At 42.5% G+C, this 103,037-nt stretch overlaps 3 protein-coding genes across 6 annotated transcripts; all 3 read right to left on the bottom strand.

Annotated features, from left to right (window-relative positions):
• Nucleotides 1-8,611: 8,611 nt before the first annotated feature.
• Nucleotides 8,612-47,394, bottom strand: LOC311127307 (chondroitin sulfate N-acetylgalactosaminyltransferase 1-like). Its single transcript, XM_084159118.1, has 8 exons — nt 47,114-47,394; nt 33,127-34,485; nt 23,883-24,099; nt 20,340-20,441; nt 12,908-13,086; nt 12,594-12,688; nt 12,394-12,475; nt 8,612-9,814 (listed from the first exon to the last, which is right to left on the bottom strand). Exons 2-8 carry the CDS (start codon nt 33,851-33,853, stop codon nt 9,522-9,524), a joined length of 1,695 nt encoding a protein of 564 aa, XP_084015244.1. The 5' UTR covers nt 33,854-34,485; nt 47,114-47,394; the 3' UTR covers nt 8,612-9,521.
• Nucleotides 47,395-52,773: 5,379 nt separating this feature from the next.
• Nucleotides 52,774-54,308, bottom strand: LOC311128109 (nucleoredoxin-like protein 2). The gene is made up of 2 exons (XM_084160081.1): nt 53,803-54,308; nt 52,774-53,228 (listed from the first exon to the last, which is right to left on the bottom strand). Exons 1-2 carry the CDS (start codon nt 54,102-54,104, stop codon nt 53,057-53,059), a joined length of 474 nt encoding a protein of 157 aa, XP_084016207.1. The 5' UTR covers nt 54,105-54,308; the 3' UTR covers nt 52,774-53,056.
• Nucleotides 54,309-57,576: 3,268 nt separating this feature from the next.
• Nucleotides 57,577-77,747, bottom strand: LOC311128640 (spindlin-W-like). 4 transcript variants are annotated; one of them, XM_084160828.1, is made up of 7 exons: nt 77,624-77,713; nt 76,868-76,982; nt 72,986-73,605; nt 63,843-63,888; nt 61,477-61,736; nt 60,981-61,214; nt 57,577-60,623 (listed from the first exon to the last, which is right to left on the bottom strand). In XM_084160828.1, the coding sequence occupies exons 3-7, from the start codon at nt 73,038-73,040 to the stop codon at nt 60,424-60,426; spliced, it is 795 nt and encodes a 264-aa protein (XP_084016954.1). In that variant the 5' UTR covers nt 73,041-73,605; nt 76,868-76,982; nt 77,624-77,713; the 3' UTR covers nt 57,577-60,423. The 4 variants fall into 4 exon arrangements, with proteins under 4 accessions (XP_084016954.1, XP_084016953.1, XP_084016955.1 ...); XM_084160827.1 differs by lacking the exon at nt 76,868-76,982 and having other exon boundaries at nt 77,624-77,747; XM_084160829.1 differs by lacking the exons at nt 72,986-73,605; nt 76,868-76,982 and having other exon boundaries at nt 77,624-77,687.
• Between the last annotated feature and the right edge of the window lie 25,290 nt (nt 77,748-103,037).

Raw genomic sequence — 103,037 nt, 5'->3', positions numbered from 1 at the left:
CCACCAAACTTTACAGTTGGCACTATGCATTCGGGCAGGTAGCGTTCTCTGGCATACGCCAAACCCAGATTTGTCCATCGGACTGCCAGATGGTGAAGCGTGATTCATCACTCCAGAGAATGCATTTCCACTGCTCCAATGAGTCCAATGGCAGCGAGCTTTACACCACTCCAGCCGCGCTTGGCATTGCGCATGGTGATCTTTCCATGGCTGCTTGGCCATGGAAACACTTTTCATGAAGCTCTCGGCGAACAGTTCTTGTATTGACGTTGCTTCCAGACGCGCTTCAGGATTCGACTGTCCCGTTCTGTGCGCTTCTGTGGCCTACCACTTAGCGACTGAGCTGTTGTTGCACCTAGAGGTTTCCACTTCACATATCAGCACTTAATAGTTGACCGGGGAAGCTCTAGCAGGGCAATGTTGGTCTGTGGAGATTGCATGGCTGTGTGCTTGATTTTATACACCTGTCAGCAACGGGTGTGGCTGAAACTGAAACTGCTTTGCTTCACAGGTACACTTGCAATTGCCGGCAGTCCACCAATTAAGCCATCATTGTCTTGAATGGGAACACCCATTCTATTCAATGAGGGGATTCGATGAATCTGGCCCGGGCGCCCGGGTAGGCGTGTTTTGCACTAGGTTAAGTTTTGGAACCGGGCTGCCTCCCAGGTGTGAGCACATGGAGAAATGAGTAGGATTCTGTGGGAAGATCTCAATTGTATACTCCTCGCGTCCTCTCTCCTCGTCTCCATCTCAAAACACATTGGATGAGAAAGCCAGAGGTCCCGCCGCTCTGACCTTCTCCTCCAATGGGTTTTGAGAAGGAGAGAGAATGCAAAGAGTATGCAATTGGGATCTTCCCTGTGTTTTACATAACCCCACGGTTCTTAAACCTTGTACCTAGAGAGCTATCGTCCTATAGGTTTTCAATCCAACCCAACCCTAATCAAGCTCACCTGTTGGAGTGAAAACCTACAAGACGGTTGCTCTCCAGGAACATGTTTGTAACTAATGCTGAGTGACAGTGTGAATGGCACAGTAACTGTGTAATTGTTGTTTTATATGTTTTATAATAACAAATTGTTTATAAAAACAAAATTGAACTACAGTGTTATTTCTTGAAAATGTTATTCGTATAAGACGCTATAAGCCTCCTCAACTTCCTGGAATCCAATGTAGCTGCTGTTGGGGTCAGAGTAGTTAGATGTAATTGTTGCCACCACAGAGGCTGGGAGTAGCCGTCGTTGGCCTCGACCTAGATGTTCTCCCCTCAGCATCCACTCCAGGCTGATCCGATAAGAGACCAGTCTTGTCACACCCTGGCTCTGGGACTCTATATGTTGAGCCAGGGTGTGTTCATTCGATGTGTTCTGTTTCTTTGTTTGGGTGTTCTAGGTTGTCTGTTTCTATGTTTGCCTGTGTGACTCCCAATCAGAGGCAACGAGTGTCAGCTGTCGGCTGGTTGTCTCTGATTGGGAGCCATATTTAATCTGTATGTTTTCCCTTGGGTGTTGTGGGTTTTTGTTCCGTGTCGGTATTGTTAACCGTTGGACTTCACGAGTCGTGTTTTGTTTTGCATGCTTTAATTAAATAAAGTCATGTTTGTTTCACACGCTGCGCCTTGGTCTACTCACTCTTACGACCATCGTGACAGAAAAACCCACCATACCAAGACCAAGCAGCGTGTCCAGGAGCAGGCAGCCTGGACGTGGGAGCAGATCTTGGACGGGCAGGGGTCCTGGACCTGGGAGGAAATCCTGGCCGGGATCCCGGCCATGGAGTGAGACGGTGGAGGCGCGCCGTAGAGAGGAGCTACGGCGTGATCAGGGTCGTCGTCGGACGGTCGTGAGGCAACCCCAGAAAATGTTTAGGGGGGGGGCACACGGCATGGACGACGGGGCTGACGGAGGAGAAAAGGGGGCGGATCCAGAAGGCCACCAGGCCAGGGGTACACCGCCCTGTACGTCCTGTGCGGATGCCTCACACAGAGTGTGTGAGGGTAGGCATTCAGCCAGGACGGGTGGTGGCCGCTATTCACTCCAGGCCTCCTATCCGTCTCCACAGCCCGGTTCGGCCTGTCCCTGCTCCACGCACCAAGCCTACGGTGTGCGTCGCCAGCCCAGTCCGGCCTGTCCCTGCTCCACGCACCAAGCCTACGGTGTGCGTCGACAGCCCTGCCCGGCCTGTTCCTGCTCCACGCACCAAGCCTACGGTGTGCGTCGACAGCCCTGCCCGGCCTGTTCCTGCTCCACGCACCAAGCCTACGGTGTGCGTCGACAGCCCTGCCCGGCCTGTTCCTGCTCCACGCACCAAGCCTACGGTGTGCGTCGCCAGCCCAGTCCGGCCTGTCCCTGCTCCACGCACCAAGCCTACGGTGTGCGTCGACAGCCCTGCCCGGCCTGTTCCTGCTCCACGCACCAAGCCTACGGGGTGCGTCGCCAGCCCAGTCCGGCCTGTCCCTGCTCCACGCACCAAGCCTACGGTGTGCGTCGTCAGCCTGGTCCAGCCCGTTCCTGCCACTCGCACCAAGCCAGGGGTGCGAGTCGTCAGCCTGGTCCAGCCCGTTCCTGCCACTCGCACCAAGCCAGGGGTGCGAGTCGTCAGCCTGGTTCAGCCCGTTCCTGCTACTCGCACCAAGCCCGGGGTGCGAGTCGTCAGCCTGGTAAGACCGGTCAGCTGCTCCACAACGGAGCGTAAGCAATCCGCTCCGTCAATGTCCAGTCCAGATCCAGCCAGCGGGGTCAGACCGGACCAGGGGCGCTATGGGGGGTTGATTGGAGGGTGGTGGGCAAGGCCGGAGCCAGAACCACCGCCGAGGAGGTATGCCCGCCCACCCCTCCCCTGTTTTGCTTTAGTTGAGGCGCGGTCGCAGTCCGCGCCTTTAGGGGGGGGTACTGTCACACCCTGGCTCTGGGACTCTATATGTTGAGCCAGGGTGTGTTCATTCGATGTGTTCTGTTTCTTTGTTTGGGTGTTCTAGGTTGTCTGTTTCTATGTTTGCCTGTGTGACTCCCAATCAGAGGCAACGAGTGTCAGCTGTCGGCTGGTTGTCTCTGATTGGGAGCCATATTTAATCTGTATGTTTTCCCTTGGGTGTTGTGGGTTTTTGTTCCGTGTCGGTATTGTTAACCGTTGGACTTCACGAGTCGTGTTTTGTTTTGCATGCTTTAATTAAATAAAGTCATGTTTGTTTCACACGCTGCGCCTTGGTCTACTCACTCTTACGACGATCGTGACAAGTCTGTACTGTCTAGATAGACAGAAAATAAATACATGACAATGTTATATACAACAATCAAGAATATAAATAGGCCTATACAACATAAAATATAACAGGCTCAGGGATCATTAAAAATAATAAGCATATTATTTATAAGCTGTATTGATGATGGCACAAAATTTTTACCGAAAGGCTACCTGCTGCAATACTATTGATGTCTCTCTTGGTCTTGTATACTTGAAGACTGTATAGCCAACTCATTGTTGTGTCAGTGGTCAAGTGTGAGGCTGTTTTTCTTCCTATTGTGTGTGGGTTTACAGGCTAGTTAGGAGATTATTGGTATAAAAGCCAGACTGGCAATTGTAAGCAACATGTTCTTCTCTACTACCTCTATTGACTTTATACTTCTTACACTGTTTGGTAATATAACTTCTTATTTATGTAGACCCAGATTGTGAAGTGCGTGTGCCATACACTCTGTTTCTATGGTGTGCATCCACTCATTCTAGACACTGTTTACCTAGCCAGCATGTCATCATTGTCAGACAAACTTGAAGGGGACTACAGTAGCCAGTTACATTATGGGGTGTAGGCAGCAGTGGCGACCCGTCATTCAGGGCACGTGGGGTCTGTTTTGCATGTTTTGTTGCCTGTTTTGCATGTTATTTTGGCATTACTACGTGTTACATATCAGTTTGCAAACAATGTAAAAAAAATATATAATAATAGAGTTTATAAAGCCTCATACAAATATGGTCTCTTTTTTGCTATCTTGAGTAAGGCAGCTCCAAAATGCAGGTGTTTCAGCCTAGCTCAGTGCTTTCTGTGGTGGTGGGGCAGCCAGCGGAAAATACAGAGCGTAGGGGTTGGTAATGTTCTCTAGTTGCGCCATAATTGGCTCAGTGTTCTGTCACTCATGGGGGACACTACCGTAAAATCTACGGGGAGAGCTCGAAAATTCAAGCCCCTTGGGTGCTGCCACAGAGTTACATTAGAAGTGCCCACCCAAGAAGGCTCAAGGTCATTGGCCACAGATAAAATGACGTCAAATCACATTATATGATTGGACTGATCATGTCAACATCATACTTTCAAAATCTTAGCTAGCAAGCTAGACAAGCAGTCATCATCATGAATCATGTCGACAATCTACTGACAAATTATTTTCAATCCTTGTCATATGAAGAGACATTATAGATAAAACGTATCGGTGCTCCTTGGCCATTGAACATAAACATTACATCACAAATTCAACAATGAGTGGTTTGGAAGGAATCAATGGCTAACTGCAAGCGTTGCAAAGCAATCACTAGCCTGCTATTCAGTGGAGTGGGTGAGTGGTCCAAGTCTGGGTTTAAGGGTCTCTTTTCCAAGCTTAAAAGGATGGGCCAGAAAAGGTTGAATACTTTGGCCATGCTGTCAATCCAGCATGACTTCTGCCACGTTCAAAACAGCTGGAAACTCGGAACTGGGAAATCTCAGCTGGGAACTTGGAAATAACCTAGCTCCGACTGGGAAAATACGTTTTGAACAGTAATCCAAGTCGGGAACTTGGGCCTCTTTCTAGAGCTCCAACCTGAAGATCACTGACATCATGATTCAACCTTGTTTTTTTCAGAGTTCCCAGTTGTCTTGAAAGCACCATAAATCCAGAAAATGCCAGACTTTGATGACAAAGTCTGATGACAAAATGGGCCCACAAGAAAGACCTTTTTCACACAGGGGAATTGGGTGTTGCATATGTTTGTTAATTAAATAAACAAACAAAATAAGTATATATATTTTTTGTTTATTTGTAAACTCAGGTTACCTTTATCTAATATTAGGTTTTGGTTGAAGATCTGATAACCTTCAGTATGAAAAATATGCAAAAATAGAGAAAATTAGAAAGGGGGCAAATTCTTTTTCACGGCACTCTACATTCTTTATGGGACTAATAGAAAATAAGTCATTTAATGGTAAAAATTTATTAGGCTGATTGTCAAACAAATCACTTTTAAAATGTAGGCTACTCCAAAAGAATTCCCACATCCAAACAGTGCGCTGTGCACGCACCATTTGATGAATGGAAAGAGACATCTGTTACAAACACCATAAGTGTAATGACATTCAGCGATTTTCATTAGGCCTACTACAGTAGTGTGTATTCATGGATGCCAAGGGAAGCCATGCTTCCCCAAAAATGTGAACAATAACAATAATTTTAAAAATGAAATAATGTTTCAGAATTTTCCTTCAATTCGCAAGTGGCTGAATCTATCTCAGCGGAGAAAGCATATGAGAGAGCGAAACAGCGCCCCTCTGGCTCAGTATTTGTAACATTTCATACTATTTTTGTCCAGACAGCATCAGATACATGGGCTATGCATACTGTGACAGAGGGGCGCTGTTTCGCACAATAGTATGCATTCTCCAGTGAGATTGATGCATCTCGCGTGTCTTGGTCAAATGATCAATATTTAGACTTTTGTTGCCTTTAGAGGAGCTCATGTCTCTTTCATGGGAGTTTAATGACACCTGGCTCACCCCATAATTCACACTCCGCTCTCCACAACATTTGATCTATTTCATAGCCAACATACAGTATCTGTTCACAGGTTTTGGCACTTTGGTTCCTCAACAGGGATGCAATGCTGCCATCTAGAGGTGTACTACTGAACACAATATAATGATGAGACACTCCCATCAACTGTACATCAGTCACTACAAAATACCACTGAGTCTTGTGATTTCACAGGTGAGTAGAGAATGAAGCATAGAGTAAAATTACAGTAGATTAGATTACAGACTACTGCAGTTTTTACATAATGGAATCAAATAACATCTGATAAGAAGCATCAGACCAGAATATAATTTAATTTATTCATTTCAAACTTTTACAAGGGTCTCAAAATGAGTATAAATGTTTATTTCAACTGTAGGCAAAACTTCAAACAGAATAATTTAAAGACAAAAAGGGCATGAATTTAGAATCAATCAAGAACTTCATGAGGAAAGTTATATTTATTATTAACAGAAAGAAGAATCCTTTCATGAAACAATAAAATAAAAAATTAAACGGTGCATCCTCTTTACTCTTTTTACAGGCTTTGGTCATCCAACCCAAATTTAGGTTAATACAAATTATTCCATGTGAAGCAGCCCAAGTGCCTTCTTGAAATTGAAAGACTTGGGAATTAAATCAAATCTCTCAATATTTAGTTTAAGACAAATAAGTGAACTCGTAAAAGGCATAAAGTCATTGTCATTCGCTGTGAATGTCAATCCTGTGAAAATGTATTAATCTATTATAATGTATTTAGCCATCTATAGGCTATATCGCTAAGAAATACTCTCAGTAGAAATCCATCAGGATAACGTCAGATAGTCTTTATTTGCACTTTCATACTGGTCTTTTCCTACCATTCCTTGTCCTGGACTATACTCCTCTGTAGACATGGAAGCATTCTACTACCACTAAACTTAATTTGGCTCATTTAGACTTGGGTCAAACCAAGAAAGAATAGGCAAATAAGTGATGTAGCTAACAATTATGTTAATAATAAATAAGCATTTTTGGAGCAAGGCTTTTTCTTTTTCCAACAATTGTTCTGTGTGCAGATCACTTTAACACTGGATAATTTAATTATTGAATAGAAGTATAATGTATCTATTATAATATACAGTACCAGTCAAAAGTTCAGACACACCTACTCATTCAAGGGTTTTTCTTTATTTTTATTTTCTTTTACTATTTTCTACATTGTAGAATAATAGTGAAGAAATCAAAACTATGAAATAACAACTATGGATTCATGTATTAACCAAAAAAGTGTTAAACAAATCAAAATATATTGTATATTTGAGATTCTTCAAAGTAGCCACCCTTTGCCTTGATGACAGTTTTGCACACTCTTGGCATTCTCTCAACTAGCTTCACCTGGAATGCTTTTCCAACAGTCTTGAAGGAGTTCCTACATATGCTGCTTTTCCTTCACTCTGCGGTCCAACTCATCCCAAACAATCTCAATTGGGTTGAGGTCGGGTGATTGTGGAGGCCAGGTCATCTGATGCAGCACTCCATCACTCTCCTTCTTGGTCAAATAGCCATTACACAGCCTGGAGGTGTGTTGGGTCATTGTCCTGTTGAAAAACAAACGATAGTCCCACTAAGCGCAAACCAGATGGGATGGCGTATCGCTGCAGAATGCTGTGGTAGCCATGCTGGTTAAGTGTGCCTTGAATTCTAAATAAATCACAGACAGTGTCACCAGGAAAGCACCCCCACACCATCACACCTCCTCCTCCATGCTTCACGGTGGGAACCACACATTTGGAGATCGTCCGTTCACCTACTCTGCGTCTCACAAAGACACGGTGGTTGAAACCAAAAATCGACCGGTCTAATGTCCATTGCTCGTGTTTCTTAGCCCAAGCAAGTTTTTTTGTTATTGGTGTCCTTTAGTAGTGATTTCTTTGCAGCAATTCGACCATGAAGGCCTGATTCACGCAGTCTCCTCTGAACAGTTGATGTTGAGATGAGTCTGTTACTTGAACTCTGTGAAGCATTTATTTGGGCTGCAATTTCTGAGGCTGGTAACTTTAACTTATCGTCTGCAGCAGAGGTAACTCTGGGTCTTCCTTTCCTGTGGTGGTCCTCATGAGAGACAGTTTCATTATAGCACTTGATGGTTTTTGCGAATGCACTTGAAGAAACTTTCAAAGTTCTTGAAATATTCCGTATTGACTGACATTCATGTCTTAAAGTAATGATGGACTGTCGTTTCTCTTTGCTTATTTGAGCTGTTCTTGCCATAATATGGACTTGGTATTTTATCAAATAGGGCTATCTTCTGTATACCACCCCTACCTTGTCACAACACAACTGATTGGCTCAAACACATTAAGAAGGAAAGAAATTCCACAAATTAACTTTTAAGAAGGCACACCTGTTAATTGAAATGCATTCCAGGTGACTACCTCATGAAGCTGGTTGAGAGAATGCAAAGAGTGTGCAAAGCTGTCATCAAGGCAAAGGGTGGCTACTTTGAAGAATCTCTAATATAAAATATATTTTGATTTCTTTTACACTTTTTTGGTTACTACATGATTCTATGTGTGTTATTTCATAGTTTTGATGTCTTCACTATTATTCTACAACGTAGAAAATAGTAAAAAAGAAAGAAAACCCCTTGAATGAGTAGGTGTGTCCAAACGTTTGACTGGTACTTTGGGGCGGCAGAGAGCTTACTGGTTAAGAGCGTTGTGCCAGTAACCGAAAGGTCGCTGGTTCTAATCCCCGAGCCGACTAGGTGAAAAATCTGTCGATGTGCCCTTGATCAATTGCTCCTGTAAGTCGCTCTGGATAAGAGCGTCTAATAAATGACCAATTTATTTTTATTTATTTATTTTACTTTAATTATTTGCACAATGTTAGCCCATTCTCAAAACAAAGGACACTGTCCCACATTTTCTCTCAGGGCCATATAATCTTCCTCATACCTCATACATGTACTGTAGCTTCATGCTCAAACAGCAAACCATAATACTGACCAGAGTAAAAAATATACTATATTTATTTTGACCCTTCAAACAAGACAAAACTGCATTGTTTTGTTTCTTGAAGATGAAAATCGACATAAAAGCACATATAGGTAGGATTAGTAAAAGTCGTGAAAAAGCAGAGCACCATAATAACTCTGTGGAGCATGAGAAATAATGAATGTCTAACAGCGTCCATGTCCCTCCATTGTTGTCATTGGCACTAACACCTGTTTTCATTTATTGATTGACCATCTGTCTGAGTGTATTGTCATGTCACCAGGTTACATGACTTGAGCTTTAGTGTCCGCATTCCATTCACTGTGATGCTGTTTTCCTCCTGTCCACAAGGTGGCTCTAGTAAGATACAGGGAAATCTAGTTCCAGTTTCTCCAGCCTCCTTCAAGAAACCAGCAGATGCCACATCATGATTCTCAAAACCAGCTGTCAGTCAGTCAACATGAGGCACATGATTCTAGACCAAAACACAGAGGAGCAGTCAAAACAAGTCTTTCTGCTGGCCCTTTTACCTGTCATTGTTGTCTTCACAGTGCTTGCACTTCTTCCAAGTAACGGCAGGTGTCTTAGGTGTATTTTTTATGCCCTTTTTGGCATTGCAGAGGATATATTGGAGTGTTTTTCCTCTATAGTGAGTCAGTACTGTTATGTCATCACTGTTCATAACAGTAGATCTCTGTTCTGTTGTTGCTTCCCCCTCACTGTCTCTGACTGTCATACTGTCATGCCCTCCTCCTGTAGTCTAGATTATTTTGTGATTCCCTCATGTCTTCTTGGCAACGGGCCGCTGGGGTTTCTGCTTGCGCAGGTGTGCCTCGATCTCGTGTCGGAAGAAGAGCATGCCCAGCTGGCCGTGTGAGGCTTCGTTCATGGCCTTGGACTGCATGCACATCCTGTACTGCTCCGGGGGCAGCTCATCAGCACAGCGCTTCTCGTGCCACAGGTGGAAGAGGCCCCGCGATGGGGACCGCACCACCAGCAGGTTGCTGTGCAGGTACTTCCTGTAAAGGTGAACGTCCTCACCACCCCAACCTTTGATGTCCACGTCGAAACCACCTGTAGGAGGGACAACATGAACTCATAAACTCACTATATCAGGCTGCTGAATAGCCACCACTAGTCAGCTACCTGCTCCCCCCTCCCACTCCCCCCCATGGAAATCCCCCCCACAGACTTTGCCCCCACCCCAACGACATTCATCACTGTTGCAGTTGTAAATATGTACATTATTACTTTTTTGTTTTAATTTCACTCAATGGTCATGCTGCTCCCCCTATGGCCACTCCCCCCCACCCCCTCAACAGTCTTTACTCTGCCTCCACCCCAATGGACATTTATTTATTCATCACTGCTACAGTTGTTATGATACATATAGTGCTATTTCTATATCTATTATTGTTTTTATGACCATTTTCATTGTTTTATTTCACTTAGTTCTGCATGTTGGAGCTCAGAGTCTAAGATGTTCATTGTACCCTGCAATCACACCTACAACCCTGTACATGTGACTATTAAACAATCTGAATCTATATACACTGAGTCTACAAAACATTAAGGACACCTTCCTAATATTGAGTTGCCGCGCCCCCGTTTGCCCTCAGAGCAGCCTCAATTCGTCGGGGCATGGACTCTACAAGGTGTCGAAAGTGTTCCACAGGGATGCTAGCCCATGTTGACTCCAACAGTTGTGTCAAGTTGGCTGGATGTCCTTTGGGTGGTGAGCCATTCTTGATACACACAGTAAACGGTTGAGCATGAAAAACCCAGCAGCATTGCAGTTCTTAACAAACCATTGCACCTGGCACCTACTACCATACCTCATTCAAAGGCACTTAAATATTTTGTCTTGCCCATTCATCCTCTGAATGGCACACATACACAATCCATGTCCCAAGGCTTAAAAATCATTCTTTACCCTGTCTTGTCACCTTAATCTACACTCATTGAAGTTAATTTAACAAGTGACATCCATAAGGGATTATAGCTTTCACCTGGATTCACCTTGTCAGTCTGTCATGGAAAGAGCAGGTGTCCTTAATGTTTTGTACACTCACTATATAATATATAAATATTAATATAATATACAGGTATGTTATATATATATATATATATATATATATATATATATATATATATAACAGAGGAGGGATGAAGGGCGATCATGGGTGCGTTCAGTAGGGCACAACATTGTGGAAATATGGCAACGGGTGGCTATTTGAAGAATCTCAAATTTAACATATTTTGATTTGTTTAACACTTTTTTGATTAATACATGATTCCATATGTGTTATTTAATAGTTTTGATGTCTTCACTATTATTCTACAATGTAGAAAATAGTAAAAATAAAGAAAAACCCTTGAATGAGTAGGTTCTAAAACTTTTGACCGGTAGTGTATATCTGCAACATTCCACAATGTTTGCCTACTGAACTATGGCCAGGGATCAGAGGTCAAACCCTGATGGTAGAGTTCTGTTTTTGTGATAATGACAGCTTGTTAATTCATCACCATCCTGTTTGTTGGGTTATGTTCTACCAGTTTTCTCTACATGCATAATATAATGCGTGGAATGATGAGATATTGCGACAGAACCTCAGAACATGCCCTAACTTGACTTTCAGAGGAAGTAAGATGCTGACGTCAGTTCTTTCCAACTAACTGGACTACATCCTCTTCATGCCATAGGTGACACGGGTAATCATGTTTTGTTTACTTTTGCGTGCGTTTTTTCTCCCCCTCTCTATTTTTCTCTCTTTTTAAGATGACTGCAGACTGCTCAGTGCTGAAGGGCTAAACAATGAACCCAACCAGGAAGTTGGAGATTGTTTATTTGTTTGTGCACCGGGGCCTAAAAATATTCCCTCTGTTTGAACTCACCCTGTCCCTCTCTCTCTCTGTCCCTCTCTCTCTCTGTCCCCCTCTCTCTCTGTCCCTCTCTCTCTCTCTCTCTCTCTCTCTCTCTCTCTCTCTCTCTCTCTCTCTCTCTCTCTCTCTCTCTCTCTCTCTCTCTCTCTCTCTCTCTCTCTCTCTCTCTCTCTCTCTCTCTCTCTCTCTCTCTCTCTCTCTCTCTCTCTCTCTCTCTCTCTCTCTCTCTCTCTCTCTCTCTCTCTCTCTCTCTCTACACAGATAAATTAATAATTCATTACTAATCACATCTAAATCTCAAATCACTCACCCTAGAGTTGGAAGGAGTATTTTATGTATTATAGGTCTTACTGTAGTACGAATTATCTCTCTCCTGAGAGTCTAAGGTCAGACAGATGCTGTACCTCTGATATTACTATGGTGGGAGACAGTGTTCTGCCAGTGGCAAATTAAATTACAATGACAAACAGTAAAATCTCTGTGTGTGTGTATTTCTGGCCTAGACACGTGTGCCCTATGAGCCCTGGTCAAAAGTAGTGCACTATATACGGAACAGGGTGCCATTTGGGACGCAGACACTGTCCAGAAACTGCCCTTATTTCCAGCATAGTTTATAGCCTGTGATTTCATCTAATGGCCTCGACTGAGGTGGAAAAATGTATTGAGGCAAATCCTGTGCTGAGAGCCAATACGCCTGAGTCCATAATAATATTGCAGATGGTTTGGATATGACAATTTACCATCGATGAGCACGGTAACATGATATTTACCTATGTTGATGAAATCTGATCTGTACTGGCACGTCATTCCGAAGCCAAAGTCTCTCCAGAATCCTGTGTCTTTTTTGATCGCCTATTAAAAATAGCAAAAAATAACAGGCAAATCTTTAACGTAAGAAAATTTGCTTTTGTACCATGTGTGTGGTATCTCTTAATATTTCTGAGGACATCTGTGAAAGCAGCTTTCTTACCAGCTGCTGTTCGACTGGCGGGATGTGGTCGTGATTGCCGTAGATCAGGGTTGGGTTATACTGGCTGAACAGAACGGGATAGAAGACCTTCTTACCTGAAGAAGAAAGAAATATATGAAAATGTAATCAAACAAATCTAAGATTTCCAATGTATTAATTACCAATGGTTAATACACTTGAACTTGAACATGGACTAAACAACATCTCAATAACAGTTACTTAATTCAAATCTCAGCTTTGTTAGAAAACCAAAAGATACAGCGACCCACACTGAACATAGCACTGACGTGGGTTTGTTCAGTGTATTGTAGTACCAGGTTGAGTGTTGAGACGGCAGGTGTTCAGGAAGTCGGCGGTAAAGTAGATGTCGACGTCACAGAAGAAGAGGAGGACGTTTCCTCCCTTCCACGCCCTGGCGCCCACATCCAGGCCACGCCCCCTGGAGAACTCCTCATTCAGCTGGAGCAGGGAGAAGTTCTTAAAGTTGATCTCCCTGCAGAGAGAGAAGAATAATACTTTATTGTCCTTTGTACACAAATGTATCTTCTGCTTTAACCCAACCCCTCCGAAAGAAACTCATATGCAAACAGGTTGGAGAGGTTGGAGGAGAGAATTTGACAGAATAGGAGATGAAATAGGAGGAGTTGATTCAGAGACAAAACCCAACGGATACTAGAAAGAGGGAGACAGTGTGGCTAAAAAATTGACCAAAAATGAATTAGCGTCACTGGTTCAAAGTTAATTTAGTAGAGGGAGTGGGACAGGCTTAATTCATCAGTGTCTAATGGCTCTTATGAGAGTAGAGGGCCCAGCTGAGTCCAAATACAGTCACTGCATACAATACACAAAGCTCTGTCTTTGTACTGTACCATTAACTACAACACACACACACACCACCCCCGCATACTGTAGCAAACCTAATTTCCCCTTTGACAACAGCAGAACTAATAAGATCAGGTTTGTAAAGTGGCTACATGATGGCTGTGACCCAAATGGCAACTACAGTATGCCCGACATACTGTAGGGCACGGTTTTTGACCAGAGCCCCATAGGTTTCTGTGATGAGAGGCTAATTAATGCTAGTTAATATGCTACTCACTCCGTCAATGTGACAAATGTATTTTTTGACATCTCAGCCTCCTTTAGACATTATTATCCTCCACCCACGGTAAACAACCACTGACTGATGTTCCTTTATTAGTGTGGGATTATGCCCTTGTGGATAGTGTGGATAGAGAGTGGCACTTTGTGGGCTCAACTCAAATACAAGCCTGCTACTGTACACAGACAGAGACAGAGACCGAGAGAGAGACCGAGAGAGAGAGAGAGCGAGAGAGAGAGAGAGAGAGAGACTGCAGACTAAGGTCTGCTATGGGAGTTCAAAGACACACACACACACACTGCAGGATCCATCAGGATAAATTATGCATCAATTCCTAACCTTGGGCCTTGCACTAGGGGGAAATAGTGAGAATCTCCAGAAAACATTGCAATTAATTGTTTGAGATGTGAACACTATAAAATTGCTAATGCATTATTAAATGAACGCTCTCACATGATCACATATTTATGCCCAAAATGGATCATACATTAAACTTTCCAGTTAAAAAGAGAACATAATCACTCATCTGTGACATAAATGATGATGGACTGTGATGTATTTTATTTACAGGTCTGATAGTGGAAGATAAACAGATAATATTTCCAGAGACAACCCATAGATTCAGCCCCTCAATATGACCAGCTAGCAGGACTGTTTCCGACCAGCAGTTCAAAGAACATAAGGAACGTAATCCGATGATTTTATTATCGAGTTATTATGAACATATAATATCGAAACTTGATTCATGTGCCTTTTATTATGGGATTCATAGTCTGCTATAGCATTGTGTGATATTTCAGAATGGTGACTATAGGACGACGTTGGTTGCAGCCTGATCTCTAGCTTTACACTGCAGGCTTAGACGTTCCTCCAAGCTAGTTATACGGCGGGAGGCGACGTGACAGTTTGAGTACAGATGCCGTATCTTAATTTGATCGTCCTGGAAATGGAAATGCAAACTTGTAGTGTATTCAAGGTTTAAAAAGGCTTCTAAAGTTTCTAATTCCCACTTTAGAATTTGAGACTGGATTTGATTTGATTTATTGGGATCCCCATTAGCCGACGCCAATGGCGACAGCTAGTCTTACTTGGGTCCGACAATTTGCCATAACGATTTGCCCTAATGAAAAATTTATGAACACCTACAAAAAATGTCCATTCATTATAATACACATAATAATTCACATTTCCTGTTGCTGCTGGATTATTTTCCTGCTGTGAGAAACTGGGTCAAATTAAGATATGGCATCTGTAGTTCAGCCTGACACTATAGCCTGTAGGCTATTCCCAGTACGGAGTCCTTCTCCCATCATCTCTCTATCCGCTCAGTGTTTGAGATCAATTGACACCCTTTACCATGGAGCATTGAGATTTATTTTAAATTGCAAACCCCTTGCACCATTGCACTTTATATACCAGGTTTGGCTGGCCTTCTCTAGTCACTCGTAGGCTCAGTCACTTGTATACTTTTATTTACAAAGCCATTTTGGGTTTACTACCATCTTATCTGGGCATTTTTATTCTTCAGAAATGTGGTGGGTATTCTCTTCGTTCGCAGGACTTTCTGGCTACCACAGCATTTTGCAGCGATACGCCATCCCATCTGGTTTGGGCTTTGTGGGACAATCATTTGTTTTTCAACAGAACAATGACCCAACACACCTCCAGGCTGTGTAAGGGCTATTTAACCAAGAAGGAGAGTGATGGAGTGCTGCATCGATTGACCTGGCCTCCACAATCCCCTGACCTCAACTCAATTGAGATGGTTTGGGATGAGTCGGACGGCACAGTGAAGGAAAAGCAGCCAACAAGTGCTCAGCATATGTGGGAACTCCTTCAATACTTTTGGAAAAGCATTCCAGGTGAAGCTGGTTGAGAGAATGCCAAGAATGTGCAAAGCTGTCATCAAGGCAAAGAGTGGCTATTTGAAGAATCTCAAATATAAAATATATTTTGATTTGTTTAACACTTTTTTGGTTACTACATGATTCCATGTGTGTTATTTCATAGTTTTGATGTCTACACTATTATTCTACAATGTAAAAAATTGTAAAAATTGAGAAAAACCCTTGAATGAGTAGGTGTGTCCAAACTTATGACTGGTACTGTACGTATTGGCTGGTGTGGCCAGAACAGATACACCCACGTATTGGCTGGTGTGGCCAGAACAGAAACACCCACGTATTGGCTGGTGTGGCCAGAACAGAAAAACCCACGTGTTGGTTGGTTGGTTGGTGTGCCCAGACATATGGACAGACAGACTGGCAGACAAATACAGACAGATAGACAGACAGAAACACAGACACCCACAGATACACCCATAAAAGCAAAAATGCACACATGCATGTCTACCATATACACGTTCTAAAACTCGTAATAGAGCAGAATGTATGCTTGTAAATGTAGCCACTAGAATTCCCAGCCAGCTGTTGTTTATTCAAGGTGCACAAAATCTTTTAAGTCCCCAGAAAAACTTAGGACATTAAAACCTTGTTTGCAAAGCCCCGTGGGAGTTTGTTCCCACATCGGATAAATACCTTTTAAACCACAAATTATCAAAAACATAAGCATTAAATATGTATATGGGCCAGCAATCCTTTAGAGTAGTTAAAAGCTAACCTGTGCCCTCGCACATTGACTCGGTACCGGTACCCCCTGAATATAGCCTTATTTTTACTGCTGCTCTTTAATTATTTGTTACTTTTATTTCATATTATTTTATATAGTATTTTTTTGTGATTTTTTTTGGTATTCTTTCTTAAAACTGCATTGTTGGTTAAGGGCTTGTAAGTGAGCATTTCACTGTAAGCTTTACACCTGTTGTATTTGGCGCATGTGACAAATAACATTTGATTTTATTTAAATCATATTAGTAGTGGGTAGGAGTGGGATTAGTTTAGGATTCAGGCTGCTGGTTCGAGTGTTTTCACTGTGATTCAAGCAGCCGCAAGCCTCAGGCCAAAACATACTCTGGATATTTCCTTTTGTGATCCTGGTTTGGCATGTCCGTCTGGTGCTGGTCTGGGACAGCCCCCCACCCCGCTCTCTCTCTCTCTTTCGCTCTCTCTATATCCTTCTATCTACTTCAGTCAAGGCTTTTCCAGCCATCCTCAGTACTGCCATGTCAAACCAGCACAGGAAAGAGCTACTGTCTGTCTGCCCTGTCCTGTCTGCTGCCTCCAGGGAGGGGAAATCTTCAACTAGGAATTCAAGACCCCTCTCTGTCTACTGTTAATACCCTGAGGAGTCTCACTTTCTTAGTGAGTGTGTGTGTGAGAGTGTGTGTGTATGTATGTTTATATACCCTGAGGAGTATATCTGTCTGAGTGAGAGCACTCACTGCCCATTTGTCTGAGAGCTGGTGCCTCTAGTGTTTTGGAGGACCCTGGAGAGTTAGGATTCAGTAAATGTTTTGAAGAAACATCATCAGTACTGGTCATTAAAAATGTAGACGTGTGTGGACGCAAGCCTCAGGCAAGGCCCCATTAAGCAGGGCTGGAGTAGTTTTCAAGTGTGTGTGTGTGTGTGTTTGTGTGTATGAAAGATACAGCATAATGAGAGATATATTTAATTTACTTTAAGTGGATAAACATAAACATTGGATGGAAACACTGAAAACACTGAAAGTACACATTCCGGCTTCCAGTTTCCTGAAAAGCCACAATATTGTGTCATCCATATGAAATCCTACACTACTCTGTGATTAAGGTTTTTTGACAGGATGCAGTGCTTTGTCTGTCTCCCTGAGGAGCTGATCCCTCTGTGGAGATGTAGGAATGGTGCATTAGCATTCACTGTGCGCTGGGAGCTGGTGGGCTTGTGTTTATGTTCTGAGGGCATCTGTGGTTCACAAGCGTTCAGCTCTCACCCTGGGCTCAAAACTGTCTCTCCTCTTTCACTCTCTTCTCTTCTCTGCTGTATCTCTTCTTTGATGCATCTCTTCTCCTCTCCTCTCCTCTCTCCCTTATGGACATTCATTTATTCATGTCTATCGATTTCCCAACTCTGCAAACAGCTCGGTGTGTCTCTGTCCATCTCAAACTGGAGTGATGGACAGTTACTGGTTGAAGCGTGTTTGACATGATAAGCATGTCTCGTTGTCTGGTACAGCTCACTAACATACAGCATAAGGAGTTTAACTTTATTTCAACCTGCTCTGTCTCTCTACTTTGCTGATGTGATTTAACTGATTTGGATACAGTGCTTGCCCCTATGATTATGAACACATACAGTACAAAAGGGGTAAATAGTATTTGGATAGGGAAGGAAGACTTTGATTTAGTCAGGGCAGAAGCAGCAGCAGTAGCAGCAAATGATCCATGCGGTGCCTGCTGTTGGAAACAGATATATTGACATCGGCAAAGCTAAAATAAGGGCAGGCAGGATTCAGATCATCGCCCAAGGCTAAATTCTACCGTCACATAAATCGATAACCATTCAGACCAATTCAACAGAAAAAGGAATAGGGAAAGGGAGAGATTGGAGTTTGGATGTTGTTCTCCTTCTCTCTAGGAGATCAGTGCTTGATTAAAGTGGCTGATCCAGAGTCAGATGAAGTGTTATGTAACCATGGCGATGGAATGCATTGACGACAGAGAGCTGTTTATAAGGTGACAAGAGGACAGACCATGATTGATACAGTAGATATGTTTGGTATCATGTGAGCTCCATCCTGAACTGTAGCAGACATGGTTTCAAATAGTGTTACTTTAAGTGTTTTATTGAGTCTGCCTGGAGTGCCAGGGCAAGCTCACAAACACAGCTAAATCATTTGAAAGTCAACAATTACTATTTGAATCCAGGTCTGATGTGAGCTCAATCGTGAGACTGTTTATGGCTGTTAAGATATTCGTTATCAGAGTAATTGTGGTACAAAAAAACTAGCAAGAACTAGGGACTCTTTGTAGCGCTCAGTTGTCTTTCAACTAGTTGAAGACTTGAGTGAGACTGTCTAGATAACAGATATCAACATATGTCTTGTTACACACATGCTGTGTCTATGGTATTTGTTGGGAACAAAGCAAACAAATTATCCAAGGACTAACACAACTCTTAACCTTGCACAGTGAGACAACTCATTAGCGGAGGTCACTGTCTCAGAGAGAATGTACAAGGACAACGTCTTGCCTTTCTCCGTTTAACTATTCACACCATCACAAACAAACCGCCTAGGCCATTCCCAGAGACAGGAGAGCTGTTGAGAATTAGATATCTTTGAGTGAAAGACCTTGGCTCTCATCAGATTTCTCTTTCTAGACAATACTGTCTGCCTCATTGTCATTGAGAGCGAGAAAGCGAGAGAGCGAGAGAGCGAGAGAGAGAAAAAGCTGTGGTGTGACATCTGAAACGAGCTCAAAGCCTAGCATGAGGTGTGCAACTCTTTCTCTCTCCTTCTCTCTTTCTCTCCTTCTTTCTCTTTCTACCCCTGCAAACCATCCGGCCAGGGGTGGGCACAGCGTCTCCATGGCAACCTACCAAAAAATCAGCACAGTACCAGAGTACCATGTGAACTAATCTCCCCCACAAGACGATCTCAAATTGACCCTGGACCTGTAATTGTTTCTGCGGGCAAGACACTAATTTCACTGCGACCGCTGTCAGCCCTGATCCCAGACCTGTAATATCCGACACTGGCAGAGGTCACTGAGTGCCTCTGGGTGTTCACACTCCTACATTATTCATCAGACGGGGCTGAGGTTTCTGAGTTGCTATAAACAGAGACAGGGAGTGTGTGTTTGTGTGTGTGTATTCGTGAGTGTGTGGGTGTGTGTGTGTGTGTGAGAGTGTGTGTGGGTGTGTGTGTGTGTGTGAGAGTGTGTGTGGGTGTGTGTGTGTGTGTGTGGGTATGTGTGTGATCGTGTTTTTGTGCATGTGTGTGTGTGGGGGGGGGGGGGGGGGGGGGGGGGAATGTATGTACAGTGGGGTCCCTTGATAAAAATGAGCAAAAAATACAGTATAAAATAAACAATACATATTGTATGCTCACATGTTTTTTAAGTATATTATTGTATACCAATACAATTGCTCAGAGAAAGAGATTTAGTTTAACAAGTAATACAAACATCTGAAAAAGGTAGGGGTCAAAATTATTGACACCCCTATTTTCAATACTCTAGCACTGTCCCCTTACCAAGAACCATTACATTTTAGACAAAAACCTGGTTGCCTTTGCCAGGAGGCTGGCACTTGGCCACAAGTGGATCTTCCAGCAAGACAATAACCCCAAGCACACATCAAAATCCTCAAATAAATGGTTAATTAACCACATAATCTACATTTTGCAATGGCCATCTCAGTCTCACACCATTGAAAACCTGTGGTTTGAATTGAAGAGAGCAGTCCATAAGCACAGACGAAGGATATTAAGGATCTGGAAAGATTCTGTATGGAGGAATGGTCTAAGATCCCTCCCAATGTGCTCTCCAATCTCATAAAACATTTGAGAAAAAGGCTCAGTTCAGTTATCCTCAAAAGGGGCAGGAGTATTGAAAACAGGGGTGTCAATAATTTTGACCCCTATCATCTTTAGATTATTAAAAAAATAACTTGTTAAACTAAATCACTTTCTGTCATTGTGTATGTGTGTATGTCTGTTTATGTGTCTGTGTGTGTGTGTGTGTGTGGATGTGTGTGTGTCCACCCACCTAGACATGTTCTCCAGAGTGCTCCTGACTTCATTCATCTGGTCCTTCCCAAAGTACACCACTGTGAGGTGAACTCGCCCATCCTGCCGCACACACACCTCTCTGCAACAACACACACAAACAAATGAAGAAATAATGAATCAAACAGAGCAGGGGACTTATTATACACAACCCAAGCACAGAGAGGGCCAAGGGGAAGGTAACCTAGGTTGAAATCATTTGTTTTCTTTCAGCAGACTTTAGATGCGTTTGAAGCTTGCCTGGCGCAATGGAACCGATGGAATAATCCCCAAGGTGCAAACCCTGCACATTTGCACTGAAGGTAGGCTGAGACAAAAAGTTCAAAGTATTTGAAAGAAAACATATACTGTAGCAATAACAGAGGTCAGTTCAAATGGGGTTACAGATCAGAGAGTCCCCTTAAGGGTAGGTGCATACTAGTGGAGGCTGGTGGGAGGAGCTATAGGAGGACGGGTTCATTGTAATGGCTGGAATGGAATAAATGGAACGGTATCAAACACATTGCACTTATGGAAACCACTTTTTATTTTTTATTTCCCTTTATTACTTTCCAACCCCACCACCCCTTCCCTAATTGGAGTAAACTAGTGAACAACAATGCTTAGGCCTCTACTTCCAGCGTATACATACTACATACATTTTATGGACACAGTTAAATTTACAATAATTATTATTTGTTTGTTTTTACTCCTGAACTTCCTCTACCCTCAACCTCTCCGATCATTTTCATGATGTCCATCCGGTTTGCTTCTATATGCCATATGTTTCTAACTGTGCTCTTTCACAAAAGCTTTCAACCTATAACCTATATATTTATTATGGACACAGTATGCTTACATTATGGGCGGCAGGTAGCTTAGTGGTTAAGAGCGTTGTGCCAGTAACCGAAAGGTCGCTGGTTCTAATCCCCAAGCCGACTAGGTGAAAAATCTGTCGATGTGCCCTGGATAAGAGCGTCTGCTAAAATGTAAATGTAAATGTTGTATTTAGTTGTTGTTAGTTGTTATTAGTCCCATCCTTCAACACCACCCATCTATCTCTTAACACCATCCATATTGGATTTCTATTTGCCATATATTTTTCAACTGTACTGTGATGTTTTACAAAAGTTCTGAACCTTTCTATTCTCATTGTTTCTACAGATTGTAAATTGAAAATATACATTTTTATTATTATATTATTGATCGATTGACTATGACTTTTCAGATCACCCAGTAATGCTATCTGCAGGGTTAGCTCCAGGTAAATATTGCAATCCTTTAGCCATTCCTGGACCTGTGTCCAAAAACAAGCATCAAATGGACAGTACCAAAACAAATGATCTAATGATTCTGTCTCTTCGCAGCAAAATCTGCAGAGCTGGGAAGATTGTATCCCCCATATAAATAACATTCTATTGGTAGCAAGAATTTTATATAATAATTTAATTTGAAAAATTCTAAGTTTTGAATCCGGCGTCGTTTTGCGTATCAGTTCATAAACACTATGCCATGGAATTGTGCAATCTATATGGGACGGCTGTCAATCCTTTGGTCCTTAAATGAAACTGGTATACCTTTTTATTTACAGTTTTCTTTAACCAGTTATGTTCTTTAATGCAAGGCCGACAGACAAGTTCCAAATGTTTTCCCCTTCCACTTTCCTCTTCCATTTTTGCGGTAATGCTGCAATTATTTGGTTGTAATTTTGGGTAGAGCAGACATTTCCATATGTTTTTGTTAGCTGCATGTGCGACATAACTCCACCAGTCCTACCGATGATATCATTTACGAAGATTATACCTTTTTTTATTTTTTTATGTAAAAAACCCCCGGTATTTTATCAATTAGTATATTTGAGTTTAACCACAATGTTTGTTGCATTATTTGTTCTGTCGTTTCTGGAGGATTAAATTGAAATTGCAACCAACTTTCTATGGCTTGTTTTAGAAATAGTGATATTTGGGAGATTATTTCCTTTTCAAATAACTGAAAGTGAGAGGTTGTAATCTGAATAAAGGGAAAAACATTGGGTGAGACAATCTTACTAATTTGCTAGAGAACCAGTTCGTATTTAAGTATAACTTTTGTATGACTGAAGCTTTTAGTGATAGGTCTAATGATTTAATATTTAATAATTTCTGTCCTTCCGAATTCATATTAATTATATAAATAGGCCCGTTTAATTTTGTCTGGTTTGCCGTTCCAAATAAAATGGAATATTTTTTTATCATATAATTTAAAAAACTGTTTGCTAGGCGTAGGCAAGACCATAAGCAAATAGGTAAACTGGGATAATACTAAAGAGTTAATCAGGGAGATTTTTCCACAAATTGACAGGTATTTACCTTTCCATGGTAGCAAGATCTTATCTATTTTTGCTAACTTTTTATTAAAAAATGTATTGGAGTGAGATCATTTATCTATTTTGGGATATGTATTCCGAGTATATCCACATCACCATCAGACCATTTTATTGGTAAACTACATGGTAATGTAAAAATTGTATTTTTTAGTGATCCAATACGTAATATAGTAAATTTTCATAATTTGGTTGTAATCCAGAGGTTAGAAAATGTATCTAGATCCTCTATGGAAACCACATGTTTGACTCCGTTCCAATGATTCCATTCCAGCCATTACAATGAGCCCATCCTCCTACAACTCGTCCCACCAGCCTCCACTGGTGCATACTGTATATGTACAGGCTACATACAGTATGTTATGTTATGTTTCTATAGTATAGAGTCACACAATGAGGACCTGGTACCAGATAGAAGCCTAGAGCGATCGATCTCCAGCACTAGTGTGACATTCTAGAACTGTAGCAACAGACATTCTGATTGAGACACAGCAAATGTACATGCTGTGCTCAGTAAATGTGTCACATGGCTTCTGAAAGACTGTCAGTTCTACCTCACATTCCTCTTCTATCCATGTGAAGAAGCTGCACATGGCGCACACACACACACACACACACACACACACACACACACGACCAAAGCGTTTGCTCAGCGACTCAGGGAACCTTCGTACAGCATGAACAGCACCACTATTTCACAGGTTCCCGCTGAGTCCGGGGGGCAGTTTAATGTGCTGGGTTTAAGACTGCTACTAAGCAGGATTTGCCAGAAAACCCCCTCAAAGCCCTGATAAGCAGCTGCACAGGAGTGTAACAAATTACAGGAATTATAGAGTCTCTAACAGAGAGACTTACTGTGGCTATCAGAGTACAAACAGATCAAATACTTCCTTTATTTTGAATCCTTACTGCTGTGACAAACTAGGAATGTCAAACATGGATAACTACTGTATAATCTGTTTCTCATTCTCTTTAACTCAGTTATTGCATAAAATTATCACAGTTAATACAAATGAACATGCTTTTTTATTTATTTATTAACCCTTATTTTACCCTTATTTCTTAGGTAGGTTGCCGGAGAACACTTTCTGATTTATAGCAACAACCCGGGGAAAGAGTTGCAAGGAAGAGGAGAGGGGCGAAAGAGCCAATAACATGCATGAATAACTGAGTGGCTCTCACCTGAAGTTGTGCATGAAGTGTCTGAACTTGTCGGCCCTCTGGGAGAGGGGCACTATGATGTTGATGGGGACATTAGCTGTATCCACCCTCTCGTTCTTCACCTTCATTAGCGGCCCAAAGGGACGAAACAGAACCAGCTTCCTGAACTCACGGCTCTGGTCCCCTTTGAAGGTGAGCTCATACAGAGTACCTTTGTCCTTCTCCGTCCGAGAGATACCTGGGGAAGGGAGAAGAGTGAGTTTACCAATAGGCCACAAATGTGTGAAGGCATGCGTTACACATGTACACATGCACACACCAGGGCTGTCAAATGCAGAAAAACACACACACACACACAGGAACAAATGTGCCTGCATGCACACACAGCTGAACTGCAGTTCAGTTTATTTGCTTATTTGTTTCTGTTGTTATAATGTGGATGGATATTTAGTAGTCCATCGTGGATAATATTTCAGGGTTTGTACACAAACACACTCAAACTCAGCCAGACTGTTCATAGCCACTCTAGTTGCACTGTGAACAATCTGTCAACAGGTGAATCATTTCTCCACTTTGCTGCCTGGATCTGAAAGTTATTGAACAGAGAAGGATAGTCCTTGGCTGTGTGGCCATGGGAGAGAGAGACAGACATGGTATTTAAGACCCAGTGAGACGGTGATAGACAGACAGGGCATTTCAGGCTTAGGGAGAGATAGATACAGGACAAGGAGAGAGGGACAGACAGTGCATTTACAGTTCAAGTTTACATACACCTTAGCCAAATACATTTAAACTCAGTTTGTTCACAATTCCTGACATTTAATCCTAGTAAAAATTCCCTGTCTTAGGTCAGTTAGGATCACCACTTTATTTTAAGAATGTGAAATGTCAGAATAATAGTATAGAGAATGATTTATTTCAGATTGTATTTCTTTCATCACATTCCCAGTGGGTTAGTTAATACCCAGACATACACTCAATTAGTATTTGGTAGCATTGCCTTTAAATTGTTTAACTTGGGTCAAACGTTTCGGGTAGCCTTCCACAAGCTTCCCACAATAAGTTGGGTGAATTTTGGCCCATTCCTCCTGACAGAGCTGATGTAACTGAGTCAGGTTTGTAGGCCTCCTAGCTCGCACACGCTTTTTCAGTTCTGCCCACAAGTTTTCTATAGGATTGAGGTTAGGGCTTTGTGATGGCCACTCCAATACCTTGACTTTGTTGTCCTTAAGCCATTTATCCACAACTTTGGAAGTATGCTTGGGGTCATTGTCCATTTGGAAGACCCATTTGCGACCAAGCTTTAACTTCCTGACTGATGTCTTGAGATGTTACTTCAATATATCCACATAATTTTCCTTCCTCATGATGCCATCTATTTTGTGAAGTGCACCAGTCCCTCCTGCAGCAAAGCACCCCCACAGCATGATGCTGCCACCCCTGTGCTTCACTCTTGGGATGGTGTTCTTCTGCTTGCAAGCAACTCCCTTTTTCCTCCAAACATAACGATGGTCATTATGGCCAAACAGTTCTATTTTTGTTTCATCAGACCAGAGGACATTTCTCCAAAAAGTACGATCTTTGTCCACATGTGCAGTTGCAAATCATAGTCTGGCTTTTTTATGGCGGTTTTGGAGCAGTGGCTTCTTCCTTGCTGAGCGGCCTTTCAGGTTATGTCGATATAGGACTCGTTTTACTGTGGATATAGATACTTTTGTACCTGTTTCCTCCAGCATCTTCAGAAGGTTCTTTACTGTTGTTCTGGGATTGATTTGCACTTTTCGCACCAAAATACGTTCATCTCTAGGAGACAGAACGCGTCTCCTTCCTGAGCGGTATGACGGCTGTGTGGTCCCATGGTGTTTATACTTGCGTACTATTGTTTGTACAGATGAATGTGGTACCTTCAGGTGTTTGGAAATTGCTCCCAAGGATGAACCAGACTTGTGGAGGTCTACCATTTTTTTTCTGAGGTCTTGGCTGATTTATTTTGATTTTCCCATGATGTCAAGCAAAGAGGCACTGAGTTTGAAGGTAGGCCTTGAAATACATCCACAGGTACACCTCCAATTGACTCAAATTATGTCAATTAGCCTATCAGAAGCTTCTAAAGCCATGACATCTTTTTCTGGAATTTTCCAAGCTGTTTAAAGTTAGTGTATGTAAACTTCTGACCCACTGGAATTGTGATACAGTGAATTATAAGTGAAATAATCTGACTGTAAAAATGTAGTCCTAACCGACTTGTCAAAAGTATAGTTTGTTAACAAGACATTTGTGGAGTGGTTGAAAAACAAGTTTTAATGACTCCAACCTAAGTGTATGTAAACTTCCGACTTCAACTGTAAGTGAGAGAGAGAAAGCAACAGACAGTGCCTTTCAGACCTTGGGAGAGAGTGACAGACAGGGTATTTCAGGCCCAGGGAGAGAGAGAGACAAACAGGGTATTTCAGGCCCATGGAGAGAGAGAGACAAACAGGGCATTTCAGGCCCATGGCGAGAGAGAGACAAACAGGGCATTTCAGGCCCATGGAATAAGAGACGGACAGACAGGCAGGCAGGCAGGCATACAGACAGACACACACAGAGAGAGAGGGGGGGGGGGGGGTCGAGAGAGAGAGAGAGAGAGAGAGAGAGAGAGAGAGAGAGAGAGAGAGAGAGAGAGAGAGAGAGAGAGAGAGAGAGAGAGAGAGAGAGAGAGAGAGAGAGAGAGAGAGAGAGAGAGAGAGAGAGAGAGAGAGAGAGTGAGAGTGAGAGTGAGAGAGAGAGAGAGAGAGAGCAAGACAGGGCATTATGACAGGACATTTTATGCCCAGGGAGAGAGGGACAGAAAGGGCATGTCAGGCCACTGTAAACATCCCAGGCCTCTCCTCTCTGCTCCTAGTTGGACCTGGCTGGGGCCCTGGGTCCTCTGCCACTATGACAGCTGAAGGAGACTGGTCATGCATAGAGATCATACTCACACTGGATTACAACAGCTCGTAGTAGTTAATACCCAGACATATCACTCAACAACAATACAGTAAACTCAATCCCTATTGTCACCCACTTCACAGCTGTATACTGTCAGTCAAAACCTCTTGTTCCGAAGATGACATGACTGGACTGAAAAATTACAGCAAGAGTGTGCGATTCATCATCATGAAAGCAAAATTCTGTCAGAAATAGTTCTTAGAATTCTCTACAGAAGAATGTTGTACTTTATTCCCATTTCAAACATTCTACTTTAGATTACTTCAAGAATAAACAGGATATTTTAAGTCACGCAACAATGCAGTAGAATCGAGTACAGTATCAAAATCATCATACTGCAGGCTACTGTGCTCTCCCACTCAAATTACATCAATAGAAACACAGGAAGCTGCAAAAGCAGAGGAATAGCTTGTGATCCCCAGTCTGATAGTGGTAAAACTAACTTCCTGTGATAAGAGACATCTTCTCTTAACTCTGGGGACAGGGTGGGCTGTGGCTCCTCAGCCCAGCCTCCATGTACTACATAAACATGTTTTTCACAGGATATTAATTTGATCACCCTGTTGCAGGATAACTTTACTGCACTGCGGGACATTTAAAACTTGTAATGTATTTGAGGTTTAAAAAGGCTTCTGAAGTTTGTAATTTCCACTTGATTTTCCCTTATGAAAAATGTATCAACCCCGTGTTGCATATACACAGGCAGCCCAATTCTGATCTTTTTTCCACTAATTGGTATTTTGACCAATCACATCAGCTCTTTTCACATCAGATCTTTTTCAGAGCTGATTTGATTGGTCTAAAGACCAATTAGTGAAAAAAAGATTAGAATTGGGCTGCCTGTCTTTAGACCAATCAAATTACAATTAATGGACATTTTTGTAGGAGTTACATTTTTCATAAGGGAAAATCAAGTGGAAATTAAAAACTAAACGCAGCCATAATAATTCACATTTCCTCTTGCTGCATGATTATTTTGCTGCTGTAGCAAACTGGCTCAAATTAAGATCCTACATCTGTACCACTCCTTTTCCACCCAAACCCTCTCTCTTGCTTTCTCATTTTCTTTCTCTCCCATGCCCTGTCTCGTTTCTCTCCCTCTCTCCCCTTCTACTCCGGCCCTCTTATTCCTTGTTGTCTCGTTGCCCGACTCTCATTCTTTCTGTATGACAGCTGAGCAAATCCACCCAGGGCAGCTCCTGAAAAACACCATTCAGCACAGCCAATGGGTAGTGTTCAGTATTTGTGTTTAGTCGCGGCTCGCTAACTGAGAATTGGCAGGGCTCTAATGCTCCCTTTGTAATCATCAGCATCTCAACAAGCTTCAAGTTGTCTGAGTGAATGAAAAGGTACTTGTACACTGGTGCAATTAATTTAAAAGGACGGGCAAGAATTTCATTGCTAATATAAAGATAGTTGCCAGTTCATTAACTAGCCTACCCAGTTGCTTTCATCTTTGTTGTTGAACAATGGTTGTTGTTTGCTATTTGCTACACACACACGTCCAACTACAGAGTGCTCTTTGGATTACTCATGAACAAATTGGCTATCTATAGGGTGAAAGCATATTTGAAGAGTTTATTTCCAAAACACTATATCTACCAATTTTTCACATTTGTGTTTTTTCACCAGAAATGATTGCATATGAGTACCTTCATGTGTGTAAAATATTACTGTTCTCAGATTTTTTTATTCATAGATTTTAGGTGTGTATTAAAATGTGTTTCTTTGCAAAACGCTATATATCCATTGTTTAGCTGGATTAGAATGTTTGTATACTGTATATTTGACTGTGATACAGTATGTGGTTGTGTTGCCTAGCTATTTTAAGATGAATGCATTAACTGTAAGTCACTCTGGATAAGAGCATCTGCTAAATGACTGAAATGTCAAATGTAAATGTTTTACATACAGATCTCATGTTACTGTATTGAGTCATTTTATATTTAAATATTGATGTTACAAATGTATCATTTGTACAGTTATTTATAAAAAATGTAGTTATTAGTCATTTGACTGTGTAAAACCTAGCAGTACTACGTATTTTATTGAGAGTGAGATGGGTATATAGCATTTTGTAAACAACATGAAACCTCTGAAATTAAAGTGATAGATTTCAAACTAAAACATGTCTGTCATTGAACAACCCCATGCCATGATTAGATAGTGAAAAAAACATACCAATCTCTTTCATAAGTTATGTAAAACTATAAAAGTTAATTTACCAACATTTTGAAAATTGATGTATAGCGTTTTGGAAAGATACTCTTCATTTCCTATGGGAGTGTTTGAGAGCCGATACCTGAACAGGTATTTCAAGGGAGAGATAGAGGTACATAAACAATTATGTGTTTTCAGTATATTTTTGGTATGTCGACACACACAGACACACACACACACTTTTCCTCTCCCAGGTACAGTAGGAATTAGTCAGACATGGCCCCAGTAAAGATGTTGACCTTTCAGAGGAAGCGGCCCCTCTCTCTGAGCTTGTAGAGATGCTACACACTGAATGGAAAGCAGATGTGCTCATTTCCTACTCCAAATCATGCTAGACTAGCTGGATATCCTGGCTGTGGCTCTTCAGCACCCAGCAGCAGGATCCTCTATTATCACACAGCAAAACAAAACAGAAAACAAGAAGGAACACACAAACATGTTTGTTACAGATGTAGTTTACTGGAGAAAATAGAAACAAACGTTAGACTTTCTTAGTTGGAAATGAGGATGTGCTGTTGTTGTGCTGATTATTTATTTGTTGGACTGGAGTTCAATTTGGTGAATTAATTGTTTTTATACCATGTCATTTTTATTAAAACTATGTAAGTATTCCAATAGTTCAACAGCCACTCCACAATGTAGCTATTGTAGCTATAGTAGAGTAGTGTGGAGCAGAGCCATGTATACAGTTGAAGTCGGAGGTTTACATACACCTTAGCCAAATACAGTGAGGGAAAAAAGTATTTTGATCCCAAGCTGATTTTGTACGTTTGCCCACTGACAAAGACATGATCAGTCTATAATTTTAATGGTAGGTTTATTTGAACAGTGAGAGACAGAATAACAACAACAAAATCCAGAAGAACGCATGTCAAAAATGTTATAAATTGATTTGCATTTTAATGAGGGAAATAAGTATTTGACCCCTCTGCAAAACATGACTTAGTACTTGGTGGCAAAACCCTTGTTGGCAATCACAGAGGTCAGACGTTTCTTGTAGTTGGCCACCAGGTTTGCACACATCTCAGGAGGGATTTTGTCCCACTCCTCTTTGCAGATCTTCTCCAAGTCATTAAGGTTTCGAGGCTGACGTTTGGCAACTCGAACCTTCAGCTCCCTCCACATTTTCTATAGGATTAAGGTCTGGAGACTGGCTAGGCCACTCCAGGACCTTAATGTGCCTCTTCTTGAGCAACTCCTTTGTTGCCTTGGCCGTGTGTTTTGGGTCATTGTCATGCTGGAATACCCATCCACGACCCATTTTCAATGCCCTGGCTGAGGGAAGGAGGTTCTCACCCAAGATTTGACAGTACATGACGCCGTCCATCGTCCCTTTGATGCGGTGAAGTTGTCCTGTCCCCTTAGCAGAAAAACACCCCCAAAGCATAATGTTTCCACCTCCATGTTTGACGGTGGGGATGGTGTTCTTGGGGTCATAGGCAGCATTCCTCCTCCTCCAAACAAGGCGAGTTGAGTTGATGCCAAAGAGCTCGATTTTGGTCTCATCTGACCACAACACTTTCACCCAGTTCTCCTCTGAATCATTCAGATGTTCATTGGCAAACTTCAGACAGGCCTGTATATGTGCTTTCTTGAGCAGGGGGACCTTGCGGGCACTGCAGGATTTCAGTCCTTCACAGCGTAGTGTGACTCCACGAGGTGAGATCTTGCATGGAGCCCCAGGCCGAGGGAGATTGACAGTTATTTTGTGTTTCTTCCATTTGCGAATAATCGCACCAACTGTTGTCACCTTCTCACCAAGCTGCTTGGCGATGGTCTTGTAGCCAATTCCAGCCTTGTGTAGGTCTACAATCTTGTCCCTGACATCCTTGGAGAGCTCTTTGGTCTTGGCCATGGTGGAGAGTTTGGAATCTGATTGATTGATTACTTCTGTGGACAGGTGTCTTTTATACAGGTAACAAACTGAGATTAGGAGCACTCCCTTTAAGAGTGTGCTCCTAATCTCAGCTCGTTACCTGTATAAAATACACCTGGGAGCCAGAAATCTTTCTGATTGAGAGGGGGTCAAATACTTATTTCCCTCATTAAAATGCAAATCAATTTATAACATTTTTGACATGCGTTTTTCTGGATTTTTTTGTTGTTATTCTGTCTCTCACTGTTCAAATAAACCTACCATTAAAATTATAGACTGATCATTTCTTTGTCAGTGGGCAAACGTACAAAATCAGCAGGGGATCAAATACTTTTTTCCCTCCTGTACATTTAAACTCAGTTTTTCACAATTCCTGACATTTAATCCTAGTAAAAATTCCCTGTCTTAGGTCAATTTGGATCACCACTTTATTTTAAGAATGTGAAATGTCAGAATAATAGTAGAGAGAATGATTTATTTCAGATTTTATTTCTTTCATCACATTCCCAGTGGGTCAGAAGTGTACATACACTCAATTAGTATTTGGTAGCATTGCCTTTAAATGGTTTGACTTGGGTCAAACATTTCGGGTAGCCTTCCACAAGCTTCCCACAATAAGTTGGGTGAATTTTGGCCCATTCCTCCTGACAGAGCTGGTGTAACTGAGTCAGGTTTGTAGGCCTCCTTGCTCGCACACACTTTTTCAGTTCTACCCACAAATGTTCTATAGGATTGAGGTCAGGGCTTTGTGAAGGCCACTCCAATACCTTGATTTTGTTGTCCTTAAGCCATTTCCCCACAATTTTGGAAGTATGCTTGAGGTCATTGTCCATTTGGAAAATCCATTTGCGACCAAGCTTTAATTTCCTGACTGATGTCTTTAGATGTTGCTTCAATGTATCCACATAATTTTACTTCCTCATGACGCCATCTATTTTGTGAAGTGCACCAGTCCCTCCTGCAGCAAAGCACCCCCACAGCAGGATGCTGCCACCCCCGTGCTTCACGGTTAGTATGGAGTTCTTCGGCTTGCAAGCCGCCCCCTTTTTCCTCCAAATATAACGATGGTCATTATGGCCAAACAGTTCTATTTTTGTTTCATCAGACCAGAGGACATTTCTCCAAAAAGTACGATCTTTGTCCACATGTGCAGTTGCAAATCATAGTCTGGCTTTTTTATGGCGGTTTTGGAGCAGTGGCTTCTTCCTTGCTGAGCGGCCTTTCAGGTTATGTCGATATAGGACTTGTTTTACTGTGGATATAGATAATTTTGTACCTGTTTCCTCCAGCATCTTCACAAGGTCCTTTGCTGTTGTTCTGGGATTGATTTGCACTTTTCGCACCAAAGTACGTTCATCTCTAGGAGACAGAACGCGTCTCCTTCCTGAGAGGTATGACGGCTGCGTGGTCCCATTGTGTTTATACTTACGTACTATTGTTTGTACAGATGAACGTGGTACCTTCAGGCGTTTGGAAATTGCTGCCAAGGATGAACCAGACTTGTGGAGGTCTACAATTTCTTTTCTGAGGTCTTGGCTGATTTCTTTTCATTTTCCAATGATGTCAAGCAAAGAGGCACTGAGTTTGAAGGTAGGCCTTGAAATACATCCACAGGTACACCTCCAATTGACTCAAATTATGTCAATTAGCCTATCAGAAGCTTCTAAAGCCATGACATCATTTTCTGGAATTTCCCAAGCTGTTTAAAGGCACAGTCAACTTAGTGTATGTAAACTTCTGACCCACTGGAATTGTGATACAGTGAATTATAAGTGAAATAATCTGTCTGTAAACAATTGTTGGAAAAATTACTTGTGTCATGCACAAAGTAGATGTCCTAACCGACTTTCCCAAACTATTGTTTGTTAACAAGACATTTGTGGAGTGGTTGAAAAACGAGTTTTAATGATGCCAACCTAAGTGAATGTAAACTTCCGACTACAACTGTATATGCCATACACAGGAGGCTGCTGAGGGGAGGATGGTTCATAATAATGGCTGGAACAGAGGGAATGGAATGGCACCAATTTGATCTATTTGATACCATTCCACTCATTCTGCTCCAGCTATTACCACGAGTCCGTCCTCCCCAATTAAGGTGCCACCAACCTCCTGTGATGCCATACATACAATATACAGTATGTATATCATTATGGCTGTATACCTATGGCTGTGGTATGGAGCTTAGTGACTCACCTTCTATGAAGTCTGATGGTGAGTAGACCTTGGTGGTCCGGCCTTTGTCTGCTCCGTCTCGGGGTGTGTTGAGGCTCCGCAGGGCTGTCTCCAGCGCTTCACTCAGCTCATCCCTCCGGTCCTTCCTCACGGGCTTCTCCTCAGGGTGCCTTGTCAGGCCCATCTCCAGCTGGTACACCCTCTGCAGGGTGAAGCTCTCAAAGGGCACCACGGTGTACTCATTGGGTAGTCTAGTACCCTGGTGGACCTCCGCCCGGCCCAGCTGACTGCGAAGGAACTCCTGGAGGTCTGCGTGGCTCCTGTCAGCCCCTGGCCCCTGGCCCCCCTCCCCGAGAGTACCTCCTCCTGGGGACTGGCCGCCCTGGCCTCTCCCTGCCGCCCGCTCCATTGTGTCTTGGACTCCTTTGAGCTGCTCACTACGCTCCTGCAGTGCTTCTTTTAACTGGGCGATCTGTTTCTTCAGACTCGCCATATGTAGCTTGTGCTGCTCCTCACGCTCCACTAGCATGGCCTGGTAGCCCTCCCACCCCGGGGGTCCGCTCTGAGCCGACCCTGTGCCCCCTGCTGCCCCGACTCCCAGCCCGGGGCGTGGCAGGGCGTGGCTCACCAGGTTGTCCTCAGAGTGGGGGCTGCAGGTCATGACGTAGAGGAGGGACAGAGAGCAGCACACTAGGACCAGCAGCACGCCCACACGGGACACCCAGGCCAGCAGACCCCTCCGCAGCATCCCGCTATCACCCCTCAGATCCAGGGATACACACACACTCACGTTACTCTCCGGCAGTCTCACCCCCCACTAAAATATGATTGTCTGTGTGATTGTTATTAATGTCTGACTAACCAGAGAAGATCCACCTGAATGATCATTTGGGCCATTATATGGGTAGTCTCAACATTGCTCATACCATTGCCTGGATTCCTCATCCGTATGTTTGTGGTCAAGGGTGAGGCCCATTGGTCACGTCTCCTTCCCCCCTGGCTGGGGCCCAGTAAGGTTTGACAAGGTCCAGAACCTGGCAATTTCTATTTCCGATCCGGTCATTGGTAACAGACGCCATTCATCAGTGACTCACATCACATATGGTCCCACTACTTTCTCTGTGCACCCTGCTCTTTCCTTCCTGTCTGATGCTGCTGTTGCATTACAGGCCCCTGAGAGAATGTCTGTCTGGGATTTGATGTTTATTCCACTGGACTCATGTTTAGGGATGATGACACATTATTTGTCCTCCTGGACCTTATTGAGTAAAGTGCACAGAGGAGTGAGAACACAAACCACATCCCTTAAAAGAAGGTGAATGAACATCCATGGTCGTTTGCAGTTTCTTCATGATGTATATCTCTTCCATGAGTCGCCTTCTGGAGAGATAGCGAGAGAGAGAGAGAGAGAGAGAGAGAGAATGAGAGAGAGGGACAGAGAGTGAGCGAGAGAGGGACAGAGAGGGACACAGAGAGAGAGAGAGAGAGAGAGGGACAGAGAGGGACACAGAGAGAGTGGGAGAGAGAGTGGGAGAGAGAGAGAGGGACAGAGATAGAGAGAGCGAGTGAGCGAGCGACAGAGCGAGTGAGATAGCGAGAGAGAGAGAGAGAGAGAGAGAGAGTGAGATAGCGAGAGAGAGAGAGAGAGAGAGAGAGAGAGAGAGAGAGAGAGAGAGAGAGAGAGAGAGAGTGAGATAGCGAGAGAACGAGAGAGAGTGACAGAGAGTGAGCGAGAGGGACAGAGAGAGAGAGAACGAGTGGAGAGAGAGAGAGAGAGAGTGAGCGAGTGAGAGAGAGAGTGAGATAGCGAGAGAGAGAGAGAGAACGAGAGAGAGGGACAGAGAGTGAGCGAGAGAGGGACAGAGAGAGAGAGAACGAGTGGAGAGAGAGAGAGAGAGAGTGAGCGAGTGAGAGAGAGAGAGTGAGATAGCGAGAGAGAGGGACAGAGAGTGAGCGAGAGAGGGACAGAGAGAGAGAGAGCGAGTGGAGAGAGAGAGAGAGTTATAACTCAGTTGGTGTGAAAGCACAGTTAAGGTTTATGAGTATATGATATCATCATCACCATCATTAACATCCCATAGTCATCATAATCGATTTCTTCAATCTCCTTCATCTAGACATATGCCTTGGTATGAGATTGCTTGGCTCTCTGAAAATGAAGAGCTTCACTTTGTGATAAATCTCTCCATATGCTGCAGTATAAATCTGTGACGTCTTAATAGTCATAAACCTGGGAGGGCTAGAAGTCTGCATGAGGTCTAATACATGTCTATTGCATGAGGATATAGGGAAGGAAAATAGTTTCAGTATCTAACTCAGATTAGAAAACATGCCACACAATTTTCTAATGTTTATTTTAATATGAACTGAAAGCATGGGTTTCTACCTAGCGACACAGCCAAGCCAAGCAAAGCATTCCCCAATCCCTTTAACTGCTGAATAACAATGGTGTCAGTGATGACAGGGTGACGCTATGGAGGCTGTTCTAAAAGCATTAAGGACTGTAGATGTATGTGGACACTTCTACCGGCCTGTCCTCTCACTGTGGAACAACGGGATCAGTAGAAGACAAGCAAACACAAAACAAGCAAGCAAATGGGCCATTTACAAACCCACACAAACTCTCTCTCTCTTTATCTCTGTCTCTCTCACTCTCTCATCCTCAAGCAAATTTCCTTAATCACATTAAGGAAGACTGTATGGACAGAGACAGAAAAAGACTGCTTGCCTGTTTCCATGCCTGTGTGCACGTGTGTTGTACAGGTGATGGTTTATTTGTGTGTGATGTGCACGATGGAAGCACGGGTCCACGTGTGTTTGTGAATGTAGTTAGTGTGTCTGTAAGTCGCTCTGGATAAGAGCGTCTGCTAAATGACTTACATGTAAATGTATGTGTATCTCCCTGTTGACTCACCACACAAGTATCTCTTTTATAGGCTCAATGCAGCCTGCTACTAATGAAAGGACCAGTTATGTCAGCACTGAATACTGGGCTGTATAGGTCCTGTGCTCTGTGTCTGGGCTGCTGGCTCGAACCAGTTGCTGATGTTTACGTAAGCATTTACGAAATGGATTATGTACTGATTATGAATGCATTGTGTAGGGATTATGAATGTGTTATGTACGTAGATACCCTTGAAAAAAAGTTCTCAGATGACTTTGGCCTTCCTGTGACAGCACCATGGCTACATCTCAATAATCTAAAGTGGCTTCCTCCTCTTGTCTGCTCTCCTTCATCGATGCTGGTCTGAGATTGACTGCATAAGTGAAAACAATGTGGGGATGCCTGAATTATAGGAATGAATTTTCACCTGCCTGGTTATGTTATAAACTGCAAAGGAGACGAGAGGATGTGACGTTAGACTATTGAGACGTAGCCTACCCGATGAGTCCATAGCCTGTAATTACCAGGCATCCTTCCAGCAGCACAGAGATTCCCACCCACAGAGCCAGGGACTGGGGTTGGGAGGAGAGACTGAATTAATGGTGACTCACAGCCAAATCACTGACTCTCACTGACTGTGGATTGATTCATGTTTGTCATTTGACTCCCCAAGGGAATGGACAGGGCTGTCATACCAGAATATATAACCTCTAAATCATATTATGGGATGATGTGTTCTTCTCTACCATTCATAATTAAATGACGATTTATTATTAAATTACACCATCATCATACTGATTCTATCTGTATTTAGTACTGTACACAGACCACAATGTAACCCTCATGTGAAACTCAAATAAAAAGATAATTACGAAAAGTAACATCTGAAGAACATCTACTCCTACTTCTGAGACCTCGGGTAATTTGTCAACTGAGCTAACCTCTAAGTCTTGTCTTAATTTCCAGCTGAAGTAAAACAAACTGGCATTGTATTGCAGTCAGGAAATGATGTGACTTTTTTCTTTACAGAGATATGTAACTGTGGTGATACAGTTTAGATGAGTTTAGCGAGGTTTCTATCACCTCTGATTTGTGCTGTTGTACATAAATAGTTACGTACCACTGTGGGTTCTGTCTTGCAGTTACAGCTGTTACTTCTGCTAATGTTTCTGACTCTCTTCCTGTATTTGCATGACTATAAGAGTGATTAGTTTGTTCCTTTGGCGCAGTAGAGACCGATTCCATCAAACCTAACTTTGTCATGTTTATGCAGAATCTTTCATTACGCAGTTGCTAAATCTGAATCATTATATGATCATTACGCAAACAGTGTTTATAAATATGTATAAACATTTGCATACAAATGTAGAAATGCAGAAGTGCACTGACCGGATTTAACATTTCCTTATCTGACTGAGCTATGATAAATGGTGTAATTTTCCTCTCAGAGGACTTGCATTCACTCTGAAAGACAGAAACAGATAGAGAGCGAGACAGACAGAGAAAAACGGATTGAAAGAGAGCGAGAGAGGAAAAAGAGGGAGCGACAGAAAAGAGAGAGGTGAGGTGGTGACTCGGACGGGCGTTGATCAGAGGGGGACGCCTCCTGTGTTCAACTCTGAGCAGCATCTGGTTTTGACACAGAAATGACGTCCCCTGTTAGAGCGGCTTCCCGGCTACATTGGTGGTGGAGTGGCATGGGAAAGTGCTCACCGTTCTGTGGGTGGGAGGGAGACGGTGGTGTGTGTGTGTTCACTGGGGCTACGTCAAACTAATATTTACATGTACCTGGGAGAGGGAAAGAGAGAGAGAGAGAGTGTGTGTTTGTTTGTGTGTGGGAGGGAGGGGGGGGGGGGGACAGAGGGTTCGCAGGGTGCCATTTATTATAAATAGTGACACATTTCTGGCCCATTCCCAGACAGCAGTCACAGTTATGCAGGAGAAATAACATATCCTGAAACAGAGAAGAGAGGTTGGGGAGGTTTGGGGGGCAGGAGGGCTTCTGACAGCCTTGTTTTTCTCCTCAGTAGAAGAGAGTGTCTCTGTGAAGTGTGAAGTATTTGAGGTATGATTCTGTGGCAGTCTCACCTGTATCTCTGAAACTTGTGGTATTTCGGGTGTGCTAGGATGTGTCTGTAGCCTACTCCATGTTATTTGATGGCTCTGTCCTTGGTATCTTTGGTATCTGAGTGTTTTCTCTTTGCCTGTGTGTATGTTTATTATTGCATTTTCAATTATTTCTGCATTCTGGTATGCTTTGGTATTTCTCAATGTACAAACAGTAGTTCAATGTGTGACTGTGTGTGTGTACACATGTGCGTTACTAAATACATGAAGCTAGAATGTACAAATATTTACCATAGTGATAATTTCAACAAGATGCAGTTGTTACATACATCCCCGTAAGGCATAAGCAGTGGTCGGTCTGTAATCACTAGAAACAAGAAAATTAACCATAGAAACACACCACATGGCATGCTTCTGACCCTATAAAAACCTCAGTGATCTCTATATTTCTTCTGTTATTTTCCTCTGGGTCACTTCCCTTAGGGAATGTACATAGGCTTTTACAGTGAATCTGTCTGAACTGGTCATGGTAAAAAGGGGATGTTCTACTGTGACATACAGTAAAAGCTCCAGGTGGGGCTGCCGGGCCGCGCCCCTAGTTTCACTGCCTTTCCATAACCCCACCATTAGGTTCATCCCAGTGAGAGAGGAGGAGAGCACACAAAACCAGTCCCAGATGTTATTGGAGAGCAGTCCTGGGTGCACGTTTCGGACCAAGTTTGGGAAATCCTGCTTTAGAGAGAAGGAAAAATTAGAGAGGGGATGGCGGAAAGGGTTAGAGGAAGAAAGAGATAGGGGGAGAGAGAGCTAGAGGTAGAGTGATACATAGAGAGAGAGAAAGAGAGGGAGGGTTAGAGGTAGAGTGATACATAGAGAGGGTTAGAGGTAGAGAAGGGGCTTTTTGATGTCCCTCTGGCCCTCAGGTGATTCTCCCTCCCCTTAATTAGGCTTACTGGTAGCTGGTTTCCTCAGTACCAGGCCCAAGCCGGATCCTACCCTACCCCACCCGCCATCTGGCCCACTCAGCTCTTAAAAACTCCATCTGTTCTGCTACACACTAAACACATCTCTCAGTTACACACTACATCTATCTATCAATCTACATACAAAAGCACACATTGACATACTTACAACAAAGCCACAAAGTATTTAAAAAGGTAGACCTATACCCTATACTTAGTCAACACAAAAGACAACATAACGTTATACCTGGGTATTGAAACATTCACTGTGTACTTTCACATTCTTCCAGATGCTCACAACTTGCCTCCACTAGGCTACGTCTCTATAGGTTCTACAAAAAGTGCAAGTAGTTCTGCATGTGCATTGCTGTGAAAAAGTATTTGCTCCCTTGCTGATTTTCTCTATTTTTGCATATTTTTTTATACTGAATGTTATCAGATCTTCAACCAAAACCTAATATTAGATATAGGAAAGTTTACAAATAACAAAAAAAAATGGATACTTATTTAATTTAATTAACTAAGTTATGCAACACCCAATTCCCCTGTGTGAAAAAGTAATTGCCCATTACACTCAATAACTGGTTGTGCCACCTTTAGCTGCAATGACTGCAACCAAACGCTTCCTGTATTTGTTCATCAGTCTCTAACATCGCAGTGGAGGAATTTTGGCCCACTCTTCCATTCCAAAACTTAAAATGTGTTGCTTTTTAACCATTTTCATGTACACTTGATTGTGTGTTTTGGATCATTGTCTTGCTGCATGACCCAGCTGCACTTCAGCTTCAGCTCACAGACGAATGGCCTGACATTCTCGTGTAGAAAGCTGACTCAAGTTTGCCAAAAAGCACCTGGAAGCACATGGATGATCATCAAGACTCTTGGAAGAATGTTCTATAGACAGATGAGTCAAAAGTATAACTTTATGGATGACATGGGTCCCTTTATGCTTGGCGAAAAGCAAACATTGCATTCCACAGTAAGAACCTTATACCAACAGTCAAGCATGGTGGTGGTAGTGAGATGGTTTGGGGACGCTTTGCTGCCTCAAGACCTGGATGACTTGCCTTAATAGAAGGAACCATGAATTCTGTTCTGTATCAGAGAATTCTACAGGAGAATGTCAGGCCATCCGTCTGTGAGCTGAAGCTGAAGCGCAGCTGGGTCATGCAGCAAGACAATGATCCAAAACACACAATCAAGTCTACATGAAAATGGCTAAAAAGCAACACATTTGAGGTTTTGGAATGGCCTAGTCAGACCTAATCTCAATTGAGATGTTGTGGCAGGACTTGAAAGGAGCAGTTCATACTTGAAAACCCACAAATGTGGCTAAGTTAAAGCAGTTCTGCATGGAAGAGTGGGCCAAAATTCCTCCACAGTGATGTGAGAGACCGTTTGGCTGCAGTCATTGCAGCTAAAGGTGGCACAAACAGTTATTGAGTGTAAGGGGGCAATTACTTTTCACACAGAGGCATTGGGTGTTGCATAACTTTGTTTATGAAATAAATGAAATAAGCATGTAATTGTTGTGTTATTTGTTCACTCAGGTTCCCTTTATCTAATATTAGGTTTTGGTTGAAGATCTGATAACATTCAGTATCAAAAATATGCAAAGGTTGAGAAAATTAGAAAGGGGGCAAATACTTTTCCACAGCACCGTAAGTACTAATCTATATTTGCCTAAAACAAACAATGGTAATCGAACCATAACAACTATAAAATTGCCTTTCATAAAACAATGCACAGATTAGGAAAATTAGAAGGCACATCCGTAGTGCATCACAATAAAAAAGCCACAATGTTTTTAATACTGCACACAATCCATCCCTCTAATTACAACTGTTTAAATAATGTGTGAGAAGGGATAGCTGGGTTTGATTTCAGTGTCTCTGGGCCTCAAACCCCACATCCTGCTGTCTTCTGGTTAAACTAGTGTCTTAAAAAGGTATTTACTTCCTTCCTATGTCCTTCAACCAGACAAGTCTTTTTAGTCTATTAGTGGGTTCTTAGTGTAGCAATGTAATGTTGTTCCTCTAGTCCCCTCAAACTCAACTCTAGACCTTGAAGGAAGTTCCACTGTGTTTTTTCATTGTTCCCGTCTAATTAGGGACCCTCAGTGCCTTTGCACTCACCACCCATGTCCAATGACTGCCTGATAACACATTAACTCATCCAACATGACCATCTAGCCTCAGGTCTAGATCTCATCTGCACAGATGGCATGGCTGTATGACACTCACAAAGACATGCACACAAGGTCGCACGCACGCACACACAAACACCCACACACTTCTTTCCCCTCCGCTTTCCAGCTGCCCGTGAAAAACATGATGGACCGGATTTCTGGCGAATTAAAGCGCAGAATCCAGCGACCTTATCCAAGAAAATGGTGTAAGACTTTGGCCAGCAGAGCCAGCCTCTTATTTGATCCACAAGCTGGAGACCTCTGTCCTCCTGTGTGTGTGTGTGGGGGGGGGGGGGGGGGGGCTGATCTTGGAATAGGATCAGTGAATGGAGCCAGTGTGGATACATGAGGACTTGACTGGTAGCCAGGACTACTGGTGACATAATACAATGAGAGGTGGAGTTAGTAGTTAGTTTATGTGGCCAGGGCAGGTGTGTGTGCTGGGTCGATGAGGACGACTCATCCTCTGATATCTGGTCATTATGGAGACATACAGTATCTCTGTGGAGAACACATTACTACTGAGATATGACATGATCACATCATGAACACGTGATGAATCACCCTGGCTAGATGGACTCATAATGTATATCCCAAATGGCACCCTGTTTCCTATATAGTGCACTACTACCCATTGGGCCCTGGTCAAAAGTAGTGCACTACATAGGGAATACGTTTGGGACTAAGTTTATTAGGTACACCCATCTAGTACCGGGTTGGACACCCCTTTGCCTCCAGAACAGGCTGACTTCTTCGGGGCATGGAAATGTTGCTCAATTGGTAGCAAGGGACCTAACGTGTGCCAGGAAAACATTCCCCACACCATTACACCACCGTCATCAGCCTGTACCATTGACACCAGGCAGGATGGGGCCATGGACTCATGCTGCTTATGCCAAATCCTGACTCTGCCATCAACATGGCGCAACAGGAACTGGGATTCGTCGGACCAAACGATGTGTTTTTTCACTCCTCAATTGTCCAGTGTTGGTGATCACTGGAGACGCGTCTTCTTGTTTTTAGCTGATAGGAGGGGAACCTGTGTGGTCGCCTGCTGCAATAGCCCATCCGTGTCAAGGACCAACGAGTTATGTGTTCCGAGATGCCGTTCTTCACATCACTCTTGTACTGCGCCGTTATTTGCCTATTTGGCATGCCTGTAAGCATTAGTGAGGTTGGGCACTGATGTTGGGCAATTAGGCCTGGCTTGCAGTCGGCGTTCCAATTCATCCCAAAAGTGTCCGATGTGGTTGAGGTCAGGGCTCTGTGCAGGCCAGTCAAGTTCTTCCGCACCGATCTCGACAAACCATTTCTGACTTCGCTTTGTGCACAGGGGCATTGTCATGCTTAAACAGGAAAGGGCCTTCCGCAAACTGTTCCCACAACGTTGGAAGCACAGAATCGTCTAGAATGTCATTGTACGCTGTAGCATTAAGATTTCCCTTCACTGGAATTAAGGGGCCTTGCCCGAACCATGGAAAATAGCCCCAGACCATTATTTCTCCTCCACAAAACTTTACAGTTGGCACTGTGCATTCGGGCAGGTAGCGTTCTCCTGGCATCCGCCAAACCCAGATTCGTACATCGGACTGCCAGATGGTGAAGCGTGATTTATCACTCCAGAGAACACGTTTCCACTGCTCCAGAGTCCAATGGCGGCGAGCTTTACACCACTCCAGCTGACGCTTGGCATTGCGCATGGGGATCATAGGCTTGTGTGCGGTTGCTCGGCCATGGAAACCCATTTCACAAAGCTCCCGACAAACAGTTATTGTGCTGACATTGCTTCCAGGCTCCCGACGAACAGCTCTTGTGCTGACATTGCTTCCGAAGGCAGTTTGGAACTCGGTAGTGAGTGTTGCAACTGAGGACAGACAATTTTTACGCACTACGCGCTTCAGCACTCGGCGGTCCTGTTTTGTGAGCTTGTGTGGCCTACCACTTCGCGGCTGAGTCGTTGTTGCTCCTAGACGTTTCCACTTCACAATAACAGCACTTACAGTTGACCAGGGCAGCTCTAGCAGGGCAGAAATCTGACGAAGTGACTAGTTGGAAAGGTGGCAGTGCACACACTAAATAATTCATAAAAAATACATTTCAATCAATCCCAGTTGTGTTTTTCGTGGTTTAGAAAACACCAGCATCTTTTTTGGACAAATATTTTAGCAATGAGGGACTTTACCCAAACTTTCCTGATTAAAACCAAGCTCCTGAATTATAAGAGAGCAGAATTGCGGCTATAGGCTATAGGAGGTCTGATGTTGTGATGTGGTTTAGCTATGGTGAAACAGAACCCCGGGCCCAACCTAAATACCGACACTCAAGTCTCTCACAATATTCCCAATGAATCTCTTACTGCTAATCTCCCCAATAGTCATCAGAATTTAGCATGACATTAGGCGGGTGGGCTGGCTGGATGAGTGTGTGTGTGTGTGTGTGTGTGTGTGTGTGTGTGTGTGTGTGTGTGTATGTACAGTGCCTTCGGAAAGTATTCAGACCCTTTGACTTTTTCCACATTTTGTTAAGTTACAGCCTTATTCTAAAATTGATTACATTATTATTTTTCCTCATCAATCTACACACAACACCCCATAATGACAAAGCAAAAACAGGTTTTTAGACATTTTTGTAAATGTATTAAAAATACAAAAAACAGAAATACCTTATTTACATAAGTATTCAGACCCTTTGCTATGAGACTCGAAATTGAGCTTAGGTGCATCCTGTTTCCATTGACCTTAAGATGATTCTACAACTTGATTGGAGTCCACCTGTGGTAAATTCAATTGATTGGACATGATTTGGAAAGGCACACACCTGTCTATATAAGGTCCCACAGTTGACAGTGCATGTCAGAGCAAAAAACAAACCATGAAGTCGAAGGAATTGTCTGTAGAGCTCAGAGACAGGATTTTGTCGAGGCACAGAACTGAGGAAGGGTACCAAAACATTTCTGCAGCATTGAAGGTCCCCAAGAACACAGTGGCCTCCATCATTCTTAAATGGAAAAAGTTTGGAATCACCAATACTCTTCTAGAGCTGGCCTCCCAGTCAAACTGAGCAATCGGGGGAGAAGGGCCTTGGTCAGGGAGGTGACCAAGAACCCGATGGTCACTCTGAAAGAGCTCCAGAGTTCCTCTGTGGAGATGGGAGAACCTTCCAGAAAGACAACCATCTCTGCAGCACTCCACCAATCAGACCTTTATGGTAGAGTGGCCAGACGAAAGCTACTCTTCAGTAAAAGGGACATGACAGCCCGCTTGGAGTTTGACAAAAGGCACCTAAGGAACTCTCAGACCATGAGAAACAAGATTCTCTGGTTTGATGAAACCAAGATTGAACTCTTTGGCCTGAATGCCAAGCGTCACGTCTGGAGGAAACCTGGCACCATACCTACGGTGAAGCATGGTGGTGGCAGCATCATGCTGTGGGGATGTTTTTCAGCGGCAGGGACTGGGAGACTGGTCAGGATCGAGGGAAAGATGAACGGAGCAAAGTACACAGAGATCCTTGATGAAAACCTGCTCCAGAGCACTCAGGACCTCAGACTGGGGTGAAGGTTCACCTTCCAACAGGACAACGACCCTAAGCACACAGCCAAGACAATGCAGGAGTGGCTTCGGGACTCTGAAAGTCTCTGAAAGTCTCTGAATGTCCTTGAGTGGCCCAGCCAGAGCCTGGACTTAAACCCGATCAAACATCTCTGGAGAGACCTGAAAATAGCTGTGCAGCGACGCTCCTCATCCAACCTGACAGAGCTTGAGAGGATCTGCAGAGAAGAATGGGAGAAACTCCCCAAATACAGGTGTGCCAAGCTTGTAGCGTCATACCCAAGAAGACTCGAGGCTGTAATCACTGCCAAAGGTGCTTCAACAAAGTACTGAGTAAAGGGTCTGAATACCTATGTAAATGTGATATTTCAGTATATATACAGGGAGGGAAAAAAGTATTTGATCCCCTGCTGATTTTGTACGTTTGCCCACTGACAAAGACATGATCAGTCTATAATTTTAATGGTAGGTTTATTTGAACAGTTAGAGACAGAATAACAACAAAAAAATCCAGAAAAACGCATGTCAAAAATGTTATAAATTGATTTGCATTTTAATGAGGGAAATAAGTATTTGACCCCTCTGCAAAACATGACTTAGTACTTGGTGGCAAAACCCTTGTTGGCAATCACAGAGGTCAGACGTTTCTTCTAGTTGGCCACCAGGGTTGCACACATCTCAGGAGGGATTTTGTCCCACTCCTCTTTGCAGATCTTCTCCAAGTCATTAAGGTTTCGAGGCTGACGTTTGACAACTCGAACCTTCAGCTCCCTCCACAGATTTTCTATGGGATTAAGGTCTGGAGACTGGCTAGGCCACTCCAGGACCTTAATGTGTTTCCCGTGTAGTTCTGGGCTGATTCCTCACCGTTTTCATGATCATTGCAACTCCACGAGGTGAGATCTTGCATGGAGCCCCAGGCTGAGAGAGATTGACAGTTATTTTGTGTTTCTTCCATTTGGGAATAATCGCACCAACTGTTGTCACCTTCTCACCAAGCTGCTTGGCGATGGTCTTGTAGCCCATTCCAGCCTTGTGTAGGTCTACAATCTTGTCCCTGACATCCTTGGAGAGCTCTTTGGTCTTGGTCATGGTGGAGAGTTTGGAATCTGATTGATTGATTGCTTCTGTGGACAGGTGTCTTTTATATAGGTAACAAGCTGAGATTAGGAGCACTCCCTTTAAGAGGGAGCCAGAAATCTTTCTGATTGAGAGGGGGTCAAATACTTATTTCCCTCATTAAAATGCAAATCAATTTATAACATTTTAGACATGCGTTTTTCTGGATTTTGTTGTTGTTATTCTGTCTCTCACTGTTCAAATAAACCTACCATTAAAATTATAGACTGATCATTTCTTTGTCAGTGGGCAAACGTACAAAATCAGCAGGTGATCAAATACTTTTTTCCCTCACTGTATATTTCTAAAAACCTGTTTTCGCTTTGTCATTATGGGGTATTGTGTGTAGAGGAAGAGGGAAAACATAATTTAATCCATTTTAGAATAAGGCTGTAACGTAACAACATGTGGAAATAGTGAAGGGGGCTGAATACTTTCCGAAGGCACTGTATGTGTGTGGGTGCATGCCTGCGCACAAAACAAATTGAAAGCATGACCTCTCCCTGTTCAGTTATTGATTTACACTTCATCTCTCTCTCCCCGTGTGTGTGAGAGAGAGAGAGAGCGAGAGAAAGGGAGAGAGAGCAGGAGGGATGGAGAAAGAGAGAAGTAATAGGTAAAAGGGAACCTGTGCTACCATTGTAGGTTTCTATTCACACGAGAAACGGTAGGAGCGTTGCAACATAATGCCTCTTTAAGTCAGTGCCAGTCTGTCTCTCCCACAGAAGAAATGTGTCATCATGATGTCTATTAACATGAGAGAACCGTGTACACCTCTCCTCTTCACTAAACCCCTTCCATCCTATCCCCAATAGCTTAATGCTGGAGAAGTGAGAGTAATGATACTGTCTCATCTCATTCCAACACTACCCTCTTTCATCTCATAGACACAATCCCATCTCCACTCCATATTCTATTAGTCCATTCTCTTCCCAATATAATCTTGCCCTCCCATAATTTAAACAACAAACATCCCACTATCCTGTCCCAATGAATGAGACACCATTATTCAAGGAGTCTCCTCTCTTTCCACACACACACCAACTAATTTTACAAATTGACTTGAAATGGCTGAACTCACTACTTAAAGGTGAAATAATTTCCTCACCAAATTTTACCCTCAAGTAACCATCAACACCAACTCTCAAACAATATACAACCAATGGCAACGTTTATCCTACTTACCCACAGCATCACAATCTCACGCTTTAGACAGACAAGATGAAACAATAAATACCTTTCAGTTTCATTCATCCATTTCTCTTAATTCCAGCGGAGGGGCTCGCTGAAGCGCACGGTGCGGTAACCAACACCGGACCGGTCTTCGAGCTCCTGAGTCCGTGAACACGAGCTTAAAGTGTGTATGTGTATGTATACTCTGACAGGAACAGGATCCGCGAGCCCACCGGGTTGATTCCTCCGCCTCTCCTCGAGCCACTCACATAAAGGACGTGTTGTTACCTGATTCAGCAAGCCACTAGCACAAGAAACTACTGGCTTTCATACCAGCCTGGTCTCATAGACTAGACGTAACATAGTAAATGTAAACCCGGGACCCCAAATTAGTACGATATGTTAAGTTTGGTATGGTTACATAAAACAGATTGTTACAAAGACAACAAAAAAACGAAAGTAGGTTGGTTGGTCAGAGTGGAGGGGTGGGGCGTATAACCTGAAGGTCTAGCAACCCAAAGGTTGCGAGTTCGAATGTCATCTCAGACAACTTTAGCATTTTAACTAATTAGCAACTTTTCAACTACTTAGTACTTTTTTAGCAATTTCGCATGTTAGCTAACCATTTCCCTATTGTATGTTTTGCAAATTAGTAACATATAATACGAATTGTAATTCATAACATATCAAACGAAATGGTTGATGGACATCCACAAATTAATACATAGGCCTACCATACGAAACGTAACATATCATACTAAAAGGGGTCCCTCGGATTTACTTACAGAATAATACGAAATGCTCTGAGACCAGGTTGTTCATACACAGGCCAGCAAGAAAGTAGTCTTATTTGACTGAATCTCCTAATGTATGCGACATGTGGATCTGGATTCGTCAATGCCCAATTTCAGTTGTGCAACTTGTGCTGTATCTTCTTTGGTCTGGCCCTGAAATAGACTGACAGTTCCATGTGAAGAAATCGGGGAGATGAGAGTTGAGAAACGCCCCTGACACGCATTCTATAAAGCGCTCCACACTCGATTCTGTCCTTTGATCTAAATTAGTATGAACAAGCAGGGGCGGTGTGTTCAATAGGGCGATATGGGCGACGCACTGCCAAACGGGAAAAGGAAGGGATTTTTTTTCTAATCAATTATATCACGGCAACAGTAGTTATCAGTGTTCTAATCTGATCTGACTGCCACTAAATGTCAAATCAGGCTAAAGTCGTGCTTCAAATGGCCCCGCCCGTTTTTGGGGCGATTTCAGTCATGTTGAAAATCGCCCAGAAGTCTGTCATAGACTCCCATGTAAAATCTATTTTTTTCAAATTTCAAAGCTTTCAATACAATCTCTATGGGTGTCTGTGGGCTTGCACTTACGCGCTTTCGTCATACGTGACGTAACCATGAACGTAACTAAGAAAATAGCGGCTAGCAGCGTCTCTGTTGCGACCTGCAGTGTGGCGTTATCTTATGTTTTTAATTTGTACACTTAGTGGCGTTATTTTAGGTTTTTAATTTGTACACTTAGTTTACAAACATTCTGCCAACCATGGATTTCCAGTGGTGGGTTTTGGACTGATCTTGTTGATCGTGTACATACCCGCTACGAACGGACTAAATAATGAAAACGCTGCTGGCAGCGGAATCCAATACAGCTGGGAGACTTGGCTGGATGACAGAGTCCCGGACAGAGAAGTGGAGCCGGCCGGCTTCACCCTGGTCAGAGCGGACCGCGATCTGACACAGTCACAGGGAAAATCGATCCTGGTAAGAGAGTGACTCTGTACCCCCGACATTGAACTGCTTTCTGTGTCACTGCGACCTTACTATCTGCCCCGTGAGTTCCCCCAATTGTTTGTTACCGTTGTGTACTGTTGATAATCACAAGTTTACTGGAGAACTGAGACCAAGTAGAGACTTTGGACAGGGTGGATATGGTATAATAAAGGCAGTTTATTCAGAGGTAAAGATATCTGGAATCGCGTGCACGGACTCGTTCGTCAAACTCTTAGGGAGCTATCTGAAGAGAGCCCCGAAAACATTGTGTGCAGACATTTTATACAATAAATGATGTAGGTTGAATCTAGTAGTTCTGATCTTCTGATTGGTCCTGATGAGTTGGGCGAGGTCCCCTCCACTGTTGCATTGGCTCTGAGTCGGGTTCTCTGTCTTCAAATGTTCAGCCTAAAGAGAGGGGATTTTTGTGTGTGTGTGTGTTTAACAGTGATGATGTGTGTGTGTGTGTGTGTTATCAGTGATGATGTGTGTGTGTGTGTGTGTGTGTGTGTGTGTGTGTGTCCTCAGAGCAAGAACTCGTGAGTTGGAAGAACTGAGAGACCTATGGCGTGGGTGTTGTCCTTGGCCACCTGCTGACAAGGCTGACAAGATAGGACTCTTTTGTCCATTGTTATAGGATAGGAACAGCATTGATTGAAAACAAACGCCCAACACAAAATGGGTCATGCACAAGATTTTAGTCAGACCAAGCTATAACATTATATATTTACTACGACAGTACATTCAACCAAAAGCTAATATAACAAAGGCATCAGAGATTATTTATAATCTGTCACAGAAACTGGAATCCATCTCCCCAGATCAGTCAATAAATGCTTCTGGTATTGACTTATATGCTGCCCCTGTCTTCATGTTGTTGCTGGACATATCTTTTTTAAAATGTGTGTAGGTCACCTAAATCATCAGAAAAATTGCCCCTCCTGAGAATTTTTTCAGGAGCCGCCACTGTGAACAAGTAAAACTGTGGTTGTGAAATATCAAACGTAGGCCTACTGTTCTTGGCTAACATACATGCGGAAATAAATCAAGATCAATTTGATGGATAAAATCCTATTTGGTCCCAACATCAGGTCCATTATTCCGGTAACACGAGTCTCTGTCAGTTGAGAAAAGGAAATACTAAGGTCCTCCTGTTGCAACTCTGTTCTGTTGACATTGCGGTTTAGAAGCAGAGCTCAGCAGCGGTATGAAAACCACAACCGCCGCTACCATACAGTGGTTTATTCATCAGGGCCGTACTCATTACTCACACAATCCCACCGGCTGTGTCTCGAAGCACACTGAGAACAGGTCTCAGAGCAGTGGCTCATTTGAATACTTGGTAAGTCTGGTTCAAGCAGGTCTGAGAACAGCGCAAGTGATAGTGTGCCATGCATTTAAGCAGTATAAACTGGTCAAACAGCCAAAGGGTTTTTAGTTTGCTCTTTGAGCAAAGGTATATATCATGGTTGAATCAAGAAGAGCTAAACAATATTGTATATTGTCAGTTTTGTCAGGCGTCAGAGGGACTCTTTGCCTTATACCTGGTAGCCTATTCCTCCATATTATGAGCAAACTATGGCCTCCGCCAAGAGGTCTAGACCTTTATGGCACAGGTATGAGCTCGCCCAGGCTCGCTACACTCTAAAAAGAAAATGTTCCTGGAGTATCCTTTAGGGGTTCTTCAAATAACCTTTTGGGGTTAAGTTTTGAACTACATTAGGGGTTCAACAAAGGTTCTTCTAAAGATCCTCAAAGTTCTTCGAAGAACCTTAGGTTTTCTTGGCACTGAAAATGGCCCCCAAAAGGTTCTTCCAAGAATCCCATAAGAGGTGGGGTTAATTGAGGAACCTCCTTAGTTGGTGGGGGTTCTTGCAGGAACCTAACTGCCTAACAGAAACATTTAGATTTGAAAGGGCAGCAGGTGCAGGCACTTAACTGAAAAATGTAAAGCTCTCCTCAATGTAAGGAAAGGTTTGTCCCTTATAGTTTTAGTGGCAAAGCAGAATAAAAAATCCAAATATGAGAAACTCCCAGCAGAGCCCCAAGTTCAATGGGTATTTCCTCTCGAGTGTTGATGTTCTCCATATCCATAGCCAGATTGATTTCGCAGTGCATGATGATTGAACAGGTTTCCTGTTATATTCATCAGAGCTGTAAGGAGGGTGAAGTCTGTGAATCCAAAAAAATAGTAATTATACAGATAATTAACAAAACATGCACACAACAGAATTCATACCTTGGTTTATGTGGTGAATGTGAATGAAAATAACTGTTTTGATAATGGTTTTCATACACATACCTTGTCCATAATGTAGAGGCCTATGGGATTTTCATTGAAGAGGTAAGGGAGGAGGATAGTAAATGTGATCTACATAACATATCATATACCAATTGACATACCTTTGTATGCCTCCTCGTCTGTAAACCTGCAGACACAGACACAAAAGTGAGCAGTTCAGTCATCTGCACCCAATACAGCTAGACTTCAACATATTCTTATAGCCTACATAGTCTTACGTCTTTGTTGATTGATATCCATTGAATTGTGTCCATTTTCTGTTTCAGAAAGATTTGCACAAATATGAAAAGGTAGACGGTATCATCATAAAACAATATCAATTTAGATTATACAAGGGACAAACCTTACCTTAAATTGAGGAGATCTTTACATTTTTCAGTTAAGTGCCTGCACCTGCTGTACTTTCAAATCCAAATGTTTCAGTTGGGCAGTTAGGTTCCTGCAAGAACCCCCACCAACTAAGGAGGTTCCTCGATGCACCCCTCCTCCTATGGGGTTCTTGGAAGAACCTTTTTCAGTGCCAAGAACCCTAAGGTTCTTCAAAGAACTTTGAGGATCTTAGAAGAACCCTTGTTGAACCCCTCATTTTTAGAGTGTAGTTCAAGCCTCTTTAAGTGAACAAGGTGTAAAGGTAGCTCTGATCACCTGTTGCCCACCTTGACAAAAAATCTTTAATCAAAACCCAAATAGACATTTTCATGGTCAAGACGCTGACCTAAAGGCACTTCAGTTGAGTAAGGACGGCAAGTTTCTTCCACAGATTCTACATAATTCCCCATTATTGCATAAGTGAATTCACCTGAGGACTGAACGGCCCACTCAGCACTATGTAGGCAGTATTTCAGTCAGAGACCATAATGTAATCGGATGGGAGGAGCAAACGCTATGACTATGCCATTTTGAGAGGTTTGTTTAACACAGAATTCCTCCAATTTGTAAAGCCTCTTACTGCAAAGGGTCAAGTTCAGCTTAACATTTGGTCAAATCCCCCTCAAACTAGTTTCCCTGTTTGACATACTGCAATAGCAACTCTCGCAAAATATTATCTTAAAAGGACATTGTTTACAATAAATGTTCTCACAAAATAAGGTTGAAAAACATACAACCTAGGAGGAAAGAAAGATATAGTGCTGTTTCTAACAATCTAGAGCTGAGGATGTAGCCTCATAAGTGAGTCTATAGCGACATCTTCTGGTATTAAGTGAACTTGCTATAATATCACTGAAATAAAGTGCAACGATATTAGCATTACCTTGTTCGTTTACAGTCATCAAAAGGACATTATTAAATTCATGTACATCAACATGATTTGTTATGATAGAATCTCTGGAGTCTGCTTTGCATGATTACAACAAGGCTCTACGGTAACCTTAAAAACAATCAAATCTACAGAGACTGGGATGTGTGCTGAGTGACTAGACTATCATAATCAACGTTGAGGAGCATGCCAATTTACAAGTAAAACAAAATTATGCTTAAATGCAAAGAGGTGCAAAGGCAATGAGGAGCGAGACTCAGGTGTATTAGCTAAGGTGGAAATACTATCCTATGGGCTTTCCTAGTAGCATACTAATGGCACACTAGGGAATGACAGTGACTTGAATGTTCCATACATAACACAACAACACAAGACTCTGTAAACAGAGAGCAAAGGATTTAATTATTGTGCATTTTAAGTCATATAAAACAAAATATAAAAATAGCCGAACACCTCAAAATATGTATTCTGAAAATATAAGCCACTCATGTCTGTTCATTGTTTCTATTGTAGCTGGTATTATAAAAGCCTATTTAGAAAAAAAGCCCCATTGTTGTTGTTGTAGTGCAGAAGTTTAGTATTGACAGTATTGCTAGAAAATAATAGTTTTTATGGGTCAGGAGCAGGAAGGTGCTCTATAATGTAGAATGATGTACTCTAGAATGTCTACAAAGCTTTAAAGTTCTGGAACACTTCAGCCACCTCCAACCAGCTCCTGAAGCAGGCTAGGCCCTGGTTCCGGATCTGTTTCCTTCCCTTGTCTGTGATCACGTCTCCATTCTCCTTCACAATCACCAGCTTAGGGACCGCTGTGATATTGAATCTCTTCTTTAAGTCACTGAAGGGGAAGTGGAAGAGCACAGGGCATAACCATGACTTTTTCACTATATGGCTTATACCAGACAAAGGTTCACTTTTTATGAAGGCACAAAGGATTGTGTCATTCCGGAAACCAATTATTGGCGGGATGGCTGGTAGGTTAGCTACACACATTGCTCATAATTGACAGGCCGATTATCAATGAAATGGGTGAACATAACATTCAGACTATCAGAACACACGTTGTACAACACAAAATACAGGTCCCAATCTAGCAGAGGAATACAGTAAACTCCCTTGCTGAGCTCCAATCACTTGTCTCATCAGGCAGGTAGAGACATTGCCCTATTTTTAAACCTAATCCCTCAAAGGGTGACCCATAAACCTCTTACAAAGGCTGTTGCTTACAATCGCTGTACTATGGCTAGACATTTACATTACATTTACATCATTTAGCAGACAGTGGAGGAAAGCATATAGTCCTAAGATCAGTTCAACCATGTTTTTGCAGAAATGTTTGTCACTACTATCTCTTTACAATAACTCAAATGGTAATAGGCTACATGAAAGATGAGACAGTCATAAGAACTTACTGTTTGTATTGATCCGTCCAAGGCAGGGCCAGCCAATCTCCGTGCATGTCATGATAATACTCCATCATATCATCATTCGACTTGTCAGAAGATATGAAAACGATTTCTAACTGTGCAGGTGGTTCGCTCTCCTCGACAAGTTCCGTGTAAAAATCGCATAGAATAGGGGTGAAATCTCGACAAGGCGGGCACCAGCCGGCAGAAAAATATATTCCCACTACTTTATTCATGAGAGCTTCTTCTGGGTCAATAAGATCCCCTTCTTTATTGAGGAGAGTTTTTCCAACAAATACCTCCACCATCGTCGGGTCAGACAACACGCGCAACAATAACGAAATACGCAACTGTAGCCAAAATCAGTTCAGGCCGGTCACCGTTGTAGCTTTGCTCGCCGTGAACCGTTACTTTGGTCCAAGGGCAACACTGTCATCATTTTCAGTGTTCAATCACTATTTGAATCCCTTTAATACCTGTCATAACAAACCCTACCCACTGCTGTGTGGAGCTTGTTGCTGTTGTTTAGCTAAAAAAAAAAAAAAAGCCCATTTGATTGACATCTTGCGAGGCCAATCAGTGTCCTCTTCTGCTTCTTCGTCTTCAATTAGGTTTAACGGCGGTTGGCATCCAATTTGTTGCATTACCGCCACCTACCAGACTGGAGTACAACTCCCTTATATTTTGCTTGAAAATTAAAATCAAATAAAGAAATAAATCTAACACTACACTCACAAATTCAAAATTATTATTAATAATTAACACCACCCTTCTCCACTATTTACATATATTCATTCCTACATCATGCCCTCAACCTGAAATGATGGGACATCACCACTTAACACTCCCTGTAACTCTTCTGATGTCAAGTCTCGCACACCCAAATACCTCTCTGCAGCTGCCACCACAACCTCAATTTTCTTTGACTTCCATCCCTGCAGTACAATTAATAACCATTGCTATAAACGCTAAAAATCCAATCTTACTGAAACTTATATCACTTGTTGGCCTATCCCTCTGTTCTGGTACATATCTACCACTCCCCACCCCTTGACCCCTCTTCCTCTACTTTCTTCACTGCCTCAACATATGACAACTTCTTCACTACTCTTACCCTGGAAACCTCAACCTGTTTCTCTCGCACAGGACATTTCTGATCCCCAGCCCCATGGCCACACCCACAATTAGCACATACCACTACTTTCCCCAATGCTACACATTCCTTTGTCTCATGCCCTTCTGCACACTTATCACACCTTGGAACCTCTCTCCTACATACTGCTGCCACATGACCATAAGTTTGACACCTGTAACATTGTAATGTATTCGGCACATAAGCTCGTACAGGATAACTTATATATCCTAACTTCACTTTGTCAGGCAAAGACTCAACTTCAAAACTCAAAAGAACAGACAATGACTGTTCTGTTTCCCCACTCTCGCCACCCTGTTTGCGTTGCACCAAACGACGAGCATCACAAACACCGGGAATCTTCCCCTTCAGTTGGTCCACTTTTACATTTACTGCTACCCCAGTAAACACTCCTTTCAATGGCACCCTTTTCTTGAGAGCGAAACAATTAACAATTCTTTCCCCCATTTGTTTAACTCTGAGCGCCTTCTCCCTCTGCCCAACAGAAACACAAACAATTATCACTAGACCACTTCTGGTTACCCTCACCGATTCCACTATACCCAACGCTTTTTTCACCCATCTTGAAACCACAAATGGATCAGCCAAAAGGCAAGGGTCCACTTTTTCCAAAAACTTCACTCCTACTGTCACAGACTCATCTTTATCCTGACCCTCTGTGCAAGCCTCTGGCTCTGAGTACTTCACCACACGTAACACCTCCGATACTTCACCCTCATTCACTTCCATTTCTCCTCCTGTCTTCAGCTCACTTTACTTACATTTCCTACCATTCTTCTTCACCAAACCTTCTCCCTTTTTCCCGCCATTTCTTCCAGACTCAAGCTCACAATCTTCCTCCCTCTCTCTCTTAGACCTCCTCTGCCTCTTTTTTCTTCCATTCCTCCTCCGTCATCCAAGTATACATCTCCTTATCCCACAGCTGTCTGTTAGACATCGTTTTTCCTCCACAGGACTACGGATACTCCGGACATCTCTTTTTCCTGAAGTCCGCCGGACTTCGTCGCTGCTTTGAACCAATAACAATCACTGATTTCGTCTTCTTTGCTGGAAATCCTCTGCTTGTTCTTCTGAGTTTCCTGTATCATCAGTGTCCTCAGTCCTCTACAGAACTATTTAAAGGTACAATCAGTAATATTTACACAATACAAATAGCCTCATGACTATTACATATTATCTATTAGAGTATGAAGGGAGTAAACTTATATAAGATAAATACCAAAGTCTGGCATCCCTAAAAGGAGAGAAACCACAAAGAGAGAAACCAACATACAACTTCACATAAAGTTTTAATTTTTTCAAATGTTATATGGATACTAATTATAAAAAGTACATGTTTTTAAATGTGTGCACACCTCTAAATGCAAATTAAATTAACTATCTACATTCTTCAGAACAATAAAAGATGACACGGTCAAATAGAAGCCAAGTAGACAACAACGAACATGAAGAATCAACTATACAGTACATGTATCTGCAACCATCCAATTGCACTGTATTTTACAAAGTTATTAAAGAGCAACATCATCTAAAAGGGGCCATATAAATCATATAGTTTCTTTTTTTTTTTTAAACACAATTAAGTGTAAGTGAAAACCCTAATTATACTTTCTGAACAAAAATATAAACTCAACATGTAAAGTGTTGATCCCATGTTTCATGAGCTGAAATAAAAGATCCCAGAAATGTTCCATGGACTGCCAGATGGAGAAGCGTGATTCGTCACTCCAGAGAATGCATTTCCACTGCTCCAGAGTACAATAGCGGCAAGCTTTACACCACTCCAGCCGACGCTTGGCATTGCGCATGGTTATCTTAGGCTTGTGTGCGGCTGCTTGGCCATGGAAACCAATTTCATGAAGCTCCTAACAAACAGTTATTGTGCTGACCTTGCTTCCAGAGGCAGTTTGGAACTCAGTACTGAGTGTTGCAACCAAGGACAGCCGATTATTACGCGCATCAGCACTCGCCGGTCCCATTCTGTGAGCTTGTGTGGCCTACCACTTCGAGGCTGAGCCGTTGTTGCTCCTAGACGTTTCCAATTCACAATAACAGCAATTACAGTTGACTGGGGATGCTCTAGCATGGCAGAAATTTTATGAATTGACTTGTTGGAAAGGTGGCATCCTATGACGGTGCCACATTGAAAGTCACTGAGCTCTTCAGTACAGGCCATTCTACTGCCAATGTTTGTCTATGGAGATTGATTGGCTTTGTCCTCTATTTTATACACCTGTCAGCAACGGGTGTGGAAGAAATAGCTGAATCCACTCATTTGAAGGGGTGTCCACATACATGTAATGTATTTTTCTCTCAAAAACGTCTACGTACATTATTTATTCTTCGGATATGTAACTAAGATGTGCTACCTACGTTATACACCCACACACATGCATACACTTACACACTATATATATATATTATATATATATATATATATACACTATATTTATATATCAACATTTCCCCACCCCTACCAATTTTATAAGGCCTTTTTCTTTGAGTTCATATTTTCATTGTGGCACTCAAAAGAGATACATATAAATAAGTATTTTCGGACATCAGTTTTATATGTGAAAGACATGATCCCTCAAATGCTGTGTAACACTGCCACCCAGCGGCCCTTCTGTTGGCACCACGTACAACACCAGTGAGTTTGATCCTATAGCGGGTCAGGGTAAAAAATGAAATACACAAAATTACTTAGTTTTTCTTTAGAAATGCAAAAAAGGGAACATCACAATAAGCAACACATTGAACATATCATAGAAAAACTTCAATCAAATGAGAGATACACACATGCATCTCATTTCTCACACTAACTTCCACTTACAGTTCTACTGCTTTCGCTACTCATGCAAAAAGAATGGTCTGTTTTTCCATCGTCTTAAAAAAAAAATTCCACAATGAACTGACATCAAACACAGTACAATACTACAGTAGGTAAGTGTGAAAGGCCAATCCATCGAACACTTCCAATTGTTTTCTGAAGGCGACATCTTGCATAAAACACAAGTTTTGCAGGTTATAGAAGATACTTGTGTGTAGCTTTTCTGATATAGAGGGGCTTTGTACTGTACAGGGTCCTAAAATTATAATCCTTATTATAACCGATATACATACTCTCTCAGGTTTTGCTATCCATCTCTAAAGCTACCATTCAGTCATACTTTGTGTATAACCTAGACTAAGCATTAGTTATTCCTCTAACAGAGGGACTTCATCTCAAATCAGTCACAACAGCTGATCTGTTCTGTTACTACACAGAATACTGTAAAGAACAGTACTACCTCTCTTCAGAGACTGCATCTGTGCATTTGGACATACACTGCTTCAGTGTCATGGAGGGCATGGAGAAACAGCAGTAAGGGTGGAGTGGAGTGTTCGGGGTTACGGTCACATGGAACATTTATGTTACTATGGTAATTAACAACATCTGTATCTTAGATGTTCTAGACCACTTAGTTGCCCACTGTTTCTCTGACAACCGTTGTAACGTTCCTAAAAGGAGCATACTAAGGTCATCTGGTGGAACATGTAGTTTGGTTACACACGCACAAACACGCACTCTCTCTCTCACACACACACACACACAGCAAATAATAATCTATTTCAAGGCGAGTAACCTCTAGTACAATATTTCATGCGCTCCATAAAGTGGGTGTTGCATTTAAAGTTTTGAATACTTATTGTGAATTAACAGTTGTGTGAAAATGTTTTGAAAATCACTTTAGTATTGTTGTAGTGGTACTGCTGAATTTAGAACACTTTTGAGGAGCTGGTGTGGAATTTTGACTTTAAATAATTTGCTTACTTTGCAGTGCTTTTACCATACCGTCTTCCGTTTTTAAAAGGCATGAGAAAACAGTTTACTAAAATGTTACTTTGACAATTAAACAGAAAGTGTATTTAACACAGAGGTGAAGAAGAATGTGATGATTCTAAGTAATGTATGACAAGTAAAAAAGTCACGAAAATAGAAATCGTGTTTGATTTTCCCAACAAAACAAACTGTTGTAAACATCTGAATACAAGAACGACAATAAACAATTATTATATGAATAATTATTGCTGTTATTATGATTGAATAATGAATGATAAGGGTAGAGGGATTTGGCAAGGCATATTAAACAAACTGTCTCAGGACAACAGATTAATGCTCTCACTGGTTAACCATTTTGAATAGTGTTTGTTGAGATGATCAACATATAATTGTCATTAAAGACAAAAAAACAAACAAACAAGTGCTCTTAAATCCTCTGTTTCCTATGAAGACTTTTTGAAATTAGTGCTTTGATAGAACTAAATCTGCATCAGTTTTAAACTATCATTTTTAATGAATATACATTAAATACAGTATAAAGTAAACAATGGAAATGTTTGAATTAAAGGGATACTTCAGGATTATGGCAATGATATCCAGTCATTATGCTAATGCTAGTTAACAATTACACTAGCGCTAGTTAGCAACTTCCTTCAAACTGCATGCAGAGACATACAAATGGTATCCACGACTTCATCTGACTCTGGGGAAGTAGATAAAGGGCATCATTGCCAAAATCCTGAAGTATCCCTTTAAAACAATGGTCATCTCCCTCTCATAACTTACACACATTTCTTTGCTCACTGCATATGTTGTTGCATATCTTTTAACATTACAAAGAAACAAATATAATCATAGTCAGGGTTTGAATGATTCTCCGAAACTGAAACAAACCCAAGTACTGTAGTTACTGATCTCTGTATGATAGGGGGACTCCAGAACTGCATGTAAAAATGTTTTTTACACAGAGCTCATTCACTCACACACACATACATAGGAGATACATTACTATGACTGGTTTGGTCATCAAATCATTGAAAAAATCTAATGAGATGCCAACTAACTTTATATGCAGTGTGCAAATATAATGCTTGATATCTTTTCCCTGTCCCTTCCCTTACAAAGAGATTGATGGGATGTATCCTTAGGATCACTCAACTACAGGGGATAGACAGTTGAAAAACAAATTGTGGCCACTAACTCAGTTGCACAGTGCCCCCTTTTTCTCCTCTGACTAGAACCATCAGAGATGCTTCACGAGTAGAAATCCAAAGGCTTCAGTGAAATATCCAATCCAGCTGTCCGTCTGTCACATCTCAAAGTAGTTACATGAAATTTTGGGAAAATTGGTGGATAAGATAAGGTTTCATGTGGTGATGGTGGTGGTTGATCGTCTTTCCTGCATGGTAGAGTTCTTCACAACTTCCGCATCCATCGTTAACTCCCCAGACAGGCCTCCTGTCCTCTGGGCCCAGTGACCTAGTACCCTTTTCACACTACCGTACTGACCCGAACCAGGCTGTACTGGCTCGCTCTGATATATTTTTTCCACATAGTCCTTTTCACCTATGGTGGATGGACACGTAAACAGACCAGCACTGCTTGATTTGGCTTGGTAGTGTGAAAAAGGGTCAAGGGTCAAAGGTGGCCTTTAGGAGGTCTTGACCAGGTCGTAGACGTAGATGTGGAAGTCGTCGTCAAACTTGATGAAGTATACAGAGGGTTTGGCCTCCACCTGGTGGATGACCATGCCAGCTCGTTTGGAGCCATCCTCTTTAGCGTACTCCACTTGTTTCCCCACCAGACTGTCCACCACCTCTCCCGGCTCCCGCTCCGCAGGCGGAGTGTCATCTAAGAAACAAACAATAACTCAAGTTTAAGTTTATTTGCCATATGTAATTAATTTATGGGAAATCACATTGGAAACTCAAAAATGTTTACCAATCTATTTATTCAATCTGGTTAATCTCTTTATCAAGAGAGACCTGGACAATGAAGAACACAAATATTTTATAATGAAGAGAGAGTTTCCTGTTACCATTATGAAAAGCAACCTTCAGGAGAGTATAGAGACATTATAAAGGCTCATACATGCTTATAAAATGTTAATACACTCGTACACATATCTTAGCTTTAAGCAGTCTTACAATCAAGAGAGTGGCCTATTGTCATTTTGAAGTGCAGCCTAACTCTAAGGACAGGACTAACTTGAGTCAGGCATGATCCTCAGGTCTCCCTCCTTGTAGTCGTCTAGGAGTTGGTACATGTACAGGACGGGGTCCTTCTCGTAGGTGATGAAGAACCAGGTATTCATAATGGGGGCCCGGGCCAGAACCATGCCCCTCCACTCGTCTTTAGTTCCGTCCTCCGTCTCAAACATGTGCTCCACTGCCTTCCCTATCATTGTGTCAGCCAGGTTGACGTCGCTGATGCGCTTAGAGGCTGCAACAGAGTACATGGTACAGGGTACATGGTAACATCAAGTTTCAAGTTTATTTGCCATGTTTAACTTATAAATTGGAAATGTTACTAACTTGTGAATATCAACGATCATTAAACTCACAATTGATATTAACATTTTAGGAGCACCATGAACATGTAACACCATTACAGCACAAACCAAAACTTGTTTGCGACTTTGCGTTATCAATCATTTCCAAATGACAATCAATATAAACAATGTGTACATAGACCAAGTCCTTACATTGACGGTCAGGGAGCACCTCGAGGCCCTGTACCCTCTCATCTTTATGCAGCTCCAGGCCGTAGACGCAGTCAAAGCCGTCGTACTTGATGAGGTAGAGCGAGGGGTTGACAGGCACCTGGTCTAGCACCGTGCCTTTCCACTGCGACTGAGATGTAGTGCTCCCCTCCTTCCAGATGTGCTGGATACGACAGCCCACGATGTTCCGCCGCGGCGCCGACGACACCGCCTGGTTGGGCCCCATGCTGTTCTTTTGTTTCCTGAACGATGTTTCAGATAACTTATGAAAAAGGGGGATTCGGGGAACAAACATCCACTTAGCCAATGAAAAGGGGGAAAACCTTCTGATGGCTGTCAGTCCCTTACATTAGCTGCTAATCTAGCTAGATCCATTTTATAGTACATCAAATAGAATAAAATATTGAATTGATTAAATATATACAGTGCATTCGGAAAGTATTCAGACTTTTTCCAAATGTTGTTACGTTACAGCCCTTATTCTAAATTGGATTAAATTGTTTAGTTTTTTCACTCATCAATCTACACACAATACCCTATAATGACAAAGCGAAAACAGGTTTTTAGAAATTTTGGCAAGTGTATATAAAATAAAAAACGGAAATATCACATTTACATAAGTATTCAGACCCTTTACTCAGTACTTTGTTGAAGCACCTTTGGCAGCGATTACAGCCTCAAGTCTTCTTGGGTATGACGCTACAAGCTTGGCACACCTGTATTTGTGGAGTTCCTCCCATTCTTCTCTGTAGATCCTCTCAAGCTCTGTCAGGTTGGCTGGGGAGCGTCACTGCACAGCTATTTTCAGGTCTCTCCAGAGATGTTTGATCAGGTTTAAGTCCAGGCTCTGGCTGGGCCACTCAAGGACATTCAGAGACTTGTTACGAAGCATGAAGTCCTGAGTGCTCTGGAGCAGGTTTTCATCAAGGGTCTCTCTGCACGTTGCTCCATTAATCTTTCCCTCGATCCTGACTAGTCTCCCAGTCCCTGCCGCTGAAAAACATCCCCACAGCATGATGTTGCCACCACCATGCTTCACTGTAGCGATGGTGCCAGGTTTCCTCCAGACGTGACGCTTGGCCTTCAGGCCAAAGAGATCAATCTTGGTTTCATCAGACCAGAGAATCTTGTTTCTCATGGTCTGAGTCTTTAGGTGCCTTTTGGCAAACTCCAAGCGGGCTGTCATGTGCCTTTTACTGAGGAGTGGCTTCCGTCTGGCCACTCTACCATTAAAGGCCTGATTGGTGGAGTGCTGCAGAGATGGTTGTCCTTCTGGAAGGTTCTCCCATCTCCACAGAGGAACTCTGGAGCTCTTTCATAGTGACCATCGGGTTCTTGGTCACCTCCCTGACCAAGGCCCTTCTCCCCCGATTGCTCAGTTTGGCTGGGAGGCCAGCTCTAGGAAGAGTCTTGGTGATTCTAAACTTCTTCCATTTAAGAATGATGAAGGCCACTGTGTTCTTGGGGACCTTCAATGCTGCAGAAATATTTTGGTACCCTTCCCCAGATCTGTGCCTCGACACAATCCTGTCTCGGAGCTCTACAGACAATTCCTTTGACCTCATGGTTTGGTTTTTGCTCTGACATGCACTGTCAACGGTGGGACCTTATATAGACAGGTGTGTGCCTTTCCAAATCATGTCCAATGAATTGAATTTACCACAGGTGGACTCCAAGCAAGTTGTAGAATCCTCTCAAGGATGACCAATGGAAACAGGATGCACCTGAGCTCAATTTCGAGTCTCATAGAAAGGGTCTGAATACTTATGTAAATAAGGTATTTCTTGTTATTATTTGTAATAAATTTGCAAACATTTCTAAAAACGTGTTTTCGCTTTGTCATAATAAAGTGTGTAGATTGATGAGGAAAAAATTAACAAAATGTGGGAAAAGTCAAGGGGTCTGAATATTTTCCAAATGCACTGTAGCACATGGCAATATAATACAGTCAAGTGTGTACTCTTATCTGCTTTCTTTTGTTCCCTGGATCTGTCTACATGAGACCCATAAAGGTTGTGTACTTTGAAGTGTGAATATAGTACTGACCATTTTAGTGTTTCCCTGCACAGCGGATACTAGCTCTGTATTCACTTCAGCAGGCCACTAAAGACCAGTATCAGATATCAGGTATTCAGCGTGGCACTACTAGACTAAATAATTAACGTATCTAACCAAGCACCGCTGTTCTCTACTTGGGCAAAAGCAGGCTGCAGATGGTTTTAGCCGTTCATTTAATAGGCCTACTACACAAAATGTATATTCAGAACAGTTGAATGCTGAATGTTTTACAAATGCACAATCACAAAGGGTACATAATAGCTAAGGTAAGTACAGGATTCCTGGCTTACTTGTGGGAGTTCTTTTTCTTCATATTTGCAGAAACACCTGCGTGCCCTTAAAAACAAAAACATAACAAATGTTCTTCTAATGCAAATGAATGTAGTAAATATATTCTGTAGCTAGCCTACTCTACTCTTATCAGTAGGCTAAATGTACCTGATTATCATCTGAAGATAACAAAAGTAAACCACAAAGCATGTGTCCCCCAAATGGCACCCTATTCCCTATTACAGGCCTATCGAGCACTATGTTTGACCAAAGCCTCTAAGGGCCTTGGTCCAAATAAGTGCACTATTAAGGAAACAACAGTAGTGCAATATAAAGGGAATAGGTGTCCTCCAGCGTCATCCGGGCTCCATCCTGAAACCCACAAGGCAGGCAAAAGGAAAAAAGGTTGCCCGAGAAACACCTGGAGGCGGGAGCTTGAGGCAGATACAAAGAGAACCGGCTTGGAGTGGAACGAGCTGGAGAAGACTGCCCAGAAAAGAGTAGTGTTGTCACGATACCAGAAGTTTGACTTCGATACCAGGTTAAGTATCATGCTACTCAGTACCATCACGACACTCGATACCAAAACAATACCACGGCAAAAAAATCCCTGCTAAAGTCACAGAATGGCACTTGATCCAGACAGATCTTTTGAGTTCAATATCATTACATTTTACATGTCCATCTTTTTTCAGAGACAGTCATGTATTCATTAATGAATCAATTACATAAATCACTTACTTTGTTTTTACCAATCCAACATAATGGTAATCCTTTATTTGAATGGTAAATCTCTATTGATAAAATGGGTAAATCAAAATGTAGCCTCGGCCTATTCACAATACAGGTGAATACATATTCAATAGGAGTGTGTGCATGCATTGAGTTATTGATCTTGTTTTGGCTGATTTCATGGGGCTACAGAAAACCTATCTGTTTCCCTTCCATTTGGGGCTTTTAAAAAATATTGTACTGATTAGGAATGTGCATCTTTCCCTTTCAAGTCGATTCAATACGTATATATTGATACATGGGCTCCGATACAGGAATGATACGTTTTAGCTTGAAATTATTAGTTGCGACTCAGTTTCATTACAGGAACGAATCGATGAGATTTGGTGCGAAACGATGCTCTTACATTTGTTGCATAAACACATTTATTTTCCGTTCTAAATTCAAATCTGCTGTTGATGGAGCTCATTAGTTGGGCCTGTGAGCTGGATCTGTCTGAGCTGACTTCTCTGTCTGTGTGCGTGTAAATTATGTATACCGTAATTTATTATGTAATTATGTATGCTTTTTTTCTCCCCCCACTTCTGGTGATTTCACATCTGAAATCACCATCACCCACTTGTCATTTTTCCAGATCAAAAGCGTTTGAGCTAGTAATGTATCAATATTTATCTTTAAAAAATTGCTATGACAGCTATGACAATGAATACTGAATATAGCACAACGTATCAAAATGAATGTTTTTGATTGTTTGGTAGTGTTTAGGGAGTGAGCTTCTCCTGCTTCAACCATGCATTGCCGCTGGCAAAAGTGATTGCTGTCCTCATTATGAAATAATAAACATTCATAATGAGGACAACTCTAAAAATGACCATATATACTGATTGTTTAATGCTTTAACTGCCACACCAAGACAAAATATCAACAACAACAAATTCTGAAAAATGTGTATTTAGCCTCAGTATAGGCCATAAATGAAGATTTTACATTATTTAAACTTTGATAGATAATGCATCTTAAAGCATTTCGCTACACCCGCAATAACATCTGCTAAATATGTGTATGTGACCAATAAAATTGGATTAGAAATATCTCAACCAGCTAGTTGAGTTGCCCAATTAGACTAAACTAATTTTGTATTGGAATTTTTTAAAATTATTACATTTCTGCTTCATTTACTAATAATGGAAGATAAGTCTAGTTAAAGAAGGTCTAATATCAAATATTAATAAAATTATACCTTTGTGTGTCAAAATAGGAATATTAAAATACATGTAAATTCATGCGTTTACAGTTTATATGCTTAGAAAACCAGTCAAATTAAAATGTGCTGAATGATATTGTGAAACATATTGTAGATAACAGGCAGACAGTAAATAATTATATGGATTTGAAAATATTGTTTTTTATTTGCACAGACAAAGAAATCCCATAATATTTATCCATTGTCCATTAACACTAGCTTTGACTTAATAGCATTCCTTTAATGGGCAACTAAACCGCCTGGTTGAGCATATTTTTCAAGAGTTCCTAAAATTGTTAAACAAAACTATATTAGTAATTTAATCATTCTCAAATTATGTTTTAGGGGTCAACAACGTGTTACAACCTTATATATTTCCCATTTTATACACAATTAGTACAAACAAATTGTTGTAAATGAGGTTCGGTTTTGTTCACGTTCACTTCCTGGTTTTCAACGATCTTTGAATGCGTGTTTCAAAAAATATGAGAGTCCTATAATGAAAACCAATTTGTGAGTCGCTCTGGCTAAGAGCGTCTGCTAAATGACGTTAATGTGCCCTTGAGCAAGGCACTTAACCCTAATTGCTCCTGTAAGTCGCTCTGGTTAAGAGCGTCTGCTAAATGACTAAAATGTAATGTAATGTAATGTAAAACCACATGACCATTTTACTAAATGGTATTGGTTAAGATTATAAAATATGCCAAACAAAAATCATATGTTTAATTGCTTTAACCCAGCTCAAACCGCCCAGTTCAATGGGGTTTAAGCAAAACTACCAAAACTATTGCTGATGGTGAACCTGAACAATCGAAATTAAATCTAATTTCAGCAGGTGCCTTCAGAAAGTATTCACACCCATTTACTTTTTCCACATTTTCTGTTAAGGTGGAATTAAAATAGATTTAATTGTAATTTTTTGTCAACGATCTACACAAAATACTCTGTCAAAGTGGAAGAAAAATCCAAACATTTGTAAAAAAAAAAAAAAAAGAATTTTATTTTATTTTATTAAATTCAACTCCCTGAGTAAGAATCACCTTTGGCAGCGATTAGCATATCCATAACATGATGCAGCCAGCACCATTCTTGATAATATGAAGAGTGGTACTCAGTGATGTGTTGGATTTGCCCCAAACATAATGCTTTATATTCAGGAAATAAAGTTAATTTCAGTGCCTTATTGCAAACAGGATGCATGTTTTGGAGTATTCTGCACAGGCTTCCTTCATTTCACTGTCATTAACATTAGCATTGTGGAGTAACTACAGCCATTAAACTCTGTAACTGTTTTAAAGTCACCATTGGCCTCATGTTGAAATCCCTGAGTGGTTTCCTTCCTCTCCAACAACTGAGTTAGGAAGGACGCGTGTATCTTTGTAGTGACGGGGTGTATTGATACACCATCCAGTGTAATTAATAACTTCACCATGCTCAAAGGGATATTCAATGTCTTCTTTTTTTATTTATTTTTAACCCATCTACCAATAGGTGCCCTTCTTTGCGAGGCATTGGAAAACATCCCCGGTCTTTGTGGTTGAATCTGTGTTTGAAATTCCTTGGCCGACTGAGGGACCTTACATATACAGTGGGGAAAAAAAGTATTTAGTCAGCCACCAATTCTGCAAGTTCTCCCACTTAAAAAGATGAGAGAGGCCTGTAATTTTCATCATAGGTACACGTCAACTATGACAGACAAAATGAGGAAAAAAAATCCTGAAAATTACATTGTAGGATTTTTTATGAATTTATTTGCAAATTATGGTGGAAAATAAGTATTTGGTCAATAACGAAAGTTTCTCAATACTTTGTTATATACCCTTTGTTGGCAATGACACAGGTCAAACGTTTTCTGTAAGTCTTCACAAGGTTTTCACACACTGTTGCTGGTATTATGGCCCATTCCTCCATGCAGATCTCCTCTAGAGCAGTGATGTTTTGGGGCTGTCGCTGGGCAACACAGACTTTCAACTCCCTCCAATGATTTTCTATGGGGTTGAGATCTGGAGACTGGCTAGGCCACTCCAGGACCTTGAAATGCTTCTTACGAAGCCACTCCTTCGTTGCCCGGGCGGTGTGTTTGGGATCATTGTCATGCTGAAAGACCCAGCCACATTTCATCTTCAATGCCCTTGCTGATGGAAGGAGGTTTTCACTCAAAATCTCACGATACATGGCCCCATTCATTCTTTCCTTTACACGGATCAGTCGTCCTGGTCCCTTTGCAGAAAAACAGTCCCAAAGCATGATGTTTCCACCCCCATGCTTCACAGTAGGTATGGTGTTCTTTGGATGCAACTCAGCATTCTTTGTCCTCCAAACACGACGAGTTGAGTTTTTACCAAAAAGTTATATTTTGGTTTCATCTGACCATATGACATTCTCCCAATCCTCTTTTGGATCATCCAAATGCACTCTAGCAAACTTCAGACGGGCCTGGACATGTACTGGCTTAAGCAGGGGAACACGTCTGGCACTGCATGATTTGAGTCCCTGGCGGCGTAGTGTGTTACTGATGGTAGGCTTTGTTACTTTGGTCCCAGCTCTCTGCAGGTCATTCACTAGGTCCCCCCGTGTGGTTCTGGGATTTTTGCTCACCGTTCTTGTGATCATTTTGACCCCACGGGGTGAGATCTTGCGTGGAGCCCCAGATCGAGGGAGATTATCAGTGGTCTTGTATGTCTTCCATTTCCTAATAATTGCTCCCACAGTTGATTTCTTCAAACCAAGCTGCTTACCTATTGCAGATTCAGTCTTCCCAGCCTGGTGCAGGTCTACAATTTTGTTTCTGGTGTCCTTTGACAGCTCTTTGGTCTTGGCCATAGTGGAGTTTGGAGTGTGACTGTTTGAGGTTGTGGACAGGTGTCTTTTATACTGATAACAAGTTCAAACAGGTGCCATTAATACAGGTAACGATTGGAGGACAGAGGAGCCTCTTAAAAAAGAAGTTACAGGTCTGTGAGAGCCAGAAATCTTGCTTGTTTGTAGGTGACCAAATACTTATTTTCCACCATCATTTGCAAATAAATTCATAAAAAATCCTACAATGTGATTTTCTTGATTTTTTTTCCTCAATTTGTCTGTCATAGTTGACATGTACCTATGATGAAAATTACAGGCCTCTCTCATCTTTTTAAGTGGGAGAACTTGCACAATTGGTGGCTGACTAAATACTTTTTTTCCCCACTGTAATTGTATGTGTGGGGTACAGAGATGAGGTAGTCATTCAAAAATCATGTTAAACCCTATTATTGCACACAGAGTGAGTCCATGCAACTTATTTTGACTTGTTAAGTAACTTTTTACTCCTGAACTTATTTAGGATTGCAATAACAAAGGGGTTGAATACTTATTGATTCAAGACAAATTCAGCTTTCATTTGTAATTAATTTGTAAACATTTCAAATAACATATTTCCACTTTGACATTATGGGGTATTGTGTGTAGTCCAGCGACACAAAATCTAAATTGTAGCAATTTTAAATTCAGGCTGTAACACAACAAAATGTGGAAAAAGTCAAGGGGTGTGAATACTTTCTGAAGACACTGTATAGGCTATAGCCAGATGAGAGTTGTGTCTCCGGTAGCTTTCTTTTATTCCGGTAAAACACAATTTTCCAACAGCATTTGATAACAATAACCATTGGTTGTCACTCAACTAATAAAGCCTAATATTATGCAAGCCATTTTTCAAGCATTTGAATGCTGAAGGTGCCATGCACAGATGTGCAAGATCAGAAATAGGCCGCTTACCTCTCGCTGGTCAGTGTGCGAAACAGCATGCAGTTTGACTAGGCTACTGATATATTGCCTGGGGTTGTTCGGCATGCGAAATGACTTGTAGATCAATGACTGCCAACAAAGTTAAATGCTTAGTTCGAGACTGAAGGAGAGGACGCATCAGTTGTCACAAAAGATGATAGGTATTTTCGGAAAGTATTAGCAAACAATTTTAGTGAACTGGCGGACCGATGCACTCATATCTTAAATATTTCAACCAGGGACTGATGCATATTGGTGAATGTTACATCCCTAGTAGCCTATTGAACAACAACATTTGCATAGAAGAAGCAATCTCTTCTTTTATAAAAGTGTGCACTGTCTCTTTAAAAGGGTAACTCTCAACCCCAATTTCAGTCTTTGCGCCTTAAAATGTAAAAATAGGGGTAAGGTAAACGTAGTAGTACCTGATCCCAACACTTTCTCACTAAAGCATAGCCTACTTACCAGAGGTCCACTGCCATTGGCAATGGTCAAATTAACTCACAGATTGGTCGTGGGTACTACATAAAAACCCTTCTCACAGGTAAGCTTTCACTTTTCAGAATTAAAAGTGTGTGGGCACGGGATGAATATTGTAAATTAAGGATTAAAAAAATAAAAAAGATATCTGCCCCTTGTGGGGTTATAACTCACAACCATAGACGGGTTGGTTGTTTAGCAACAAACCCGAGACCTGCGCAACAACAGGGAAAAACTTGAGGGGGTTGGCTTAGATTGTTGACAACATGTCAACTATAGTTCCTCTCCAATGTTTATTGAAAACATAAATAAATTTGCACAATGACCACTTGTTTTCTCTCAAATACTTCATTACAGTTGTTGGTTAGCTGGCTAGAGAATTTTTGCCATATTAGCATTGACATGAAATCAGTCAAAACACCTCAAAACAAGACAAACTGTGTTCAAATACTCATACTAACCATACTATTTGTGACGTAAATTGAGTATGTAGTATGCTTATTGGTCATAGTATGGATATAGTTAGTATGTCAAAAGTTCCCGGATGTCATACTAAATTCGCCAAAATACGAAGTATACAGGCAGTGGACACTATTTCCGTGCTTTTAGGGCACACAATGCAATTCTTCCGAAAATGGGCATGGCTTCACAACGTTTTCAGATTTAGCAGCACAGTTACCAACGCTCTGGATAACATGAAAACAGCCTAACCAGCTCTGCTAGGGCGAGTAAAGTGGTCAGAGTGAGGTGTTCCCTCATTTGTGTCTGGAAGTAGCTAGCAAGCTAGCCAACGTTAGCCAGTTAGCTTGGGTGCCGTTGTGAGGTCAGAATGCTCGGATCAACCCTACTCCTCGGCCAGAGCGTCCAGTGTACACTCCGAGAGCGAAACTCTCTGAAATTACGAACGGACAATCTGACAACGCTCTGAATTTGCGCACTTTGGCACTCCAGATTGAATTTATGAACACACCCGAAATCGTAAAATGTCTAGCTAGTCATTTGTTATGCTAACAAGCTAGCAAGAGGTTGCATAGCAACAGAAGTAGCCTATATGTAATAATATGCCATTTAGCAGACGCTTTTATCCAAAGCGACTTACAGTCATGCGTGCATACATAATTTTTTGTGTATGGGTGGTCCCGGGGATTGAAGCCACTACCTTGGCGTTACAAGCGCCGTGCTCTACCAGCTGAGCTACAGAGGATCAACAGCATCAACTTCCGGTAGACAGGCGAAGCGCTAGTACGCTTAACTGAAAGGATACCATTTGTTTACAGTATACTAAAATGAACTAATAGTATATAGTATATACTCATTAAGTATGTAGTATACAGTATGTTAGTATGGATATTCCAACACAGCTCTAGTATCAATACCAAGATGAAACGAGCCACTTACGATTCCCCACATGGCAGTTTCTTGTCATTCTTTCTAGCAATCTGGCCATCCAGAATCACAACACGCTGACTTTTGCCCATGGAAGCGTGCTTATAGTTTTCGTGACGTTGTCAGCTAACCCATCTATTGAACTATGACCCAACTGTCTTAGTGGACTGCGCCACCAATCAGTCATAGCAGTTGAGAAAAAACACAAGGAATTGAGATGACCACCATTGTCATCTATTTCTTGTTACGATGGCTGTAGCTACGAATATAAATGTATAATCCTCATAGCCTACATGTTGTTTTTTTCTTCGCAAAAGCACATAGATGTGTATGAAAGGGTAAGCAAAAACGTTGAATTTGGTCATATGCGGAAATGTGCCTTACTGCTTTTTGAATTTTGGGTAACGTCAGTAGTCTAGTCAAGGAAGCATCATGCAAAATATATTGGCACATATATTGGCACATATATTGGCACATATATTGGCACACGCGCCTTATTACCAAATAAGGCGTGCTGTCACCTGCTTTATAGTAAGCCTTGAGGTGGTACCACCCAGCACATCTAGAAGGGAGTGTATTTCATACAGAGCCCTCCCTTGAGATGATGTAGAGGCACAAGCCTCTACATCACGATTTCAATGGTAGAGTTGAACAGCTAGGGGCAGAAAGAGCTAGATTTACTACTAAAATACCAAAATATATGAAGACCAGAATTGCTGTGTTTCACTATAACTAGGCCTAAAACATCTGGTTTTCAATTTTATTTGTATTTTTATGAAAGTTACTCTAAGACCTAATGACATCATTCACACACACAGTGAGAGAGACAGGAAAGACGTAACCAGGCGAGGGAGACAAAGTGAATAAAGTTTTTGGCAATGACTGTAGCTATGTTGACAATCAGCTTTGAAATCAGCATATTTTACATTATGGTATCACAAACAAAGTACTAGGGTAGTGATTTGATGTTAGCCTACAAAGCTGGAAGCTACTGGTATCTTCAATATTGTATTGTAAAGTGTTCTCGCCTGTAATGCCATTGTTTTGCGAACAGTATTTAACAGTTGCAACATTTATAAATGCTGTTTTGCATTATTCAAGTGTGTTAACTTCTGTGCCGCATGAGTGGGGAGCTAACAAGACGCAGCCCAGACTTCAGTGAGTGCAGTGGTTCCTCAGGACAGGCTAGAGCTAGCAATGAGTAAGTGGAGCAGCCACGGTGGGCTCGAGCCATAAGGGGACCTCGGCTGCGCTGATAGACATACTTGATCCTCTTTCAAATCAGTTGACGACGTGAGACACATTTGGCAGAAGTACCGAAAGTAATAACAATTCTAGTACCGAACCGTTTCTCATGTTCTAGTATAAAAAAAAAGTACAGACATTTCAGTTTACCGTACAACACTAGAACAGAGTGCCATGGAGAGGAGTGGTTGATGGCCTATGCTCCCAAAGGAGCGATGGGCCTAAGTAGGCTAAGTAAGTAAGTGATACAGGGAATAGGATGCCATTTGGGATGCAGGCAACATCTATAAAGAGCCTGATTAAAGCCAAACTAACCTGCATCAGCTCTGGATCTCTGGCCCGGGGTGCTCTTCCCGAATGGGGTCTTCATTCATCAGGATATAGGGGAGCAGCCTAGCTGCAAGACTAGGGTGAAAATATCTATGGTACCAAGTCTGGGATATAAAAATATGAACGTAATGAAAACATTAATGATTTATGTTATAGCCCAGAGAGATGGATGATAGCCAGGGAATAAATCTTAATAGAATCCAGTGGGTCCAGTCAGAGGAAGTGAGAAAGTGAAAATCTATATGGCAACCAATTCAGAAAATGGAAACAGCCCGCTGGGCACAGACGTCAGTTCAACAACTAGATTTGATTTGCATTTGGTTGAGTTGTCAGCTAACGTGAAATCAACAAAAAATGTCACCATGTCATTGGATTTAGGTTAAAAGTTGAGTGAAAAAAAGACAAAATGCCCTTATGTTGATGACTTTTTGCCCAGTGGGAGGGAGGGAGTGAAAAGTTAAATGATACCCAGTGAAAGCAGAAAACAGGGATAGGGACAGATTATGGTATTCAACCAGATTGTCCACGGATGGTTGAGGACTGACTTCGGAGCAGGCAGATGTCTCTGTTCAGGGATGACAATCACGGCAGGTCTCTGCGAAGACCTGCAAACCAAAATAAATGATTATATAAATGTGATTATAAACTGGGTGGTTCGAGCCCTGAATGCTGATTGGCTGACAGCCATACCATATACCATGGGTATGACAAAACATTTACAATGATGGAAGTTACAATCTATCTGCAATATTAAAGCTGATCTACCCCCTAAAAAACATTTAAAAATATATATATACTTTTGCCATTTTATTGCTTATAAGCTTTGTTATTATTTTGTTGTCACAATTTATTAAACAAAGCAGGGGACTCCAGATTTTCCTGGTTTTAATATAACTGAAATAACAAGTGGATACATGGAACTAGGAAGTACTGAATTGAGTGACGTGTGTTGTCATTTGTGTAAATAGGGGGACTACCTTTTCCCCAAATGTTGAATAGAATTCCATGGGAAAGCCATTCCTGGTGCTTTTCTCCGTGCAAATGTTTTAACTGTATCTAATATTTCTTCTTGGGTGATCTCTGTTTTTAGTGGGGGGGGGGGGGGGGGGGGGTTTCTGCTGATAATTGCTTCAGAGTTGTTAAGTCTAAAAAGGCTATAGGATCCGTTCAACTGTTGTTTAATTCTGATTTATATAGATTTTTCATAGAAGCTTTTATAATTGTCATTTAAAAGCTTTTGTTTCTAATTACCCCTTTTGTATCTTTATCTTTTAAAAATATTACTGGTTTAGCATTTATTCATTTTGTGAGAGCTGCAAGATATTTACCAGGTTTATTTGCCATTAAGTAGGATGCTTTATTTGAGTTTAACCTGTAGTTATTGGCTCTCTTGAAAAGTAAAAGATCGTATTCCTGCTTAAGTTCAGATTTTTTCTTCTTCTTTACCTTATCAAGATTATTTTATGGGCTTTTTGTAACATAGTAATTTTTTTTGGTATTTTTCTTTAATTTAAATCAGATTGAACTTTTGCAGAGTATGAGATTATCATTCCCCTAATGTACGCCTTAAAGGAGCGTTACCCAAACTAGGGGTCGCGACCCCATGTGGGGTCGCCTGATATGCACATTTGAGAAAAAAAGATATACAAAATATATATATATATATTATAATATCATCTTTGTATCTGAAAATCATTGTAATGTGGTTAACGTTAATCTAAATGAAAATTATTCAAATCTAAAAGATCAAATTCAACCAGAGAGCGCCGCACTTGACCATTGCACTTGAATCCTTCCCACGGTGAATGGCTAGGACTACTACACTATGAAAGGAACGGAATACAACCCTGTGCTAATTAGCTATCTGCGTCTCCGAACACCTGTGTGGGGAGGGTAGGGAAAATGGCGGCCCTTGAAAGGGCATGAACGAGATGTATGTCAGGAGAAGTGCAATATTATCAAAAGGAGCCTTATACTTGGAATACAGAGGAGGAATGGAGGGAAAAGGAACTGGCCAATGAGTGATATATGATTCAGTAAGATTGGCTTTTTAGCGTTCATAGCAATGGTTATCAACTGTACCGCAGGGATGGAACGTAAGTTGCAGAAAATAGAGGTTGTAGTGGCAGCTGTAGAAAAGTATTTGGGTGTACGAGATTTGACGTCAGAAGAGTTACAGGGTGTGTTGAGTGGTGGTGTCCCGTCCTTCCAGGCCGTTGGCCTGAGGTAGGAATAGGGTGGTGGGTTTTTAATGAGTGTAGGGTTAGATGGCAGGGTATTTTATTTATTTGTATTAAAAAATTATTATTATTTCCTTTTTCCACAGAAAGTGTAAGGGATTTATACCCCAGTCTAGTTTGTGGCAGTAATGCAACATTTATTGGATGCCAACCGCCATTAAACCTCATCGAAGAAGAACATCTGTGTGTAAACGGAAGATAGACGCCACAAACGTGTTGTCACTGAAAAATTCAGCTGCAACTGTGTTAAAACCGGTTAAAACAGTGTATATTTTGCATTTGTATATTTTGCTTTTGTGAAATTATTTTGATGTGATATCAAAGTAGAGGGCTTAATGTTTCTAGAACTGTACCGCAATTGAGAATCGATTCATGTTTAGATGGAGTAATTGGCTGTTTTGGCTGCCAGAGACAATTTGCCTCTAAACAGAACAGGTTGGACTATAAGGAGTAACATTAGGCTCCTTTAGTCAATTATTGGGCTAGTGTAACACTAGCATGCAAACCCCAACTACCTAGCTAGTTATCTTGACTAGGCAACCAATGCTTCTGAATCAAGCGACTGCTTCATCAATTCAGGACATGACAACACAACAAATTGACCACGTTTACATGCACACCAATATCCCGTTATTATTCGGGATACTCAAGTATTCTGTTTCTGAGTTGATGCATATAAATATCATATCCCGTTTACAATAACCTGAAAAAGCTTGTATCCCGGTTATGAGAAAACCGGATAAGATGCCTGGGATATGCTGATCTAAGATGAGATACTGTGGCATGTAAACATCTTATCCCGTTTACTATTGTTTTGCAGTCTGCACAGGCTAAGTTTCACATATCATGGGTGTTGTGTGATGATGTTTTCCTCTGATTTTCAAACAAATCACTTAAACTAGGCTACCTGTGCATTTCGATCCACCACAAGAATTCCATAATAATTTAGCCTACTATAATTAACTGACTATAATTTACTACTGGCTACTTTTAGCATATACTGGTTAAGTTTCTGCTTAATAATTTGTAGGCCATATTATAATTTCCGACATTTGGTAGGCCATTAGGTTGATACAGCTTCTCTTCTGTCATAACTTGTTGCCCCAGAAGACTAAATAAAGTAGAGCTCACCAGAACAATGTCTGGTAAAGTTGGTCCTGTGCAAAATGTCCAAATGTCATCAGTTTGACCGTTTTAAGGAAATGAAGAGCTAAGAAAACGATTAAACACGTTTCTGATAAGACTTCAGTTCGTCTTGGGTGCATATTTTATGTGGTTGAAATACTGTCTGCTTGCATAACAGTGTCAAAGATAACACATTACACGCACATTCACATTTTCTCAAGAGATGCTGAAAGAAATAAATCATATTTCTCCACTCCTGTTCCAAAGACAAAATTAACATTTGTTATATAATTTCACTGCAAGAAATAGATAATTCTGCAGTAGTTAATATTATATTACGCTACATGTGAGAGGTTATAGGCCTACAGTCAGTGTCCATATGTCAGTTACTATTCCATTTAACCCATATACTTAAATGAGGAACATTCTGTTTATTCATGGACAGGGATACTGATGATCAGGATATCAAATGTTCATGTAAACAGCTTATCCCGAATATTACCTTAAAAGGCTCTGATTGGTCAATCCGACATCTGAAGTGGCTTTACAGCATTTACTGAGATGCAGCCTCCACAGATGTCAGGGCTTTCATACTTCTTGTGCTTAGCGGATCAGAGCTATGGTGAAGGAAGTTATCGAGGAAGTTAGCTTGTTTTTATACAGGATGTACCGCCCCCACCTAACGTCAACCAATCATGTCAATGCGGATCTATACGGAGCCCTCCACATTGTTACAAAATTTGAGAGGCGCAAGGCGATGCGGTACAGTTTGATTTGGCCTCTGCATGACTCCAGCGGCTCCGCAATTGCGTCACGCCCTCCATACTAAGCCTCCGAGCAATTTTCGGATCAAACCTAAATTGACTTTAAGCGGGATATCAGCTACTATCAGGAATACTGTGCGCATGTAAACGTGGTCACTGTTTTGAAATGGTAAGATAAATGCTGTCTGCAACCAGCGCAGTACATAATTAGCTAACGTTAGTAGATTCAGTAGCCAATGTCAGCCATATTGCATAACTATTATTTACAATCCCCGCAGCAGAGGGGAGAGTAAGTACCAAAACCAAGCAGTCGTACTCTGGCTGGCTGACAAGAAACACATTTTCAAATGAAAACAAAAATGCCTCAAACCAGCCTCCTTTCCACCCCAATTTTGAAAACCCATGTTACGCGCGCATAGAGACCTTTTCGAATTCATGTTTGTGGTTGGCTTCCTGTCTGTGAAAATGGCTGTTTGTGTGTCGGGATATCTTACCCGCTTTATTGTGAAGTTATAGCAAGATATGAAGGATATTTTCGTCTCCCGCTTTCTCCCCTGTCTCCGTTTGATGGCATCACCGATTCTACAGCCAAAAACCTTCCCCTCTCCTTCCTCTGCCAAATAGTGTTACGGCACGAGAAACATTTGAGGCAGTAAATTCCATCTTCCTGCAAAATAGTGAGTCATTGCGCGTTCCCCAAACCGACAACTCTGCACCTGCGCATGTGTGACTGCGACAGGGCTGGGAACAACTTGAGGACAAGAAGAAAACTATTTGAGTAAATTATTTAATTGACAACCAGTCTTGTCAATATCTGATTAAATGAAGAATGATCCTTTACCTATAGGCTACTTTTTTTGGTCTTATCTATGCCCATGCACCTGCCAGGTTCGTATAATTTGCCCCATTTAGAATAGAATGGAATATTCCCTAATTATTTTAATGTATTGTCTAAAAAGTGTAATCCTTCAGTGTGACATTATTTGAAAGATGAGGGAACAAAAGGTTTGTTTTATGCAGATATGATAAGACTACAAAGAGTATTGCCTTATAATCCAACATTTTAATGTACATGATTAGGCTACATTAATCAACAACTCACTTAATTCTTCTCCTTCACAACATTTTCCATAGGCCCATCCAGTGGCGATCTTAGCATGTAAATCTTGGTGGGGCAAACTCATTAATTTCTTTATGCATGCCACCAAAGCCACTACACAACGTGACAAACTGTGCCCACAAACTGTTAGGGCCTACATAAAGCTGTCCCAACATTCGCTGCCTTTTTAAAAACCATAGCTGATATGACTGACTTGCTTAAACAAATGTGGTTTCTACTGACTCCTTGTGGATTTGTGTAAGTCGATAAGAACTGCATTCTCCTTCAATAATAACAAACGCCAAAATGAGTTTTGACTTTTGAACCATACATAAACATTATTACATTTATGTTCAGTAAATTCATAATGTTTATTCTTATATCATTAACATCATAGTTCTAAGTATAATTATCATTAGTTCTAAGTATAAGTAAGTGCAAGCATACGAGCTGCGACGAGGTAGGCCTATTCGGTCAGCACTTTCAAAATGGACAACGACAGAAATTCAGATAGATGTTAGTTCAGATAAATTCAGCAAGATGTTGAGGCCTTAACAAATCAAATCAAATTTTATTTGCCACATGCGCCGAATACAACATGTGTAGACATTACAGTGAAATTATTTTTATTTTTAAGTGTTAAGTAAAACATTTTTAAGCAAATAACTAAAGAGCAGCAGTAAAATAAAATAACAGTAGGGAGGCTATATACAGGGGGGTACTGGTGCAGAGTCAATGTGCGGGGGAACCGGCTAGTCGAGGTAATTGAGGTAATATGTACATGTGGGTAGAGTTAAAGTGACTATGCATAAATAATAAACAGAGTAGCAGCAGCGTAAAAGAGGGGGGTGGGGGGGGGCAGAGCAAATAGTCCGGGTAGCCATGATTAGCTGTTCAGGAGTCTTATGGCTTGGGGGTAGAAGCTGTTGAGAAGCCTTTTGGACCTAGACTTGGCGCTCCGGTACCGCTTGCCGTGCGGTAGCAGAGAGAACAGTCTATGACTAGGGTGGCTGGACTCTTTGACAATTTTGAGGGCCTTCCTCTGACACCGCCTGGTATAGAGGTCCTGGATGGCAGGAAGCTTGGCCCCAGTGATGTACTGGGCCATACGCACTACCCTCTGTAGTGCCTTGCGGTCAGAGGCGGAGCAGTTGCCATACCAGGCGGTGATGCAACCAGTCAGGATGCTCTCGATGGTGCAGCTGTAGAACTTTTTGAGGATCTGAGGACCCATGCCAAATCTTTTCAGTCTCCTTAGGGGGAATAGGCTTTGTCGTGCCCTCTTCACAACTGTCTTGGTGTGTTTGGACCATGATAGTTTGTTTGTGATGTGGACACCAAGGAACTTGAAGCTCTGAACCTGTTCCACTACAGCCCCGTCGATTAGAATGGGGGCGTGCTCAGTCCTCTTTTTTTTCCTGTAGTCCACAATCATCTCCTTTGTCTTGATCACGTTGAGGGAGAGGTTGCTATCCTGGCACCACACGGCCAGGTCTCGGACCTCCTCCCTATAGGCTGTCTCATCGTTGTTGGTGATCAGGCCTACCACTGTTGTGTCGTCAGCAAACTTAATGATGGTGTTGGAGTCGTGCCTGGCCATGCAGTCATGGGTGAACAGGGGGTACAGGAGGGGACTGAGCACACACCCCTGAGGGGCCCCTGTGTTGAGGATCAGCGTGGCAGATGTGTTGTTACCTACCCTTACCACCTGGGGGTGGCCCGTCAGGAAGTCCAGGATCCAGTTGCAGAGGGAGATGTTTAGTCCCAGGATCCTTAGCTTAGTGATGAGCTTTGAGGGCACTATGGTGTTGAACGCTGAGCTGTAGTCAATGAACCACATTCTCACGTAGGTGTTCCTCTTGTCCAGGTGGGAAAGGGCAGTGTGGAGTGCAATAAAGATTGCATCATCTGTGGATCTGTTGGGGCGGTATGCAAATTGGAGTGGGTCTAGGGATCTGGGATAATGGTGTTGATGTGAGCCATGACCAGCCTTTCAACGCACTTCATGGCTACAGACGTGAGTGCTACGGGTCCGTAGTCATTTAGGCAGGTTATCTTAGTGTCCTTGGGCACAGGGACTATGGTGGTCTGCTTGAAACATGTTGGTATTACAGACTCAGTCAGGGACATGTTGAAAATGTCAGTGAAGACACTTGCCAGTTGGTCAGCACATGCTCGGAGTACACGTCCTGGTAATCCGTCTGGCCCTGCGGCCTTGTTAATTTTGACATGCTTAAAAGTCTTACTCACATCGGTTACGGAGAGCGTGATCACAGAGTCATCTGGAACAGCTGGTGCTCTCATGCATGCTTCAGTGTTGCTTGCCTCGAAGCGAGCATAGAAGTGATTTAGCTCGTCTGGTAGGCTTGTGTCACTGGGCAGCTCGCGGCTGTGCTTCCCTTTGTAGTCTGTAATAGTTTTCAAGCCCTGCCACATCCGACGAGTGTCAGAGCCGGTGTAGTACGATTAAATCTTAGTCCGGTATTGACTCTTTGCCTGTTTGATGGTTCGTCGGAGGGCATAGCGGGATTTCTTATAAGCGTCCAGGTTAGAGTCCCGCTCCTTGAAAGCGGCAGCTCTACCCTTTAGTTCAGTGCGGATGTTGCCTGTAATCCATAGCTTCTGGTTGGGGTATGTACGTATGGTCACTGTGGGGACGACTTCATCGATGCACTTATTGATGAAGCCAGTGACTGATGTGGTGTACTCCTCAATGATATCTGAAGAATCCCGGAACATATTCCAGTCTGTGCTAGCAAAACAGTCCTGTAGCTTAGCATCTGCATCATCTGACCACTTTTTTATTAACCGAGTCACTGGTGCTTCCTGCTTTAGTTTTTGCTTATAAGCAGGAATCAGGAGGATAGAGTTATGGTCAGATTTGCCAAATGGAGAGGGAGAGCTTTGTATGCGTCTCTGTGTGTGGAGTAAAGGTGGTCTAGAGTTTTTTCACTCTGGTTGCACATTTAACATGCTGGTAGAAATGAGGTAGAACGGATTTAAGTTTCCCTGCATTAAAGTCCCCGGCCACTAGGAGCGCTGCCTCTGGATGAGCGTTTTCCTGTTTACTTATGGCCTTATACAACTCATTGAGTGCAGTCTTAATGCCAGCATCGGTTTGTGGTGGTAGATAGACAGCTACGAAAAATATAGATGAAAAGTCTCTTGGTAAATAGTGTGGTCTACAGCTTATCATGAGATACTCTACCTCAGGCGAGCAAAACCTTGAGACTTCCTTAGAATTAGATTTTGTGCACCAGCTGTTGTTTACAAATATACACAGACCGCCACCCCTTGTCTTACCGGAGTCAGCCATTCTATCCTGCCGATGTAGCGTATATCCCGTCAGCTGCATGTTGTCCATGTCGTCGTTCAGCCACGACTCGGTGAAACATAAGATATTACAGTTTTTAGTGTCCAGTTGGTAGGATAACCATAATCTTAAATCGTCCAATTTGTTCTCAAATGATTGAACATTGGCTAATAGGATTGATGGAAGAGGCAGTTTACTCGCTCGCCGTCGGATCCTTACAAGTCACCCCGACCTACGTCCACATTACTCTTCTTTAAGTCACCACACAGAGAGGGAGAGAGAGAGAGAGAGAGAGAGAGAGAGACTCAGTTAGCCTGCCAATTGAAGTATTTTTGTTAGGCCTATGTGGTCTAAAAAGGAAGTAAAATACAATCATGAGGATCCACTTTTATATACAATATACCGACGCACAGACAGCGCATTGCACAAAGAAAACAACCCTCGCAATATCAACTGGAAGTACATGGGAAGAGACATGGTTACAGACCCAACAACATTATATAGTATCTCATCCTACTCAAGAAAAGCACGAGCTAATTATAGTACACAAAGTAAGCAAAACAATGAAATCATTCCAACATTGCCTAAAATTATGAATAAGATACTAATGAGATATACAGTGCCCTCCACTATTATTGGCACCCCTGTTTAAGATGTGGTCGAGGACTTCCAAAAATTCTCCTTTTTTTTTAAACAACATAGAACCCAAATGCAAAAAAATAGAAAAATCCAACCTTTTATTTAAGTACATTACTTTGGTGGTAAAAAAAAAAAAATCACACATTTAGAAAAAAAAAAACTTGAAATCATGTGTCCCACAATTATTGGCACCCCTAACAATTCCGCTGAAAATTTTAATTGATTTAAAAAAATATATATTTTTCTGTAGTTGCTAAAGTTGGTCAGGGTATCTAGGAACTTTTAATTAGTAATTCATGACTTCCTGTTTCCCTGGGGTATAAATATGACGTGACACAGAGGCCTAATTCTCTTACCCATTTGTCAACATGGCAAAGACAAGAGAACACACCATTCAAGTAAGGCAGATTTGTGTCGACCTTCATACGTCAGGCAATGGCTACAAGAAAATAGCCACTCGCCTTAACTTGCCCGTATCTACAGTCAGAGGAATCATTAAGAAGTTTAAAACAACTGGAACAGTGACAAACAAGGCTGGAAGAGGTCCCACGTTTATCTTGCCACAATGCACAGTGAGGAGGATGGTAAGAGAAGTAAAAAAAAGTCTTAAGCTCACTGTCACAGAATTGCATCAAATAGTGGCATCTTGGGTTCACAAAGTCTCCAAAACAACCATCAGACGCTCTCTACATGCCAACAAGCTGTTTGGGAGGCATGCAAGGAAAAAGCCTTTTCTCACTAACACTCACAAATGTAAACGTCTGGAGTTTGCTTAGCGGCACTGGGACTTCAACTGGGATTGTGTGCTTTGGTCAGATGAGACTAAGATTGAGCTTTTTGGCAACAAACACTCTATGTGGGTCTGGCGTAAAACAAAAGATGAGTATGCCGAAAAGCACCTCATGCCCACCGTGAAGTATGGTGGAGGATCTGTGATGCTGTGGGCCTGTTTCTCTTCCAAAGGCCCTGGGAACCTTGTTAGGGTGCATGGCATTATGAACGCTTTGAACTACCAGGACATTTTAAATAAAAACCTGATGGCCTCTGCCAGAAAGCTGAAGATGGGTCGTCATTGGGTCTTTCAGCAGGATAATGATCCAAAACATGTGGCAAAATCTACACAAAAATGGTTCAGCAGTCACAAACACAAGGTCCTTCCATGGCCATCTCAGTCCCCAGACCTCAACCCAATCGAAAACCTGAGGGGCGAGCTAAAGAGGAGAGTGCATAAGAGAGGACCCAGGACACTGGATGATCTAGAAAGATTGTGCAAAGAAGAATGGTCAAAGATCCCTCTCTCTGTGTTCTCCAATCTTGTGAAATGTTATAGGAGGAGATTAAGTGCTGTCTTGTTGGCAAAAGGGGGTTGTACAATGTATTAACATCAGGGGTGCCAATAATTGTTGGACACATGATTTCAAATTTTTTTTTTCTCCTAAATGTGTGATTTTTTTTTTTTTACACCAAAGTAATGTACTTAAATAAAAGGTTGGATTTCCCTTTTTTTGCATTTGGGTTCTATGTTGTTTTAAAAAAAATGAGAATTTTTGGAAGTCCTCGACCACATCTTAAACAGGGGTGCCAATAATTGTGGAGGGCACTGTATACTGTAGGTCTAAGCAATAGGCCTATAATAATTGAGATGTACAAACTATGGCATAAGGGAACAATGAGCGGATAAGAGGTAATCCGTAATTTTGATTAAGACATTAATGAGCGAGGTAAGATGGACGTAGTCAATATACAGTGGGGAAAAAAAGTATTTAGTCAGCCACCAATTGTGCAAGTTCTCCCACTTAAAAAGATGAGAGAGGCCTGTAATTTTCATCATAGGTACACGTCAACTATGACAGACAAATTGAGGAAAAGAAATCCAGAAAATCACATTGTAGGATTTTTAATGAATTTATTTGCAAATTATGGTGGAAAATAAGTATTTGGTCACCTACAAACAAGCAAGATTTCTGGCTCTCACAGACCTGTAACTTCTTCTTTAAGAGGCTCCTCTGTCCTCCACTCGTTACCTGTATTAATGGCACCTGTTTGCACTTGTTATCAGTATAAAAGACACCTGTCCACAACCTCAAACAGTCACACTCCAAACTCCATTATGGCCAAGACCAAAGAGCTGTCAAAGGACACCAGAAACAAAATTGTAGACCTGCACCAGGCTGGGAAGACTGAATCTGCAATAGGTAAGCAGCTTGGTTTGAAGAAATCAACTGTGGGAGCAATTATTAGGAAATGGAAGACATACAAGACCACTGATAATCTCCCTCGATCTGGGGCTCCACGCAAGATCTCACCCCGTGGGGTCAAAATGATCACAAGAACGGTGAGCAAAAATACCAGAACCACACGGGGGGACCTAGTGAATGACCTGCAGAGAGCTTGGACCAAAGTATCAAAGCCTACCATCAGTAACACACTACGCCGCCAGGGACTCAAATCCTGCAGTGCAAGACGTGTCCCCCTGCTTAAGCCAGTACATGTCCAGGCCCGTCTGAAGTTTGGTGGAGTGCATTTGGATGATCCAGAAGAGGATTGGGAGAATGTCATATGGTCAGATGAAACCAAAATATAACTTTTTGGTAAAAACTCAACTTGTCGTGTTTGGAGGACAAAGAATGCTGAGTTGCATCCAAAGAACACCATACCTACTGTGAAGCATGGGGGTTGAAACATCATGCTTTGGGGCTGTTTTTCTGCAAAGGGACCAGGACGACTGATCCGTGTAAAGGAAAGAATGTATGGGGCCATGTATCGTGAGATTTTGAGTGAAAACCTCCTTCCATCAGCAAGGGCATTGTATATGAAACGTGGCTGGGTCTTTCAGCATGACAATGATCCCAAACACACCGCCCGGGCAACGAAGGAGTGGCTTCGTAAGAAGCATTTCAAGGTCCTGGAGTGGCCTAGCCAGTCTCCAGATCTCAACCCCATAGAACATCTTTGGAGGGAGTTGAAAGTCTGTGTTGCCCAGCGACAGCCCCAAAACATCACTGCTCTAGAGGAGATCTGCATGGAGGAATGGGCCAAAATACCAGCAACAGTGTGTGAAAACCTTGTGAAGACTTACAGAAAACGTTTGACCAGTGTCATTGCCAACAAAGGGTATATAACAAAGTATTGAGAAACTTTTGTTATTGACCAAATACTTATTTTCCACCATAATTTGCAAATAAATTCATTAAAAATCCTACAATGTAATTTTCTGGATTTCTTTTTCTCATTTTGTCTGTCATAGTTGACGTGTACCTATGATGAAAATTACAGGCCTCTCATCTTTTTAAGTGGGAGAACTTGCACAATTGGTGGCTGACTAAATAAAAATTTTCCCCACTGTAACTATTTGTTCAACTTTTGAACAGAATTCAGAACATGGGCCGTTCTTACAGTATTCTCCCTGTACACCAAGTCAGAACCGTACGATGAATAAAGGGGGCATATAAGCAGACAAAGAAAGCTCGCACCACCAAGTCAGAAGAGTAGGCTAAGTTCTGACGGGGAAAGGGACCAAATTATTAGGGTGAGGCACATGGGCTAATAACAGCTTACTACACGACATACACTTAGTATTACTTTCTTAGCTACAGTAAACATAACTCCCTGGTATATTACATCATTTATGCAGCAGCATACAATACATTTTTGGACTCACCATTGTTGTGCTGTGCTCACTTGAACAGGAAGGTGGTGTGGCGGTCCTTCTTGTGGGCAAATTTTGTCATCAAACATTGTCATCAAAGTCTGTCTTTTTCTGGATTTATAGTGCTTTCAACACAACTGGGAACTCTGGAAAAAACAAGGTTGAATCATGACGTCAGTGATCTTCAGGTCGGAGCTCTAGAAAGAGGCCCAAGTTCCCGACTTGGAATTCCGAGTTGGATGACCGTTCAAAACGTATTTTCCCAGTCGGAGCTAGTTTCTTTCCGAGTTCCCAGTTGTCTTGAACTCACTGAAGTCTGAGATTTCCCAGTTCCGAGTTTCCAGTTGTTGTGAATGCGGCAGAAGTCATGCTGGATTGACATGGCCAATGTATTCAACCTTTTCTGGCCCATGATGTTGTGTGTGAATGTTTATCCTTTTAAGCTTGGAAAAGAGACCCTTTTGGACAGATATTTTACATCCTTAAACATAGACTTGGACCACACACCCTCTCCACCGAATGGCAGGCAGGGGAAGCAAAATAGTGGTTGCTTTGCAACACTTGCAGTTAGCCACTGATTCCTTCCAAACCACCCATTGTTGAATTTGCAATTTCCGACTTGTTGTGTAATGTTTACTGTATGGCCGATGAGCACCGATATGTTTTATCTATAATTTCTCTTCATATGACAAGGATTTAAAAGGAATTGCCAGTAGATTGTCGACGTGATTCATGATGATGACTGCTTGTCTAGCTTGCTAGCTGAGATTTTGAAAGTATGATGTTGACATGATCAGTCCAATCAAGCTATGGTAGATATAACATGATTTGACGTCATTTTATCTGTGGCCAATAACCTTGAGCCTTTATGGATGGGCACATCTAATGTAAATCTATGGCAGCACCCAAGGCAGCTTGAACTGCGGTGACGTAGTGTCCCCATGAGTGACAGAACACTGAGCCAATCACGGTGCAACTAGAGAACATTACCAACGCCTATGCTCTGTATTTTCCGCTGGCTGCCCCTCCACCTGCCCTGAATGACAGGTCGCCACTGGGCCTATCATGATACAGACCTACTTTAAAACGCCCTACTAGGAATTCCAATGGTTTAAACGTTATGCCTTGAGTGATTTGTTATTTTGACAGGGTCAAAATAAGCCCTCTGTCCCCCATCTCTCAAAGATATTATGACTCACTGGCAAAAGACAGCAAAAGTTAATCTCAGCTATGCACAAAATGCTAACTATTTAAACACACCAGTGGAAAAACACAAATGAATATCACATTTCCTTTTCAGAGAGGCTTTTGAGTTGACCCCTTTGGTTTTTCATCCTTGGGAAAGTAAACCACACCCACAAACATGGGCAATCTGCTTCCTCCAGGTGGTTGCCATGGATACAGATGTCTTTACATGCCTTTGAACTGTTGCATGATGGATAGGAGGTGATCGCTGTGTTTCTGGATGTTTCCCTGCTCCTCTTTCAGTTTCTCCTGCTCGTGCACATCCTCCTCCTTCAAAATCAGAAAAGGAAAATTCATTCAAGATGCCCCCATGATTTTCACAGTACACTTCAGTTCAAAACACATTGATGTATTCATAGGTGGACGGCTACCTTTTCTGAACAAGTGGGATCTTCTTGTAGCCCAGTGCTGGAAGGTATGACTGTCACACAATCCCCAAAAACCCATAATGCCGATAATCCACTATAAATAAAACTGAATAGAATACATCTTATAATAATATGTCTCTTATGTTTCGTACCTAGATTTAGAATGGCCTGGAAATGCTACGTCTGTTTATGTTTGAACTGCTGGGTGTGAAGGTGGTGTGTGTGTGTGTGTGATAAGTTACCACTAAAAACCCTGAGTTTACACAGCTCCTTCCTCTCCTTGTCATTCTCCTCCGCCTGCGCACGTAGCCAGGTCTCGTTCTGGACTCTGTGTCTCTCAAGCATTTCCTGTAGTTCCTGCAATACCAAACCACAAACAAAGCTTTCGTCATTCTTCCTGGAAAACAATTTCTAAGAATTAGATTTTTGGGGGGGTATAATAATATGTTGTGCTGTCACACACTGGATAGGTGCAGTGAAATGTGTTGTTTTACAGGGTCAGCCATAGTAGTACGGTGCCCCTGGAGCAAATTAGGGTTAAGTGTCTTGCTCAATGGCACATCGCCAGATTGATCATCTTGTCGGTTCGGGTATCTGAACCAGCGACCTTTCAGTTACTGGTCCAACGCTCTAACTGCTAGGACTCACAGGCTACAAAATGCATTTTTGGAAAGCTACATAGTGAGTGAATAGATGGATGATGGATGGATGGATGAATGAAAGCATAATACCTGTCAAGCGTTTGGAACTCTTGGTCAAGCATGGAGAAAGCTTTATGGAATCATATCCATGGCCTCCTCTCGGACGGCACTGAAGTATTTATGACTGTGACCTAGAGATTCAACATCAGCCCAATAAACAAATAGCCAACCTCTGCTTAACAATGCCTCTTGCAAGTTGTGGTTTTCAGAAGGTATTCTTCTTTACATGTGACCCACCTGTGCAGAGGCAGCTTCATCCGTCCTCAAAAGAGACAGAGACTCACTCAGCTCATACTTGACGTTGGGGACTTTTGTCGGTGCAAAACTGAGCAAACAAGAGTCAAACAGCTTTGTGAAAACTGAAACCTAATCGGAATAATTGTAAGTGCGTAGGTAGGTGAAATTGAATAAACACAGAATAACGAGAACAAAACAAAGTCTGCAAAAGAGAGCAGAGTTGAAATCAAATTGAAGATTGGATAGGATAGCTGACATACTAAAATATTCACCCATGGCTGACTCCCTTAAGCTCAGACAGAATCTCCTTCATCACTATTAGAATAACCAAAAGGAACTGTAACACTGTCTCATCAAATTACAACATTATTCCAGAGAGGGAATAACACATAGCTAAAGTTTAAGAAAGATGTAAAAGTGTAATGGAATTGCAAAGAAGTACTTAAGTATTGAACATCTTTTTAAATTCCCACCGAATACATACACTGAGTGTACAAAACATTAGGAACACCTGCTCTTTCCATGACATAGACCAACCAGGCGAATGCAGGTGAAGCTATGATCTCTTATTGATGTCACCTGTTAAATCCACTTCAATTAGTGTAGATGAAGGGGAGGAGACAGGTTAAAGTAGGATTTTCAAGCCTTGAGACAATTGAGACATGGATTGTGTATGTGTGCCATTCAGATGGTGAATGGGCAAGACAAAATATTGAGGTGCCTTTGATCAGGGTATGGTAGTAGCTGCCAGGCGCACCGGTTTGAGTGTGTCAAGAACTGCATCGCTGCTGGGTTTTTCACGCTCAACAGTTTCCCGTGTGAATCAAGAATGGTTCACCCCCCAAAGGACATCCAGCCAACTTGACACAACTGTGGGAAGCATTGGAGTCAATATGGGCCAGCATCCCTGTGGAACACATTCGACACCTTGTAGAGTCCATGCCCCGACAAATTGAGGCTGTTCTGAGGGCAAAAGGGGGAAGATGTTCCTAATGTTTGGTTTACTCAGTGTATTAGCCCCCATGATCCGGCAGGATACCGTCAAAGAAAGAAGGGCCAACACAATGTGTGACAATGAGAAAATGTCAATCTGAGCCAAAGGATGGGGTTAGGTGCATCAACCTGAAAAACCCCGGGGCAGACTACGGGCGCGAACAGTGGCTGGTAAAGCACAGTCCACAGACTCGCTTTAGGGACGCCAAGGGCAGTAGTAAAGTGAAAGACTGAGGAATATTACATCTCCACACTTCTCAATGGCTAGTAGCTGCTGTGAAATAATATTAAGCACAATAGACATGTCCCAGGACGAGCTAAAGGCTTAGAGACTGGGCGTAAGCGACTTGCCCCCCATAGAAATGACATAACAGAGGATAAACTGTAATACTGTAGGGTCTTGGCAGGAAACAGCTAGAGGACTTTAACAATGATGAAACCTCTTTGTCCCAAAAAGTCCTGCAAGTAGCATAAGGAACGAGCAACGACCATGAAAAACAGAGTGTAGGAAGGAACCATCTGTTTAGTCATACCACTTCTCCAAAAATGTGCATCGACTGTAAAACAGAAAGCGTGCAAAGGGGGCACTCTTTTCCAAGAGTCATGGTCTTCCTTTCGTTTCTTTCCTCTCTCACCAGCTATGCCCCAAGGGCTAAAGTATCCGGGTGAGGGTAGAGAATTGCTTTGTTCTCTAGGGTACAAACCCTGCATGACTGTAGCTGCCAGGACTGGTCATGAGCAAGGTGTAACCTATTTCATGGGTGTGTCTGCTCTCCCACCCCAAATGGCTTGGTCACCGTTTTGGAGATGGAGTCTCCCAGGGCCCTCACATGGTCTGTAATCTCTAGCAAGCTGCAGCAAGTCAGTCCGGATCGATGCGGGAAGTGGGCTCTCTCTGGACAGAGCAGTCGGTGACATGACATCAGGCAATGTAGCCGAAGGAAGAAGGAAACGACTGCAGCGCAGTATTCTTAATCCTGGGCAGTAGGACAACTACGTGACTGGTATGTCTTGGCCCTGCTCCATGGACGAGGGTTGTCAAGAGTGAAGATATATCCTCAGCCGCTTGCTCCCATAAGATGGGGAGGCAGCGCAGGCAGTGGCCCGGTTGCGTGAACCAATCTCAGTAAAAACAAACAAAAAGTGTGTCTCCTCCATTTTCTGATGTGAGCATGGTCACTAAGTGAGCTGCTGCACAGAGAATAGGGTTTGGTCCTAACGCAGCCTTGCCTTCCCACTGCTGCGAAAAGTGGAGAGGGGAAGGAGTGACAAACGTTTAACCCGAAGAGAGAGGGTAGGGCAGGGAGCCATAGGTTTTGCACTCTATCCTCCTCAGCCGCCAGGTCTGTGCCCTAGGTTGGCCGACCCTTCTTACCTCCCTTAGGAGGTGTTATGATGTCATGTCATAGTACACTGCTCAAAAAAATTAAGGGAACACTTAAACAACACATCCTAGATCTGAATGAATGAAAGAATCTTATTAAATACTTTTTTCTTTACATAGTTGAATGTGCTGACAACAAAATCACACAAAAATGATCAATGGAAATCAAATGTATCAACCCATGGAGGTCTGGATTTGGAGTCACCCTCAAAATTAAAGTGGAAAACCACACTACAGGCTGATCCAACTTTGATGTAATGTCCTTAAAACAAGTCAAAATGAGGCTCAGTAGTGTGTGTGGCCTCCACGTGCCTGTATGACCTCCCTACAATGCCTGGGCATGCTCCTGATGAGGTGGCGGATGGTCTCCTGAGGAATCTCCTCCCAGACCTGGACTAAAGCATCCGCCAACTCCTGGACAGTCTGTGGTGCAACGTGGCGTTGGTGGAGCGAGACATGATATTCCATATGTGCTCAATTGGATTCAGGTCTGGGGAACGGGCGGGCCAGTCCATAGAATCAATGCCTTCCTCTTGCAGGAACTGCTGACACACTCCAGCCACATGAGGTCTAGCATTGTCTTGCATTAGGAGGAACCCAGGGCCAACCGCACCAGCATATGGTCTCACAAGGGGTCTGAGGATCTCATCTCGGTACCTAATGGCAGTCAGGCTACCTCTGGCGAGCACATGGAGGGCTGTGCGGCCCCCCCAAAGAAATGCTACCCCACACCATGACTGACCCACCGCCAAACCGGTCATGCTGGAGGATGTTGCAGGCAGCAGAACGTTCTCCACGGCGTCTCCAGACTCTGTCACATGTGCTCAGTGTGAACCTGCTTTCATCTGTGAAGAGCACAGGGCGCCAGTGGCGAATTTGCCAATCTTGGTGTTCTCTGGCAAATGCCAAACGTCCTGCACGGTGTTGGGCTGTAAACACAACCCCCACCTGTGGACGTCGGGCCCTCATACCACCCTCATGGAGTCTGTTTCTGACTGTTTGAGCAGACACATGCACATTTGTGGCCTGCTGGAGGTCATTTTGCAGGGCTCTGGCAGTGCTCCTCCTGCTCCTCCTTGCACAAAGGCAGAGGTAGCGGTCCTGCTGCTGGGTTGTTGCCCTCCTACGGCCTCCTCCACATCTCCTGATGTACTGGCCTGTCTCCTGGTAGCGCCTCCATGCTCTGGACACTACGCTGACAGACACAGCAAACCTTCTTGCCACAGCTCGCATTGATGTGCCATCCTGGATGAGCTGCACTACCTGAGCCACTTGTGTGGGTTGTAGACTCCGTCTCATGCTACCACTAGAGTGAAAGCACCTCCAGCATTCAAAAGTGACCAAAACATCAGCCAGGAAGCATAGGAACTGAGAAGTGGTCTGTGGTCACCACCTGCAGAACCACTTCTTTATTGGGGGTGTCTTGCTAATTGCCTATAATTTCCACCTGTTGTCTATTCCATTTGCACAACAGCATGTGAAATGTATTGTCAATCAGTGTTGCTTCCTAAGTGGACAGTTTGATTTCACAGAAGTGTGATTGACTTGGAGTTACATTGTGTTGTTTAAGTGTTCCCTTTATTTTTTTGAGCAGTGTATTATGTGGACCAGGGAAGAGTTACTAGATAAGTGGTTTGGGGCCATGGAGTCTACATTCCTTATGTCAAAGGAGATTAGTGATGTTTATGATAATATGATGGATGGACAGGATATATGACTTGGGGCAAAGGGTAATAACATTATAGAATGGGAGTGCTCTTTGACGATGGCCAGATGGGGTTGAAGAAATGTGTAACCAAGAGTTTAAAAGCTGTGAGATTTGTGTGTATTGGCAATTCAACTGACAATGGGGCAAGGCTATGTCCGTTTTGTTAGATGAACCCACGGGCTCATGATAAATAAATAGTTGATAAAATCTCCACAGAATGTCTAAGTAAATTCTTGCATCTTGAACTTCTCAATACCAGAAACTCATCATAACAGGAGGTTTAGAAGGGCAGAAACCTGCTGTGGCTGCAGCGTAGGACTGCTTACCTACAGGTTTGGCCTGGTTCAGGGGCCTAGCCTGAGTCTTGGCAGACTGCTGTGTCACTGGGGACTTCAGTCCCCCAAGGCCAGCTTTTTGCCCCCTCTCAGCTGTGAGGCTGGAGTGAGATGCAGGAACCAGCGGCGTCCAGGTCTTCCGGGAAGGCAGAAGTTGAAGGCAGCGACAGTGTACTCCTTGGGTGTCACTAGGGTATCCAGGAGCTCCACATTTTCTTTGTCTGTTAAGCTGGATAAGCTCAGACAAAGTGCCCTTTCTCCCACCACTGCTAGGCTCATGGTATGACCACAGCCTTGAATGGTAATATGGGAAGCACAGAGGTTTAGGTCTGTAATCATACAGATCTCCTCCCAAGCATCTGGATATAGGGTGTCTGAGTCCAGTTGCTTCCCCACCACTTCTAGTAGCTCAGCCTGATAACTCAACAATAAAGCAGTCACACTGAGAACTCTGATTGCTTGGGCCAAGTTTTTGTACGTCTTCTGAAAAATGGAGGCATTAAAGCGCCCCGTCTTTTTAGGGAGTGAGGTGCCGGTGTTGTTAGTAACATGGTGCGAGGAGCTGAAGTGGTAATCCAGTGATGGCACCACAGTGGGAGGATTGCCAAACCCAGATTCCTCCATATTGTGCATGTCCAGGCTCAGGGAGCTCGTAGCTTCCTTGAGGCAAGCTGGTACCACGGGGAGCAATTGTTTTACCGGGGCTGTATGAGACAGGAGTCTCTTCCGGTCGTACAGGTCCCTTAATGGGTCCCGAGCCCCTACAGGCCACTCGATGTCTGGCCGCGGCTCGCTTGCAGACATGGAAGGGGCCAACTCCAATGGAGGAAGGGCGGCTTCACTGTCCTTGGGGCCGTCAGATCTGCGGGTCTGAGAGGGTGGGAGAACAGGGTACCCATCATCATCCTTGTCATACCCTAGCTCGACTTCCCCTGACACTACGTCATCAGAAGGCGAGGGAAGAGAGTCAAGGCTATCCATGACCTCGCCCCAACTGGGCTCGGTTGCGGGAAGCTGATCCTCAGCTTTCACTGTTGGCTCGGAGGCGTGAGGGGCTATCAAGATAGATGCTTGTGTAAACAACCTCCTCAGACCTGCCCTACTAAGCAGTTTGCAGTGCTCACAGGACTCAGGGTTGTCGAGTGCCTCTTGGACATGTTTCCCAAGCAATTGATGCATTGAGGGTAGAAATCCTTCCCTGCAATCATGGAACTGCAAGTTTCAAGTTCAAGTTTCAAGTTGTATTAGTCGTATGTACAGGATACACATGATATACACCGGACAACAAAATGCTTACTTGCAGGTTCCTTCTTGACAATGCAACAACAATAAGAAATAATAAGATAAGAACAAGTAAATGGCTCAATAGAATATATATATTTTTTGTTGCATAAGTATAATACAGGAAGGCTAGGTGGTCAGTCCAGTTCAGTTGTTCAGCAGTGGGATGGCTTGTAGATAGAAACTTTCTCTGAGCCTGTTGGTATCAGACCTCATGCTCTGATACTGTCTGCCCGACAGTAAGAAAGTAAACCGCTCATGGCTGGGCTGTGTGGGGTCCTTGATGATGCTGTGGGACTTCCTCAGGCACCTTTTCAAGTCCCGGATGGGTGGGAACACGGCCCCAGTGATGTACTGGGCTGTCTTCACCACCCACTGGAGGGCCTTGCAGTCGTGGACGGAGCAATTCTCGTACCAGGCCATGATGCAACCGGTCAGGATATTCTCGATGGTGGAGCGGTAGTATTTGGAGAGGCGAATTTCTTCAGCTACCTTAGGAAGTAGAGGCGCTGTTGCACTTTCTTGACAAGAGTCGTGGTGTTGTTGGTCCATGTCAAGTCCTCGGTGATGTAAATGCAGAGGAACTTAAAACTGCTTTCTCTCTCTACTACAGTCCCATTGATGTGGATCGGTGTGTGTTCCCTCCTCTGCTTCCTGATGTCAACAATCAACTCCTTTGTTTTGCTGACAGTTCACTTACCTCCTCCCTATAGGCTGACTCGTCATTGCCTACAACTGTGGTGTTGTGCAAAGCCACACAGTCGTGGATGAACAGGGAGTACGGCCCCCTATGTTAAGAGTCAGTGTGGAGGAGGTGTTGTTGCCAATCCTCACAGGCTGTGGCCTGCCCATAAGGAAGTCCTGGATCCAGTTGCAGAGGGTGGTGTCCAGGCCCAGGGCCCTGAGCTTGCAGGGAACAATAGTGTTGAACTGTAGTCAATTAACAGCATTCTCATATAGGTGTTGCTCTTATCCAGATGTGTTAGGGCCGTGTGAATAGCGATGGAAATAGCCTCTTCCATGGATCTGCTGGGCTCGTCCTGGGATGGGATAGCAGTGACCATTGTGAGGAACAAGGCTTGTTAGGAGGCCAAAGCGACGCCTGTTGTAAGGACAATGTGTAGACGGCATAGGCTAGCTAGTTAGATGCATTGCGGCTGGTGGCAAGCAAACGGTAGCTTGTGTGTACAGCGTTATAAACTAACTAGTTAGAAGCCTTGTGGCTAATAGCTAGCAATAATGAGCACAGTAGAACGCTATTGCCGCGAGGCTAGTGGGGCGTTAGCTAGCTAGCAGCTACCTTGTGGTGAAGGTGTGCCGTAGCTAGCTCAGTGCTGGCTGAAGGGAGTTAGCCTTGCAGCGTTGGCTAACCGAGTCTCAATAGCTAGCCGTGAAGCTAGCTACCAACGGAGACTGAGAAGTAGAAAATAAATTTCTACACAAGAGAAAAACCTTTCGGTCAGTACACAACATCTCGACAGTGTCTGAAGACCTACGCTCGGCAGCGTTATCCTTCAGGGTTCGCTTGTGAGCAGTTAAGTAGGAAAACAGGGGTATGGTCATGCTGAGGAGCGCTAGAGAGTAATGCTCTTCTCGAGGGAGACCAGAGGGCGGGAGAGTGGCTCCTTATAAGGAGTTGAGGGGCTCACCTCATTCACAACTCTACCTGTCTGTCTCCAACATATGCTTTTGATAGGTATTGGTGATCCTAGCGAATCCCCATATGTGACACATCGAAACTAGTATTTGAAAGAGAACATTCCATATTTAACTCTGGCATTAACTTAAAAGTGTCTGTACAGCCTGCCATTTAAGTACAAAATAGAAATTAATTATGTCACAATATTTTGGGACTATATAAATAAGTGTGTTCAGTCTACAGATCTGGGTTGACTGAAATCAATTATTTTGAAATAAACTGTAGCGTATAGTACAGTAGAGCACAGAGACCAGTGTGCATGCCAAGTCTCTATTACATATACACTACCAGTCAAAAGTTTGGACACACCAACTCATTCAAGGGTTTTTCTTTATTTTTACTATTTTCTACATCTAATCAAATCAAATCAAATTGTATTTGTCACATACAAGTGTTTAGCAGATGTAGCGAAATGCTTGTGCTTCTAGCTCCGACAGTGCAGTAATATCTAACAAGTAATATCTAACAATTTCACAACATTACATTTTTTACATTTAAGTCATTTAGCAGACGCTCTTATCCAGAGCGACTTACAGTTAGTGAATACATATATATATTTTTGTAATTATTTTTTTTTTTTTTTCATACTGGTCCCCCGTAGTAAGGAATGGAATTTAAGAATATATACATATATGGACAAGCAATGATAGAGCAGCATGGACTAAGATACAGTAGAATATATTATAGAATAGAATACAGTATATACATATGAGATGAGTAGTGCAAGATATGTAAACATTATTAAAGTGACTAGTGATCCATTTCTTAAAGTGGCCAGTGATCTCAATAGGCAGCAGCAGCCTCGAATGTGCTAGTGATGGCTATTTAACAGTCTGATGGCCTTGAGATAGAAGCTGTTTTTCATTCTCTCGGTCCCAGCTTTGATGCACCTGTACTGACCTCGCCTTCTGGATGATAGCGGGGTGAACAGGCAGTGGCTCGGGTGGTTGATGTCCTTGATTATCTTTTTGGCCTTCCTGTGACATCGGGTGCTGTAGGTGTCTTGGAGGGTGTGTAGTTTGCCCCCGGTAATGCGTTCGGCAGACCGCACCACCCTCTGGAGAGCCCTGCGGTTGCGGACGGTGCAGTTGCCGTACCAGGCATTGATACAGCCCGACAGGATGCTCTCAATTGTGCATCTGTAAAGGTTTGTGAGGGTTTTAGGTGCCAAGCCGAATTATTTCAGCCTCCTGAGGTTGAAGAGGCTCTGTTGCGCCTTCTTCACCACACTGTCTGCGTGGGTGGACCATTTCAGATTGTCCGTGATGTGTACGCCAAGGAACTTGAAGCTTTCCACCTTCTCCACTGCGGTCCCGTCGATGTGGATAGGGGGTGCACCCTCTGCTGTTTCCTGAAGTCCATGATCATCTCCTTTGTTTTGTTAACGTTGAGTGAGAGGTTATTTTCCTGGCACCACACTCCCAGAGCCATCACCTCCTCCCTGTAGGCGGTCTCGTCATTGTTGGTAATCAAGCCTACTACTATTGTGTCGTCTGCAAACTTGATGATTGAGTTGGAGGCGTGCTTGGCCATGCAGTCATGGTGAACAGGGAGTACAGGAGGGGGCTGAGCATGCACCCTTGTGGGGCCCCAGTGTTGAGGATCAGCGAAGTGGAGATGTTGTTTCCTACCTTCACCACCTGGGGGCGGCCCGTCAGGAAGTCCAGGACCCCGTTGCACAGGGCGGAGTTCAGACCCAGGGCCTTGAGCTTAATGATGAGCTTGGAGGGTACTATGGTGTTGAATGCTGAGCTATAGTCAATGAACAGCATTGTTACATAGGTATTCCTCTTGTCCAGATGGGATAGGGCAGTGTGCAGTGTGATGGCGATTGCATCGTCTGTGGATCTATTGGGGCGGTAAGCAAATTGAAGTGGGTCTAGGGTGACAGGTAAGGTAGAGGTGATATGATCCTTGACTAGTCTCTCAAAGCACTTCATGATGACAGAGGTGAATGCTATGGGGTGATAGTCATTTAGTTCAGTTACCTTTGCTTTCTTGGGTACAGGAACAATGGGGGCCATCTTGAAGCATGTGGGAACAACAGACTGGGAATGGGAGAGATTGAATATGTCCGTAAACACACCAGCCAGCTGGTCTGCGCATGCTCTGAGAACGCTGCTAGGGATGCCGTCTGGGCCGGTAGCCTTGCGGGGGTTAACATGCTTAAATGTCTTACTGATGTCGGCCACGGAGAAGGAGAGGCCACAGGCATTGGTATTGGGCCTCGTCGGTGGCACTGTGTTATCCTCAAAGCGGGTGAAGAAGGTGCTTAGCTTGTCTGGAAGTGAGATGTCAGTGTCGGTGACATGGATGGTTTTCTTTTTGTAGTCCGTGATTGTCTGTAGACCCTGCCACATACGTCTCGTGTCTGAGCCGTTGAATTGCGACTCCACTTTGTCTCTATACTGATGTTTTGCTAGTTTAATTGCCTTGCGGAGTGAGTAGCTACACTGTTTGTATTCTGCGATATTCCCAGTCACCTAGCCATGGTTAAATGCGGTAGTTCGCTCTTTCAGTTTTGCGCAAATGCTGCCATCTATCCACGGTTTCTGGTTAGGGTAGGTTTTAATAGTCACAGTGGGCACAACATCACCTATACACTTCCTGATAAGTCACCTTTGCAGTGTATTAGTCTAAATTCTTTTCGCAAGCTACCTGGAACATATCCCAGTCCGCGTGATCAAAACAATCTTGAAGCGTGGATTCCGATTGGTCAGACCAGCGTTGAATAGTCCTAGCACGGGTACTTCCTGTTTGAGTTTCTGCCTATAGGAAGGGATGAACAAAATGGAGTCGTGGTCAGATTTGCTGAAAGGAGGGCGGGGGAGGGCCTTACAACCATCCCGGAAGTTCGAATAGCAATGGTTGAGGATTTTAACAGTCGATACGTTGATAGAACTTCAGCAGCCTAGTCCTCAAATTTGCTTTGTTAAAATCCCCGGCTACAATAAATGCAGCCTCAGGAAATGTGGTTTCCAGTTTGCATAAAGTCCAGTGAAGTTCTTTGAGGGCAGTCATGACTATAACCAAAGAAAATTATCTTGGGAAATAATACGGTCAGCATTTGATTGTGAGGTATTCTAGGTCGGGTGAACAAAAGGACTTGAGTTCCTGTATGTTACTACAATTACACCATGAGTCGTTAATCATGAAACACACACCTCCGCCCTTCTGCTTCCCGGAGAGATATTTATTCCTCTCTGTGTGATGAACTGAGAACCCATCTGGCTGGTCCGATTTCTACAGAATATCCCAAGAGAGCCATGTTTCCGTGAATGTTACAGGCCTTGATGTCTCTCTGGAAAGAAATCATTGCCCGGAGCTCGTCTACCTTGTTAACCAGAGACTGAACATTAGCGAGTAGTATACTTGGAAGCGGTGGGTGGTGTGCGCGTATCCTAAGTCGAACCAGAAGGCCGCTCCGAGTGCCTCTCCTCCGCCGGCGATGTTTTGGGTCAGCTGCTGGAATCAGTTCAGTTGCCCTGGGGAGAGCAAACAAAGGATCCGCTTCGGGAAAGTCGTATTCCTGGTCGTACTGCTGGTGAGTTAACGCCGCTCTGATATCCAATTTTTTCCCCCGGTTGTATGTAATGATATATTTTACATTTTAGTAATTTAGCAGACGCTCTTATCCAGAGCGACTTACAGATACAAAACTTTCTGAGCTAATAATGTAAAAAAGAATACATAAAAAAACATTGTAGAATAATAGTGAAGACATCAAAACTATGAAATAACACATATGGAATCATGTGGTAACCAAAAAAGTGTTCAACAAATCAAAATATATTTTATATGTGAGATTCTTCAAATAGCCACCCTTTGCTTTGATGACAGCTTTGCACACGCTTGGCATTCTCTCAACCAGCTTCATGAGGTAGTCACCTGGAATGCATTTCAATTAACAGCTGTGCCTTCTTAAAAGTTAATTTGTGGATTTTCTTTCCTTCTTAAAGCGTTTGAGCCAATCAGTTGTGTTGTGACAAGGTAAGGGGGTATACAGAACATAGCCTAATTTGGAAAAAGACCAAGTCCATATTAGGGCAAGAACAGCTCAAATAAGCAAAGAGAAACGACAGTCCATCATTACATTAAGACATGAAGGTCAGTCAATACGGAACATTTCAAGAACTTGCAATCGCAAAAACCATCAAGCGATGTGATGAAACTGGCTCTCATGAGGACCGCCACAGGAATGGAAGACCCAGAGTTACCTCTGCTGCAGAGGATAAGTTCATTAGAGTTACCAGCCTAAGAAATTGCAGCCCAAATAAATGCTTCACAGAGTACAAGTAACAGACTGTGTGAATCAGACCTTTATGGTCGAATTGCTGCACTTTTTTGGTTACTACATGATTCCATATGTGTTATTTCTGGGATGTGTTATTTCATGGTTTTGATGTCTTCACTACTATTCTACAATGTAGAAAATAGTAAAAATAAAGAAAAACCCTTTGTGGTGATGTGATTTGAAGGAGTCAGGCGCAGCGGTACGCAGCAATGTGTCAAACACTCCAGTGCGGAAATATACAGCGCACTGGAAACAAGGCACATGTGTGAATATCCCGGAGATACAAAATACAAGAGCTGGGACCTGGGTCCTGTTTCAGTAATAGTGAATTCAGACCTTCTTGCGGAGTATCTGATAGTCTACTATTTTTATAGGAGTGGTTAAAAAATGCTAATAACAGACCTCTGAGTACATGGACAAATGTTTGATATACAGTTGAAGTCGGAAGTTTACATACACTTAGGTTGGAGTCATTAAAACTAGTTTTTCAACCACTCCACAAATTTCTTGTTAACAAACTATAGTTTTGGCAAGTCGGTTAGGACATCTACTTTGTGCATGACACAAGTCATTTTTCCAACAATAGTTTACAGACAGATTATTTCACTTATAATTCACTGTATCACAATTCCAGTGGGTCAGAAGTTTACATACACTAAGTTGACTGTGCCTTTAAACAGCTTGGAAAATTCCAGAAAATTATGTCATGGCTTTAGAAGCTTCTGATAGGCTAATTGAAATCATTTGAGTCAATTGGAGGTGTACCTGTGGATGTATTTCAAGGCCTACCTTCAAACTGAGTGCCTCTTTGCTTGACATCATGGGAAAATGAAAAGAAATCAGCCAAGACCTCAGAAAAAAATGGTACACCTCCACAAGTCTGGTTCATCCTTGGGAGCATTTTCCAAACACCTGAAGGTACCACGTTCATCTGTACAATCAATAGTACACAATTATAAACACCATGGGACCACGCAGCCGTCATACCGCTCACGAAGGAGACGCGTTCTGTCTCCTAGAGATGAACGTACTTTGGTGCGAAAAGTGCAAATCAATCCCAGAACAACAGCAAAGGACCTTGTGAAGATGCTGGAGGAAACAGGTACAAAAATATCTATATCCACAGTAAAACGAGTCCTATATCGACATAACCTGAAAGGCCGCTCAGCAAGGAAGAAGCCACTGCTCCAAAATCACCATAAAAAAGCCAGACTATGGTTTGCAACTGCACATGAGGACAAAGATCGTACTTTTTGGAGAAATGTCCTCTGGTCTGATTAAACAAAAATAGAACTGTTTGGCCATAATGAACATCGTTATGTTTGGAGGAAAAAGGGGGCTGCTTGCAAGCCGAAGAACACCATCCCAACCGTGAAGCACGGGGGTGGCAGCATCATGCTGTGGGGATGCTTTGCTGCAGGAGGGACTGGTGCACTTCATAAAATAGATGGCATCATGAGGAAGGAAAATTAGGTGGATATATTGAAGCAACATCTAAAGACATCAGTCAGAAAGTTAAAACTTGGTTGCAATGGGTCTTCCAAATGGACAATGACCCCAAGCATACTTCCAAAGTTGTGGCAAAATGGCTTAAGGACAACAAAGTCAAGGTATTGGAGTGGCCATCACAAAGCCCTGACCTTAATCCTATAGAAAATGTGTGGGCAGAACTGAAAAAGCATGTGAGAACAAGGAGCCCTACAAACCTGACTCAGTTACACCAGCTCTGTCAGGAGGAATGGGCCAAAATTCACCCAACTTATTGTGGGAAGCTTGTGGAAGGCTACCCGAAACGTTTGACCCAAGTTAAACAATTTAAAGGCAATGCTACCAAATACTAATTGAGTGTATGTAAACTTCTGACCCACTGGGAATGTGATGAAAGAAATAAAAGCTGAAATATATAATTATCTCTACTATTATTCTGACATTTTACATTCTTCAAATAAAGTGGTGATCCTAACTTACCTAAGACAGGGAATTTTTACTAGGATTAAATGTCAGGAATTGTGAAACACTGAGTTTAAATGTATTTGGCTAACGTGTATGTAAACTTCCGACTTCAACTGTACCTCAGCTGGTATTCCATCCAGCCCTGGAGTTTTCCCAGGCTTTAATTGCATCAACAAAAAAGTTCCCCCTATGTACTTTGACCTTCACATGAGTCTTTCTGTACAGCTGTTAATTTTACACTATTAATAGAAAAAAATCCTTATAATTAACTTCAGTTAGTGGAGATGGAGGAGACTGAAATGAAAACACATGCTTAAAGTACTTTGCTTCCTCTTTCAAAATATATTTTGGTAAATCATGGATGACTCCGTCATTTGTAAGAAGTTTCTGTAAATGATTTTTGGTAGCATTTACTGTATATGTTGCTTGTGTGCATCTATCAGTTACACATACATGTCAGTACATACACACAAGAAGTAGGTCACATGGAGGAGAGGCGTTGTATATTGTGACTGTGTATCAAACTGTGTAGTTTTAGCAATGATAAATTGTACAGCAAACTCAGTAATGAACATTACAATCGCACCCTAAAGATCCTAAGCATGGATCAAGGCCCGTGGAAATAATCAATGCAATGGCTATTACTCTTCCAAAGTTGCTGTTATTCAATTGGGGGGTTAATATCTATCATCCCATCCATTGACACTGGCAAAAATGAAGTAGCAAAGACCAGTTATTTTAGCCTTCATCTTTGAGAGTTGAGGCTGGGTTCTTCCTATTGTCTACACTCCTTCCCTTTAATAACCCAGGGGTAGACAGACTAGACTCCCTAGCCTGTAAGCTTACCTACAGTGGGGAGAACAAGTTTTTGATTCCCTGCCGATTTTGCAGGTTTTCCTACTTACAAAGCATGCAGAGGTCTGTAATTTCTATCATAGGTACACTTCAACTGTGAGAGACGGAATCTAAAACAAAAATCCAGAAAATCACATTGTATGATTTTTAAGTAA

Source organism: Coregonus lavaretus, assembly GCF_964263955.1.
Source record: "Coregonus lavaretus genome assembly, chromosome: 4".
Lineage (NCBI taxonomy): Eukaryota > Metazoa > Chordata > Actinopteri > Salmoniformes > Salmonidae > Coregonus > Coregonus lavaretus.
Note: the sequence above shows the minus strand (reverse complement) of the source record. Positions and strands in the feature narration are given on the sequence as shown.

Excerpts from the sequence above, each read along its gene's own strand:
- LOC311128109 (XM_084160081.1), bottom strand. The coding sequence starts at position 54,104 with ATGGTGGAGGTATTTGTTGGAAAAACTCTCCTCAATAAAGAAGGGGAT. Across the intron at positions 53,229-53,802 it reads TGGACGGATCAATACAAACA|TGACTTAAAGAAGAGATTCA; the intron begins GTAAGTTCTTAT and ends CTTCCCCTTCAG.
- LOC311128640 (XM_084160827.1), bottom strand. The coding sequence starts at position 73,040 with ATGAAGACCCCATTCGGGAAGAGCACCCCGGGCCAGAGATCCAGAGCT. Across the intron at positions 63,889-72,985 it reads GAGATCCAGAGCTGATGCAG|GGCACGCAGGTGTTTCTGCA; the intron begins GTTAGTTTGGCT and ends TTTGTTTTTAAG. Across the intron at positions 61,215-61,476 it reads GGTGCTCCCTGACCGTCAAT|CCTCTAAGCGCATCAGCGAC; the intron begins GTAAGGACTTGG and ends ACTCTGTTGCAG.
- LOC311127307 (XM_084159118.1), bottom strand. The coding sequence starts at position 33,853 with ATGCTGCGGAGGGGTCTGCTGGCCTGGGTGTCCCGTGTGGGCGTGCTG. Across the intron at positions 24,100-33,126 it reads ACCATCAGACTTCATAGAAG|GTATCTCTCGGACGGAGAAG; the intron begins GTGAGTCACTAA and ends TCCCTTCCCCAG. Across the intron at positions 20,442-23,882 it reads CACTTCATGCACAACTTCAG|AGAGGTGTGTGTGCGGCAGG; the intron begins GTGAGAGCCACT and ends GTGTTGTTGCAG.